The 120,314-nt window shown below is 45.1% G+C and overlaps 4 protein-coding genes across 6 annotated transcripts; 1 reads left to right on the top strand and 3 right to left on the bottom strand.

Annotated features, from left to right (window-relative positions):
• Nucleotides 1-2,862: 2,862 nt before the first annotated feature.
• Nucleotides 2,863-30,982, bottom strand: LOC149343105 (gamma-tubulin complex component 4-like). 2 transcript variants are annotated; one of them, XM_089545621.1, is made up of 14 exons: nucleotides 30,725-30,976; nucleotides 30,074-30,200; nucleotides 29,193-29,362; nucleotides 27,786-27,922; nucleotides 26,933-27,086; nucleotides 24,055-24,181; nucleotides 23,121-23,251; nucleotides 20,150-20,306; nucleotides 16,372-16,467; nucleotides 14,713-14,821; nucleotides 7,788-7,974; nucleotides 5,468-5,602; nucleotides 4,964-5,080; nucleotides 2,863-3,185 (listed from the first exon to the last, which is right to left on the bottom strand). In XM_089545621.1, the coding sequence occupies exons 1-14, from the start codon at nucleotides 30,797-30,799 to the stop codon at nucleotides 3,048-3,050; spliced, it is 1,860 nt and encodes a 619-aa protein (XP_089401747.1). In that variant the 5' UTR covers nucleotides 30,800-30,976; the 3' UTR covers nucleotides 2,863-3,047. The 2 variants fall into 2 exon arrangements, with proteins under 2 accessions (XP_089401747.1, XP_089401748.1); XM_089545622.1 differs by lacking the exon at nucleotides 16,372-16,467 and having other exon boundaries at nucleotides 30,725-30,982.
• Nucleotides 30,983-37,311: 6,329 nt separating this feature from the next.
• LOC149343104 (uncharacterized) lies at nucleotides 37,312-39,492 on the bottom strand. Its single transcript, XM_089545620.1, has one exon. The coding sequence runs from the start codon at nucleotides 39,338-39,340 to the stop codon at nucleotides 37,571-37,573; it is 1,770 nt and encodes a 589-aa protein (XP_089401746.1). The 5' UTR covers nucleotides 39,341-39,492; the 3' UTR covers nucleotides 37,312-37,570.
• Nucleotides 39,493-39,682: 190 nt separating this feature from the next.
• Nucleotides 39,683-95,268, top strand: LOC149343103 (tetratricopeptide repeat protein 37). The gene is made up of 40 exons (XM_089545619.1): nucleotides 39,683-40,112; nucleotides 40,297-40,388; nucleotides 41,343-41,486; nucleotides 43,203-43,297; nucleotides 43,374-43,446; nucleotides 43,564-43,692; nucleotides 46,349-46,444; nucleotides 48,745-48,859; nucleotides 50,251-50,400; nucleotides 52,213-52,314; nucleotides 53,807-53,925; nucleotides 55,259-55,348; nucleotides 55,419-55,522; nucleotides 56,229-56,331; nucleotides 57,156-57,235; nucleotides 57,788-57,887; nucleotides 60,831-60,883; nucleotides 61,251-61,358; nucleotides 62,230-62,346; nucleotides 63,971-64,071; nucleotides 67,201-67,303; nucleotides 68,988-69,158; nucleotides 69,974-70,170; nucleotides 71,026-71,087; nucleotides 71,940-71,996; nucleotides 72,139-72,282; nucleotides 81,975-82,089; nucleotides 82,338-82,434; nucleotides 83,015-83,086; nucleotides 83,294-83,418; nucleotides 83,644-83,764; nucleotides 85,249-85,426; nucleotides 86,403-86,661; nucleotides 87,766-87,956; nucleotides 88,204-88,362; nucleotides 88,956-89,035; nucleotides 92,475-92,538; nucleotides 93,665-93,798; nucleotides 94,027-94,153; nucleotides 95,107-95,268. The coding sequence occupies exons 1-40, from the start codon at nucleotides 40,088-40,090 to the stop codon at nucleotides 95,209-95,211; spliced, it is 4,557 nt and encodes a 1,518-aa protein (XP_089401745.1). The 5' UTR covers nucleotides 39,683-40,087; the 3' UTR covers nucleotides 95,212-95,268.
• Nucleotides 95,174-118,138, bottom strand: LOC149343102 (FERM domain-containing protein 5-like). 2 transcript variants are annotated; one of them, XM_089545617.1, is made up of 14 exons: nucleotides 117,600-118,138; nucleotides 116,655-116,759; nucleotides 116,509-116,551; nucleotides 114,349-114,427; nucleotides 112,467-112,564; nucleotides 110,418-110,541; nucleotides 108,736-108,823; nucleotides 108,006-108,094; nucleotides 103,744-103,807; nucleotides 103,658-103,672; nucleotides 101,317-101,405; nucleotides 99,677-99,754; nucleotides 98,768-98,949; nucleotides 95,174-96,903 (listed from the first exon to the last, which is right to left on the bottom strand). In XM_089545617.1, the coding sequence occupies exons 1-14, from the start codon at nucleotides 117,693-117,695 to the stop codon at nucleotides 96,359-96,361; spliced, it is 1,695 nt and encodes a 564-aa protein (XP_089401743.1). In that variant the 5' UTR covers nucleotides 117,696-118,138; the 3' UTR covers nucleotides 95,174-96,358. The 2 variants fall into 2 exon arrangements, with proteins under 2 accessions (XP_089401743.1, XP_089401744.1); XM_089545618.1 differs by lacking the exon at nucleotides 103,658-103,672 and having other exon boundaries at nucleotides 117,600-118,137.
• Between the last annotated feature and the right edge of the window lie 2,176 nt (nucleotides 118,139-120,314).

Below are 120,314 nucleotides of genomic sequence, written 5' to 3'. Positions count from 1 at the left end.
TGCTCTCGTCGGAGGGCACAACACAGCTATCATAATCGTAGTGACAGCTAGAGCTGTCACTTTTCCTTGGGCGAGAGAGAAATGTTCGCAGTTCTCCTCCTTTTTCTTTTCACATTTATTTTTTCTTGCAAATGAGGCATGTGCCATGCAAGACGACGTAAGTGGCGTTTCAGTGATCCTGAACTGCAGGTTCTACACCATAGGCAACATGCAACTTTAGTTGTGTCTCTTGTTGCATGCCATGTTTGAATTGCTTAGATCTCTTCCTAGTGAATCTTACTGGGCAGCCAGTTCTTTGCTCTGAGGATAGGAGTTGCAAGTTGAGAGATGGCGTTGTTTCCAGGAGAACCTTTTGCAGGGGTAAATGCTGTTGGAGATGTCTTACCACATACCTACGATGAACACATGGGGGCGAACAACAGGGCCTGTGTTATTATGCTAAGTTCCTTTGTGTGCACTCATCTTTAATTGCAGTTGTATATGTTGTTCAGTTGTTTCCATGTTTGTGTTTATGCTCTGTACTAAAATGTATTGGGTGCGCATTACTTGGTTGCTGTAAACATCACCCAGCTTGCACAATGTATGTTTTTTCCCATCTGCTAAACCAGGATTGCAAGCACAAATATGAGAATGTGTGTCTATATATTATCTGGTGGCTGAAATTCGGGAAGTACGATGCCTGAAATTAATTGCTGCATCCACTGAGTGCACTGAGGATGCGGCTACCCGAAAGCACCTTTTCCCTGGTGGCCATTCACCACAGCTCTTAGTTCATTGTCTGGCTTGTACATAATTACATTAATCATCTGACGGATGTGCGTAGAGATGACCGTAACTTTCGCCTGTGTAGGGTGTTAGGCAAGTCAGATTACAGAGCCTGGAGGCACCTGTCATAATTTATTCCCAGTTTTACCAGCTCGGTAGTGCTGCTGATTCCTTGAGCAGTGTCTACTACAACACAGGTGTCATCTTGTCCCTTTATTGTACCTGTTGCAAACTTGCATTTGCATGGTGGTGCAAGTTGCATGCACGAAGTGGCAAAGGCTCAAAACCTTATCATTCATCAAGTCCAAATGTGACTCTTGTCATGCTATCACGAGTCGTATTGATAACAAGGTAATGTTTTAAAAGTGCAATTATGTGTTTTGTGCTCGCACGTCTGTCCCGCCTGTTTCAGACAAGACTGCAAACCCACTTCTTAGCAGACAATTTACTTAGCACATTAGGGAAAAGTTTTCATTCCAGCCAATTTAAAACATTCATTTTTTTTTTTTAGCAAATAAACTCAAAAAGGAAAAAAAAATGGGCCGACACTAAGTGGTTGTTAGGTCTTGTTTCCATGTAAAATGCCAGAAAGACTTTCTTCCCTCTGGATATGCGAGTGTTGTGTTGGATTACTTTGGCAGCACGTTCAACCGCTTCTGCTGAGAGTCGCATCTGCATTTGTTTGCCTTGACAGCTGGATTGTACATAGTCTCTAGGAAGGTTCCAGACTTGCTCCTGCATGGCTGCAGTGATATTTTTTCTTCATCTGGTCTACAGAAAAATAAAGATTATAAATAATAAATGTTCCTTTTCTGTAATCAGCGAGCCACGTCATGCATTCTTGCTCACAAAATATCGCGTGTTGCGGAAATAGACGCGCCCCGTAAAATGCTTCTTTCAGCTAAACGGGCTCATTGTTCGAGCTCAAATTTCGCATAGAAATGGCATTTGGTCGGCAGAATTGTTTAACACCACGTTTGCTTGGGGTACTTACCTGATTCGAACAGAATAAGTCGGATATTCACATTGTCTGCGGCGACGACGAAGGAAATTAAGCTGCTCTGTCGGCTATTGCACCGGTGGCGCCATCTCGTTTGTTGGTCGTGAACAATCGGCAAAGGAGCGGGTTTCGGGGGGTTTGAAGACGCTCTTTCAACTGGTTTTTTAATGCTCACAGAAAACTTAGCTTGCTGAAAACTAAGTTTTGCCCTGCTACTCGGAACACATGAGCTGGTGCTACTGTGACCTTTGGCTCCCCACTTGGAGAAACTTGCATGCCTATGATTGTGGTATTTAAAGTCACCAGTGCTGTGTTCTGAGACATTGCTGCTCTCCTTCTTTAATACCAGTACTGTACCAGTGGATGTGCACTAACACCAAACGGCTAGCGCCAATCACCATCACACTGAAAATCCGTTTTGGGAGTTATCCAAGTGCTACTATTGATAGTGTGCCACAAATATCTTTGACCTTGGTGGCATGACAACCAGAGCTCGGACAGCACATCTTGTTTTGGTAGTGCAATTGTGTAGACTTCCTGCTCTACATAAACAGACAAAGCTACATACTGCCAAGCTCCTATATGGACCCTCCCCCCCTTTTTTTGGGCACTATGAATTGGGTGTATGGCCTTTTTTTTTTTTTTTTTCAAATCGAAAATGTTTTGAATGACCATGAGACAAAATGGATTAAAATAGCAACAGTGCGCTCCACCGTGAGGCAGCAGAAAGCTGGAACACATTTTCAAAGTGAAACCTTCCGATTTATGTCGTCTCCTTTCCCATCAGCTTTCCTATACAACAAGGTGTGCAGACTGAGCTATTCACAATGTGCCAGTCATCACAAGCATGCCCAAAGTAATACAATGCATAACGTAGAATTCTGCATTACCTGCTGGGAAAGGGGCAGGTCTGTAGTGTTAACATGCGTTGCTATTGTTGCTGATGAACACAACACCTAAATTTCTAAGAAATGCAAAAAAAGAAAAGAAAGAATGCCACAGTTCATTTACTACTTAAACAACACTTGCATGCATGGCTGTGGCAGCAAGGCAAGCAGTAGTAGCTGCACATTTACTCACACTCTCAGCAGTTGGCTTGGGATGTTTTTGTTTTCTAAGCAACGAAATGAAAGGTCTAAACAGCAACGCAGTGACACCATACTTGCAGAACACGTGGGAGTTGTCTTTATACAACAAACTTTTAAAAGGAAAACTAGTATTAAGCACGGGCCACCTCTGCACAGGGGGGGGTCTTGATTCCAACCCAGATCGGGTGCGGGAGTCAAACTGAGTCTGCTGCGCAGGCAGACCGGTAACCACTGTCGAGGCGCAGCAGCAGCTGCGAGGGCTGCGCTTCAGAGAGCTTGCTGTGCAGTGAAGACAGCACCTTGAGGAGCAGCTGCTTCTGGCACTGAAAGTCCTGGAAAAAGCAGAACACACCACACAGAGCATGATCCAAAATATGGGGGGCTCAAAGCTACAACCAACCAAGCAACACTTTAGCGGTACACGGTCTTGTAAGAAGGGATATTTCAGTCGAACGTCGGATCCCAGCCATGTTTTATTACACTATGTGCCACAGTATGCAGTCGCAATAAAAAACTGTCGCCTACATGGCACTATGCTCTCAAAATAGCACGAAGGGGGATCTATAGGTGAAAATAAATCATTTAGGGGAAGAACAGTATGAACATGTGTTACAAAAAAGTGCACCAAGAATAAAGCTGGCGACTTTTATGGTTTATGGGGTTTTAACGTCCCAAAGCGACTAAGGCTATGAGAGACACCGTAGTGAAGGGCTCCGGAAATTTCGACCACCTGGGGTTCTTTAACGTGCACTGACATCGCACAGTACACGGGTCTCTAGAATTTCTCCTCCAAAGAAATTCCAGCCGCCGCAGCCGGGATCGAACCTGCGTCTTTTGGGTCAGCAGCCGAGCACCTTAACCACTGAGCCACCGCGGTGGCTGAAAGAGTATACCGTATACCCCTGTCCAATGCATTTTTCAGCGTAGTTCATACAAAATCAAACTGATAGGTTTGTTTGTAACTTCCCCTCACAATGCAAGCTGATGTCACCACAATGCCTGTGCGCTGCTCTAGATGAAACACTAAAAGGAAGGACACGACAACCCGCCGTCGCCTTGAAATTACTGGCAGCATACCATAGCTAGTAGAATGCTCAACAAATTGTGTGCAGTAGTTTGCGCATTGCTGGCTACCACTTAGCGTCCGACTTTTCTGAAAATCACATTACTTTAAACTGCCATACAATGCTTAGTGCACATCAGCTCATCTCTCACAGAAGCTGCCACGACTTGCACATTAAGCAAATTATGCAGGAACTTGTGAAGAAACGAAATTCTGCATTAGACTGCCTCATTATATAATGTGTGCTAAACAGGACTTGGGAAAAATTTTCACTTTATGAACTGAAAGGCTCATCACAAGTATTGCTGTAGCCATGTCCCATGCATTCGTGTACCAGAGAGTCATGCTGCGCACACATTTGCGACCACATTCACAACTGACGGGAGCAAACGAAAAAGCTATGGCTGACAAAAACACATTTAATCCTTCAGAAGAGCGTGTACTTGCACAAACAGCAGCTGCGTGCACTGTCACCTGTGGCACCACAAGGTGCTCTGGTGCATCACTTCCTAAACCATATTAGCCAGCAGTTGCGATGCTGTCTTTCCATATTTTTTTTTTTTTGCAACAATGGAAAGCTTATCTCATCTGAGAGGAGTAGGCAACATATGCAAAATTTAAATATTACAAGAGCTTGAATATAATTAAACTGCAAGGACATGGGAACAACACAACGAGCAGGCTTTGTGAAACAGACTTTTGGCTTAAATTCAAAGTTATAACACAGCTCCATCCAGCATAGAGAGAGGAAAAATTATATTTACTGGCATACCAAAATTAATGCAGCTCTCGCAACTCGAGCAGCTTTCAAGAGCACAGAAAGGATGGCAGCACTGTGCTAACAGTTTATTCTGATTCTTTGCACAGACCTCAGCTTTGGAAGGTGTAACTGCAGCAGCACATTTCGAACCTTTTCCGTAAGTGAAAAGCAGACAAAAGAAGTGAGTTATGCCATTTATGTGTCAGTGCATGGAAGTAGACATTTAAAAATCTGTGTACGTGCAATGGTGATCATAAGCTATGCTACATGCAAAATCACTACTTTACCTTTTCAATGGTCTCAAATTGTGAGAACTGTCTCTGGGTGAGTGGTGCCTTGGAGGTAGGAAAGATGGCATGGAAAGACTGGCTCATTCCCAGAATGGCCCTGAAGCACTCATGCACCTGAAAGTAGCATGACAGATATTTGTTCAACACTTGATGCATAACACAAACTATAACAAATAGCATTAAGGTGTCATTGTGTATAGAAATATTCAATGCATTCCTACACAAAACATCCTGGCCATCCAGCCTTGGCAGGTGTGTCAAAAAGCACTTTTTTGTAAAACTGCGCTCATTTCAATGATACATTTTTATGGTTACTATACAAATCTACAAATTTTGTTTAAACAGCTAAGTGTGTCCAGATCTATCTTACTCTCAGCAAACAGCATTATATCTTGCCTTATACAGTTACATATATGTAGTGGTAGAGTACAAAGATGTGGGTTTAGCAATGTGAAGAAATGCTGCTGTGCTAGGATGGCCATATGCCAGTTTTCAACTTACAGGCTGTAGCATTAGCATGCTATCGGTGAGCAGGGAAGCAAGGTAGCTGTTGTGCACGTGCTGGATGGCTTCAAAATCTCGAGTTTCCTTCACTCGTGAGAGCAGGCGTCCCAACTGGCTTTCTATTACATCCACCTAGATGGGAGAAATGAGTGAGAGAGTACAGAAACAACTAGCTGCTCACATAATATTAACTTTGCACATGATACCACCAGCTTTGTTGATACAACCAGAAAAATGGTTTGAGCAAGAAGTATTACTTCACCATTTCATGATTTCATTCCTGAACAAAAGTTCATGAAATGATATAACAAGCATGGCTTATTCATGAGTTTTAGTTTTGACTGCCTGTACATAAAAAACAGGTTACACGCCAGGAGTGCTGTCTGTAGGGGCACCACTGAAATCCCTCTTGCAACCGATTCTGAAAACAGAGGCGAGTCCACTGGCCGCGCTCCCCGGCGTTGGCACTCGTTTGCTGGCCTTGTTGCCGGCTTTTCGCAGCCACAGTTGTTCAAGTCAATGGCTGAGATTTCATCTTCGTGTTTTCAAGTGAAGGCTATTTCTATAGCTGCAGAAATAGAGGTAGAGATGGATCGGTGTTCAACCAGAGTGGCCGTATCTTTGATGCCACTGCAGTATGGCGAGCCCAGTGCACATGTGCGCTAAGTACAACTGTGCACCACGGATGGAATGTTTTGCTTGTAAATTACCACACCAATGCAGAAACCTAACCTCTCGGTGCAGTGACTGAAGAGTTTTGACAAAACAGTGTGATGCTCGATGAAATTATATTTGATGGCACCACTGTAACCCGATCAGTTACTGACACCTGAGCAGACTAAAAAAAAAAAAAAACAGGGTGAGGGGAAAATGATTGCCTTCTATGCTGCACTTAGGGATCCACCACCGATGTGTAAGAGCGAAGCAGCTATAGCGTTTGTTTTCATTTGATTGCCACACTAGCAATAAGACATAATATATAAAGAAGCATGGTAATCAAACAAAACTTTTAAAATATCTGGTTTTCAATGGTAACTTTTCAAACTTCAAGCTACTGCACTACAGGTAATATTGTAATATTGTCGGTGCAATGTATTCTGTAGCCTTTGTCATTTTTTGACTACTACACTACAGTTAGGTGCCTTGATGCAACCAGAGATTGGTAGCTGACCATTAGTAATAGCCGTACCAGTTTTTAGAATTTTGAACACATGGTTACGTCCAGCATTGCAGTTCAATTTCTGGATATCACGCATGTCATTCAAAAGCCGTGCAGCTGTGGAGTGCACGAAATCACACCCACCAGCATAAGTCACTCAGTGGCACATGTTTCATGTGGCCTTCTCGGTCCTGTACAGGCAGGGAAGCTGAATCAGCAAGCCTATGTTTAAAAGCTGTTATACTTTGAACCTTAGGTTTATATTTAATATATGTGCCCAGTTTTTTTCCTCTGATGTGCTGCGTAGCCCTTTTTGGCAACACCTATGTTCAAAGCTTGTTGATAGTAAGGCTGCAGCATAAATAGGAAAGATGGGCAGCAGGTATAAGACATGTAGGATGAGTAGACAGACAAGAAACCACTGGGACAGGCTGAGCAAAAGGTGATTGCATCGATAGGCAGCCGGTGAAAGGAGAAGGGCATGAATGGCAGTCTAAACGCCTTCAAAGAAAGAAAGGAAAAAAAAAGACACAAAGGGTCCGAGTCTGCTCTCAAGTGACTCAATACAGCTGTGAGATCCTCGAAAATTCATTGTCCAAGAGATGCAAGAGTGCCCGCTGCCAATGCCACATAAAACAGAGCCTAAACTGCACAGCCAATCTGAGGCAGCTATGGCCGCAGTAAGTATTAGCATAAATTTTTTTTCCAGCTTAGTCTCAGAGACAGAAAACATAATGACAGGTGGCAAAACAAGGTATGTAAGCCTGCTCGGATTTCTTAAAGGTCAAAGACTTCCATGTCAGACAAAGGCTTTGTTTCGTTACCTATGACTGGACTGCACTAAGGAACTGTTAGCATAGAAATCTGCGAAACAGGGCTGCAGCATGTGCATGAAAGTTTGCACACGTGCATCCAAATAGTATAATGTTGAAAAAACTGCAAGCTTTTCAATTTCAAGCCATAGCACCAACAAAGCAGTTTTCCCAGCAAAAGCAAGTGTTGGACTCCTCCAAAGGTCACCGATTTTCTGAGCATTTCCTTTCCAGGCTACTGAACTAATTTGCCTGTTGGGACTTGAGGCAATTATAAATAAGTAAATTGCAGAAATTTCACACTGCTGTAGCCCGCCTGGAGCCAAGTGATGAAGGTCACTATCACCTGGAGGTAGTACTGAAGGCTGTCCAGCAAGTGTGCCATCTCTGAGCGCAGCTGCATCATGCGCCGCATCAGGGGGCAGTCCTGCAGGGGACCCGTGCGTGCCACCTTGCACTGAAGGAGCCAACACTCCTGGAGGAACGCCTGCGCCCGCTGCACTCCAAACAGAAGCCGGAACAGCCGAGAGTACCTGAAAGGTCACAGTGAAGCCGTTGAAATCATCAGTGCTGCGTGCAGCTGCAGAAGTTGTGCAATGGGACAGGAAAACAACGCACAACTTCACAGATACAGAGAGCTGGACAAGCTGGTATACGCTGACAAAAGAAGGAGAACAGACTTGAAAAAAATGGAACAGGCCAGGTTAATAGCGTTTGCGGTTATGTCACGAGAGGAGAGGTCAGCAGAGAAGGCACATGTATTCATGAAGAATGGGTAAAGATTGTGGAGGGCAGGAATGAGCCCTTTTGGGCTCGTTCACCCCGCAGAACTCTTTTGATTTTAGTCCTAAAATTTGTTACCTGTACCTTTGTGACTCTGTTCATGTTTGTTCGACAGCAAAATGAGCTTTCACTGCTAAGAAATTTGAAGTTAAGGGTAGAATATTTATTCCCTGACATTATGACTGAAACTCATGGTACTGATGATGATATCAGGTGTTGTGGATTTTCTTTTTTCTATGTTTAACTTTTCTTTCTGCTTTCCTTCCGTAAAGCAAGTGTCCCAGCACTTGCAAAACAAGTTACTTCAATATAAAGTTGCATAATCCTTCTTTGTTCATCCACACAACAAAAAAATTTGCCCTGACATCATTGGGAGACGTATGCATGCCCAAAATCGGAAAATTCACCTAGTACAAAAAATATATATACTGCTGCGGTGGCTCAGTGCTTAGGGTACAGTGTACTAGAAGGGGGCAGTGGGCTTACTCCCCCGCTCCTCTGACGCAGTCCGCGTCGCATCCGAGAGGTGGCGCCACAGGCAACTTCAATGTAAACTTTGCCTGGAGCTTTCATTGCCTGGCGGTTCATTTCATTTCGACGCCGTCGACAGACTTATTGGCTTTAATTTTAAAACAGTTGAGAGTCTTTACATTTCTTTAGCAATCGGCGTGTTTTTTTTTAGGCTACATGATATTTCCCACCATAGTACCTTGAGTAAAAGGCGAGGGCAACTCCAGCAACTTGCTACTTATCCTAACCGCGAGGCATTTTAACCAAATAAGTCATTGACAACGGATTTTGCCTATGCAGAAAGGGCTTAAAATGTTCCAAATTATCAAGCAACCGTTAAAAGATATATATAGTAAAATATCTTGAATTAGTGTCGGGGACCAAATATACCGTTTCATATGGTGTTGCACTAACCCAAAATGATATTTATGAAGACTGTCTGGTAGTCCCCGCGTGAATTAGAAAACAGTGCGCCCATACCTCCTAGCCAAGCTAAAAAAAAAAAAAAGCAGGCATGCTATGAGGTTTCTGCAATTGCTTTGCCAAAATGAAATTGCATATATGGCTTAAGTATTTTCTTTTTTCACCTAGGTTGGTTGTTTCATGTGTGACAGTAGAATGTTACCCACCATGCAGTAACAATCGTGCCATGCTTGTCTACAGCAATATAAGAGTAAATAAAATAAAGATAAGGCTGTTTGTTGCTTACACAAAGCTTTTATTTCAAATAAGTAAAGTTCAACACCCAACCAATGAGTCACGCAGCACCTTATGTGCAACGGCTCAACTTGAGCTGTTTGGCCCTCTGCCGCTTTCCTGCCTTGTCGCTGTTAATGCCTTTTACATAGAAATGCAGACGTGTGACAACATAAAAACTAATTATTTTTGCTGTGAGGGAAGGAGCATGTGCACTGCAACCGACTTCGAGCAAAAGTCTGTTCTGAACAACTGCCAGCATATCCATTATGCTATCAGAATGTAGCTCACTCTGACTGAAACATTCGGTGAAGAGATCCTCCAGCTTCTTCACAAACCCGTACAAATGACTGGAGGGATGGAGGAGACCTCCTCAGTCACAGTAGTTTGTCAGTCGGGCAAGTTGGAAACTTTCGCCTGGTGGAGTCATAGTGAGCAGCTTGATACATTCTTGGCATTTTGTACTTGCATTGACAGCACACTTCCGCGCAACATAGCCCGCAATGTGGTAAGTAAGCCTTGAGTCGCTTCTGGCCACGTGTTGGTTGTGGTCGTTTGAAAGCTGCAGGTCCGTGCCATGCTGCGGCACTGCGTTTGTGGCCTCTGTGGCTGTAGTGCTAGCTACACTTTGGCTGCACTCATTTCTGTCGCCTGATGCTTCAAGAGAATCAGCTTCCAGTAAGGAGGCCAGTGTACCTTCCTCGCAGTTTCCTTCACTGACTGACCTAACTAGACCGTAAAAAGAAAGGCAATTTACAGTGATCAGGAACTGTGTTGGAGTTGGGTGGTCATTGTTGCCCGAAGCCTGCCTCACAATTCCAAAGAAATTCTTGAGTGGGTCCTGGCTGGTCCTTGACGTCATCATAAACCTGTACCCAACTTTAGTTGTTAAATACGCAAGCAATTCAAGAGTACTTGAAATAGTGACACGCAGGCCAACTGCTGTGGAGTCACTTAAAAACCCTCCTGTTCCTTTGACGTGTTTTTCCCACTGGTCAAGGTAAGATAGGAATTCCTTGAGAGTTCTTGTCTTCAGGGAGTCTGGCCGAAGAGCTTCAGCAGCATACCGCGACGTCATGACTGATATCAGCTGGCTGATCTTGCTGAAAAAAAAAGAGCACAAGACAATATTGCTTTAAGTATTGTTGACATGGCCTTTCAAATTGCAGCCAAGGCTATGTAGCTAGGCAAAAACTTCAAAATGGTAAAATTAATAAATCCTCGCTTTAAGGAATGCCTACTGAAAAACATCATTTTTCATTATGTGGTAGTATGGTTACCTGAAGAATTCCCAAGTGGCGCTTATGGTTCCAAATATCTTGTCCAGCTCGTTCCTGTAGAGGTGGAAAGCTCGGAGGACTTTCGGGCCAAACAGTTGAAAAGCGTAGCTCACTCGCATTTTTTCAAAGCCATTTGGATTCAGATGACACTCTGTGATTCCAGGCATGGCTTTGAGTGTCACATTATTAGCATCAATTTTGTGGGCTTCCCTTACCGGCCGCATGGTGACCTGCAGAATAATTCCAAGACAAAACAGGTCATTTAGAGCAGTGCATGCTGGTTGTAGCAAGGATGGAAATCATTCAGCTAAGTCAGATGCCGTCCAGTTAAATGTTCTCCAACTAAATCAAGTCCTATGTTCCACGTAAACCCTAAGATGATAGACCAACAGCAGAAAAGCAGCTGCCCTTTAGACAAATTTAGTCCTATAGTCCCTCATGCATGACATATTCGAAAGAGTTGAATAAAACATACTGTGCTGCACAGTAAAATTAAGAGTTCAACACTAAGAAACTAGGTGTAATGTGCTGCAATTTGAGAATAGAAAGTACATAGTACACATAGGGGGCAACTTACACGGCCAGCTGGGGTGTTGAAACCATTCTTCAACAGGCAGTTTCGAAGGCATTTAATAAGATGCGGGAAATCTGATATGAAGAACAAATTTCGCGTTGGGTCAGAGGGGTGCTGGACCTTGCAGTTAACTGAAGTGGCCGTTGCACGTATTCCCATCATCCTCCACATTTTCCGGTTCCAGCTTGCACCGTCAGTTGTAATAAAATCGACAAAGAGTCCACTTTTTTCTGCCAGTATTGTGGCTTCTGTTATGACTTTGGCGAGGATGTCTGCTTTTATGTTGCCGTTCGTCGCGAAGCAGCCAATGACTTGACTCCATTTTCCTTGAAATGGTACAAAAAGGACCACCATGCCATGGTCAGATGGTGTGCTCTTGTCCTTTTGTGTGGTAAACGGCCCCAAGTCTATGAAGCCTTCAATTGCACCAGTGCTCCTCACGGACAAATTATCAGAAAGTTTGAGCTCATCAATGAGCAATCCTCCATGCCTCTTGCTGATGTCGAGCTCCGCTGTCTTAGATTTCAGTTTCTTCAGGATTTTCTCATTGAAGCCAAAAAGTGTACGGTAAATGGATACATAACGTTTCAGTGTTGATTTGCTTGGCAGGGCAAGGATTTTGTTTTTTCTCAAGTGCTCATATAAGCGGGGACTCTTCATCTTCATTATGATGCAGTCAAGTAGCCAGCTTTTGCTGTACCGAAGGCCATTTGGTTTGACTTTAGCTGCTGCAAAGCAGTGTTTAACAGCTTCTTGCTGCCGGGGTGTAAGGCTCTCAATTTGCTCCTGAAGAACATCTTCTTTTTTTGCTGCAACTTGCTCTTGTATTTTCACAAGGCTTTCTCTTGTATCAGCAAGACGAGTGGAAAGTCTCTTATTCTTTCTTACTACAGTTTTCAGTTTATGAGCAACGCTGTGGCGTGCCTTAGTGGTCTTACGCTGGACTCGGGATCGCCGTGTGAGCAAAGCTCACCTCAGGTACCGGCAGGAGACACACGAGATACCTGGAAAAGCATGAAAGCATGGTAAGGCACAAACACATCTATAATGGCTGCATTATGTGCTATTATTCATGAATAAAGAAATGATAAGTACCTTGTTTAGGCACCTGGCCTAAGCAATTGCTGCTGTAGTACAGTCCTTGGCGCGTCAGCACGTGGTCCTTTAGCTTGGTTGTGAAGAGAGCTTCATCATAGTCTTCATGTTTCATTGCGCCCACACACAGCTGCATCGAGTCAGCCTTTCTCAACACGTCCTCTGCCTCCGTTTCGCCCTGTACTGGGCCCTCCTTTATCAAAACGCCTCTAGCAAGCACTTTGGAGCATGTGGCAGACTGAGACTCAAAAAACATCACTACCTTCTCGGAGAGCACTTCAGCATTGGAGGTCAACACGGCCGTGCAGTATACGACACCGGCGTGGCCGGGAAAGCTGTGTTTGCTCCAGTATACTGATGGCACTTCCAAATTTAACCAGAACTGATCATCGCAAGCGGAAGATGTAGTACACGCTGATGGGCACTTTTGAGGGCTTGTTCGCGACAGGAATTGGTGCTCGATGCTGTTCTCCTGCGTATCAACTGCGTCCTCGGTAGGAGAAGACGGCACGGCCACAGCATTATCGAACGGGCAGAAAGCGGGCTTTGGTTGTCCGTCGGACGTTTCTGACCTTTTCCTCTTTCGAGCGGTCCTCTCTTGTGTCGGCTTCTTGGTTAGGCAGGCCGGCAAATTGGGTAGTATGGTTGGCACGGCATCGGCGCGGAGAATCGGCTTCCCACGAGCTATCCTCACCTCTTTGCCTTGGATTACGTGCACATAATCCCTGAGCACATAACGCGGCTCGAAATGGAGCTCGCATACTGCGCTCGTGTCGTCCAAGGGCTTGTCAGCTCTGTGGAGGTTCTTTTCCCATTCTTTCCGCCTGTTTTCGTCCTTCGGGACGCCAAACAGAGACAACTTCGGTCCACCCTTCACATACACGTAGCCCGTTTGGCACCCGGGCGCGTAACAGTGGTTTTGCCGATGTCGCGGCATATCTCAGTCCCAGCAAAAGCACACTTATGTCTTCATGCTGTGCGTGACAAAAACACCGCACGAAAAAACACACGCGACGACGTCCACAGCAAACAAACGCAGCTCCGCTGAGAGGCAAATGCGGGCGCGGGCCGCTGCTGCTACATTGAAGCCGACACTAGCGCCGCCGCTCGGCCTCTCGGAGAAGCACATATCGTCGACGTTCGCGGAGCCACCGCTTCGCATAGCACCTGCCGGCGAGTAAGCCCACTGCCCCCTTCTAGTACACTGTACTTAGGGCAATTGGCTACTGAGCCAGAGTTTCTCGGTTCGAACCCGGCTGTGGTGGCCGTGTTTCCATGGGGGCGAAACACAAAGGTGCCTGTGTGCTGTGCGATGTCAGTGCACATTAAAGATACCCAGCTGGTCAAAATTATTCCGGAGACCTCGCACTTTCTCTCTCTCTTCTTTCACACCCACCTTCCTCCCTTCCCTTATGGTACATCCAGATGTCCACAATTGCTGCGCCATTTCCTTTCCTCAAAAACCAATTTTATGTTTTAATACACAAGGGAGCCATTCTTCTTCGCAGTGCCTAAGGTGCAGCATCAAGAGGAAGAAATAGAAATCAACATTTTTATGAGGTGAAAGTGTCAGTTCACAAGTGTATTTCATTCAACAGTTACATGTTTCAAAATTAGGAGGTTTGGATCATATGTTTTCCCAGATAATACGTTATTTTTTTCCAGCATTTTTTTTACGTATGCAATTAGAATATTTTTACAGTCCCTTGAAGTGTGCATTAATGAGCTTTTACTGTGCGATGCTGTAATCCATCACCTCAGGCCAACTTCAGTTTGTCCCCACTGTCCTTTTAAAAAAGGGTGCTGATGGAGGAGTGTGTGTTACTAGCATTTTGTGGGCCAAAATACAAACATCCAACACTCTGTTTAGCAGCAGAAGCAACAGCAAAGCTGACCACAAGGAAGCATGCTTAAGGATATAAGTCGCACTAAAAATTAGCGCCATGGCAAGCAAATGGGAACTGTCACCCTTCCAGCACCACATACAACTAGCATGTGAATCTTGGAGCCACTAAAACACTAACACTAAAAATAAAACGCTAAAAGCCACTAAAACGCCACACAGTTGATTTCCCCACCTCCATATACTCTTGCATCATGACGTAAGGGCATTTGTAAAAGAGCTAAATACCATTAAACTGATTTAAGCTACGTCTTAAAACATGCCAAACAAGACAAGGTCACATGATCAGCCTCTTACAAATGAGATGAAAAAGCAAGTGTAACTTTACTTCCGTGCTGTTTGTGCGGGTGAACTTTGTTTTCTTGGGTGCTGTACACCATGACTAAGAAGAACGCAGCTGAAAAATGTGCAGTTTCTTTACTGTCCTTACTTTGACAAGGTTGCTGGGGTAAAGAACACGTGCAGTGGCCACGTGACCTTGTAGTTCAGGCCTATTGTTTCCCAGCCAGCCAAAGGTGGTTGAGTGCTGTCCTGTGTCACTGGGAAGGCAAACGCAATCCATTCTATCAATCGGCAGCAGATACAATACAGTAGCACTACAATGTCAGCCACGCCTCATCTCACTGAAATTCACGATATCGTTGAACTAAGGAACCGAAGCTAGCTGAACACAGGAGAAATCAAAGTGTTGTTTGCACGCAATGACCATGCATAACCTGAAGGCAAATGAGTGCTTGCCACTCACCAATAGCCAATGATAAGGCAGCTGAGAAGCCCAATACAGTCATATACAACTCAAGAACAAAGTGGCAAATGCCTCTCAAAGGAAACGCTTCAACCAATCACGTCGCCCGATTCTCATGAGGTCATGGATAATCCCTTTGTACCTGTTAGCGTGGCATCGCAGAGGGTAGCAGATAAAAGGGGAGCAACTACTGCTTTATCAGATCAACTGCAGTGTCATGAAAATTGGTTGATGCCATCGGCCTCCTTTGAGAGGCATCTGCCGCTTCATTCGAGTTGTATCCGAAAATAGCAATGACCAACCCTTTTGTACAGAACAGCCTTGCATAATCAGCTTTTCCTCAGCTAACAACACCAGCTTTTGCTTCATAACATGGCACACATTTGGTGCGACAGAACACAGTGGCTGAACTGAAGGTGAAGCTCACTTCCAGGTAGCTATGCAAGAGCTACAGCTGGGAGGCAAGAAGGGGTTGCAGGTAAACAAAAAATAAAACAAATCCCTTTCTTTGCTAGTCATCTAGTTGATCAACTTTTCATATTTTGCAAGCATAGTACATGAGGATATGCAACATATCCAGAACTCTGTGATCATTCCAGTAAATAAACTTCCCATAGGAACCACGCATCAAGATCCAGTGTAACAGATTGCCACACCATTTTCAGCACTCAGTAGGCTCAAAGGCAGCATCACAGTCTGCTATCCTGCAGAAATTAGCACCAGGCTGGCCAAGCTTTTATTCGGAGTTTCACTCTGGCAGGATTAAATGACTATGCATGTGTGACAGCTATAATCGTACAATAATTCAGCACGTGTTTAGCGGAAGGCTATGTGGAGGGGTTCGATTGGCCACTCTCGCTACTCATTCTCCCCCCGTAGATGACACCGTCATGGAGGTGTTCCCTCTTTCCGCTTTTCTTGGAGCTTGAAAGACTCTACAGGTGAGAAAGAGTGCATTTTTCGTGATGCTGCCCTGTGTTGTCAAAAGGAGAGCTGGACACCAAAATGTCTTGCTTCTGCCAAAGAGAGCTCAGCTGTCACCTGATTTTTTTGTGTGTGTTCATTTTCAGTGCACCACATCGTTTTAAGTAACACCTCTCGTTGAATCTATTATAGCAAATAAATAAACTGCCTAGTTACTTAGAGCGACTGACTGGCCCGGGCAGGAAGTGTGGACCTGATGCGAGGTGATCAGACCCTTCCTGTATAGGTAAGGTAAGCACCACCGCCATAATTTTCACTTTTTGAATCCATGGCTCACAGATAACGCAACAATTCAGATTGCTCATATGAAAGCCAAATAAGTGGGACTCTACTCTACTCATTTCATCACAGGCGACTCACAAAGTGGAGGTCCAACAGTAATACGGAACTGTTCGGCAAGGTTCTCGTCTTCCGACTGCAGTAGACTGCAGGCCTGCTGGAAGATTTCGTTGACCTCTGTGGAAAAGAAGAACCGTCACCACATCAGACTGCATTCTGAGAACTACAGGGATTTCAAACATTGCAATGAGAAACAATGCATCAAACGATTTCCCGATCATGCTTTTCAGCAAAGTCGCTAGGGCAAACTGTAACAAGTGCAGTCTCTTAGCTGCCATGCACCAAACTGACCGGTCTTGGTCAAGTGGCAACTTCCCTGCACAGATGGCATACGATGGCCGACACAGGGTGTGGTCTGTTCTGCCCGTGACTGACTTTCAACGTGTATCACTCTCTTTTCTCATTTCAACAATTTGTTGCGAGAGAGAGAGAGAGAGAAAAGGACGGAAAGGCAGGGAGGTTAACCAGGCGATGCCCAGTTGGCTACCCTACACTTGGGGAGGGGAACAAAGGGGAAAAAAGGAAAAAGAGCGGCAAGGAAATGAGTCTTCTAAGTGACCAGCGACCACTATGTCACAGGGACAGAGGGCGCGCACTGAAAACTTAAAGATTATAGGCGGGAATGCAACCCCGAGTCCCTTAGGAAATTCAGGAGCGCTTTCACCGCTTTCCGTTGTCTGGAAGGTTGTGTCCAAGGCCCCAGAACGTTAGACTCTGTTAAAGGACGCGAGTCCAAGCGGAGCAGAGAAGCAACTCCCATGGAGTTGTGCACCGGGATACAGATCAAAGCTGAAGATGGGAGCGTTTTTCTCTTGTGTGATAAATACGTTCCTACATGATACCTGGCTATGTGGGGTAGATATGCACAAGTCTCCTATGCCCATCCTATGCAGGCTGCACCTCTGTAGCCCATCAATACTGACCTTGTGTTGGCTTAATGGCGAGCAAATTTGGACAGCTTGCAAGTTCTGAGACAAGCTACTTAATGCAGGTTGTTTTTAAAAAATAATAGCATGTTTGTACCAATTAAAATAGCACAACTTTTCACGTTCAATGAAAACATAAAAGTAAGAAGGCAGCCATGTAACATTTTTTTGGGGTTGTTAACGATGCTGCAGAGCATTTCAGAAATGACAAGGTACAGCTGAAAAGTAGAGCAGTGATGAACAAGTTGCTTTAGCTAGACTTTTGAGAAGTATTAGCCCCCTAAATTGTTCAAGCTCGTGGTTGTCACAATGAAACGTTGTCCTGGTTTCTTTTCTTTTCTTGCTTTGCTGGCTACATTTTCAGAGCACAAAAAAGAGAATGCTCAAACTAATGGCCAAATAAGCCCTCAAACCTAAGGAATGGGGTTGGTAACACATATTAAAACAAGACGGAATAAATTGTCAACAGAGTATTAAAGAATTACTGGAAATGTGCTGTTATAATGCACCCAACAGCCTCCTTAATTTTCTTCTGTATTCAGAAGAAGCATAGTACTTGGCTCTGCTGTTTACACAACTGTGAGAAAAATCCAGTTATGCAAGACATATCATGCTGACTTGTCATCTTTGTAGTGAGAACAGGAAGAAAAACATGCTCATATGTATAAGACAGGGGCATCAAGTCCTGCTGAATCTTGTAAATGAGTAGGAGGCCATAAGGATTATTTTTCTACTCTAAATACATGTATTTGCATCGGGGTGGTGTACGAAATACCGCTGTCATGCGGGAAGGCCTATGTGGGCCAAACAGGGCGGTGCATTAATGAAAGGGCAGGTGAGCACGCCCGGTCAGTGAAAGACGTAAGTGGTGCACACCTTTCTCAGCACTGCGCTGAGTGTTATGAATGCCCTCGAGCGGCAGAACATTTGCCACAGGCAAGATGCAAGTACTGCAGAAAGTGCCAACCACGGTCTCATGAGATAAAGATTTTAGGTAAAAGCAAAGACACAAGGGCGAGGGAACTATTGGAAGCATATCATATAAGGAAGAGAGGTGTATCGTGTGTTAGCGATACGTCAGTGAACCTCTACAAATCGGAGATGGCGTATCTTGAACGGTTCAATAGATAGTGTGGTGTGGAAACTGGTATCTGTCGGCACGTATCCTGGTTTTTCCTCATATTTGCTGCGCTGTTAGTGAATAAAGTTAGATGAAGTTTAGCGCTAGTCCTGTGTGGTCCTCTCTTGTGTTCGTCTTGGTTGCGCTACTGTTCTTTTTCTTACAAATACATGTATATTTCCGACAGTCAAGATTTTCTATAAGAATCTTTTATTTGGAGTGGGCTGGGAATCTTTTTTTTTTTTAATCTGACAGATTGATACAAACACTGCTTTAGAAGCACTAGAATCCAGTGTTTGTCTTTAGTGTACAACAGAACACGCAAAAAGAATTATTTATTTCTTTGCTTTGTAATAATTCATCAGTGGTACACTTTGCTCCAGAAAAAAAAAAAATAACTTCAGCACTTCTGAAAACACTACTGTGCTCACCAGGTTGGCCCAAATCTGGCAAACAACAGCACAATAGTGCCCATGCAATGGCCGCTGATTACTGTCCTTTGTCGGTTCCAGTGACTCGTGCAGTCAATCGCACAAAGTGCCATCTGGCAGCGGAAAAACAACTGTGCCCCAATTAATAGTGACATTTTTAATAGTGCCAATACAGTAGAACCTGGTCAATACAATTTTAAGAAAAATGCGGAGCAAAACTCATTACTCAGGGAAATGTACAAACCAAACCGCTCAATTTTGTTAAAATATAACTGCTGAATGAGATACGAAGTCATTTGCTGACAATTTCACTTCATATCAATGTCAATTAGCATATCTTGGCACAAGGTCTGAACAACTCTTTTCCTAGTACTCATAGAATTCAGTCCTCATCTGCGTATTCAGTGCAGAAGAAACTTTGCAACACATCCTGTCCGTTGATGGCAATGGCATAAATAGCCAGAATCTCTTACTCTTTTTTTTTTTCTTCTCTGGTCGCTTCGCTCCTTTCCACCAATGGCCAGCAGGGAATCCACAGTGGCCGCTGAAGTACGCTGTAGCGTACTTGCTTTTCATGTTGCATTTGTATGTCAGCACATCGTTGTAGTTCTCAGATGCATCCCTCCCTTTCCCTTAGGCACTGCATTTCTCCTTTTCATGTCCCGTCCCTGTGGGAACGGCCTGCCCATATGCTGAAAGCACTGTTCATTTTTTTTTATATGCTTCGCCCCTTTGCACCCAGGTATTGCAGAGAAGCCACAATGGTGTGTGTGACTGCTGCTGGCATTCCAGCTCTTCATTATGAGTGTCCATGTGTAGTTGGTGGCTAAACATAATATATGATAAGAATTTGCAGAAATTTTGGTCGTAGTAACCAAATCGTGTCATCCGGGAACGCATTAAGAGGAAGAAAGCGTAACTCCTCCGAGAAATTTTTATTGCCTGCCATTTTGAACGTATAGATCAGGTGATCATTTGAACCAAGAATGTATCAATGAGGTTCTACTTTTAATTACCACAGGGAATTTACTGAAGCAGTTTTGCACACAGGCTAACACCTTTAAAAGTGCACTTAGTGCATTTATAACTACGTCTCCACTCGCGCACTCTCTTGTGCAACATCATCTGATATCAGCTTTTACTCTTATCGACTGAAAATTTCCTTTTATCTACAGTGCTGCTTCAAAGACCAAACTGAGGAAATCGCAGATTTGAAGCAAGAAGGTGTGCTTCAAACAAATTCCTATGTCCGTGTCATGTCTGAACACAGCAGAACTGCCAAATGTTAGTCTCGGGAATCAGAACAGAGCAGCAATGCTCACCGTGCTCAGTTGTAGCTACACGTGGACGACACAAAAGGTGTTCGGCCTTTTGGGAGAAGTGCAGAAAGAGTTCTCCTCGCCCCAACAGGTATGCGTCCCTGAGAAGCCGCAACTGGGACAGCAGGCAGCCTTCCTCCACAAAGAGCTGCCAAAGGTGCTGTTGAAAAGGACAAGAGACAACACTCCTCAACGGGCCGCAAATGCAATGGAAGGTATTTGTAGAGCCTTGCCAAGGTCGCGAGAACACTGATGGCTTTAAATGTACTCTATCCCCCATGTGAGTATATCTTGGTAAAATATGACCTTTAAGTAGTCAAGTGTACTGTTTTTTTCCTTAAAAATGTTTGTCATATTTTATTATGGTTTAAGTAATCTTTGATTTGTCTATCAATGAAAAGTGGCACTTCCTTCAAATCACTGATAAACTGCTTTGAGCTGTTGTTACCAGATGGCACCAAAGTGTTTTGCATCCCTCGGTTGAAGAGGGAGCCATCATCCACTAAAACTGCCATCAATCAGCCATATATCACTGTGCCGTAATGCCTTTGTGTGTGAAAATGTAAGTGTACGATACACCACACTACAACCGCCTAATTTCTTTACGGCAGCTGGAGTCATATTCATCATCAGCCTGACTACTCCCACTGCTGGGCAAAGGCCACTCTCATGTCTCTCCAATTAACCCTGTCCGTTGCCAGCTGCGGTCATCATATCCCTGCAAACTTCTTAATCTCATCCACCCATCTAACTTTCTGCCACCCCCTGGTATGCTTGCCTTGTCTTGGAATCCACTCCTTTACCCTTAAGAACCAGCGTTTATCTTGCCTTTGCATTATCTGCCGTGCCCAAGCCCACTTCTTCCTCTTGATTTCGACTAGGATGTCAATGACCTGCGTTTGTTCCCTCACCCACTCTGCCACCTTCTGATCTCTTAACGTTACATCTAACATTTTTCTTTCCATAGCTCGCTGCAGTGTCCTTAACTTAAGCTGAACCCTTTTCGTTAGCCTCCACATTTCTGCCCCATAGGTGGGTACCGGCAATATACAGTTGCTGTATGCTTTTCTCTTGAGAGATATTGGTAAACTGCCATTCATGCTATGAGAGAACCTGCCATATGCACTCCACCCCATTCTTATACTTCTAGTTATTTCCCTCTCATGATCTGGATCAGCGGTCACTACCTGGCGGATGTAGATGTATTCCCTTAGTACTTCCAGCGCCTCGCTAGCAATTGTAAACTGCTGTTACATTGCGAGACTGTTGAACATTACTTTTGTTTTCTGCATATTAATTTTTAGGTCCAGCGTTCTGCTCTGCCTGCTTAACTTCTTGATCATGCTTTGCAGTTCATGTCCTGAGTGACTTGCAACGCAGTGCCATCAGCGAATCGCAGATTATTTAGTTATTCTCCATTAACTCTTATCCCCAACTGCTCCTATTTCAGGCCCCGGAATACCTCCTGTAAACAGGCAGTGAATAGCATTGGCAAGATCATGTCTCCCAGCCTGAGACCTTCCCTTATTGGAATTTTATTGCTGATTTTATGGAGGACTATGGCAGCTGTGCAACCGTTACAGATATCTTTCAATATTTTCACATAACACTCTTCTACACCCTGATTCCGCAATGCCTGCATGACGGCTGAGGTTTCACTAAGTCAAATGCTTTCTCATAATCAGTGAAGGATATATATAGGGTTGGTTACATTCTGCGCATTTCTCTATCTCCTGATTGATAGCGTTTCTGGAAACATGGCTTTGATACAGTGGCATGCATTGCTCCCTGCCAAACTTGTCAAAGAGACTGCTGCTTCTGGTACGCTCAAGGTCATAAGGCATTGTGTATACAGGTTGGCTAGTTTTTCTAGCACAGTCTCCCCTCCGTCCTTGAACAGATCTGCTGTTACTTGATCCTCAACAGCTGATTTCCCCCTCTGGACTGCTCATAAGGCTGTCTTTACTTCCTCTTTCACTATCGGTGGGATGTTCAATTGCAGTGTGCTACTGCCTCTCTCGTTAACGTTCTGATTACATTGGCTACTGTACAGATTTGTGTGGCTCCGGCTACTTTAACGATCTCATCCATATTGCTAATGACATTGCCATCTTTGTCTCTTAATGCATACATCTGGTTTTTACCTATGCTTAGTTTTCTCTTCCCCACTTTTAGGCTACCTCCATTCTTTAGAGCATGCTGGATTCTTTCCAAGTTAAACTTCCTTATGTTGGCTACCTTGTGCTTATTTATTAACTCTGACAGCTCTGCCAGTTCTATTCTGCCTGTTGGGTTTTCATGCTTTGGCGTTTCTTAATCAGATCTGTTACCTCCCGAGATAGCTTGCCGGTATCCTGTCGAACCATCCTACCGCCTACTTTTACTGCGCACTCCGTTATGATCACTCTGGAGTCATATTAGTTTTCAGTTATTCATTTTTTCCAGCTTGCAGTCCCTATCCTACTTCCTGATCATGGTTTACAGCATCGATATGTATCAGCAGCGCGAACACAAAACAGGAAGAAGAAGAAGAAGATAGTACAGAGTGCTGACGTCTCCTTTCTCACGAATTAAGATAATGTTAGCGTTCTTCCAAGCTTCTGGTACGCTCAAGGCCATAAGGCATTGTGTATACAGGTTGGCCAGTCCTGTTTTGTGTTTTGTGTTTTTTTGTGTGTCCTGTTTTGTGTTCGCACTGCTGATACATATGGATCGCAACCAACTAGCCCGGCAGATGGTGTTAGAGCATCGGGATAGAAAAAACGGATGCACCAACTGATTGAAAAATTTTTGGCAGAATTTAAGCGTTTCTAATGAAACCACTGCAGGATTGTGCACCTAGGACGCTAAGTTTTCCATTGCGCCAAAAACATAATGGGTCTTTAAAATCCAGCTGCCCATCCCTTCAGGATCTTCCTCCACGTTTTGAGTGTGTTTCAAATGCAGAACATTACCAAACAGGCTGATAACATACCGCAGCTGCAGCTGAGCGGACGTCCTCCACAAATGCCTCGAGGTGAAGCAAGTCCAGCTCTGGGGACTCTTTGATTGTCTCCAAGCGATCCAGAAACTCTGTCTCTTGCTCTGCCTTGTAGACTGGTCGTCCTGTTCCGACCAAAGGTGACATGGCATAAGCCCATTGTCATTACATCACCTACACTCTATGCTGTCAGAAGAGTGAGGTGCATTCAAAGTGACCGGCTTTTTTATTCGAAAGTTAAAGTAGTAAATGGCTAGGAACAAAGGTTTACAAACCTTTGCAAACATGAGAAAAACTGAACAGTATGCAGCTTGGAATCAAGAGTTGCTATTTGCACTTGTGTAAGCAATTATTTCAGTTTGGTTCAAAAGGGTATGATGCTGGGGACAGGTTGGCTTTTTTTTAGCACATGCATAGTGAGCTCAATAAAAAAAAATACATTCACTGTGTTTGTTTGTGCCGCTCTTGTCGTACAGTAACAAGTGCTTCAATGAGGCTGCACATGCAGATCTGCACTGCATATGAGAAAGAACACATTTACTCCAATGTCAGGATGCTATCTAGGTAGAATATTTCAATTGCTGCATCTGTTTGCACAACAACATAAAGTAAGATGAATTTCGAAACAACCCCCACCACCTATTTCGGGACCGCCTGAATTACATAACCAGAGATGATGCATTCAAGATCACCACCTCCTCACCCCGTAAAACCCAGGCCAGGCCTGCTTAGATTACATTTTAGATCAACATGGGAGTTTTAGACCATGACATACTACAACATCAATGCCGTTTACAGCAAAGAGTCAATCACACAGCAATCCCTACAAAACTGCAGGGATAATTTGCACCATTATGACCCCCCCCACTGCCCCCCCCTGCCCCCCCCCCCCCCAGGACAACTGCAGATGGTGGCTAAGCATGCTCACCCATAGACTGCCCAAAGACTCGCACAGCTGTGCCAGCAAAAAGCACTTTTTTGGCAAAAGAAGCAGAAAGTTGCTCGGGAAGCAGGTGTGGATCCAAGCCAAAATCATCCATTGACTCCAGAGGGGTCTGCAATGGCAAAGAGACAACAGTTACATCACCATGCAATTTATTTATTTATTTATTTCAAAATACTGCAGGCCTATGTGGCCCAGGCAGGAGGGGCAAACAACCTAACAATACACAAAAGAAACGAAAAAAACAACACAGCATCATTCGGCGATAACAAAGGGAAGATAAAAACAACAGCATTAAAAAATACAAAATGAGACAACTTAACCAAGGAAATGTTCTTCCAATGCGTTGCTAAAATTGCTATTTTGAAAAAGGGATTCTGGGAGCATGTTCCAATCGGAGATGGTTCGGGGGAAGAAGCTATACTTAAATGAATTTGTTCGTGCGAAGATAGGCTGCAGTGTGTGTTCCTTAGTGTGTCGTGTACGTCTGGTGGTAGAAGGTTGAACATAGTTAGGTATTGGAATGTTTACCTCGCGTGAAAGAATCTTACGGAGGAACAAATTACTTATAATAGAGCTGGCACGCTAGCAGAATAATTGGAAAGCGAGTTTTTTATGATAGGTGTACCCCAAACAGACCACAATGCAAGTCCTTTCCTGTCATGTTAACAGAACTTGGAATCACTGCCACATTTTTAGAAAATTTGCCATTCTATTTTCCTTGCTTAAAAGAAGGCTCCAATGCTAACGTTACAGAGAAAGCACCGCTGGGTGGCAGCGAGTGATCTACTGTTCCTGAGGTTTAAGGTTTCACACCAAAATATTAATGCTGCCCATGTCTTGCCAGATGCCCGGGTGTGCTGGCTACGGCAGAACCAGTAAGTCTGAGGTCAGCAGCATAAGAGAACATCAAGGTTCCAACTTTCATCCTTGTTGTTAACAACGGCACAAATGTTAAAAAATTTCATTAGCAACTGTTCTCTACCATGCGGTTTCCCTTTGGACTACTGAAAGTCCGAACCTAGATTAGGTCAAAACAAACCAAAAACGAGGTGGCCACTATGGGTTGCCAAACATGCGGCTGCAAAAAAGACAGTGCTGCCTAAATTGCACTCAACTCTCAAACTCACGGTGCACACTTCGTTTTCAGCTGCTGCAAAACAGGCTGTATCAGGTTAATGTCAACAACCATTCACATTGAGTTGGAAGGCTTCAAGCATGCAGCAACTGTGGTCACATTCAGCGATGTAGGATGACAGTACAGATCTACATGGTCTGTTCTGAAAGTAGCAGGACTCATTTTTTTAAACAAAATTTATTCAAGAGAATAGTACAAACAATTACAATTTTTCAAGGTAGCACCCTTCCACACCTACTCACTGCTGCTAATGAGTTTTACAATTTTTGTACGCCTCCAGGAACGCCTGGACCAGAATGCTGTTTAGCTCCCTCGTCACGGCCTGTTGAACCACCTCTACCGATCCGTGATGTTTCCCCTCAAGCATCGATTTTATTCTCGGGAATAGAAAAAAGTCAGGCAGGGCCAAGTCGAGGCTGTAGGGGGGCTGAGACAGCATTGCCGCCTTGTGCGGGACAAAAAATCGGGGTCCTCATTCAGATGACGAAGAAGATCCTACCGGTTGGCCTTTTCCTCCTCTGACAACACTCCCGGCACCAACTTCGCACACGCTTTCCTCATGGGTAAGTTTTCTGTCACGATCCCAAAAACTTGGGTTTGAGGAATGCTCAAGTCATCAGCAATCATTCTGATAGATCACTGTTAAGTAAATGTTTCCCTCGCTACACGTTTTCGTTGATCTTGCTGGTCGAAGGGCGTCTGAAGCAGTCGTCTTCCTCCACTCTTTCCTTACCTTCTCGGAAAAGCTTGTGCCTATCAAAAACACCTGATCTACCCATGGAAGCGTCACCGTAGGCCTCCTTAATCATGTTGTGAGTCTCTTTGCCCGTTTTACCAAGATTTAATCAAAATTTGATCGCGTATCGCTGATGCAGTAAACGCTCGACGATTCTGCGTGACGAGACGTTTCGACAGGGGTTCACAGTACAAGCGACCTCCTCTTTTTAACGGCCGAGAGCCGACTGCCGATTTTCCACAACATTCCCAATATCCCCCTTCAACGATCCTGCACGCGCAGACCACCTCTCGTCCGCCCGTTCGCCCAGGAAAAAACCAGTCCTACTACTTTCAGGACAGACCATGTATGTCACAGCAACAGGCACCATAAACACGACCAAAAAGTTCACATGCCATTACACATGTTCGTGCATGTTTTGATGCCACATTGCAGTTGATTGCACTCTAAACGTCTTAGAGAGCACTTGCTCAAGCATCACTGACACTGGGAGCACTGTAGGTCTTTTGTCCAGCCCTTTTGGACATATAGAACCATCACTGTATTGAAACGTTACGGTCTGTTCTCTTCACCACTCCAAATCCCTTACCCATAAATTTTTCAACAACCATTAAATTGTTTTCGATTAATTTCATGATTCTTCCTTATTTTTTATTTCTTTTGCCATATCCCTGCTGCAGCCCTACCCTCCTGAAGCCCTTTACCAAACCAAAGGATCATCTACATGGCTATCTGTACATCATCAAAACTCCCTGATCTTCAATAAAGACCTTTTCCTCTGCCACAAAATCACACTGTAGAATACCACAGTTTCAATCAATCACACAGCTATTGTCACCCAACAAGAATTCTACCCAGTGGGAATTCATAATCAGCGAATGGGCATGCATGACCGTAATGAATAAAGTGATCCAAATATTGATGTCTCCATTTCAATGTCTCCTTTGTTGGGCAAAAATTTGCATGAAAGAGTGCAAATGAGTACGAACATCTAAAGTACTGTTGCTAGAGTTGTGTGGCGTCTGGGATGGGCTCGAGCTCAACTTCTTCACAAAGAACTCTTTGTGTGGGTCGCACAGGAGGCCGTGCAGCACCCAGGAGGAGATCTGCTGGCACAACACCCCATAACCTGCCTGCAAGAGCCTGTAACAACAACGTGCAAGTTAAAACATCATAATGCACTATAAACAGCAAACACTCCTACAGTGTTTTATACATTTATAGCAGCAAAAAACAGCTGTCGGCTACAGACAATGTGAAACTAGTCGGTGAGCATCACAGGACATGGTAAGAGTGAAAAGGACAACAAAAAGAATGACACCCAGGGTGGTAAAAACAAAAATAACACACAACTCCTGCTTGCTCTATGTGCTATTATTGCATTTACTACGTTTCATGCAATGGCACTCTACATTTTCTTGAGACACAATTAGTCTTTCTACAACATCAAAAGATGAAGAGACTCAAAGCGATGCTACAACCACATGTCATGACTTAGTCATAATGATGGGAGTAGCATTAATTGTGATATATGTATACTAAAAGAACACTGTGCCACAGCTTAGCTTAAATAACAAGAGAAGACATTAAAGATATTAAAATTCAGCAAAAAGGAAGCAGAGAACAACAACAACTTCAGTAACATTGTACTTTGGCTTACATGCAACATCGTGCTCTTGACAATGCAAGTGCAAGCTAGAAAAACATATTATTAATACTTGGTTCAAAATCCTGGTCTCACTTCAGCATCAATTCTGATATCATCAAGGAACATTGTTTTTTACAAGAGATACTCAGGAAAACACTGACAGATGTTCAGACACAACGAGAAGCTAGACTCACAGGGACATGCTCTTCTTGGCAAGAGGAAGGGCTGTAATAGAGCTCTTGTGCACACACTGGAGGATGCTGCAGCCATGCACTCGATTAGATTCAACCTCGGCAACCAGGTCACGCAGTTTCAGAAACAGCAGGTGGTACTGGGCACAGAACAGATCAAACAGCACTGAACTAAGCTCACCCCAGCACAGCCAAACATAGTCTGTTAACCCTTTAAAGCACACAACTGAGTACACTGCAAACTCGCAGACATTTCTCAGATTGTGCTCTACCTAGCATAGGTTTCTGCATTTTAATCTTGCAATAGGTTGGTTTTTCATGCCAACTAGCAAACAAGCAAATATTTCACAAAAAAGTGAGCTCGGTACTGGTCTTAAACCATTTCTTACTGACAGATTTTTGCCACCAGTAATGATGTAAATATACTGTTACGGGGAACATATATTGTTCCACTTCGTCGCAACAGTATATATATATTTTTATTTGCTTGCATCATGTGCATCTTGTAAACTCAAAATGATTTTATCATCCCCAGAGTGTTCATTTTTTAAACCCTGGTGTTCTGATGTTTTCCGATGGAAAACTAATGAATTGGCTTTCTTGAGGCCTGGATATATACTCTTTGGGCATAAAGATATTTGTTTTTAATCGAAGTGATAAACCACATCTAAAAGGGTTACATGTCTTACCCTATAGTGTCGCAATGAAACTAGAGTATGAAAGTGATTTTTAGACAGTCCATTGGTGTGTCCAGAAACCCCCCCCTACCAAGAACTCGTGATCATCGTTCAAGCAAAATGTCATCATCACATAGCAAGGTCACACGACCTCTTGTCACTGGTCCCAAAATCCACCAATCAAGCGAACGCTCAAACACATTCTTTTGTCACAGTCTTTCTTCCATATTCCCACTACACATGCAGCTGACACTAGCTCCTATCACATTACATAAACAACCTTTCACCATTCTTGGCTTCCGAACAATCAATCTAATGCAGCCAACTCACTCTGCACCAATCAGCCAGTGTCAGTTAGAAAAACAAATGAATAAAGAGCACTCTTTTAGCCAATATTGCACAAACGACCAAAACTTAAACGTTGGTTACATTTTATTCGAAAATTTCCGTCATCTTAAGCAATCACTCCTGTACCTTCAACAGGTCAAAAAGCTGTGAAACTCAACAAATTGCTTTGCAATAAAATGTTCTTCACAACTTTATGTCACAGTTTAACACATCCAAATCTACTATCCTCTGTATTTCATCCAGAGTGCAAAGCCATCGGCACTTCACAAGAAAAACATAAGAAAGCAGCAGTTGCCGACTAATCCAGTGTACAATGACAAATGCTCAGGAAACACAAGGCAATATCACATACACCACACCAATCAGGTTTGAGAAAAAAATTTACCTTATCAAGGACCTCCTGAAAGCGCATCAAGGAGACCTTATTTCCCTCTAGGACCTCTTTCTCGAGGTTAAGCAATTCCTCTGAGTATTGATGCAAGACCTTTTTCAATCCCGCACACAGAGCATGCAAGTAGAATCCAGTTTTAAGCGTCTTCTCGCCTTCCTGTGAACCTGGAATTCAGAAACACAACCCCGTGAAATACAAGCTACATTGTCCCCTACAAACAGTGGTTTTTGTTCCGCACCAATGAACACAAAGCAAGTGCTGGCGGCAATTATTATTGTTGGTTTCATTCGGGAAGACATGGGGACCAAGTACCAGCTGACTTAACTAGCTTTTAATGCCTATGGATGCTAATATATTACGAAAACTACACAACATGAGACACCTTAATGCTTTAGTAACAGGTTGCGTTTTATACCATCGCAGCACACAATTCTGTTTTCAAGCTAAAAGGACACAAAAGAGAAATTTGATTACAGCTACACGTTGCAGAATCAACTGTGAAAGGTACTACAGGAATGTCAGCCAGGCTCCAATGGTATCATTTGCTAAAAAAAAGCAGCAATAGAGAATGATCCTGTTAATGCTGCTGGTAATTATACGAACCACTCATTTGGCAGTAAAACAATATGCACAGCAAGCAATGCATATGATATTTCTCCCTGCTCTTATTTTGAGAAACATTACGGGGCATGCAGCTTAGCAGAGAATATGGATGTGCACAGAGAGTACCAAAACCCTGTATAACAAGGAATGCTTAGTAGCAGCACCACACCTTGTCATGTGCCACAAATCCTTCATAATCATCAGGTCCACCTACTATTTTTAGTATGAGTGGGTATGAACCAGTAAATGTAGTAAGCAAAAGACATTACAACCTCCTGTGCTAAGGCTGTGGTAGGCCGAAACGAAGCTCCGCAAGTACTTGACATGGTAACCCAAAGCACAAAGCTTGTCCAGAATCGTGGTTTCAGATGGATGCAGAAAAGGCAGCCCTTTGACAACCTGCAATCAAACGTGCATGAAAACTTTACTGTAATATGCAAAATCTTCAGCAAAATACTATTTTTTTTTCCATGCAGTTGTGTTGCTTAAATCATAGTAATGAACACCATGCGCGAGACACAGACGTTCGTAACTTTCGATTTAAAATACAAGTTTCGACATTTTGTGCGACTACCTTCGTTCGTCTACAGATGACACATTAGCTGGAAAAGTATGCACAAACAATGGAACAAACGACGCTAAAAACTGGAGATCAATGGCAAGTCCGACTCTTCGTAAAAGCGAAAGTCGCACTCAGAAGCAGTCAAGCGTCACCTCTGACAGCTCGTTTATAGCGCGAAATGATCTGCTTTCGAGCCGACGTAATATCAGATGTGTCGAGTCATGCACGTACAGATCTGTGCAGGTTCCGAGCATACAAAATCCATATCGAACACCGTTGAACAAACTCCAGAAGCCGCAATATCAATAAAATGCACCACAGACAACACGTTACCTGAGGAGTTGGCAGTGAAAGTGCTTACCGAAAAAGTGCCTTCTTTTTCAACGAAAATGGTTCCCGGGTACCCATTCAACGCGAAGAGCAATTCGTGAAGCATTCTGTTGCATTACGCAGGAAGATCTGGCGTAAAATTGGCACTGTCAACTGCGTCACCGCTTACTACATGCTCACTGCAATGAAATCGCACACATGATTGCCGCCATTTTCACCGAACAGCGTTACAGGTCGCCGGGCGTTGCTATGGGTACTGCTTCTTTTAAATATAAGCCAGAGTGTTAAATAATTTTTGAAAACCTAATTTAAGTTTTTAAATCTTATATCTGTGATGTATCTAATTTTTAATTGAACAACTAACTTATGAACATAATAGTAATAAATACTCTGCGACGGCGTGTGAGTAGAAAGGTGTAACCGTAGCGGAAAGAGCAGACGCCTACGCCCGAGTGCCCGAGTTGTGTGCGTTTAATACGTGTTAGAAAAACGCGTTTGTATTCGTGGTTGAATTAATGTCTTGTCGTTTGCATCGCTTTTTCAGTGCTTTAGAGCACGTCGCTTTTCTTCTTTTGCACACAATGACTCTGATAAAACACCAAAGACAAGGTCAATATGCTTCAAAATTAAGTTTCGCTTCGTCCATACTTTCGTGTGCAAACCGAAAAAAAAAAAAAAAAGGTTTGGGGGAAAGGGGGGGGGGGGGGGGGCTATGAAGCGCTTTCCTTCGATTCGTAGCTGGAGATTAGGTCGCTATTGATCGCGCACATTTAGCCACTCCGCCTTTTCTTGTCGCTGCAGTGCAGTGTACAACACAAATCCGCAGAGACGATGGCTGCCGAAATCGTTGCACAAACTCACTTGTGACCACACTGCATGCCACAGTCAGCTGCTTATAGGCCGTTTCTTTGCCGATACAGTCCTTCCAGTCAATCTCTCAGCACGACAAGGTTCTTTCCACGAGCACTGAAGCAGTCACTGTACTGAACGCACTTATTTTAGAAAAATGCAGCTATTTTAGTCGTTGCATTGGTGTAGTCAGCAAAAAAATACTCTTATTTATTTGGAGGCTCCTCTCTAGGCAGCTTAATTCTGCCCGATATACTGCTAAACAAAGCAATTCAACTGGGTGCGCTTACCTTCATACATTCCGATTCCATGCAACTGGTTTCAGCACGATGCCTTCGCATTATTCATGATTCATGCAGTTGCCTTAAGATATTGCTTGACACTGCTGCATTTAGGTCACACGAATAAATGGCATACCAAGCATATGCAACTACATCCAGATTCCATCCTACAGCAGACCAGAATGGCGCATGATGATTGGTATACTGCATTACAGGTGGATAATATATTATGGGAGGGAATAAGCAATGTGTTTCGTTCCACTTGCAATGACTATTCAGTGTTTCTGCTTATAATCCAGAACAGAAGCTTTCAGAGAATGCTTCCTACAACATAACTCTACACTTGCATCAGTAGAAACTGAAAAAGAAAAATTCATGCCAAGTTGTGTGTGCCATAACATAGGTCTTTGAGGCAGCTGCAGAGACTATGCACAAAAGCATGATCACAAACTGACAAAGTGTATCTCAAGAAAACAATACTTTTTCTTTAAACTAACCAAGTTCTTTACTAAACCTAATGGCCCTCTTTGCAGTGCACATAACAATAACAATTTACTGGTAATATTTGTGCAAAGCATACCAAAGGTCCCCATTTGCCATACTTTCGTGTATATTACGCTGTGCAGAAAAGTGCACAATTGCGGTCTATGCTTGCTTCTTTGATAAGGAGTTCTCAAATAAAGGTGTGCCATCATAGTGCAGATACTCTAATCAAAGAGCATAGCCACACCAGTAAAAACAAACTGGAATGTATCACGCTTAGACTCTGCAGGAAATAGATTGGTCTTATATGAGACAGCATTATGATAAAGAAATCATGTGTGTGGTTTACACAACTGAAGTAACTTTGTAATTCCTTGATGATGACTGGAAGCCTACTTGCTGGGAACTCAAGTACTGTTCATTGCACAGTGTTGCTTAAGCAATTGCAGGGTTTGTCCTCTCTATTTCTCACTCCACACTTAGGGTGTGCGGCAATTCAGCCATTTTCGTGGCTTTCATGTTTCAAAATATTCATTGACAGCTCTTCAGAGAGCATTGAGTAGCTTTTTGAATTAAGTTCAATGAATGTTTACAAGTATTGCAACAGCTGCGACTGATTTTTTCTCTGGCTGAATTCAATTAAGAAATATGATGCATGTCAAAATTAATGAACACCAAAGCATGCATCAAAGCATGGAACAGACTTAATAATATGAGAAACTATGACATTTACCTCATCTTTCTATGGAAAAATGAATGCATGAGAGCTGAAGTAAATGTGCTCATTAAGCAGTAAGGAAAGATCATGTATCATGAATTGCACAGACTATTGAAAAAGAAAGGCTGCCGAAACTACAAAAAAAAAATTTGGAAAGTTGTGTTACATGAATGTGCTCTCACGATGTCGCATACATTATGAAATCAGGTGAAGTAAAACAACTGCGATTTGCTGCACTTAGTACATACTATATCATTCACTTCGGCAGAACAAAAGCTGTTCAAACGCAGAGCAACACACCAGTACTTACAAGTGGCTATAACCACAACATCTTAACAGTGCACAAATGCTAGGGTCGTGAACTTTAATAGCTGAACTGCTGTTCAATGAATGTTTAGTAAAGCCTATTTATTATCACCTGTCGGGCATCTTCAGTGTAGAGCTTTTTATGAGGTTGTGTCCATCACTTTTGTGCTTGTCTGCATATGTTGCCCATGCAGATGAGAGCAGAGAAGACAGCGCTTCATGCTATAGCTGCTTTTGAATAGATGCGTAATGAAGTTGGTTATATACAGACATAAGGATCTTTGCAAACTCTGGGAATAAAATTTAGCAAATCTGCAGACTCTGTTCACTTAATTATCTCTATTGGTGAGGAGCACTTTTTGACAGGCTAACTGTTTTGCAGTTTCAAGATATTGTAACGACAACAGAGAACAGAAACACAACACCACCAATTTCCTGTTGTTTTTGTTCTCTCCTCTGTAATTGCCACTTAAGCAAAAATCTTTTTTAAATACCTGTGAGGATCATGCAATAAAACAGCTATGACAGCTAATTTTGATCTTCCATCATAGGCATCGTGATGACCTGTTTGCTGGTTAACATTATTCTACAAATTATATTATATTTGCACCCTGCCTGATTAGTTCATTCAAATTTCACATAACATATTCCAGCATGTCAATCGCTGCCACAACAGTTTGCATCCAATCATGCAAAGTGTTCGCTTTCTTCCAACTGTACACCCATACAATGGAATGACCTTCCCAGCAAAACTGCGTCCGTTTCCGACAGCAACATCTTTCTCAAAGTTTTAGCTACCATTGTATAAGCACAATCTAGTGGGTACCAATAACTTCTCTACAACCACACTTTGCTGAAGTTCATCTAACACTGGAGATGTGGGAACAATCTTGTATTTACCGGTAGCTTCTGCATTTGGTTTTTCTTGTACTTAATCCCCTCTGAAATGCCGGTATAATCATAAAGCAGATTAAGTGAAATCAAATAAACTTCTCCCTCAGGAGCCATGTTACTTGTTTGAAGCATGAAAAAATGCACATATCCTGGCTTCTAGGTCTCCTTCATTTCTGCTGCAAATGTCTGCCATATGAAATGTGCACACATACCAAATCCCCAAGCGATATATACTCATCACATAACACACACCTTTCCAGATAAAAACATGACAATATGCAAAGACAGTCCTTCAGGAAATGAACCGAAGAGAAGCCATCATCATCACTATTTCACTACAGTTAGATGTCTAGAAATTCATGGCTATTTCTTGGTTTGTTCTAAACCATTTCCTATAAATATGAATTCATCCTGGTTTACACAACTGTAATATTAAGCTTCTGTACTAAATCCATTTGCAAGGCAATTATATAAAGTAAACTTATAAACCAGAAAAAAAAAAGCTAAGAGGGGAAGAATGGATTTTAAGTTACCTGACCAAAAATAACTACAATTAATGAACAGCTCTAAAAAAGGTTTCGGTGTTACTGCAGGTCATGAAATCTAGGTATGTCAAGCATTGAGGATGTGGATGCAATTCCACACGAAGATTAATTAAAATGTATGCCACACTGACACAGCCCTTAAAGCTGTCAAGGGCATCATAAGATTTATGAGTGAAATTTCATGCATGACCGTCTAAAGCTGCCAAAGTGCTTTTGAAAAGTCAACTTGATATAAAAAGAAACCCTCCAAAATGGGAGAATAGAAATCAGACAAGCTGTAATTTAGCATAACACAGAAAACTTCATGGCATTTGAAGCATGGGCCAAATCTAACTTCCAACCTCTGTGCTTCCGCAATATGAGGGTAACTGCCTTATCAAAACTCCGCCAACTATGAAGTTAAGTACTGTCTACAAGAGGATCAGGTATGGCGAGACTGCCATCCCTCCCTGTTCATCTTACTTTTTCCTCCAACAATATCACAGTATGAAATGTTTGTGAATATGTACAAAGATAATTGATGAGGTCATGCGCTTGTGCAACCAGAGGGAGATTATTTAGACTGCCTGTAAAAAAGAAAGCATGTCACAAGGAAACAGCATGCTGTGATGAAGGAACCAAGCATGAATCAAAAGCTTCGAAAACGAATGCAGGCAGTGTGTCGGCAAGGGCTGCAAAGCAGGCATAACCCTCTGTAAACCGACGCCTACCAGACCACCATTACTTCCAGCAAAACTCACAGTAAAGACTTTGAAGACCATTACGCAATAAATGCATCAATATGGTTAAGACACAATGTGCTGCCTCCTTTTGGCTAGTGGACATCCTTGCCTTGGTCATAAATGTACCTATGAGTGTTCTGCAAACTGCACAGTGCTTAAAATCACGCGTTTAAATGAGCACATGGCAAGTACTTCTGTTGATATCTATCAGACATGGGAGGTCACAGACTAAGACCGCAAGAGGGCCTTGGAAGGCTTGTAGGCACGTGCTGCATGTCATAGTAATATTGACATTTTTGCTCCAAGGAAAATGCAATCCTTCCAGCAGTCACAAATGTAACGTTGCATTTCACTTGCATGAGATGTGCTGATATGTTATCCAGTGTCCTGCAGAGCTTTGCAAAAAATTTGAGAGATTCCTATGGCTTCAATCTCTGCTAATCTTATGCTTAACACACTGCAGATAGGCCACAAATGCACAACATATTTTTTTTTCTCTTCCCAACAAGCACACAAATGGACTGCTTTCTGACTGCTCTCTATACTTATGAAAGAACGTGGGGATGAGTGTCACTGGGTATCCGTTATTGGTAGAGAGAAAAAAAGACACTGACCTGCAATATGCAGAAAAAAAACGACTACAATATTAACAATGGCCCGAGAGCTCAACTTCAAATTTGGTAGTCTTGCATTTCGTCTTTAAAGGCACAGGTCACACAATGTAATGTAAGCCAATCATTTGTGTGTGTGCCTATTATTACAAATGGCATCAAAAACAAAATAGTGAAGCTTTCTTCACCAATACTTTCCAATTACTATTGCACAATCAAAAGTATGTAAAGGAGACCACCAAGTAAAACGAAAATCTCTCTTGCATAAACATTACTTTGGACGACTGTCCACAGGATGTTTTTTTTTTTGTAACTGAAGCTGTGAAAATGGGTAATGGCAAATAGAAAAGCTTGAGATTTGTTATGACAAAAAACTTCTTTTATGCATAAAACACCTCTTTGTCACAGCACTGAGACATCCATTCCATGAAGCTGAGTAACAAAAATGCCAGTGACTGCTGTCTTGCCTAGAGAGTAACAGTCATGGGCAGTAAAAAAGAAATGCTTTCATCGAAAAATATTTGCACCATAATAGATTTCAACCAAGATGCAACAAAGGTACACTTCTCTTATAAAAGCTCTGGGTCATCACAATCTGCAAGAGAAAACGATCAATCAAGAATGCATGCTTGAGGGCACCAACAAAGTGCATTTGTGGCTCTGCACACTAGTGTGTTAAAGCAGAAAAGTCATGGCAAGCATTCTCAGTAGCAGAATGCCGGGCAACAGGAAAACGCTGCATTTCCGCTAATTCCATCATGGTCTGAAGGTGCTGCTGCTGCAATTCAAAGCTTTGACAAAAACTTCCCAAAGCAATGTTCTAAATAGCAATCACGATAATGCAAGACCAAGCTTATGTCCACCATAGCTTCTGTTTTGGCAACTAACAGCTGTTCGTTCACATACTCTCCAAAGAGCCAAGTTGCGGTTTACTTTGTCCATGTTTTGATCAATCAGTGATGATACACACATTACTTCAATGCACCATTCGTCCCTTGCTCCAAAAAGCTTGGAAAATTTCTTACATGAATTTAATCTCGCCGTTTCCCAGCACAATGTCACACGACAAACAAATTTTGCATAATCTACAAGCCTTCTAACCAATTATAGTGAAGATTGCAGTGGATTTAGTGAAGACTGATGAGCGGATAATGTGACAAGTAGTCACCCGTGGGGGATGGCACTTGCAACATCGACAAACAAATCGCGTTTTGCTGTTTACTGTTTATTCCATCGCTTTGCGGGGATGACTTTTTTTTTCTTTTTGCGTAAATTTAGAAAGCAAAGACTGAATGAAGAAAAGGTAATTCCACAGTAGCGCCTCAAGGAGCTTCTTCACTGAAAGAAGTAACCGGGACAAATTTTGGGTCTGTGGAATTCTCTGCGATCCACATAGTGGCCGACACTTTGATAGAAATAATATTAACAAAAAAAAAATGCGAAGGGGGATCGAGGTGTAGAGAGAAGCCTAGAAGCGTGCGGCCATGTTAGTGGCATCTGTTAGGCTTCCCCCGGTCAGGATAGCAGGGTCCTGAGCGATCCAGGGCATGTCTGGGACAGAGCTGTTTCCCCACGGTGGGGGGCAGCTGTTTCCGAACTGTGACGAGGGAGGTCCCCTGAGGTGCGGGGGGGCGTGATGTGGGCCTGCACCCTGTGGGCTGCCCCCAAGGGGTGGCCCAAAGGTTATGTTCACTGTGGGCAAGAGCGAGCGCAGCGCTTCCTGAGACTCACGCAGCGCGCACAGTTCCGCCAGCCCATTTCCAGCACCGGCCATGGCCGGCCCCTGGTGCGGCGGCAGGGGCACCAGTTTCTGTGTCTGCTGTCCCACTAGGAATGGACTAAAACCTGGCGGCGGTGGTGGTGGAGGCCTACGTAGCAGCGGTTCGAAAGGCGGTGTCGGGCGAGACGGTTGCAGAAAAGGTGTCCGCTGATGGTGCAAGGACAACAGTGTTGGGGCCTGTAGTGGAGATGACAAGGTTGTGGCCAAGGGAGCTGCCAGTGGCGCCGACAACGGAGTTGTCAGGGCCGGCGGTGCAGCCCCGAGAGGATTGCTGCTCGTCATCGTCGACGTCGTCGCCGAGACCGCCTCCTTCTCAAGCAAGTCGGCCAGGCCCTTGGAGCACTCGTCCCACGGGTCGAAGCCCAGGTCGTCCTCGTGGGCAATCGCGTCGTCCCCGCCGGCCCTCGTCGGCTCGGGGGACGGGGGCGACAGGGACGCCGTGAACGTCGGTGACGGGTCGTCGGGTGGCGTGCTTCTGTTCTCTTTGGGCGCCGGCGGCGTGCCGCCGCTGCTGGTGGTGGAGGAATTGTTGGCTGCTGCGGCCGCTGCCGCCGCCGCAGCGGCGGCGGCAGCAGCCGCGGCGGCCGCCTTCTGTTCGCTCTGCCTGGCGTGCCGTGGCGCCAGCCCTGGCTTTCGCGGCTTGTTGGCCTTCTTGGGGGCAGTCGTCGCGGGCGCCGCCGCCGGAGCCACTGCGGGCGGCGGGGCACACGCGGCCACGTTATTGTTGGCTGCCAACATCTGTTCGTGTAGCTTACGCTCGTATTCCTGGTGTTTACCGTGCTGCATCTCCTCCTTGGTGAAACTGGCCGCCTGGTCACCCAACTCATGCAGATACATGCAGTCCGTCTTTGGACACTGCTGGCCCCGAAGAAAATAGTTGCAGTACTTGGTGGTGCCCAGAGAAGCCTTTAGAGTCCGCCCGTCCACTTTCACGTTGTTGACAGCCTGGATGGCTCGCAGCGCATCCTCCGCCTTATAGTAGGTGACGTAGGCGCTCGCCGAAGGGCCTTGCAGGCCCGCGTACGAGGTGCTCTGATTGACGACCACTTTGTGAGTTTTGCCATATTTACCGAAACAGTCCTGCTTCTTGAGCGTCTCTGCGTCCGCTAGTCGCGGTGGCAAGCCCACTACAAACACCAGGTTTTTCTGTACAACGCGAACGTTGGCCAAATGTTTACGATTTTCGGAGAGCTTCTGTTTCCTCTGCAGGTCCCTCTGCCGTTTCTCGTTCTTTATCCTGTGCAGCTCTTCCACTGAGAGAGGTTTAAAGTCGGCCGGGTCTTCGGGGTACTGTTTTCTGCAGGCGGGACAAAGCCCGTTTTCGTCAGTCCTGATTCGGTGCCAACAAAATCGACAAATCTGGTATAGACAAGTGCATGGGAAGAAGTTGATGTCGTCCATTTCTAGCGGTTCCATGCACAGCGGGCATTCCACATTCTGATCCTCTGCTGTAGACATCGCTGACTGGGACACAGACTCCAAGGGAACACGAACAGCACTCTGCCCAGATATGTGTAGGAAAATTGGCTTTTTTGTAAGCACCTGTCAAGCGAAGAACACACCTTAACTTCCGCTTGCGTCGCTTATGCCTCTCAAAAACTGAATAAAAAAAAAAATAGCGACCAGGTGGCAGCACAAATGCTGGTACGTTCGTTTGCTCGGTTGCATGGAGTCTCAGAAGGACTCGAGCTCTTCACGCGAAGCGTGACGCAACGTAAATGACGTCACTAATGCACTCTTGCCTGCGTGTGCTTTGTCTTGACGGAAATAAACCGAGCGCATCGTAGAGCCTCTTTTCGAATGCTGGCGGCGCTATCGTCGGAACCCGACTCTTCGGCGTCTTCGGCTAGGACGTGAACCGAATCCGACGGGAAATGTGAGGCGCGGTCGAGAGTTACAGTTCTTTCTGACTGTTGCTTGTTGCCACGGGGTAACAACATACAGGGCCTCGAGTAACGCCTGTTGCAGCTAGTGGGGCAGCAGCCCTTCAACAGTGGACGCGTTTTTATCGCAAGAGCCCGTCTGCTACGGGCACATGCGGTGCGTACTGGCACCTCTGACGTGGTGTGGTCACTTCATGTCACTGCACCTTCTCCTAAACGAAACCGACATGTATTGTGCCTGTGATCGTCGAAGTACGCCTAACCGGGGAAACCACGACTACACTGTCCAGGAGCAAAACACGTGCTCCTGTAACCTGATCGCATGCATGCTGCAGTAGTTACGCAAGGTGAAAGTATCGTTTACACAGCACCCGCAGGTCGGTGCAAAATGCCTCTCTTGTGCGGAATTCCTAGAGCAGTAGCGGTCTTTTACGCCGTTGCTGCTCGTTTTTCTCTTCACATATTAATAATAATAAAAAAAAAAACAGGAGCGAAAGACTGTAACATTACCTGTGGCTTTACTCTTTTTAGCAATGGATTCCAAAGAAGTGAAGCAAGCGCTCAAAGATGCAAGGGACGCAATCAAACAGAAGGAATTCAAAGCCGCCTTGAAGCACTGCAAGGTTGGACTGCTTCCACTTTAGTTTTTGACAGCAGAAACTTGTCTCCCTTTCTGTGTTGTTTCCTAGCTGTTGATACATTGTCATAGGTGTCATTAACAAAGAAGAACAACTGTTTCTGTTATTGTGCAGATTGCAGTGTACAGACTTGCATTAAAATGCTTTGCACTGTTTTCAGAATGAAGACCCTAATAATGCTATTCAGACACATTACAATGTCAATCGGGCATCGTTTGTCAAGTACATGCTATGTGACTTCTTGTTAAACGTGCGCACACACTAATCTACTGTTCAGAGGCACTGGTGTTGAATGTAGATCCTATTAGCCTAGTTAGTTGTCAGGTTGTGCACAATTAAGGCAGCACGAACATGCTCCATAGTTTGCACTTGCCGGACATGTTGCGCCGCAAATTCTTATTTATGCAGACACACTCACAATACTCAGTCTAGGCAGTGCCATGTATGTTGGCCAAAGCAGGAGTTGATACTTACAACATGACGGAATTGCTTCTAGCATTTGATAAATTTTCAGAAATCGCTGAAAGTATACAGTTGGCTAGAGTGCCAAGCTCAACCTTCTTGCCATTTTCAATATGAATGTCAGTGCCACCTTCCTCTGTAGAATAAGTGAGGCTGGTATGCAGGAGTCTTTATAAAGAAATGCCCTAGTGTTATCCCTGTTTGAATATGCCACTTGTAGAGTACCAGTGCCTAGCTTGAGTACCTGTTTGTAATGACTTGCACGGACCAGCAAGCTTAATTCCTTTTAGCAGTCATGGGCAGTATTGTTCCATTGTTATGGCAGACTTGCTGCTTGTGCCTCAGCTAGGCTGCGGATTAACGCAACGGGCGCTTAAAGCTCTTGGACATCCCGGGAATGTTTGGGACGTCGTGCAGACGTCCAGTGGAGTTTCAGTGCCATTGTGAAAGATAACTACTTGGGTGTGTTTCTTGCAGACTGCCCTGAAGTTGGACAAAGAATGCTACATGGCCTGGGTCTTTGTTGGAGCAGCAGCACAAGAAATTAATCAGCTGGACCAGGCTGTTGCAGCCTTCCAAAGGGCCTGTAGCATTTCTCCTGATCAAGTCCTGGCATGGCAGGTATGCATGTTCGTTACATGCAAGTCCAACTGACAAAGAGAGAGCTTTATTGGTTAAATTATTTGTGTGCAAGTTATTCAGCTTGCTCACTGAGTTGGTTGCCCAGACTCCGTTGGTTTAAACTCTGCCCCGTAGAAGCCACTCAAATAATCTTTTAGTGCTCAGAAGTGGACTGAAGTGCTCCTGCTAGTGTCATGCTTCTATTGTTTTCTTGTTTTCAGTGAAGTAAAAATTCATTTTCTTAACAGCATATTTTTTTACTTGTGAGCTGATTTTATTAACATTTTAACAACCTTGGAAACAGCAACCTTGGCCGCGCAAGCCCCACCAGTTGCAGCACCTGCCATTAGGGCAGTGGCGCATTGTTTAACCGCTGCACCACTGAGCCAGGAGCGGTATGAGGACTCCCAGCGGTCTATGATTGTAAAGTAGAGAATGACAAATTTCGCATATATGGGCATTAATGCTATTAATGCCCATATATGCGATATATACAACCAATTAATAACCTATTAATAACCTATTATTACATATATATATATTAATAACCTATTAATAACCTATTATTATATATATAACCTATTAATGCTACCGCATCATACCCTTAAGGCAGAGCTTAAGTGTCCCCTCCAATTTTTCTGCAAAGTCATGGACTTAGCTTATGCAATTTCTTGAAGGAGCAAACACATCAAGTTTATAAGATTTTTTCTTTTTTACTGTAAACATTGTGTATAGCATTACTAATACTGGAACACAGTACTTTATTTTCCATTACCCAGTGGATAATTTAATATCACATAAAGGGCTGGCTACCTAGAGAAGCAAGCATAGTAAGGGGCAGCAGAAAGTTAGATGGAGGGATGAGATGAAGAAGTTTATGAGGATAAAGTGGCTGCAGCTGGCACAGGACAGGGTTAATTGGAGAGATATGGGAGAGGTCTTTGTCCTGTAGTGGGCATAGTCAGGCTGCTGCTGCTACTGATGATGAGAGACTTGATAGCAGTTTGAGTTCACTTTCTCAAAAGTCAGGGCCTCAGTAACGTGTTACTACTGGGGGCAGACAAAAATGATCCCTGGCGAAAATCTTTCCCAGCCCAAATGGTTTATGGAACAATTTCCAGTTGGTTCCATTTGGAACCATTTGGAACCAACCGGGTTCCAGTTGGTTCCAACTGGAACCAACTGGAAATTGTTCTATAAATCAGTTGAGCTGGGAAAGATTTTCACCTGGGCGATGCCCTTCTACCATGTGTGCCTCCGCCTTATCTGTTGTGTAATGCTATGAGCAGCTGAAAGCATGCCGGTCTCATTTGTGGAGGCTGGGATTGGCACGTTTATGAAGCTCATTTCATGCATCATGCTGATGCTACTGTATGAGTTAGGTTTTTCTGAAAGTCAATCAAGCAGATTTCTGCGCTCCTAGAAAAATTGTTTCATGTACTGCTTGTCTTCGATAATTATTTGTATGCCTCTTTGTATATGCAGAAAGCCTTTGGAAAGCCTTTTGTACCCTTAAAATTTGCTGCCTATACTGCTTTAATATCCTGCCCTCATACTGTCCAATTCTGTACTTGGATATTAAAATGTTCACGCTGCTCAGATCCTTGTTAGAGAAGGTCTTTAGCTTTGTATTGATGACTACTTTACACTCTAAAAAGTTTTAATGCATCTGGATGAAATTACGACTTCGTAGCTGAATATTTTGATGTTTTCCAGGGCATCTGTGCACTATATGAGAAGAGCCAGGACATAGGAGACTTTGAAAATGACCGTCATTCTGTGTACATGAAGCTGATTGAGCTTAGCACAAAGTGAGTACAATCAAAGATGCAACGGTAAAATTTTTTTGTAAAAGTGATGTAATAATTGCTTCAAATTTTTCTGCAGTGACGTTGCGAAACAAATTGAAATAGCTGTGAAGCTCACGAGTCATTACAGAAGCAGTGGAGATGTGGCAAAGGTATGTACAGTTAAAATTTTAGTATTGCTGTCCCCGTGTACTTTTGGGGTTTACTTTAACTGTGCTGTTTGAACTTTCTCTCTGTACTTTTCTCTCATTGCGCGCTTCTCCTTTCAGTATGTGAATACTTTGGAGGAGTGTGCTAAAATAATAGGTGACAAACCGGAGATGACCAAGTTGTGGCGATCTCTTGTGGACTTCAGCACAAACAGACTGACCACTTATCCAAAGAACCACCAAGAATTGGTATGTCGGCTTCGTCTGGTTTTAGTTGGTTTGTCGATTATTGTAATGTGCATGCAGAATACAGCTGTGGGACATGACTTGCAAGAGCCTTTTATGAGTGCTTAAGCGTCATTAGTATCTTCAGTGTCAGCCTTGTAGATTTTCACATCTCTGACTGCTGGTTATGAGTGTCAGAAAAACAAAAACAAAAAAAGAGTGCCTTTTTATCTCTTTACCGAACACGGTGGCAGTTATAAAGCTAGGGATTCCTTTTCTTAAATGTATGAGGTTTCTTCTACCTAGTTCTTTTATTATGAGGAAATAAGGCTGCATAAATATATTTAACAAGCAAGATTGTGCAACAAAATTGCTGACATAAATGAATTCTGCATTTTGTCAGAAAGCGTGTAGTTTTAGGTACTGAACCTATATAATGTTTGTTTTGTAATTTTCATCAGCTCTTGTGGGCTTAGCATGTGCCAGGCAGAAGTGGTGTAGATTCTGGATTTTAAGGCGGAAGCCTTTAATGCCTCATCGTTGTAAGCAGAAGTTGTCGACAGAAATGTCACGCTTTTGAATTGGTCGAAACGGTCGTGACGTCACAGCGCGCGAATTTCAAACAGGGCCAATTGCACTTAGGCAACCAATTACAGGGATCGTATAGTGATGCTCCAAGTAAGTGGGAATGAGTTCTGTTAATTGCTTAATTACCTAATTAACCTAATCAACCTTCCTAGTCAGGTCAGATAAATAAATAAAACTGAGTAGGAAACTGGTCGAGCTCGGGAATCGAACCCCGGTCTCCGGAGTGCGAGACGAGCACGCTACCACTCGGCCATGCCAGCTCGATGGTTTTGAATGAACAAAGGCGCATCTGGTGAATACGGTGTCATCGTTCACTCCCATCTTCCTCCCTTCCCGGTACAGGGAGGTTCAGGTGTCCACCGATGTATGCTAGACAGATACATTCCCTTTCCTCAAAAACCAATTTACCGAACGGCGATGGCATTCTGTGGACTCCCTGTCAGCGTTGCAAGATGCTGTCGCGTTCCACTCTTAGAGGCGAAGATTAACATCTTAACCACACATCAGTGACACAAGGAGCAGCACTGTGCTTAAGACTTTCGCCTTACCGCACTTTAGGTCAACAAAGTGCCCCCTGAATTTTTCTGTTCATTGCCTACTGTTTGTTTTGTACCCACTGGCCTGATGTGTATTTGAGTGTAGTTGTAGTGAACGTGCTTGGTGCAACAAGTGTAATTGGCTGTGCGAGTGGTGTCCTTGCACACCATCGAGGAACAACCTAGTGCGACAGTTGCATAGGCATATTCAGAGAGGACTCGGGTTCTTGCAGCAGGAACACAGACAAATGCAGCTACTTATCGCATTTTCTTGCAAACAAACCTCTCATGCGTGCTGGACAAACGATCAGGAGCAGGCCACACTTTGAGTAGTCTTAGCTGATTGCAACAGAAGCTCACAGACATGAACAAACCTGTCATGTTGTGCAGATGCCTACGACCCAGGTTGCTGCACTTTTGAATTAGCTATCATCATGTTGAAATATGTTGTAACTTATGATTGATGTCAACAGTGCATAGAATTTCTTCGTGTTTGCTCATGAGAAGTACCCATTAAAGCTTGAGAAGCGGACACTTTTCTGTCCTAGAACAAAGCTGTTTCATGCTCTACATTCTTGTATGTAGGTTCTGGTGGTCATCAGATGATTTAGATGAGCTTAGAAATGCTGTATTCAGCAGCGAAAAATAAACAAGACTAAACTGACAATCATGACTGGTTAACATGGGTTGGACAGTTTCTGTCTGGGTGCGATTTATGTTTGTCATATATTCTAATACCCTTGCTGGCTATTGCAGGAGTTTGTGAACATTATATAAGTGACTCCATAGATGGGCAGTCAGGCATCAAAGGTGTTGTGCCCCGCCGTGGTGGCTCAGTGGTTACGGCGCTCGGCTGCTGACCCGAAAGACGCGGGTTTGATCCCGGCTGCGGTGGCTGAATTTCGATGAAGGTGAAATTCTAGAGGCCCGTGTACTGTGCGATGTCAGTGCGCGTTAGAGAACCCCAGGTGGTCAAAATTTCCGGAGTCCTTCACTACGGTGTCCCTCATAGCCTGAGTTGCTTTGGGACGTTAAGCCCCAATAAACCAAACCAGTAAATCAAACTAAAGGTGTTGTGTCACACTGGAATGGAGCACATTGAAAATGGATGCCGATATTGCAGTCAACAGAAGAAGGTAAGGCCCAAGGAAGTGGAACTATGGTGGTAAAAATAACAGCAATAATCATTACTCCCACCAGAGAGAAGACAAACTTAATTCTAGTCAGGGCAATATGTTAGGTCAGGTAGAAGGGCTGCAACTGGTATCCAGTGTGGCTGCCAGCTAGCCAATCTGAGCAAAAGAAAAAGGTGTATGGGAGTGAGAAGAGGGAATTTAAAAGATTTAGAAACATATGCAAGACTGGACACACTACAGTGGGAAAGGTGACAAATTGTAAAACTGAGCTTCTCTTAAATGAATTTATGCAGGACATTTGTTAAAATATGCAGTGCGTTAACTGTTCGTAGATTCAGGGAAGCATCATTTTGTCAAGTTTATCTGTTTTTTTCCAGATGCTGCGAAACTGTAAACACGTGCTCTTGTGTTCTATTGCAGCTCCTCAAGGCTTATGCACACTTGGCGTTTTCGAATGAAACAGACAAACGTCACAGGGATGTGTTATGCCGGTCTTACATCGACGCTTTGATGAAGGTAAGCATGGCAGCTTCAAATGATAGCAGTGTCCTCACTCTGAGGAACAAGTCGTTAAAAGTGTGTTTTATTCTTGGGACGCGAGTGAGACCAAAGAGGAGGTACCACCCAATTATATGGTATAAAAACTTGAGGCATTGATGGAGCAAACAAAAAATGCATATTTATTGCAATCTGTGTGATCATGACAAAATTTAAGGCTTCTTAACTCTAAATTTAAAGGTGCACTGAAGAGGATTCTAAACATGTCTTTTAGCCGCGGGAACTCAATCCACACGTTCCTAGCATTCTTAGAAACAGTGACTGTATGGCCCTGTATGGCCGATTTCCCCAATTAAAATGAATTTAACGTCCGGCTCCCGCTTTTTTTTTTTAATTCTGCCTCGTACGGTGGGCGGAGTCGACCAACGCATGGAGGGAGCGCCTTTCACCCAGTCCCGTAGAGGCTTTGCTTTCGCTTTATTTTGTTTTTTAGGTTTCCATGAATAAATAGTTTCATTTGCAGATAATATAGCCGCAAAATAAGCCCGAAGAAATAAAAATACGCACGGACGATTTACTACTACGGACTACTACGTATTACTCCGCCGATGGCAGAGCGGCAAGCCGCCACGGGACTGGGTGAAAGGCGCTCCACGCGTTGGTCGACTCCGCCCACCGTACGAGGCAGAATTTAAAAAAAAAGGCGGGAGCCGGACATTAATTCGATTTAATTGGGGAAATCGGCCACACAGGGCAGTAAATCGCAGTTTCTAAGAAAGCTCGAAACGTGTAGATCGAGTTCCCGCGGCAAAATGACAAGTTCAGATTCCTCTTCAGTGCACCTTTAAGGGGACCAGGTAAACGAGAAGTTTGTGACGGCTTGTTCAATATCCTCTGGTTTTCTGCTTTTTGTTTGCTGATTTTCTTTTTTCTGCATATTGTACACAGTTATTGTGTACAAGCTCTTCTCTAATGCAATCTATTCTTACATGAAAACAGCTGTGATGATGATGGTGAAAGCATCCAGCAACTGGGACAGACTATACAGCCAAAATGAAAGCTGCATTCTGATGCTCAGAATGGTTGTTCGTGCTCGAGGGATTTGCAGTGAATATGGCTTTGCATGATTGATTGTGTACAGGCAGAGGCAAACAGGGATTGCCATCACAAGATATTTAGAGCAAATAAATGTTAAATTTGCTGACATTTTTAATGCATATATGATTTTTTTAAGTTGGGCTGGTTTGAACTTAGTCTGTATATCCCACCTCAGGTGAACTAGTGGAAGTCAACTGTTCATACTCTTTTCTTCATGAGTGTAATTATATCAATGTGCAGGCATGGATCATGGGTTAATAGCTCATAATAAAAACTTATTCATTTAGTAGTGTGCAGCTGGTAGCATATTTAAAAAATTGATTTCAAGCATTTTCTGTTCATGGCTGCACTACCAAATTTTATTTATCCAACACTTTTGAAGTGAATGTGTGACTTTTAGCTGCCTTTGAGGCTTAGTTCCAGTGAGGAAGAAGTGAGCTAAATCAGTTAACTGGCAGCACATTCAAGACAGAATAGGTCAGAGGCTGAGAATTTGTCCTGATTTTAAAATTTTGACTGAAATTAGGCAAAGCTACATTAAAATTATGGTAAATTTGGATAATAAAAATTTGTGGAGTACTGGTGAACTTTCTTTGTAACTGCACCATTAGTTTCTTGTTATGCTTGAATGGCTGTAGCTGTGACAGTGGCTTTGGATGGAACACATCAATGACAAAGGGTATTTTACAGGGATTAGACTTCCAGACATTGCATCCAGGAAAATGCAATGGCTGGGAATGCAGTCATGGATTCTTTGGTGCAGTTAACTCTTTGTATATTTTATGTGCTAGTTGTATTCTGTACAGGTCACAAGTGCACTATTTGTCTAGAGAATAAGTAAAAGAATAAAATATTGTAAAATGCATGTGGTACCATCTTTGTGCAGTTTGTTAGTTTGTTAGTTGTGTTAGTTAGTTGTGTGTTAGTTAGGTTGTTAGTTTGTGGTAATTAGTTAGTTAGGAGTTACGCCTTCTTTACTAAAAAAGAAAGCTAGCACCCTTTAATGTATCCAAATGCTCATAGAAATAAAGAAGGTAAAATGTTGGAACAAATCAAAATCGAAGTATGTCTTAAAATGATAAGTATTGAACCCTTGCACATCAGTGTATGTCGTATATTGTGTGCCCTGTTTGCTTTGTTTTGGAAACTGTTGTTCGGTGAACAAGCACATTCCTGCTGTGAGTTGCAATGATGATGTATGAGTGTTTTGATTTTCCTAGACAGGTCGCAGGGATGACGTCATCAGTGAGGCCAAAAGGTTTGGTGAAAGCTTCCCCGAATCATCAGTCCCTCTAGAAATCATCAGTGGGATGTATGTAGACAGTGTTCTTTCTAGTAAGTGTATTTGGAAGTTTTTGCTGGGCGGGTAGTGTGTAAAAACTCCCTCTTTTATGTTTCAAAATGTTTTCCAGAAGTGAAAAAGAATAATTTCTGCATGAGTAGTTATGTGAAGAGGTGACAGAACTATGTTCAAAAGCCCAGAGTGCCAGTGAAAATCTGCGAGATGTGATGTTAGAAAAGTTAGTCGTTTGGTTGGCATTGCACAAGCTGTAAGAATTTTGAAAACTACTATCCTAGAGCAAATGCATTAAATGCTGTCTATTTGCTTGTAAATGCGATATAGTTTGTTATTTTATTCATTCCTGTCAACCCCACATTTTATTATGTTCTGCGCTCCCAGTGACTGTATGTGTATTAAAATCATTCTGCACAGCATTGTTCTTAGTGCGTTTCTTCTGTCAACATGGCCACAGTGGGAGCATACTTGTAGAGTTATCACTTTGGGCACTTGTCTGTCAGATATCTCCAACCTGAATGCAGCTATATGCCAAGAAATAAACAGTGTTAAAAAAAGTATGTGTACTTTTTAGTTATACGTTTATTAAACATTGAATAATTCTAGGTGCCTGAACTAGCATAGAGCCTCAGCCAAAAGAAGTCTGTAACCAGTCATCAAATGATAAAGCAAAGATGACCATGCTCCTTTGCTGAAGCTGGGAATTGCAAATTCTTTACAATGTAATTTTGCGGCGTTTTCTTTGCCAGTTGAGTTGCAATGATTGCCAGAATGCGCAAGCGGTACAAGCTAACTCTGATGGCGTTATGCACTGTGTGTGCTGACGACAAGGATTCTGTGTCCTTTGCAGCGAAGAGCCAGGATGGCCTGCACTGGGAGATCACAGTGAATGTGGATTCCCACTGCAGTTTCTTGCCATTCCTTTTTCAGATCCACTTCTGGCTATTTAATTGTGCGTAATACTTCTTTTTAGAAAGAGAAAGTTGCCGCAGTGGCTCAGTTTACGATACTTGGCTTCTGATCCGAAAAATGTGGGTTCGATCCTGACCATGGCAGTCTCATTTCAGTGGAGGCAAAATGCTAGAAGCCCATGGGCTGTGTGATGTCAGGACCCCAGGGGTCGAATTTATCTGGACCACTCCACTAAGGTGTTCTTTATAGTCTGAGTTGCTTTGGAGTGTTAAATCCCACAAACTAAACTAAACAGAGAAGTTTATATATTTAGAAAGGAAGGGAGATTGGACTGAGCAATGATTTGCCCATGTTTGTGTGAAGGTTACTGTGCACATGTTATAAGCTTGGCTGCCACTGTTACTGGCACTCTTTCACTGTCGCCATTCAAGTGTGATCGGATAAGTGTAATCGAATACATTTTCTGTGGAAGTGAAAATGCCATGAAGAGCTGCCTACATGCTACCTCTAATTGCAGGTTGGGAGGAACCAAGGCTTTCGACAGATTTTGACAAAATAAATGAGCTCATCGAAAAGCGCCCTGACCTCCTGGTTGGATGGCTAGCAAAGGCAACCCACCTGTATGCTTCTGGAAATGCAGAAGGCGCCCTTGAGGCACTGGCAAAAGGTAAGGCAATGACTGCTCCAACTTTGCTCACTTTACTATTAGAACTACCTTGAAATATGAATGCTATTTCTATTATTTGAAGCTTATTTATTTGCTTTTGAGTGAGGTGCTAAATGTACATTGATATGCAATGGTGCACTCTAACATGTGTATAATTCGGTTGGTGGAAATTAGTTTGCTGTACTCACTTCCTAAATGGCAGTTTACCAATATGTATATAAAAGCTGTATCTTACCGGTACTCACTCAACATTGAAAATAATTAAAATATGTTCCGCTCAAAGCCTGCCACTAAAACTTGCTAGAAGGCATCTCCTTGCATCCATGAAACAAATCACATCATGCATTTGTGCTGAAAATTTTGTGTCTGAACCTCTTTATGCCGTAATACTCGCCGTATAATCTCGTTTGAGGGCCGCACCTGTGTATGAGCCGCAACCCCTTTTTTTGTCTAGATAATCTAAAAAAAAAAATACGGTTATATATTGTTTTTTTAATTCGTGTATGGGCTACTTCTTCAACTTTCACTCCAGAATTAAATAAGAAAAGTACAGCCCTTACTAGGGGTGTGCGAATATCAAATTTTTTGAATACGAATTGAATACGAATACTTAGTTCCGAATATCGAATCGAATATCGAATAATCAAGGACAGACGCATTTAATCACTACAAAACATTTATTTGGGCACCCAAGAACATCACAGTTCAACTATCGATGATTAAATGAACAAAAAATGTGTGTGTGGCTGCACAAAAAGTATCAAAGTCTCGAACATTATTCATAGAAGAGTGGAAATATCAAAGAAGATGACTATAGTAGGATACAACTTAAAAAAACAGCAGTTGCTAACACTGGGCCGTGGTCCGCGGCGTCCTGTATTACTCCGCTAGCCAATTGCAACTGTAAACGAAATCAGCTTTTTAATGTTTGACTATATCAAACAATCCCCGTATCAAAATAATCAAAATAATAGTGCTCATAATTCTTTTTCTCGTGATAAGCTTCTTGTTTAGGCAATAAGAAACGTTTAAGCAGTGGACTACTTTTTTGTTGTGGAGGAATCCTGTGCGCAGAGGCTGAATGTGGGCGGAGCTTCACTGCAGACTTAAGTTGTATCCGACTATAGTACACAGCATTGATTAATTAAGGCTAGCTTGCCATCAGCACAAAAGCGCGTTGCTGGGATGACGTAAAAGGTTGTCGTGAAGGAAAACCAGCTGCACCACATGGTCAGGCAGAAGTAGTTCCCTTCTAGCTGAACCGACCGACTCCTCCAGCCACAGAAAATGCCCTCTCACTTGGCACTGACCTGGCACGTATTGCGAGGTACTTCGTGCACAGCTCTGACTATACCAGCTTCGCAGGTATAGCCACAAAAAAGCTCACCAGCGCAGTCAGCTACGGCATGGCCCTTGGAGGAAGAAAGGATTTTCCTTCCGTATAGGCGCCGCCATGTTGTTATGTATCTGTCGATAGGGCTTGCGGACCGAAATGAACGCCGGTGGTCACAATGAATATTCGGCTAGATACGAATATTCGCGTCGGGTCGAATATTCGAAACAACACGAGTACTTGGACTTCGAATCGAATTCGAATACTAAAAATATGATATTCGAAATATATTAGAAAATTTCGAATATTCGCACACCCCTAGCCCTTACACAAGGTCTGTTACTCAATCTGAGTAGAGTTGCTGGGATAAGGTGTGAACATGGGTTTTCTTTCCTTGTAAAATAATATCCCGGGTGAACATGGTTCGGTCGTTTAGGGTGCTGTGAACCACTTGTAAGCTGTGTGTTTTCGCATTGCAGCCGTGGAAATTGGGCGCAGCACGAGGGAGGCCTGTCTGTTGCTTTCCTTATGCAACCTGCAGACGCGTAACTTCCTCAAGGCCGAGGGGCATGCCCAGAGTGGTGAGTTAAAAATCACTAAATGGGAGGCCTTGCTGGGACGAGTTTGTCGGCAGCAATTATCAGCACTTTTATTTCTGTGGGATCATTATCTACCAGGTGCTTATTGGTACATTTGCAAGTTACAACCCGTGCGGGACCTCAGATTGCATGCTCTTGAATAATTTACGACAGCTTAACATTGAAACTCTTGCATCCCGTTACCGTATCTTGTCAGTTTCGTCTACAGAAATTCACTTTAAATATCTCCCCATCATCTACTCTGCTTGTTTCACTCTCATTCTGGTGGTAATCACTACTTAATCCACGTACGAGGTCTGTTCACAAAAAGTGTTTGACCTTTTCTTTGAATTTATTTTGCAAGAAGTTAGCAACATATGGCAGCGGTGCTCTAGTTCCCTTAAAAATACTGCCCTTGGGAGCTCACACACATTTAGCCACAAATTCTTCTGACTTGCTGGGAGCAGCAAGGTTACAAAATTCTTACCCATGCCTCATATGCAATATGCAATGAGCAGGCTGCTAAGTTCCCTTTTTTTTTTGTTAATATGGCCTATCAGGTGCTATGCTGCACGGTCTTTTTTCTCCTTGGTGGTCTCAAATCTCTTCCTTCAAGCTAGACTTCTGTGGGTAATGCATAGAAACACATCTTGGGCTTGGCTAGAGGCACTGGTGTACCAGGGGTCGGCACAAGACGTGACGACTGGGTAGTTGCATTGTTGTGGCGGGATTGAGGGACAGATATGGTTGCCGTGCATCTCATGTCCAAACTTTGGAACTGGTAATTTGTGGGTTGCCATTGTCAGCTGCCTTTCATTTGACTTTAATTTGGCCATTTGTTGATGGCAGCGCTCACTCAGTAACATTTTTGAGCATTGTTGATTTTGACGGCTTCCTACGACATGGTTTGCTTTGAACACAACTGCAGCGCTGTGTGTGTCAGTTGGGCTAAAATTTTACTTTGTCATGTGGAATTGCTCATGAAAGCTTTTCAGATCATTTGAACTGTTCCTGAAAGCTGAAAGTTGGGCTAAAAGCACAACTTGGTTTAGATGTGCTTGTGAAGTCACTCCGCTATTTTAGATGTCACATTAACGTGTCACAACTCTTTGTTTAAGGGTGTCTCACTATTGATTGAGGTGATTTTAATGAGGGTGATGCATATTTGACTGCTAGAAGGTACCCAGATACACATGTAGGCATAAGGTGAAAATAAATTTGAGTAAGATGTGAATAAACCAGAAATAGGTGCAAGTCAAGCTACGGGTATTAAATCTGGTCAGATACTTTCTAGTTAGGTGTTATCTAAAGCATGAGAATAGGGAACATAAATGTGCTGTGCAGCCTCAAGTGTTGCTATGCTGCTGCCTTTTGCAGTTTGCACTTGTTAAAATATATAGGTAGTTATCTTTGGTTACACAGACTCCTGCATTGCTAGGGCAATGGCAGCCCACAGAGTGTCTCCTCAAAGGATGGCATTGTTCTGTTGTTGCAGGTCTTTCTTCCTCAGTGGGAGCAAGTAATGACTGGCTGTCCCAAAAGCTTCTGCTGTGCTTGGCTGAATCCTTGTGCGCGCAGCGATGCCACAAGGAAGCCTTAGCAGCCTTGGAGAAGGTACTCCTCTTGAGGACTGTTCTGCCAAGAATGTTTGTCTTAGCTGCCATTTTAGGTAACACTTTTGAAGTTTTATAGGAGCAGACCGATGTGGAACATGATGCGGACTGATGTGGAACAAGTGGTCTGAAAAAGCTGACGGATAGCTGACAGATAGCTGACAGATAGTTTCGAACCTGATAGACAGTGCTTTGACTCAATTTTTTTGATAATGACTGAGAAGTTTTTCGATATCGGTGTCTTGGAGGTTTATTTCACTATTGTGTATAGAGTTGCCCATTGCAGTTGTATTACATTGTAACTGAAACTCCATAATGTCATCATTCTGTTGTTTTCAAGGTTACACAGGTGGTAGTCATACTACCATTTGCGTAACCACATCCCATGATAAAGGAAAGTCCCAAGCCTAGGTGGCTTTGGCTAGCCTGGATTGTATGGCTGAAATGGCATGTTCTTAGTTTCCAGCATATATACACAGCAGTGTTTTGTTCTCATTGGTCAAAATGAGACCACATAATCTTACAGTCATGACATCGTCGAGCTTTCTGTTATGACAGGCAGGCTACAACTCCTACTGTCGCTGCGAGATGGTTGGCGTAAAAGGGAAACTGGAACCACAGTGCATGGTCTACCTTCTGCCACCAGCCTTCCGCCCAGAGGATGACAATAACGTCGGAGGCATTTGTGGATGCGCAATAAAATGTAATAGTTTACTGAACATGAGAGCTGCAAGAATCTGATTTACCTTGAAGTCTAAAAAGTGCTGTATACAGTCATACGGGTGACAGTGCATTGCGCCTCTCATTTCTAGGCTGCATGACGAGCACCCGAGAAAATAAGCTTTTCAATGGTTCCCATGTTCTGCAAACTTTGATTAGCAACTGTGTGAGAGTTTGAAATGAAACCTGTCTTTTGGACCAGCTTTTTATCTTTTTTTTGCTTTTCAGATGCCACTATCTTGTGAGTATGATTCATGACAGGCTCACTGTGTACATTATGGCGCTACTTTGCTAAATCATGAAAGAAAAATAAAGTCCTCCGTAGAAGTAGAATAGAAGGATGAAAAATATCGCTGCCAATAATTATCGACAAACTGAGGTGCAAAATGCATCCACAGACACATTTATTCAACATTTAGTATGTCATTGATATGCTAGTGGTTTTCTGGTGAAAAGGTTCACTTGTGGAAATCATGCTAGTTGCCCTGCATTTGAATTTACTCACTGTACTGCTTATCGATCATAGTATCGTAATTGTTGATTCTGTAAACTTTCCAGATGCTCGTTAGGATGCAAAAAGAACAGTAGTAGCACTTAACCATCCTTTTTCCCAGATGGAAGAAGAGCATGCAAGGAAAGCAGCAGTTCTGTGGTGCTTCTTCGAGACCGCTTTACTGTCTCGGAACTTTGATAGAGCTGAAGAGGTAAGGCCAGTCTGTCTTCCACCTTATCTGATCTATGCTTTGCTTTGACTTAATCTCGCTCTCTTCTTAGGTCCTCGGTAGCTTGCAGAGCATTGTTGGCGAAAGCTCAAAGCTGACGGAAGCACGAGCCAGGCTGCTTGTTGAGCATGGAAAACTAGCAGAGGCACAAGAAATGTAAGTGGTATTTTTTTTCTCTTGTGGATTGACTGACCCTCAGGTTGGATGTCTGTACTGCTGTGGATAGATTGTAGATTGCCATGGTGTGCTTGCCTCATCACTAAAAACTGTGCCGTTTTGTCTTTTTGCAGCATTTGGAAGGCTAAAAAAGCTAGCAGGTTAAGCACTGCTCATGTGCAACTGCTCAATGAATTCAAACAATAGTTAAATAATTGCACTGTAGATTGAGGACGCATAAATTAATGCTTTCATTTGGCTGCCTTGGAAGGTGTACATAGCTTGAAATGCAGCAGTCCAGATAATAGCATGAACTGTATGAATATTGCCAGCAGGCATGCTTCCTAATCTGTAGCAGACGTATCCTGTTGCTTGCAGATCCACAGCTAAGCGGTTGATGTGACTGATTCAGTGAAATGAACAGAAACAGTCGTATAAGTTGGGGCATCCACAGTAGAGCTCATGCTATTTTGTATGTTGTCAGGTGCCATTAACTGACAACGGTGTGCTGCATGTACAATGCTTAAAGCTTGTATTCTTAGCTACAGGTTTGGCATGTCTGCAATTGGGGAACAACTCTTTAACATTAGTCCCTCAATTTACTGGAGTATAATGCCTATGTAAATGTGGCTATGAAGAAGTTGGGCTCTAATCTGGCTCTGTGGTGTATGCTGATGTAGTGCTGACATTCTATTTATGGTTGCAGCTTGGCCAGCTTGGAAAAAAAGTCACCAGAGGTTGTCCACTTGCTTGCTAGGATCCACTGGGAGCTTGGTCAGTACGATGAAGCTGTGCCCATGTTTATGGAGGTAAGGCTGCCAGGGAATGACTTTTACAAGGCCTACTATTCATGGACACCAATGGGCACCCAAATGAATGGACAATTTGACCACAATAAAATTGTGGCCAACACTCAGATGTTCGGTGTATAATTTGCATTCTACTTGGCAATCCATTGCCCATGCGCATCATTAAAACGGACAGGCACTGTGTATCTGTTACCTGAAAAAGTTAACTGCTTGTCATTGTTATCTAGTAGCCAGTGTAGCTAACAGAATAAAGGTAATGTGGACTCTATGTGGACTCTATAATGTGGACTCTATGTCGAATGATGCCTCCCACCATCATTGCTCAGAGAGAGGAAAGTAAACATGATGTCCCTCATGACTTTTTTTTTCTCCTTGCTTGTTGAAAGATGGATGCCATAAAAAAAGCAGTATATCACTTACAGTGTACCCATGTCATATCACTGTGTTCTCCTAATGCAAATGCATTACCATTTTTTATCTGTGATTCAAAGGTGAACTTTCATTCAGGCTAAGAGTTTGCCTCCTTTGGTTTTGTTTTTCACCTTACATTTGTAGCATTATGTTTATTAAGCACTTTCAAACTGCAGTACAGTATTGTGTAAGAATGAAGTATAGCACATTTATATGGTCTTAGTCTTGGTTTGCAAGTGAATAGTCCAAGTGATAAAACTGTGGACAAACTAAACATGATTGCAATAGAAACTGTGGTCTAGGTTTGAATTAAGATGCAAGAAAAAAAAAATTGCCATAGATTAGTGTGAGATTATGAAGTGTGCCTTGGGTTCGGGACAAAAACACTCATGCACACTGCTCTGCTTGCTCAGGCTGCTCGTCTGGACTCCGAGGACTACCGAAACTTCATTTATCTCGGAAGGCACTACTTTTACCACGTGAAAGATTCTCAGTGAGTTCTCTTTCTCATTCTTAACACTGGGGCTGCTGTATTGCTGACAGAAAAATTTTGGCAGCTTGTGGCCATACATATTGCAAACCAACACGGCAGCATTGTTTGACCAGACATGCTGTGAATGCGCCTCTTTTTACATTGAGATTTTATTTAGTGATGATTTATTCGTTGCATACAGTGAGCCATTATTTTCTTTGTGACACTGCATTGTTTTAGCCACTTTTTGATTACTGTTGATGGCAATTTATTTCTGTGTTGTTCAATAACTTGATTGCTCATTTCATTTCTATGTTTTAAACTTATTTTTTTTAGCCCTTTGTTATATTAGTAGCCTGGCATAAACAACTACATTTGTCATGCTGTATTTGCAGCGTTATTGCCTTAGCTACTGCTGCCCCATTAAAACTTTACTACTACTACCACTACTACCACTACTACCACTACTACTACTAGTACTACTACCACTACTACTACTACTACTACTACTACTAACACTACTACTACTACTACTACTACTACTACCATAGATAATCATGGTTTGTTTTGCAGGAAAGCAGTAAGGTGCTTCCAGAAAGCCTTTCAACTGAATCGAGCCAGCGAAGAAGCGGGATCGTTGCTGAGTGATGCTCTGTGTGACCTAGGCCAGCATGTGAGTGTCTCTATGGGCCTGCCTTGTTGCTTGATCATGCAACTGGCATTACCATTCCAGCAACTCATTATGATGTGTACTACATATACATATACTAGTACTGCTTTTTGTTTTTCCTACTTCTTGGTGAAATTTCATGACGAATGCAGTTCTGTTGTCATCAGTTGTATCAGAGAACAAATTTAACGTTTTAAATTTCAGTTTAGTATGTTGAGTACTATCACAAGGCTATAGATTCAGGCTGTGAGGCACAGTGGTGGAGGGTTCTGGACTACTTTCAACCACCAGTGGTTTATCAACCATCTGTGGTTTTTCACCCTTCATTGACATTGCAAAGCAGACTGGCGGGTTTGTGTGTCATCGCCATTGAAATGCTGCCACCGCTGTTAAAGGGATACTGAGGCGGTTTTCGAATCAGCTAATTTTTTAGGATTTTGAAGTAGTCTCATTGCTGATCACGTCTGTGAAATTATTTTTTCGATTTTGCCTAAAACAGTGGCGCAATCACCAATTAAATATGCGATGTTCAAATCTCCCGCGCCCCGCGCGAGCGCAGGAGAGGAGAACAGCGGAGAGGGAAACCTCGTCCATGTCGGCCAACGTGACGTCACGTTGAGGAGCCGGGGATACTTCGGCGCACCCGAGCGAGCTTTCAGCGCGCTTTGTTTCTCGTGCTGCGTGCGTTGTGACGTACAAAGCGTGTCAGCCGACCTTGAGAATCAGATTCAACACGAGGTGCTACTCTGCGTTCGTGTCCATGAACAAATACGGCCGAGGCTGTGTCGTCTTCCACTGTTTTTAGCAAGATCAAAAGCTCGCAGCGCAAGCGCTCACTGCTGTGACGAAGAATTCAAGCTGACCAAAGCAAACCTACTCCGCTCGAAGCACTTTCGTAAGAGCGGCTACATGCAGAGCTTGTCCCTAATGTGACCTCTGGTGATTTCTGAAGAAAAGGCGCGGCTGAACCATGACACAGTTCCTTCGATTTTCTCGCGCATGAGAGGCGTGTCACCATTCCGAAGAAGCGCCTCTTTTAAAAGTAGAAACATGCTCACTTAGCCCCTGAAGAAACCTTATAGAGGCTCAAGCATGTGTCGCTCTCCTCAGCTTAGGTGCGGCCAGACCACCTGAGACGTGCTCAGCAAGGCTCGGTTAGTGATTTTATACTCGGTTCGACGTGTCCAAGCAAGCAAGCAAGCAAGCAGAGCAAAGCACAATAAAGCAAAGCAATCAAGCATTGAAGCTCTTCATATGCGGCATCTCGTTTAATCGTAGCTAAGCAATTAAAATGAAAGCGTTCGACGTTGATTTCGGATGCAAATTTATGAGAGAAATGAATGCCAACCGAGTTTTTGCAAAAAAACACCGCAACCTTACTCGGTTTCTTCATCAAGTTGTGGCAGCGGGCGAGTTGCAGCTAGCTTGGCTTTTAGACACAAACTACTTCACTGAACCTGAACTGCAAATCTAGGAAGGGTGAACGTTACCGAGGCAGCGATTAATATTTTCTGGCATCTGCTGAACGCGAGTGAAGCAGCAGCCTTGTGCGCGTATTTGGCTTGGTTTCCAGCGCACAATGATTGCGTCACTATCTTGTGGTCACATGCCTCGCAGTGCTTGGCCATTGCGCTTCGCTAATTTTGACACCAACTTTGTGCTCCTTCATCGTTTCCTTGAAATACTTTCTTGCCCCAACCAGCAACGCCGGGTACTGAGAACAGGATTTTTTGTACACAGTGCGTTGGGCTAGGATGACGCTCTTCTGGGCGAGCCAGGAGGCGTCCGGTGGTGGTAATTGACTTGAGTATTGTTCGCACCCCTTACTTTCCGAGAATACGAGCCGACGTTGTGCTGGCACCTTTTATGCATGGTCTGCATCGCGTCTTTGACGCTGGCGTATGCTTGTGCTAGGCGTAGAATTTTTTGCTTGTGTCTTTTTTGGTTTCAGGCGATACGTGGAATGAGCAAACTGTAGTATCCTTTTCTTCGGAGGTCAGTAAAAAAAAATAATCGCCGTATTCGCTTTTAAAACGACACGGAAAGCTGCGATCTGCACTCAACGCAGCGCCGGATCCGCATTGGCAGCTTCTCCAGTCCTCAAAGTGACGTCACGATCTCTCTTGACCAATCACGGGCGGCGGCGCGCCGCGCGGCGTGCCCCGCGGCACAGACCGCATATTTCGGCTAAAAAAGGCAATTCGCGCTTGTTTTTGCCTTATTTGGATGCGATATTCCAGTATACAGCATGAAAAACTATAGGATGCCGCTGCCAGCCCGATTTTCAAGAAAAGTGCTTCAGTCTCCCTTTAAGTTTGATCCTGCTACCTTCTACCACACATTATAGTCACTGAGGAACTATTGTGGGTTTACTTCAAAGCTGTGTAAAAACGAATGCCTAATGTTAATGTTAGGAAAGTCTGATGATAACTGAGTGACCTGATGTAGGAGTTGTAGTGAAATTTGGACCTTCTAGGATGCATGCAGTATCACAGGTGTTTTTTCATAAAGACTCTTGGTTGTGCATTTCATGCAACGCTACTTTTGCTGTTGCCACTATGTCTGTCTATGTTTTCTTCACAATTTTTGACTCTTGCACTTCAAGACATAGAGCAGAACAGTGTAGCTAAAAGCCTAGTTGTGGACTATGTTTTGCAAAAATCTGCTTGCATGCCGCTAGTAAAACTGCTTCTGAAGATCTGAGGTTTAAGATACAAGAGCAGCAGGGTATGCTTGGCTTACGCCTTCTTAATTTGCTCTTATTTTAATTAATCGAAATTCTGCAAACATTTGTTTAGAGTACCTTAGTTTACGTTTACAGCATAGGTAAAAATTTTAGATGCAACCATTGCACGCATTGTTTATGTCTGTTCGTAAAGAAATATGCTTTTTTCTTTGTATGTATATGAGTTTGGTTAAGTACACACAATGCAATTTCTTCAACAGGAACAAAATGTTAAATTTTTAGAAGCAATGACAAACCAGATTCCAGTAAAAAGGTAAGAGCTATTTTTTTTAACCTCTTTTGGTAAGCTGTGTAGAGGTTTTTATGGTTTTACTCTTTGCATACGCTTCTTTTATTGTCATCCTAATGTAGGAAGGATAAATAAAATAATTTGTGAAGTATTGAGGCCCTTATACATGCCTGGGTAGGCTAGATTAAAACGTGCTCTTCGAAGTGTGCAGTTACCTGTTACTTTTTGATTCCAAGTGCTTGAGTCATATCCAGGTTATTGTACATTGCTTTTCTAGAATTCTCACAAACACCTTGAGTAATGACATTCCAGAGTCATCCTTTTACAAGAAAGGGTGAATTGCTTTACGTATATCCTTGACTTGACTCTGCCGGTTTTTTCTTATTGGCAGAGCCAAATGGGCCTGGATGCGGCTTGGTCTTCAGCAAATGAGACTCGGCAATGCTGGAGACGCTGTGCGGTCTCTGCAAAATTCACTGCGAGCTGACCCTGATGACCGGTGAATAGTGCATGCTGAATCATCATAGTGCTTGCGGGGGAGTGTTACCAAGAGGTACGATTGTGGAACAGACTCAGTGCTGCTTATGAAACATGACTTTGTGCACACTTTTTAGTATCACAAATGCACGGGGCCTTTTGTAAACATTAGTAGTGGTCTTACACTTTCATGCGTGAAAGCCACATATCTGTGCATGTGTAATACTAAGGCATTGCATGTGTGCAATGCTTTGCACAAAGCCACGTTGTGGTGCTTGTTCATATGTGACTTTTGAGGTTTGCTTCCAGCTTTGGTAATTCTGCATGGTGATTCGCCGTGTGTCAGTAGCATCAAATGAGACACGAACAGGACAGGTTAAACTCACACAGTAAAACACGAATATGTAGTTAAAGGAGCTATACCAGTCGATTTTCGTTTCTATGGATCACGCTTTGGAAGTGTTAATGGAATCCACCTTAATTTCCTCTCCAGTATCCGATATTTTCTCTTGCTGTTCACTTGCCATGTTCGCATTCATCTGCTGCTTATAGCATGTACACATCTGGGCTGCTTTCTCACATATGCGGGGTTTGTTTTGCAAGCAGCATAGTTGTGCATGTGAAGCACACATTGCATGGTTCAGCTACAACTGTAATAGCCTTATGGTTAAAAGTTCTTATGATTCTGAACCTCTTGCTAAGACTACATGGCCTTATGTTCTCAGCAGCTTGGCTCCTCACGGAATATTTTGCAGTTACCACTAGTAGTGCTGACTGGGTCATTTGCAGGACCAAAATATATGGTGCTACATGGCCACTACTTTGCGTAAAGGGGCATCATTCTGGTCTGTAAGCTTGCTTTTGGCAGCTTCTCATGCGGCACACATCTGCAGGGCATGCTGGGAATGCTTGGGACAAGCGTACCTCATGCGGGAAAGCCTTGGATCTGCACTCCTGTGTTTCAAGAAGTGTCTGGAAGTAAATCCACGAGACCTTTTCTCATTATATCAGTAAGTATATACAACCCACTGCAAATCGCAGATAATTGCAAGCTGGAGGTCTTTGTGCCGTATAATGGAAGCTACAAAAAAAAAGATGTCTGTCATGAGGATGAGACTGTAGTGCCTGCCAATGTGTTAGAAGTTAAATTTTTAGTGTAGGTTTACTGTGCTGTGAGGCAGGAACAGGGGAGTTACCTATGCTCTTCCTTTGAACAGAGGTAGAGGCTAGACTTTGTGGCAAACTGTCTGCCAGCATTTCAACACATACAATTCATTAGACTGAGGTGGCTACTTTTTTTTTCAGTTTTGCCTTGTGCTTCTAAAAAATCTTTCTATATTCCACATCATCTCACTTATGCCTCTGCTTGCTCCTTGTAGTCAGGCTGAAGAAATTTTTTTTTATGGGAAGGGTATCAGAACTTCATATTCAATATAAGCTGCATGCAATTTTTCTTTGCACTGTCTCCTTTGGCTGGGAGATCATACTGTGATTGATTGTCTTGGAATATATACTTTGTTTGTTAAAAAGTAAGGAGTTGGCAGTCGGTGCCCATTGTTTCTTCTGTGTGCTTTATTGTTTCTATTTAATTACGCCGTTTTTCTTTTTTGTGTAGTATTTTAACATGCATCGGCTGTATGCTGCATTTTGAGTGTTTTCACGAGGTTGTTGGCAAATAGGTGTTGGCCAGAAAACAGCAGGGTATTAGGAGTTGACTCTTAGCGGAGGTGAGGTGAGCTTCAGAGGCTGGGCCGCTGTTAATTGTTGTACCCCTTTGATCAGTACCCATGTTAGAAAAATCAAAGAAACTAAGGTTCTGCCTATTATAGTATATAGATGTGGCCATCATCCAGGCACAAGATTAAGAAAAGCCAGGTCTTTTGGTGCTGTAGTCAGCTTTTCAATGCCATATGGCCTTAAAGGTGCACTGAAGAGGAATCTGAACTTGTCTTTGTGCCGCGGGAACTCGATCTACACGTTCCGAGCTTTCTTAGAAACTTCGATTTATTGCCCTGTGTGGCCGATTTCCCTAATTAAATCGAATTAACGTCCGGCTCCCGCCTTTTTTTTTTTAATTCTCCCTCGTACGGTGGGCGGAGTCGACGAACGCGTGGAGCGCCTTTCACCCAGTCCCGTGGCGGCTTGCCGCTCTGCCATCGGCGGAGTAATACGTAGTAGTCCGTAGTAGCAAATAGTCCGCGCCTATTTTTATTTCTTCAGGCTTATTTTGCGGCTATATTATCTGCGAATGAAACTATTTATTCATGGAAACCTAAAAAACAAAATACAGTGAAAGCAAAGCCTCCACGGGACTGGGTGAAAGGCGCTCCACGCGTTGGTCGACTCTGCCCACCGTACGAGGGAGAATTAAAAAAGAAAGGCGGGAGCCGGACGTTAATTCGATTTAATTGGGGAAATCGGTCACACAGGGCAATAAGTCACTGTTTCTAAGAATGCTAGGAACGTGTAGATCGAGTTCCTGCGGCAAAAAGACAAGTTCACAATCCTCTTCAGTGCACCTTTAAAATAAGATTGGCTCAGTGTGTAACATGTCTTTGGGATTGAATACAATGTGCCACTATAGCTGCTAAGAAAGAGCAGGGAACTTCAATGCATTTTTTTTTCTTTACACAGAGTGGCCTCCATCAAAGCACGACAAGGCGTGTTTAAAGAGGCCGCAGAGAGTTTCGAGGCTGTCCTCGATGTGGACCCAGAGTATGTTCCCGCTCTGAAAGGTGAGCAGTTTCATTTCTAGGTGCTGTCAGGCATATGAGGAGTCATAATTATAAGCAGTAATGGCATGAGCTGTGAAAAATTCATGCAGAGATTGTGTTGACTGAGCATAGTTACAGTGGGTGCACAGACCAAGTTTTGCTTCATGACGAGTACAGGAGTGCAAAAAGAACAAGGCGCATAAGGAAGGTCTTCATCAATCACAATTAGAACCCCCATGTTGGAAAAATCTCTCCGTCCATACGTCTGAAACCTCAGTTGGCAGATGTCGAAGTGGAGACAGGGTAATCCCCCCCTCTCCATCTTGAGAAAACAGAGGGAGAGAGAAGATGAAAAGAGGGTAGTGGAGAGGGGAGGAATACGGGGGCATGTCCCACTGTGATTGCTGGATTGAATCGTGAGGGTGGAGCAGGGATGCGGCATGTCACATGGTGATTAACGGATGGGATCACACCACCTGCTTGCACAGTCTGAATCATTCGATGGCAGCTACTGCACCGGAAGTAATGTTCAACAGTCTATACAGGGAACAGCAATTTGCAATTGGTACCGAGATGCTGGAAGTAGTAAGAGAATATGTCTACTTAGGGCAAGTAGTGACCGCTGATACAGATCATGAGAGGGAAATAACTAGAAGAATAAGAAGGGGGTGGAGCGCATATGGCAGGTTCTCTCAGGTCATGAATGGCAGTTTGCCAATATCCCTCAACAGAAAAGTGTACAACAGTTGTATCTTACCGGTACTCACCTATGGGGCAGAAGCATGGAGTATAATGAAAAGGGTTCAACTTAAGTTGAGGACAACACAGCGAGCTATGGAAAGAAAAATGATAGGTGTAACGTTAAGAGATCGGAAGCAGGCGGTGTGGGTGAGGGAAGAAACGCGGGTTAATGACATCCTAGTCGAAATCAAGAGGAAGAAGTGGGCTTGGGCAGGGCATGTAATGCGAAGGCAAGATAACCGCTGGTCCTTAAGGGTAACGGAGTGGATTCCAAGAGAAGGCAAGCATAGCAGGGGACAGCAGGAAGTTAGGTGAGCAGATGAGATTAAGTAGTTTGCGGGGATACGGTGGCCGCAACTGGCAAAGGACAGGGTTAATTGGAGAGACACGGGAGAAGCCTTTGCCCTGCAGTGGGCGTAGTCAGGCTGCTGATGATGATGACTGCACCGGCTGGGGGAAACAGTAATGCTGATGCATACTCTGCTGCATCAATCGCATTGATCGTCTATAATTTTCTTTTTTGCACTACTGCACCTGTCAGGAACTGTTAACAACGTGCCCAACTTTTCGCCTTTCTTGGCTTCTTGTCTGTTTATTGCTAATGTGGCCAGCTAGGAGGACAAAGCTGATGGTGGCATATCTGTACATTGGTTTATTGTGACATTTGTGTTCTTGTGAGCTTATGCATACTTTCGTCCATGGAGGAAAAAAAACTAGGAGGGAGCGTGACGTCAGAATCTTGAAGCATAAATCTTGAAGAATCTTGAAGCATGAAAAATATAATGGAAAGCATCATGGGAAATAGGGGGACACAGCGCTATTGTGTCCCCCTCTTGTTTTGTGCCGTCGTTGCACTGTAATAATGAATGTAGGAAATAGGCCTTCACGTTGCAAGGCAGCAGTAGTTCTTAGCCGGATTTCGGTTTCGGTTTCGCTCTCTCGCTTTGTTGTGTCAGACGACCAACACGGCTGCGCTCGAAATTTGAGAAGCGCACTCAGGCCATCGAGCTTGGTGATCTGTATGTGCCGAGAGGCCAGTGCCTCAGTGCACCCGTGTGTTTTGCGAAGTGCGGCTGGGTCGTCTGAGCTGCGCAGTGAAATGCTGCGTGCCGGGATGCAGGATCCGTACGAAAGAACGCTGTCCTGGGGGCCTCATCACAATCACAAACAGAAAGCTCTTGCTACTGTCACTAATGGCAGTGCCTGTCGGGTCACAGTAACGAAAGCTGCATTATTCTATAGGACGGTATCGGCCGTCGTCTTCCGACAAGGGCAGCCACTTCTCGAGCAACGGCGTGAGCCCACAGCACCGCGTCAACTCCGAGCATCTGCTCCGAAACGGACAAACAAGCTAACGCCGAGGGCCTGGAGAGGCCACATAGGGGCAGACGTAAAGCAGCCAGCACTCTCTCTCGACAGGGAGAGAGAGAAATACTTTACTGCTGCATTTCACGTCGGAACCGCGTATGTGCATGAGCGTATTCGGTGCGATTTGTGCCTCGAGAATAGCGGAGATGGCGGGCTCATGGGTGGGCCGAAGTCTGCCTGTCCGAGAAATGGAATCTTGTGCAGCGCGCTGGAGTGCTTGTTAAACACATCCGTCCGCGTATAGCGTACAGCGACGTTAGTTCAAATGCGCAGTGCCCACCGACAAACCTTTTGATGAAAAGTTTACCTGAAGTTTTCTACAGTGCACCCAAAAACTCAAGTGTGTAATCAACAGAAGTGTTGAGATGCGGAGCCTTCAGACAACCTCGAGCTCGGTACACATTCCGCCAAAGCTTCAAGACAGGCGCTGCACTTCTGCGCTACATCGGAGCACGGACGTTCACTAAAAAGCACCGCGATCCAAGCTGGTTGGCAGTCTGGTAACTTTGGAGGGCCTATTTCCCAAGAGTCAGTGCGCTAAAGGGCCCTCGGCAGCGGCGTCAGAGGAGGATGGCTTGCAGAGGCTGAGTGCGTGACGTCATGCTCCCTCCTAGTTTTTTTGCTCCATGCTGTCAACAGTGCAAAATTTCCCTAAAACAGCAAAAATTCAACAGCTGTCACTCACTACATCAGCTTGGAAAGTACTGAGAGTATTTGTTATGGTTTAGAGTGATGGAAGCTGCAAGTCTCTAAAAAAAATAAATACAGAGATGTACATATTCAGAGCAGGTGCACTGTGTTGACTGCTGCTCTTTGTTGTTGACTGTATTATTAGAAGTACCAACTTTATTTTTTGCCGTGAGAACTGTGAAGGAGCCAAAACGAGGCTGAAGCTTTCTGTAAGGAGAGAGGATCTGTCAAACATTGGTTGCGTCAGGACCCTATAGTATCATAGTATGCCTTTTAAATTACTGTGCTCACCACTGTGCCCCCCCCCCCCCCCCCCCCCCCGCCTTTTTTTCCTCAACAAACTTTTCTCAGGTCTAGCAGAAGCTAGGCTGGCTTTGGCACGAGAGTATTGGGAGCAAGGGCTTTGTGGACTTGGTGTGGAGAACTGTCAGCTGGCGATGGACAGTACTGCCAGGTAACACACCTTCAGCACACCTCTGTGCCGCAGTACTTTCAATTCAATTCTTTTGTTTGTTTTTTTTAGAGGAGGAGGTCAAGTATACTGCTGAAAGTAACCTTGTCTTGAGGTTAAACATTTAGCTGCACTGAGCTTAATGGCATTTGTATAGTTCTGGAGAATATGAACAATAACTGAGGCCATAATGGGCTGAAGACATTTTGGGAGAGGGTAAATTCAAGATGCATTTGCTTGTTAGGAACACTAGCTAAAGTAAGCTCTTGTTCTAGGCCTTATCAAGTTACAATGTTGTGAAAACAGTTCTTTTTTTTGGTTAAACATCTAGGTAGCATCAGTACTTGTCTCGAAGGCTTACTGAAAATTCCAGTATGCTTCCAAAAGAAAAGGCAGAAAGCATCTTTGTCATGCTGTGCATTGTTAGTGGCTTTTATTGCGAAAGCAGTACTACGTACGCTCATGAATGGCCTTTCGCGTAGCGGTGGCCGGTAGCCACGTTTGACCTTTAGAATGACCTCTGACGTCATACCAGAGTGAGAGATGGGCTACCAAGTCGAGTCGTCGTGCAGCGGTGGCCGGTAGCCACGCGTGACATTTAGAATGACCTCTGACGTCATGCCACGCCTAGTGACGTCATAGCGTGACATCATACCAGGGTGAGAGGTGGGCTACCAAGTCGAGTCGTCGCGCAGCGGCGGCCGGTAGCCACACGTGACGTGTAGACGCTGCACACTGCGTTCCTTCTGTTGGAGGCGCTGCGCTTTTGCTTTCGCAACCTACTAGGCTTAACCAAAGCTAAGCCCCCGCCAATTTTTTTAACGGCTGCACAAGAAAATCATACTGTCTGTGCTTTCTCAGCGGCTTCTGCCATAACGCTGTCAATATTCTTAAATTGCAATGCATGTTGTATTTCTTGTACTGCAGTCCTTGCATGCAGCTTGAGTGGTTATAAACAATGCCAGTGAATTTTTTAAGAAAACCTGACTTTCTTTTTCATATTTTTTTCTTAGTCAACTCACCACTAACCTTAAAGCCTATTCTCAAGCATTGAAACAAAGTGTCTGAGAAAGTCTGAGTCTGTTCTTTGATCTAAATGGTGTAGAGAACTTGCTGGTTTAGAGAGCTAAGTGCTGTGACCCACATTGCTACACCTGGAATAAATTCTGAAGTGGTGTTATGTGTTACGCTGTGATGCGACATCTGCTGTAAATCGCCTCTTCAGCCTCATGCTTGACATAATTTTGAAAAGAGTTAAGTGGGTGCGAGGTCATTGCTTTCTGCATTGGCATCAATACGTACACCAGCAGTGCTTAGAATTCTCACGTGTATAATTGTTGGATAGATGCCATATATTACAATATAACATGATATCTTATCTTATCTCCCTTCCAGAGAACATGTCATGACTCAAAAGCACAATTTGATGTGATCTATATTGCTACAGCAACATTGCTTCATGCAGTCTTGTGCTTAACTTGTTTGTAGCATTTTAGCTCATTAAATTGGGTGCTGCACAACACCATCAATGCTAGCTAGCATATTTAGAACATCTAGCCTGCATCCACATTTGAATGTGGACACAAGCAATAGGAACACAAAGGGGGGGGGGGGGGGGGGTGGAGGGGAGGTAGACTTGAGAGTACGTAGCTGCTCTTGTGTCTAAATGTTTCTGTTTTGCATGCAGGGCTCTGACACTACAGGGCAAGCTCTTGTGCTTGTGGAAGCTCATGGGTGACATCTGCCTTGTTCCGGCTCTTTATGGAACGGAGTGGGCTTCTCTGAAGCTTCCCTCTGACATGCAGCTAGGCGATCCATGTGACAACAGCCAGGGGCAGCTTTTAAGGGCATCGCAGAAGTGAGTCTGCCAACCATACTGTGTTAAAGCGGAGCAATATTTTTTTTTTTTGCAAATAATGCCTCTGTTCGTTTCACAAAATTTTTTTTTGCTCTTGGGGGGCGGTTTCCGAGCGTAACATTGTGTTCAGCTTTAGCATTTCTGTGTCAATTTCATTGCACTCTACTCTCTAGCATTTTGTTCCATGCAGCATATGCCTTTAGGCTGTTCCTTGCTGACTACAGTGAGAGGCAACATAAGCCATGACACATCCAAAAAACAGCTTATAACAGGAGCAGTGCAGTTTTAACAGGCTATCCGTTTACCGAGTCAGAAGTGAGGTCAATGCAAAAATGTTTTCTACATGCAGCTAATTAAAAAGAAGTGCATGATCTGCATTAGGCTGCACTCTTTTTGGTGAGGAATTTTGTCCACGCAAAGCTCCACATTTCGGTGTGATAACTGCTTAGCGTGAATGCTTAAAGACAGAGGTGCATTGGTTCCAAAGAACAAATTGAGTGAAATTGGAGAGAAGCTATAGATTTAAACAAGTGGCCTTGCAGAGTAGAGGCACTTCATTAGGTGGTTGAGCCATAGAGGCATGCATTTTAGTTTTAAGAGCTGCAATAGAGGTCCCCCTATGGCACTAGAGGCAACAAGCTCATATCTCACACAGTTTCAAACTGTACATTGCCATGGTTCCTTTTCGTACTAAGCTGCTAGATCTCGAGGCATTTATGCTCACAGCTGCCCTCAGTGAGGAAACTGACGACCATTTCTTTGCTGTCGTTGTTTTCATTGTCCATGTTTACACGCTCTGTTACTGTGTCATGTAGGTGCTACATGACAGCCCTGGGGATGAAGCCTCGAATGGCATCCCTGTGGCATGACTTGGGCCTGGCTTTCTGGCTGGAGGCACGTCTCCTCAAGGGCAGCTACAGCAAAGCCCTGGCCAGTGTTCGCAATGCAGTCACCTTGGAACCAGGGCAGTTTTCATACTGGAACAGCCTTGGAGTGCTGGCCCTCTCTTCAGGTGAAGCGGGTTTCTCTCCTCAGAGCACTACTGCTTTCCATTTGTAAATTTTGAACATTCCGGTTGTAATGATGTAGAAATTTGGCAGATGTGTGAATACATCTGTGTGTGCATGCTAATTGAAAGGTCATGACATATTTATAATGTCATGTTACGTAACGAAATTGCTTGAAAAAGATTTGTTATTAGCATAGTGCCTTAGAGTAATGCTTTTTTCATGCAGTTGAAGCCTTGCAAGTAAAATTCAATCTGTATTATTTCTGCAGCACGCCAAGTATGCCAAATTTTATACACTTTTCTTTTCTTGTGACACTTGTCTCTTCCCCCCTTTTTTTTTACTGCTGATGCTTTATCTGTTTGTACTTGCGACGCTTATATTCTTGGCCGCAAATGAAATTTTGAAACCATGTAAATTAACACTTCTGTTGATTACAGTGGTTATGCTGGATTTTTTAGAAAAATGTTAGGCAGCTTTCTACCGGAACATTGGCATATTGCAGCGCGTTCTCTTACTGCCTCTGTTTTTATGCTGATCTAGCACTCGTGATGTTTTGAGGAGTATATGTAAAAAAAATCGTGTAAGTAGCACATTTTGTGTGCACTTTGTTGAAGTTAAAGTACACTGCTGTATTGGTGCAGTGATCTCAAAATATATACTCACTGACACACACCAATATAACCAAATCATTGAGCTTCTCCACTCCCTCATTATGGCTTGTTGATTGTTGAGAACACTTGGGAGTTTTAGCATTGCAAAATGTCTGCAAAGCATTTTGTTTCTATGACTGTATGCATTATGTGCTGTGAATTTGTCACTATTGTACAATTTTGTCCAATCCTTTTGTTTCTTTCCAGGCACAGAAAATTATGCATTGGCTCAGCACTGCTTTATAAAGTCACTTGAGTTAGAAAGCAACGTGAGTGTATACATGACATTTGTATCTGCGGCATTTTCATTTTTATTTCACTGTTTCATTAAGATATTATGAAATGTACTTCATATAATTTGACATTTTGCCCCTGTCATTTGCATGCAGCCTTTATGGCTAAGAGCGATATGTTGACATTCTCACTTTCAGTACAATTTATAGACTGTCAGAGCATGTTTATTGATTCTGTGGAATGCATCTGCAGAATGAATCTGATCAAATTTTAATTTTTAAACAGAATTAATGTTCCAGTCAAAGCCCCAGTAAAGCATCTCTTTCTTCATTTCTTACTTGCAATTTTCTGTCAGCTGTGGTGTTCTGAAAAGGAGGGGAAATTACTGACGTTCAGAACAGTGCATGTTGCTCTTTGGGCAGTTATTGTGCAGCTAAGGAGTGGTCGAAATTTCCGGAGCCCTTCACTACAGCGTCCCTCATAGCCTGAGTTGCTTCGGGACGTTAAACCCCAATAAACCAAACCAAACCGAAAGGAAATGCGTAGTGTAGGGTTTATAAAACTGGGTTTTGGGAACTTTTTGGTTCCTTGAAGTACTAAATGGGGGTTCCCCAAGTGCCTAATTCCATGCATGCCTCAGGTCTCCCCCCAGCCCTTCTTTACTCATTACACTTAGTGCGTCTACACGCTCATTTCTGCGTGGCTGTCGGACAAGAGGGGATGGAACCAAGATGTCCCTAAACCCTTTTGAAATCCTTTGGGGTTCTGCATGGGGCTAAACGGTTTGAGAACCTCTGGCCTAGTGTTTTAAAACCAGATTGATTTCAATCTTTTTCATTTGATGTGGACAGCTAAACTCAGTCATTCACAGCTGCTGCATTTTCCAGAACCTGAATGCATGGACAAACCTTGGTGCCTTGTATCTGCTTGCTGACAACGTGCAGGTAGGTTGAACAGAGAGATAGAAAAAGAAATTGGGTGTAGAAACCATTGTAAGGTTTGCCATTATTTTATTAATTGTTGCTGCTAAAACGCACTCAGTCTGGTTTCACCTTTTCCCCCCTTGCTTTAACGCTCACCCTGTAGCTGGCACACCAAGCCTTTGCGAAAGCCCAGGCTCTGGAGCCAACAGTTCTGCGACCCTGGGTGGGGCAGGCATTGATTGCTGAGAAGGTGCAGCACCACGACACTGTCGACCTGTTTAGGCACTGCACGGGACTTGGAAACCATGTGAGTGATATTGCGTTTTCAGTCTTATGGCATGTGTTTTGAAGGCCTAGAGAGAGAGAGAGAGAAATGGACGGAAAGGCAGGGATGTTAACCAGGCGACGCCCAGTTGGCTACCCTACACTTGGGAAGGGGAACAAAGGGGAAAAAAAGGAAAAAGAGCGGCAATGAAATGAGTTTTTCATGTGTCTAGCGCCCACAGTGTCACGGGGACAGAGGGCGCACACTGAAAACTTAAAGATTAGAGACAGGAATACAACCCCGAGTCCCTGAAGAATCTCGGGAGCGCTTTCACAGCTTTCCTTTGTGAGGAACGTTGTGTCCAAGGCCCCAGAATGTTGGACTCTGTTAGAGGACGCGAGTCCAAGCGGTACAGAGTAGCAATCAGGAAACCGCGCTCTCGCTCAAAACGAGGGCAGTCACAGAGGAGGTGTCCGATCGTTTCATCACAACCGCACTGCTCACACGCCGGAGAGTCTGCCATTGCGATGAGATTGGAATAGGCGTTTGTGAACGCCACTCCCAGCCACAGGCGGCACAACAGCGTAGTATCACCGCGGGGGAGGCCGAATGGCATACGAAGTTGAAGCAAGAGGTCGAAGTGATGCGAGCGGGGTGTTGTGGGAATCTGGCTTTCCGCCGTCGCCTTTGCGCGGCTGTGCCGGCCGCCCGCGTTGTTTCTCCTCTTTCCCTTGCTCCCGCCTCAGGCGGTGGAGAGGCGGCTGGGTGACTAATCACTGTCATTTAGCCACAGCTCCGCCCCGGCTCCCCAAGGGCCTTTGCCATTGGCGCCTTTTGGCGGGAAGTCGGGATCCGCTGGGCGGCCGCGCACCCCGCGACCGTCCGAGCGGGCCCAGAGAGAGAGATCCCTCCGAGACAGCGTAAGGTGCGTACGTTACTGTTTGTCCGTGCCGGCTTTGCCGCTCGGACCAGTGCATACTCGAGCTCGCCCGCACGTGTCCTCTGACCTGCAGCGGCTCGAGCCTGTCCAGCGGGGTCCAGCGACCTCAGACAGGCGTACCTTGCGTTGATTGCCCACTCTCTCTCGCAACCGGCCCAACGGTCGACACGAGAGAGAGATCACAGCACTGCCGCGGGGACATTCTCCTGCAGCGGCGTGCTAGCGGCGCATATTGCTCGAGTCGCTTCGTGCGCGCAGCGGAGCCTTGCTCCTCGCGCGCCCCCGGGACGGGGTGACGGTTGAGTGTGTGTGTACTGCTGAAGGACGACGTGAATAAACGTCTCCTTTGTGAACTTGGAGGCCTATTTCTTTGCGGCGAATCGCTCTCCTCCCAGCGGAGGTTGAGTGCACCGCATCGGTGTCCCAGTGTGTGTGTGGTGACGGCTGATCGGGGCCCTTGGCTCGCGCGAAGCTCGAACCCGCGGTGGGTGGTGGCCTGTGTCCACTTAGAAACCCACAACTGGCGCCCAACGTGATAAGTCATTGGCGCTTACGCCTTTGATGACACATTAGCGAGCAGGTCGCCTTGCCGATCACGCTTGCGCACCATGTCTACCCCCAGCGGGGCACTCGGTAGCTACATGTCGGCTCCCTACGGAGTTGTAGCGTCGTTTGATCCGCTGGCTGCTGTTCCTTCGAATAGCCAGACACCGTGGTTGGCCGCGGCCCCCGTTGGGGTTTACGGCGCCACAACCCAAAATGTCGACCACGCGGCTCCCATTGGAGCTGTATCGGAAGCACCCTGCGGTGCATCCGCTGGTCACATGCCTCAGCTGTGCACGCTTTCCGCCCAGTGCGAAAGCAGTTCGTGTCACGCTGCCGCAACCGGCAGTTTCGAACAGCAGCAGCCGTGCCCCGCGAGCAGTCAATTCTGCTCTGGGAACGGCGAGGCGCTGGCCCGGTTCCCTGCGGAAACCGCGCCGCTCATCGAACTAGGAGCCTTGCCTCCCTCGTTCGTGCAGCCCGCCCAAGCCTCCACTGAGGCCGGGGCGCAGGCGCTGCTAGCCAGTGCTGCCCAGATGATCCAGTCGCTGTCAGGGGCTGTTGGGACACTTTTGGCCACGCCGAAGTTGTCTCACCCCGCGGTCAAGTTGCCCATGCCAACATACCGCGGATATGATGACCTACTCAGTGCCCGGGATTTCCTTGAGTCCCTCACCCATTATCAGAGAACTATGGGTCTCACTGAGCAGGTGGTGCTTGCACACATCATCCCCGCAGCGCTGACTGACACGGCAGCTCGGTGGCATCGGCTTTCCGGCCACCGGGCAGCGACTCTCGAGGAGTTCCGTGCAGCATTCCTGCGCGAATTCCTGCCCGCTGACTACGAGCTTAGGATGCGGCGAGAGCTGGAGCTCCGTACTCAGGCTCCGGATGAGTCGCTGCAAGAGTATGTTCGTGCGATGGAAGACCTTTTCTCAATCGCCGAGCCCAGAGCCTCGAACGAGGAGCGTGTCGAAAGGACGATCAGGCAGGCACATCCGACCTTTTCGGCTTACCTGCGCGGCGGCCGATTCCGAGATTTGGAGGAGCTGGCCGCCGAGGCAAAGCGCATTCAAGGCGACATTCTCGCCGCGCGCGCCTATCGTCCGCCACCGCCGGCAAGCGAGGCCCTTGAGCCACGCTGTGCATGGAGAGGGGCCTTGCCCTTACCCAACCGGCGACCACCCGCACAACCTGCCTTTGCAGCTGTTAGCGGGCAAAACGAGGCATGGGAGTTGAGCGAAAGAGCTCTCGATCCCTACTCGTACGGGAGACGGGCAGCCTGCGCTGCACCGTTTTCTGAAGCGCGTGCTGAGGGGCGCCAAGCGCTCCAACGCACAGCGGAGGGGGAAACCCGACTCGGCCGACCCTTCGGTCGTGCAGCGGGCGGACCCAGGCAGGGAGAGGCGCCATTGTCCCGCGACCAAGCTCGCGGCGGTGTGCGTTGTTTCCGCTGCCAAGAGAGGGGCCACTTAGCAAGAGAATGCACCGTAGCCAGGCCTCCTGCGAGGCAGGGAAACGGCGGCGGGGGTCGGTCGTAAAGGGACCACCGGCCCAATCTCTGCTAATTCCCTCTGCGTACAGGGCAAGCTGCCTTGCTAATGCGCACGCGCCGTTTATTCCGGTCACCATTGCTGGCCGCGAATTTTCGGCGTTACTGGATACGGGAGCCAGCGCTTCCTTGTTCGGTGAAGAGGTTTTGTCCCACTTGCAAAAGCACTCTGTGCGCTTGCGGGACTGCCGTACGGCATTCAACCTTGCGAAAGGCGTAGCCCATTCGGCTGGCGCCGCGAGGCTGTCTGTCAGGTGGGGAGAGCGGACGAGACGCACGCGTTTCATCCATCTCCCAGGGCTCAGTGTGCCCATGATTCTCGGACGGGACTTTCTCCTGAAAACCGGGATCGTGGTGGACATTGCGAATGGCGGCTATCGCGACGGACCATTTTCCCAGCTTAAGCCGTTCATTAGCCCACCGGCGTCAGTATCTGCCTGCGCAGTGAAGGCGTTCGGAGAGTGCCACGCTCAGCGGACAGGGCCACGCCCTTGTGTCGAGCGTTCCGTCGTTCAGCCTCCCCTTTGGGACCGAGCGGCGCGGCACGACCAGGCACCACATCCGCTGGCCGCCTGTGCGGTAACATTGGATGACACACAGAAGGCTCGTTTGACAGCGCTATTGCGTCAGTACGATGAGCTCTTCACGGATCAACCTGGCTGTACCACTTTAGTGAGCCACAAGATCCACACTGGAGACGCGCTTCCTTTGAAGTGCAACCCTAGACCCGTCAGCCTTGCGAAAAGGCAGGTGATTGATGGGTTGCTGGATGAGATGCTGTCGGCGGACATTATCCGCCGCTCGTCCAGCGCCTGGGCGTCTCCGGTGGTGTTGGTGCCTAAGAAAGATGGCAGCCACCGTTTGTGTGTGGATTATCGCCGTCTAAATGCGCTGACTCGCAAGGATGCCTATCCGCTCCCGACGATCAGCTCAATCGTAGGAAACCTGGGCAGCGCGCGGTACTTTTCCACGCTAGATGCCTCCAAAGGTTACCTACAGGTCCAGATGGCTGACACTGACCGGTCCAAGACCGCGTTCACGTGCCACAGAGGGCTGTTTGAGTTCACTCGTATGCCCTTTGGTCTCTGCAATGGTCCTGCGACTTTTCAGAGGCTCATGGACCGCGTCCTGGGGGAAGCGAAATGGTCCCACGCCATGTGCTACCTGGACGATATCGTGATTTATTCACGAACCTTCGATGAGCACTTAGGCCACATTGCCGACGTGCTCGAGAGGGTACGGGCTGCTGGGATGACTTTGAATCCTGCGAAAGCCCAAATAGCGCGGACCCGGGTTCAGTTACTAGGGTTCACGCTGGGCGAGGGCTCCATTGAGCCTGATGCGGAAAAACTTCGAGCCATACTCGAATTTCCCGCGCCCAAGGACGTACGCGGCCTCCGCCGCTTTCTGGGAATGGCCAATTTTTATCGGTCGTTCATCCCGTCCTGTGCCCGCGTGCAGGCACCCTTGACCAAGCTCTTGGGAAAGACTGCAGCGTGGCGATGGGGGCCCGAGCAAGAGCGATCCTTTCGCCTCCTGTCTAGTGCCATTGCCGAGACAGCGCAGCTCAGGCTACCCGACCTGACCAGACAGTTCGTAGTCCAGACTGACGCGAGCGATCTGGGTTTAGGAGCAGTTCTCCTACAGGAATTCGATGGCGTGCTGCAACCGCTGGCCTTTGCCAGCCGCTCCTTGCTGCCCTCGGAGAGGAATTATTCCGTGACCGAGAAGGAGTGCCTCGCCATCGTGTTTGCACTGCGCAAATTTGACGTCTACCTTGATGGAACGCAATTCGTGGTGCAGACAGACCACAGTGCGCTCAGTTGGCTGATGCGGCTCCGCGAGCCTGCGGGTCGGCTGGCGCGCTGGGCTCTCCTGATACAGCATTACGACTTTTCTGTGCAGTATCGAAAGGGGAGCACAAACGTGGTAGCTGACGCGCTATCCCGTGCCCCACTCGCCAGCGGCGCCTTGACGCCTGTAGGCGGAGGGGGCGAAACAGCGGACGAGCCGCCGGGCGGCAAGGAGGGAGAGCCCGCGAACGGGTTAACCCATTCCGCTAACCAGGCAAGCAGCGCTTCGCAAAGAGGACGAGAGGCGAAGCTCTTCGTGAGCGCCTCGGAGTTGCCGACGCGAACGGAAATTTTGGCTGCAAACCTGAGTGGGGACGAGACCACGCTCCCCTCTGGGATGACTGGAATCGTTTTCAGCCGTAAAGAGCTACTGAAAGCCCAGCAAAATGACCCCTTTTGTCGCGTAATGAGCGACGGTCTCAGGGAGACGGAGCGCCGTGACGCTACTGGTATTGTAGCGGGCGCAGGGGGGCAGAAGCCAGCGTGTGTCGCGGCGAACCCCGGGGATTCATATTTGCTGGACCATGACGGGCTCGTGCTGAAGTACATAGCCACCGATGACGAGTCCATCGACCCGTTTAAGGTGGTTATCCCCAAAAGTCTAAGAGGCGCACTTTTGCGATTCTCGCATGACGAACCACTGGCCGGTCATCTGAGTGGCTCCAAAGTTTTTGCAAAACTGAGTCAATCGGTGACGTGGCCCGGCATGAAGCGTGACATTTTCCGCTATTGCCGTTCCTGCCATGTCTGTCAAGCGGTGAAGTCACGGGGCGGCAAGCCGCCTGGAATGATGAAACCAATTGACAGTGTGCGTCCGTGGCAGATGGCCACCTGCGATTTGATGGGGCCTTTCCCCAGGAGCAAGCAGGGGTTCATTTACCTGATGGTAGTCGCTGACCACTTTTCCAAATGGGTTGAGTTGTACCCCCTTCGAAAAGTGTCAGCACGAGCGGTGCTGGATAAACTCCAGGAAGTGTTCTGTCGGTTCGGCTTTCCGGAAAGACTGATCACGGACAATGCGTCCTATTTCACCGCTCGGGTGTTCGGTAACACGTGCCGTTCCCTCGGAATCGAGCACTACACCACTTCACCCTACCACCCCCAGTCCAATTTGACCGAGCGAATCAACCGAACGCTCAAGCCAATGCTTGCGGCCTTTGCCGAGTGTCAAAAGGATTGGGCAGACCATTTGAGCGAGTTTGCGTTCGCCATCCGAACAGCTGAGAATCGCTCAACTGGTTTCTCTCCCGCCTTCCTCAATTTCGGGAGGGAGCTGGCGAATCCGATGTCAAACGTCGTGCAGGGCCAGCTCGGGGATGAACAGACGCGGGCAGACTGCTCTGCTTATGCGTCGACGCTTCGGGACCGGCTTGGTCGGGCTCTCAACAGAGCAAGGCAGAGTTTGGCGGCAGCCAGAGCCCAACAGAAGGCTCAGTATGACCGCAAGCACCGCCGCCTGACTTTTCAGGTGGGTGGTCTTGTCCTGAAGCGCAACCACGTTCTTAGCGATGCGAGCAAGGGGTTCTCAGCCTCGCTCGCTCCTAAGTGGCTTGGTCCGTACCGAGTGGCCAGAGTCTGGTCGCCACTCGCGTACCTGCTGGAGGATCCCCTTACGGGGAAAACCAGCCGTGCCCACATCGCAGACCTGAAGGCCTACGCGTCACGGTCTGACGAGCTTGCGCCGGTACCCATTGGTATCAAAGGCAAGCGCAAAGGCACAACTGGTGCTGCGGAACGCAAGCGTACGGAGCACCGGTACAATCTGAGGCGACGGTCACGGGTGTGATTGATGCCGAACGGCGGACTTTTCCGCAACCGAAGGCACGCAGCCTCAGCTAGCTGGCGAGCTTTCTCGTCAGGCCCTACCTAGGCGAAGCACGGTGTGTTATTTTTTTTTTTTTTTTTTGCAGCATGGTCAGTTCCAGCCTTGCGTGTTTATCTATTTATTTATTTGTTTTGTTTGAGTCAGTTTCTAGCCACTTTCGTTTCCCCGCTTGCTCGTCTGTTTTTGTTCGAACGTACCCAGATGTACATAGGCAAACTTCAGCCCGCTCGTGCTTGCTCTTATCTTCTAGAAGGAATAGATTGGATTAGGTGTCGTTTGTACAGCGAGCCTTTTCTCATTTCCGGCCCGACTGTGGGTGGTGGGCTCGTTAAGGAGCCGTGTGTCGCGGTGCGAGTTTTGTGCGGCCCGTATGGAGGGGAAGTTGGCGGGGCGTTTGGGGCGATGGGGGGGCGGAAAGTGCACCCTTTGACCCTCGCCGCGGCGCCTCTGGACGCTTCTGATGGGGGGGGTCGTTGTCGCCGACCAGCGTCCGCGCACGTGCCGGTGTATGCGTGTTTGTGGCTGTGGCTGTGTGCGCGCGTAACCATGAGCCAAGGCGACGCCTGTGAGTTGTGCCGTTGTGTCCTTCTGCGTGAGCGCGAGGATGAGAAGGACCCCTCGCTGTGGACAAGGTTACACATCTGGACGCCGCCGAACGTCCTCGCCCGTTTCAGCCGGCGTGAGGGGGGTGCACTAACTGTCTTGTGCCGAACGTGATGTCGTGTCCAAGGGCGCGAGGTCAGTGCTCTGCCGCGGCCCCGTCGTCATCAACGCACCCTACATCAACGGAAAGAAGACCGCCATCAGTCGTCGGCCCTCCAAACCCGTTCAACTTGAAGTCTGCGAGCGGTGAGTCGCCGACCGGCCTACTGGGCCGCGCCATCGAACTTTGAGGCTGACATCCACCTGTCACATAGTTGTACAGTTGTATTCACATCTTCTTGTGTACCGTGTATATAATCTGCAAGCTGTTTTGATTTACTGAAGCGTATGGCAGTGTTTGTTTGTTTGCCTTGTTTTTCCTTTGTTTTCTTACGTTGTTCTGGCTGGACCTGAAGTGTAGCTTATTTTTTTGTGTATTGATTTCTTTATTTTTGGCCGCGTGCTTTGCCGATGGGTAGGAGGGCATTTAAGGAGAGGGGGATGTGGGAATCTGGCTTTCCGCCGTCGCCTTTGCGCGGCTGTGCCGGCCGCCCGCGTTGTTTCTCCTCTTTCCCTTGCTCCCGCCTCAGGCGGTGGAGAGGCGGCTGGGTGACTAATCACTGTCATTTAGCCACAGCTCCGCCCCGGCTCCCCAAGGGCCTTTGCCATTGGCGCCTTTTGGCGGGAAGTCGGGATCCGCTGGGCGGCCGCGCACCCCGCGACCGTCCGAGCGGGCCCAGAGAGAGAGATCCCTCCGAGACAGCGTAAGGTGCGTACGTTACTGTTTGTCCGTGCCGGCTTTGCCGCTCGGACCAGTGCATACTCGAGCTCGCCCGCACGTGTCCTCTGACCTGCAGCGGCTCGAGCCTGTCCAGCGGGGTCCAGCGACCTCAGACAGGCGTACCTTGCGTTGATTGCCCACTCTCTCTCGCAACCGGCCCAACGGTCGACACGAGAGAGAGATCACAGCACTGCCGCGGGGACATTCTCCTGCAGCGGCGTGCTAGCGGCGCATATTGCTCGAGTCGCTTCGTGCGCGCAGCGGAGCCTTGCTCCTCGCGCGCCCCCGGGACGGGGTGACGATTGAGTGTGTGTGTACTGCTGAAGGACGACGTGAATAAACGTCTCCTTTGTGAACTTGGAGGCCTATTTCTTTGCGGCGAATCGCTCTCCTCCCAGCGGAGGTTGAGTGCACCGCATCGGTGTCCCAGTGTGTGTGTGGTGACGGCTGATCGGGGCCCTTGGCTCGCGCGAAGCTCGAACCCGCGGTGGGTGGTGGCCTGTGTCCACTTAGAAACCCACAGTGTCCAACCTCCAGGGGCAGACCACGACGTTACAGTCGGGTTTCGGGCGAGCAGTTGAAGGTGCCTTGCTGCGTCAGCTCTTGTTAGTGGTATGTGGACAGTGTTGGTTGTATTAAAGGCCTATTGAGGCATTATTGTTCTGAGGTGGTGTTGTGCAGGCTTCCAGGTGGAAACTAAACGAAACTGAAGCATTGCAATTAAACCAGGAATGCTTTCTGTCCCTTTAGGCTTGAAAGATGCTGTAAAACAGGTTCTGGGCAGAGGTGTCAATATATTGTCACGCAGCGCAAAAATATTAATGTTTTAAGTCATTGGGCAGTAGAGGGATGCAGCTCCACAACTTGAACTGAAGTATACATTGCGATGACATACTATTTTGTTTCCGCTAAGAAGGGATGTGCTGGGTACCCACTGCAAACATTTCATGCTACACCTGTGCTTGGCAAAAAAGACTGGTGTTTACTGCATTTCATGGCCATTTCAGGTTTATGAAAGCTAATCAGACAACATTTAATAGCTCTGATTGTATTAATGGGGCATTAATTTTGGCTTTGTAGGAGCGCCGAGATTGAAAGTATGTTTCAGAAATAATTTTTGTTGTGGTGCTTTGATGTTGCGACAAGCATTGTGAGCGCTCTTGTGTACTCTGGCATAACAGTCGATGGGTTGCAGCTGAAGTTTCTTTGCTGACTGTTGGTATAGCTCTGAGCTGTGTTGCAGGGGTCCACAATAGATGTGAGACTAAATGTGTGAAACATTAATGTTCACATGCAAAGTGTCCTCTGGAATTGGAATTAGCTGGCAGTAGAAAGGATAGAGAAGCTCTTTTGGATTTGCACTTGTTTGGAGGAAAGCTGAGATGCCAAACTGGAGTGTTACGTGCCCTGATGTACAAGGTATAAAAATTGAAAAATTTATTGTGAGGAAGTAATATTCTGCTACTGTTTTCTTAGCAAGACCATATAAAGAATTTAGTTTGGTGAAGTTTAACTGCTGAATTTAAGTAGTGCAATCCAAAAACCCAGTGAACGGAATCGCCTGATGAACCAAAACTGTGACTACCATTTTGATACAGGGGGATGTTGCCCGGGCCTATGCCTACTGGCTATGCAAACAGTCTGGCCCACCGGATATTAACCCTGGCAGGGACAAGCTTGTTATTGCCTCTGATGCACTTTATCGCATTGTTGGTGAGTGTTTTTATTTTTTTATTTTTCTTGCAAGTTCTCGTGAACACCTCTCTGAAAAATGAAAGAGTTACTTACTGCTGTCTAAAAGAGCACTGTTGCAAAGCCAGTGCGTTGCTTGCCCTGTAGACACTACGCAGAAGCTGTGCCGGGTGCGTTGAATTTGAATGTAATTTATATAAATTTGTGCATTATTTTGCTGCCTGGTGGCAACAAACGTTGATGTATGTGTGTACATTAATGTGTTGTAGACTTGGAAGGTGGCCTGGAACCTGCAACACTCAACATGTTCGGGTTACTGCTTGAACGTCAAGGATTGCTGAGGAGCGCCAGGGATGCCTTTAGAAAGTATGCCGCAACTCCTTGAACTGTTATAAAAGTGGCTTATTTCTGCTCTTCTTTACTTCCTCTATAAAAAGAATATTCAGTGATCTCTGTCAGTGATAACTGAATATTTTTTTTCTCCTTCGATTCCCCCCCCCCCCCCTCCCCCCGTTGGCTCAGTGGTTATGGCACTCGGCTGCTGACCCGGCCTGACCTGGCTGATTCGGCTGCTGACCGAATTTCAATGGAGGCACAATTCTAGAGGCCCGTGTACTGTGCGATGTCAGTGCACGTTAAAGAACCCCAGTTGGTCAAAATTTCCAGAGCCCTTCACTACGGCGTCCCTCATAGCCCGAGTTGCTTTGGGATGTTAAACCCCCATAAACCATAAACCAAATTTTGTAAATTAGTTCTGAAGTATTGTTTTCTGTGTGCTCTGTGGCAAAACAGTTATGAAATGAACCTACGCAGTGCATTTATTTTTGAAGGAAACAGCTGGTATGTGGCAATTGTGTGGTTGAGGCATGAGTGTCAGTGCGTTATATTAAAAAAGAGCTTTCTCTGTAAGATGTTTCCTCGTTATGTCCTGCCTGGATCTTTTCAGGGCGCTGGCGCTGCCCGACCAAGCAAATGATAACATCAACAGCATACGTGTGAATCTGGCCCGGGTGTTGTGGTAAGCAGTATTTCTTTGCTTTGCTGTTGTTGCTTAACAACATGATGCATGCATGACACTGAAGGAAGGTTTTGGCTCTGAAGTCTTAATTTATCTTCCTGCCTATTAAGGTTTGAAAATCAGTGTTTATTAGTGAGCAGTTTGATACCACACCAGCAGTCATTATACCTGCATTAGAATAATACTTTTTTTAATGTTTCTTCTCAGCCGTCTAGGTTGTTACGAGGAAGCTATTCAGCTGTGCCTGCAAGCGGAGTCTCGTTCACCGGATGTACTTCGCCTCCTTGGTTTTTGCTACGGAAAACTGGGTGAATTCGCGGAGGCCTTGAAAGGTACGAGGGATCAAAGGCATCCATTTTCACTTTTTTCCTATTATACATGATTTTCTGCATTATATATAGCTTTAAAAGTGCAGAATTTCCTAAAACCTTGCTGTCCCATCTGGCTTTTTCTTAAGTTACTGTACCTTCGTTCATGGACCATAGAACTGTCCACGCTGTTTTGATTCCAATGAAGAGCATTATTCCATGCTTTTGCGCTCCTTGCCCCATGTGCAGTTTATGAGGAAGCTGTGTCAAAAAGCCAGCCGGAGGAGAAGGGAGAAGTGGATTTGGCCATGGCTATGGTGACTCTAAAAGCTTCTGGGGCATCTGCTGCCAAAGATTTTCTCCAAGACAGGTACCAAATCATTCTAGTCTTGTTTTTTCAGTGTTTTGCTTGTTTCTTTTTTTTTTGCTTTTCTTCTCTGGACTAACCAAGCTCCTTGGTTGATTGTGATGTCTGAGCATTGCATTATCTTGATTCAACGACATCAGATGGGCATCAATGAGGAAAAAGAAAGGGCTAATTTTTATTGTCATCTCTTTATCATTTTTGTTGTTTCTTCCTGCTCACGAGTGTGGGACTTCAAGCATGCAGAGCTCGTGTGCAGGGCTCTAGTATACAATGTAAATGCATCATCATCATCATCATCAGCCTGACTACTCCCACTACAGGGCAAAGGCCTCTCATGCCTCTCCAGTTAACCCTGTCCTTTGCCAGTTGCGGCCACCATATCCCCGCAAACTTCTTAAATCCGCCCACCTAACTTTCTGCCGTCCCCTGCTACGCTTGCCTTCTCTTGGAATCCACTCTGTCCGGTTATCTTGCCTTCGCATTGCATGCCCTGCCCAAGCCAATTTCTTCCTCTTGATTTCGACTATGATGTATTAACCCGCATTTGTTCCCTCACCCACTCCTCCCGCTTCCCTCTAACGTTACACCTATCACTTTTCTTTCCATAGCTCGCTGCGTTGTTCTTAACTTAAGCTGAACCCTCTTTGTTAGCCTGCACGTTTCTGCCCCATAAGTGAGTACCGGTAAGATACACCTGTTGTATACTTTTCTTTTGAGGGATATTGGCAAACTGCCATTCATGATCTGAGAGAACCTGCCATATGCACTCCACCCCACTATTATTCTTCTAGTTATTTCCCTCTCATGATCCGGATCAGCGGTCACTACCTGCTCTAAGCAGACGTATTCTCTCACTACTTCGAGCACCTCGCTACCAATTGCGAACTGCTGTTCCCTTGCTAGACTTGAACATTAAATTGGTTTTCTGCATGTTAATTTTTAACCCCACTCTTCTGCTCTGCCTGCCTAACTCATTGATCATGCTTTGCAGTTCATGTCCTGAGTGACATAGCAAGGCAATGTCATCAGCGAATCGCAAATTACTTAGGTATTCTCCATTAACTCTTATCCCCAACTGCTCCCAATTCAGGCCCCACAATACCTCCTGTAAGCAGGCGGTGAATAGCAATGGAGAGATCGTATCTCCCTGCCTGACACCTTTCCTTATTGGAATTTCATTGCTTACTTTATGGCGGACTATGGTAGCTGTGCAATCGTTATAAATATCTTCCAATATTTTCACATAACACTCTCCTACACACTGATTCCACAATGCCTTGTGACAGCTGAGGTTTCCACTGAATCAAATGCTTTCTCGTAATCAATGAAGGCTATATATAGGGGTTGGTTATATTCTGCGCATTTCTCTATAACCTGATTAATAGCGTTTCTGGAAACGGCTTTGATACAGTGGCATGCATTGCTCACTGCCAAACTTGTCAAAGAGACTGCTGTGCCTCTTTTTTTTTTTTCTTTGCCACCTGTAGGTCGGGTGGCCCCACACAGTCCCGTGAGTCCCTGGAGGCCCTGTGCTGCCTCTCCATGCTTGCTGCAGACAGTAGTGCCAGCCACGGTTATATGCAGAGGCTAATGAAGTTGGCTAGAAGTGGCACGTTGCTTTACGAAAGGACAGCGTTTTTGCTCTGTTGCCAGAACCTTACAAAGGCAAGTATTTACCAATGGCATCTGTGTAAAGCTATGGTTTCGTAGAAATGGTGTGTTTGTTATTAACCCCCCCCTTATATTTTTGTAAAAAGGAAAAAGGGACATTCTATGGGAATCACTTCTAGCACACTGGACTCGCAATTGTGCATCCTTGAGCTGTCAGCCTTGTATTCAATCCCTGAGAGAAGCAATACATTATGAAGATAGCGTTACCATTTGATTCTTTAGGGTCGCACCAATAATGCAGATATTTGGAATAACTGCACATACATGCATTACGAATGAATTATAAGTAATTGAGTATGGGTATGCTTATTCCGCGTACAACCTTTGTTTTCAGTTTCTACTTCCTCAGTAAGTATAACTTAAAAAAAAATGGTGTTCAGTGAGGGCTGGTGGATGAGCAGCCGTAATGAATTCCAAGGAGCAAAATGAGGAATGCATTACTTTGACCTAAGGCCTACCTGCTTAGTGTTACAAATTTGTTGTACTGAGCAATAATTGGGCTGCTAACTGCGTATGCCTGAATCAGCAGGTTATGTACTCACTCATTGTCATCAACAATGGCACCTCTGCTAGCTGGTTCTTTATTGTATTAAAACGCTAGTATTTGATAAAAGGCCAGGTGAATGAAGTAAATGCACTAGATATACACTAAGAGAAAAAATAAATAACTGAAATTTGTGATTACATTTTGTCAAAGCATGGCTTGACAGTAGTCTGACATCGTTGCTTGTTTTGGTAGCTTGCATCGAACATTCCCTCTGACTAAACTCATTTTTTATTGTTTCGAAGCTGTTTTGCCGCATGCTGCGCAACATCCTCTTGATATATACAGTTGCCTGAACAAACACCACTCAGTGTTCAAGGGAAGCACCCATGGTTCATCTCGCAGTGGTAGAATAGCGAAATAAAGAAAAAAAAGTGATCACTTTGATTTTTTCTCTCATTTCCTGCTTGCTCCTTGTCACTGCAGGGGGATGATCCCCGTCAGGCCTCCCGTGCTGTCAGCTGTGCTGTACACCTGCACCCGGACAGGGGCACCCTGTGGTCGACACTGGCCCAGGCCCTGGTGACAGCCCGGAAGCCCAGTGCCCTCTGCTGTGCCCTGGTTGCCCTCGCAATGGGAGAGTGGTCTTCGCACCACCTGGCCATGCTTGTGCTGGCTAGGCTGATGCAGGGAAAGGCCAAAGAGGCCCTCAGTGTTGCTCAGAAGATGGTGTTCCTCTACCCCGGTGAGAGGCCGGTTGGCTACTTTGCTCGAGCGTCTCTCATAGGCTGCGTCTACGATCTCTCGATCGCAACAGAGTCAGAATATTCAAGACGTCCCACGCATAGCAAATCCTCTTTAATAAACTGAACTTGTAAAAAAAACGAAGAACAACTTCGAGATAAGCAAAGCACTGAAGTTTTCTGCATGCTGGCTGCACAGTAAAATATTTTCTGCCTTTTATTTATATTTAATTGGTTTACGCACTGCACTGCACAGAATGAGAGGAGTCCCATGTAGCAGCATGGCCAATCTGGAAACTCAGCTGCAAGAGACTAGTGTGAGTGCTCTGAAAACGCAATGGTGACAGTGGGCATCGTCATGTCTGCTGTGGTGCAAATGATGCCGCTACTTGCTGCCTGTGAGGTTGGCTTGGGTTGGGAAAGGGGGGGGGGGGGGGAAGGAAGGAAGGTTGAAGAGGGGAGATTTCACTTATTCCTGCATTTACACCCCCCTTCCTCCCCCCTCTTTTGCTTTGTCCGGTCGACTTGCTTTGGGAAATAGACTGTGCTCTTGCAGTGCATTTTACATACTGGCTTGTTGCTTCGTGATATGACCCACGGGTCGTTGAGATCACTGGTTGAAAGCCCATTGTTTTTTTTTGGGGGGGGTTTCGCAGACAAAATTTCAAGATTAGCAGTGCCTACTACTCATCTCCTGAGAGTTTACTGTACCACAGATCTCTCTATGTACTGGGCTTGTTGGAAGGCAGAATATTTGCAGTGTCAACGGTGATCCCTTATTGAGTAACTGAGGCGGTAATAAAATTTTTGACTTTCAAATGACTGTCTTTATGTGTTGAAATGAATGGTTGGTAGCGTTGTGAAGGCAGATCGATTTAATTTACTTTCATTTGAAAAGTCACGTTTGGCACCGTTACGTCTATTTCGCATCAGAACAGTTGAAGTCACAGTTGAAGTTGTTGCTAACTCATATTTTCTTTTTTTCTTATCTGCTGTGGGTTCGAATTTTACAGCGTCTAAAATTTTTGGCAATGGCCACAGGCCCTCAAGATGCTGCGCTGGCCAGATCCCAAGTTGGTGATGAAACTTTTTCTACTGTTCTTCAGACTCTCATCCAGCATGGGTACTCCTTGGTGTGGCCATGAGCGAGTGCCGAGTTGTTGCTGACAAGGCACTGCAACATGACCGGTTCTTGCTGGGAGCAGACAGCTCATGGAAACTCTGGTCCAACCTGGTTCAAGTGCAGTATGCCTGCAGCCACCAGCGGTGGCAGAGAGTTTCTGAACTGGTGCCCGTGGTGAGTGATGCGAGTTCAGTGCACTGGATTCTGCCGTTCCTGTACTCCGACCCACCTTTCGTTCCATGCTTTGTGTTCTCGTCTTTGTTTCCTTTAGAATGTCATTATAATGCAAGTAGTTTTTTTTTTATTCACACTGCCCTCTTCCTGTCTCTTGATGTTAGCCCTATCATTTTCAATTCCGCAGCTTGCAACGCAGTTCTCAGTTTAACTGTGAGCCTTCTGAAATGCCTTTTCTTTCTTTTAGGTCCTCTGGGGATTTACTGGCAGCCCTCTTGTGTCCAAATCCCTCACTGTGCTGCAAGCATTTTCAGACTTTCTGGGGAAATCTGCCTCTCTGGAGCGTGTGTCGCTCAGTCCCCTTCAAAGTGTGGTTGATTCGGAGAACACAGCCACTGGCTGGCAGGTGAGTGGCTCCTGCTTTGAACAGTGTCCTCTTATTAGTGAGGCCGTCATCATCATCAGCTTAATTACATCCATTGCCGGCTAAAGGCCTCCCTTACTTGCCTCCAATTAACCCTTTCCAGTGCCAGCTATGGCCACCTAGTCCCCACAAACTTCCTAATCTCACCTGCCCACCAAACTCTTTCACCCTCTGCTATGTTTGCCTTCTCTCAAAATGCACTCTGTTACCTTAATTAAGCGACCGTCAATTACTTTCTTTCCGTATTAGTCTAAAATCAGTGACTCTGCATGTGTCCGTGTGCTTGGGAGTTTGGCTTAAAACTGTGGTGTGACCCTTTCTGCGTATTTTCAGCTTGTTCTTTTTACGCTTTGTTACACTGAGGCTCCATGTGAAATGCTTGCATTTTGTTCCAGTGCCTGCAGTGGTGTTCTGCCTGCATGCAAGTTCTGTTGTATGTCTCACTGAAAACTTTTCTTTTCTGTGGTCTTAAATGAAATGGGCAGACAACTCCCGGCCATGTCGATACAGGGTTTTTCATGCTTATGCCTTGCAAGGTCGCTCGACAGATCTCAGAAGAAGCGCGTGTCTTGCAGATTCTGTCGAAGCTGCAGCAGAAGACCAGGAACTACAGTGAAGCTATTGAGTCACTCGAAAAGGCAAAGAAGTTTGATGGGTAAGAAAGTGCATTTTATACCTTTTCATTCTTTCTTTAGAACTGTAATGTTTAGTTGCCCATTAAATGTGAGCAGTACTGCGTAGTGCCTGTTCAGCCTTGCATTCCCACATGAGCGCTCACCCTCTTGTGGAATTAAAGGTGCACTGAAGAGGAATCTCAACTTGTCTTTTCGCCGCGGGAACTCAATCTACGTGTTCCGAGCATGCTTAGAAACTTCGATTTATTGCCCTGTGTGGCCGATTTCCCTAATTAAATCGAATTAACGTCCGGCTCCCACCTTTTTTTAAAAAAAATCTCCCTCGTACGGTGGGCGGAGTCGACCAACGCGGGGAGTGCCTTTTACCCAGTCCCGTGGCGGCTTGCCCCTCTGCCATCGGCGGAGTAATACGTAGTAGTCCGTAGAAGCAAATAGTCCGCACATTTTTATTTCTGTGGGCTTATTTTGCGGTTATATTATCTGCAAATGAGACCACTGAAGCTCCACATCTATCTATCCCCGACCCCCTACTCCCTAACTCTTCCTTTTGTGACAATAAATGTTTTTACTACTACTACTACTATTCATGGAAACCTAAAAAACAAAATGAAGCGAAAGCAAAACCTTCACGGAGCTGGCTGAAGGGCACTCCACGCGTTGGTCGACTCCGCCCACCGTACGCGGGAGAATTAAAAAAAAAAAAGGCGGGAGCCGGACGTTAATTCGATTTAATTAGGGAAATCGGCCACACAGGGCAATAAGTCGCAGTTTCTAAGGATTCTAGGAGCGTGTAGATCGAGTTCCCGCGGCAAAAAGACGAGTTCAGATTCCTCTTCAGTGCACCTTTAACAAACACGGTTTTGCAAGTGGAGTCAACAAGCACCAGACACAGTTTGGTGCTGCTTCGCAGCTGCACATCAGCACAGCATTTTGTCAATTTGTACTGCAGCTCATGTCTGTCAGTGGTGCCGTTCATGGGTGAAGCGTCCGAGCAAGTGTATTGGTTAGAGTAAAAGTGATCACACCCGCCAGCATGAAAGGAGATGATGGTAATGTATCACTTCTCACGGCTTTGGCATCTTTTCTTTGTGACCGCCTGGTGCCTGCTTCTTCATGGCTATACCAGCCGCCACTTGGGAGCAGTTATGCTGCCATTAAAGGTGCACAGAAGAGGAATCTGAACTCGTCTTTTATGCGAAGCATACTAAAATAGCCCAACCCAGCTCCTCGAGCGCGGCGGTGTCGTTACCATTGACCTTTCGTGACCTCCATGTCATACCACGTGATGCGTGACGTCACAGCAGATGAAAAACGGGGGCCCAACTCGCGCCGTCGCGCGAGGCGTCGTGACCAAGGATGACCACGTGGTGCGTGACGTCACAGCAGATGAGAAACGGGGGCCCAGCTCGCACCGTCGTGCGAGGCGTCGCGACCAAGGAGGACCATGTGATGCGTGACGTAACGACATAGGAGAAACGGGGCCCCAGCTCGCGCTGTCGCGCGAGGCGTCACGACCAATGTGTTTCCTGCTTCTGCCGCTAGGTGCGCTGTAGTGAACACGTGATGCTGGAGCGGCGCTTATACAAGTTGGTGCGCCTGCCTCTGCTAGGCGTACACGGGATAGAGATGCCTCCTGGAGACAGGGCTGCTCGTTGGAATGAGAAGCAATAGTTGCGGCGTGCTACAGAGACTGATGAAGAGCGTGAAGAACGTCTAGCCAAGCGGCGTGCTCGATATGCAACTCGGCGACAATATGCTTCGCATATGACTAGGCTTAACCTAAGCTAAGCCTCAGCCATTTTTTTGCCACGCAAACTCGATCTACATGTCCCGAGCATTTTTAGAAACTTCGAATTATTGCCCTGTGCTTCCTATTTTCCCAATTTAAATCAGATTAACATCTGGCTCCTGCCTTTCTTTTTTTTAATTCCCAGTGGATGGTGAGAGGAGTCGACCAACGCATGCCTTTCAGGCAGTCGCGTGGCGACTTTGCTTTCGCTTTTATTTTGTTTCTTTTAGGTTTCCATGAACAAATAGATCTAGTCAGAGACTACATAGCTGCAAATTAGGCCCACAAAAATAAAAATACGCGTGGACTCCTTGCTTTCGCCGATAACTAAGTATCACTCCGCTGATGGCAGAGCGGCAAGCCGCCACGGGACTGGTTGAAAGGTTGGTCGACTCCTCCCACTGTCTGCGGGGAATTAAAAAGAAAGGCGGGAGCCGGGACGTTTCATCGGATTTAAATTAGGGAAATCGGCCGCACAGGGCAATAATTCGAGTTTCTATGAACGCTCGGAACGTGTAGATCGCATTCTCGCGGCAAAAATACGAGTTCAGATTCCCCTTCAGTGCACCTTTAATGCTGTTTATGTGGTCTTCACTTTCCCATTTCTATACCTGAACGGAGACGTGGTGGGCGACTAAGCTGTGCTGTACTGTAAATATTTGGACTACAGGAAGGATGTGCTCATTGGTGTTTTTTCTGTTACAATCTCACAGGGTCGTGCAAAAAATCGTGTCATCCAAAATTTCATATAATCCACAGTGAACAAAAACCTTGTGCACGTGCATAGGAAATGCATTCGTGCAGATCTGCATTCGCTCACTGCTGCCCATTGATCCCTGTTCATACAACGCAAATATTGACGGCGAAGTTGGCCATGTTAGTGCTTGAGGTTGCGGTTGCAGCCACGGGCCACGCATTCTATCATCCGTAGTGGCATGGGAGGGTGTTCGAGGAATCTGAAATTCTGCATATAGTGCACAATGCACTCCGGCAAGAGATTTTTATCGAGTTCGTATCCATAAATTTGCATCAATGAGATTCTATTGTATATCATTGAAATGTAGCATATTTGTGCTAAGGTCAGAGTTTTAGTGTTACTTTTCCAAAGAACTGAGATTTGTTCAGTTTTATGTAATTGTTGTGGTATATGCTTTATACTTTTTTGCCTTTCAAGCTTGTCAGTTAGTGTTTCTATCAGAACTTTGCCTGGTAAAGCAACTTTAAAAGATTTCGTTTTTGTTGTGAAAGCAACACTGCACGAGTCGCCGAGCTGGAGAAAGGCCATACTGCGCATGCGCGAGGAGCAACATGGCGCACAGCTGGCATGCCACCGTCGTCGCTGCGCGGGCGACTCAGGGGTGCCGCCACCACTGCTGTGCGCTCTCCATCGCCTCTCCCTCTCTCTCCTCATTACTTTCGCAGTCCTCCAGGTTTAACCAGAGCTAAACCACTGCCAATTTTCATGGTGGCCTTGCGTAGTCGTATCCTTCACTTGGTTGTAGTGTCACAGCAGCACTATAGTGCTACGGCTGCTTACTTGATGTGCTTCTGCAAAAGCCTCCTAGCTTATCATTTTTAGGGCCACTTTAGCAGCTTGGTGACAGGAGCATTAGCAGCTTCTAGTAATAATAGTGGGTGCATTACAGCAAGCGTCTGCGTTTTCTTTCCAGAATGGAGGACAAGGCTTTGCAGTTGGAACTTTGCCAGGCGTGGCTAGCCTTGTGTTCTGCAAAGGTTGGTTTTACTCCACATCCCTCATTTGGGACTCTTGTAGCAAGCAACTAGGAGAGGGAATGCCTCGAGGCTAGCTACCTCCATGAGAGTGCCATAATATGTGTGTGTCAAGCAGAAAGATGGTGTTGCTGAAAATTTATTATAATGCTCATATGTGATGGTGAGAGTGATGTCCCATGCGCATTGCACAACTGCAAAGTTTGTTGTGTTTATTTATTTCTTGCATCTCAGGGGCCATCTCGTGGGGTATATTACATGAAGGGTTGGGTATTTTATGCACAAAGAAAAATATTTCTATTAATTATTATTAGCCTTGCTCATGAGATGTGCTACTTGAGCAGGCGTGGCTGCAACTGTATGCAAAAGTGGCAATAAAAGGGTTATTATTATTATAAATATACAATTATAAAATATGCTTATGCATTTCAGTCACTGTTAAAATATCCAGGGAGCTTTGCATGTTTTATCGAACATGTTGAATATGAAAAATAAAATTGCAAAAATCAGTGCAGGTAGCCTCCATCTAGACGCATACAGTAAAAGCTCAGTAATTAGAACTTCAGAACATCGGCAAAAATGTTCAAATTATCCGAAAGTTTGAATTATCGAATGATTCCGAAAAAACAAACAAACTAAACAACGATGTGCATGACAGTAAATTTATTCGGTGAAAGGCTGTGCAACGGATGCCCGATTTTGAAGTGAGAACAGTACGGCAGTGACCATTTTACACATTTCACGCCAGCCGCCACCACATGCGGGCTGGCACTAGGCTCAGAGATGCGAAATCAAAACTAAGCGGTCAGACTGTTCTCGGAGGCTGGGCTGACTGTTCGCAGTCATGCCTACTGTCGCATGCATGTCAGAGGTGCACGAGCGACTCTGCAACATGGAACTCATGTTTTGAGCATGGCTATTTCGACGATCCCTTGCCACGCCGGTTTACTCGGGCACAGTCCCCCTAACGGGTGCAAAACCCGTAGTGTTCGAATTGGCGATCATCCGATGCGCTGCACTTACATGAGCATTGGCTGGGACCGAACCAGCACTTTGAATTTTCCGGATTAACGAGCTCTCTGCCCAGTTGGCAATAGAAATGTGTTTATTATGTACCGTCTTCTTGCAGGCTAACTCATCCCAGCGTGGAGAGCTGCTGAAATCTGCCTTAGGATACCTCAACAAAGCACTGAGAACTAATCCCAGGTGCAAAGTAGGCCACTTGATCCTTGGCGTTTGGGCACTAGAGAACGACAACAGCAGGCAAGTGCTTGTCTAATGGCATGCTTGCCACTGGAAGTGCTGTGGTTTCCCCTCCTGGCTTGCAATGAAGTGAAGTAGCAGTCACTGACCATAGTCCTGGCTTATGTGATGTCCAATGGATGGATGCTTTTTCTTTTCCTTGCCTTGACAGTGCCCTCACAGGGCTTTCCCTTTGTTTTGTGCTTTAAAGCACTTCTTTTCCAGTGAATCATGAATTATTGCCTGCAGGTTGGCAAAGAAGAGTCTCGAGCGCGTGATCAGATTTCATGAAGGCGGGAGCTCCTGGATTCGGTCTATCGCAGTTCGTCTGCTGCTTCTACACTATGTGGAGAGCAAAGACCCCGATGCGCTGAAGGTGGGCATTATACTTAAATCTTTCTCAGTGGAACTGCATAGGGCTGCTAAATAACTGTTTGACCATCGCTGAACTGTTAAGCACGACAGAGATCGCAATTTCGCGACTTACCCGGAATCCACTTGTGATGCAGGTACTTGCTTATAATATGCAAGGAAGCCTGTTGTGTTAACCTATAGAAATAAAACTCAACTTTATATTCAGCCATCAATGAAGAAATGCTTTTGTTGAAAGGTGGCAGCTACAGTATATTTTTTAAGGTGGTGTCAGTGTACTCTGCAAAGATGAAATTAGCATGTTGTTATTGGTGTTGAGCCCTCTGGCCGGGTGGCGTGTTCGCCAAATGCAGCTGGTACAGCCAGCGATGACAGCGCCGCCCACCGGCAGGTAGCAGCCACCATTAAGGCTGGTTATAAATATTCATTCACAACGACGGCTTGACATCGCCGCTATGGCGCAGTGGATTAGAGGCACGTGTTGCGTATGGAAGGTCGGCCGTTCGACTCCGCTCTCTTTACTGTAATTTTATTGTTTTTTACTTCATTTCTTAATTTTCTTCCCTTTTAGGTCGCAAATCGTGATGCTTAGTGGCACATAACGCCGTTTAAGATTTTCAAAACATTTTCTGCATATTTTTACACAGATTATTCACAGCGCTGGAATATCAGTTTTGAATTTAAACTAAACATTACATGGTTAGTAACAATAGGTTGGTATAGACTTTTAAGCATTATTTAGGGAATAATTATCCCTTTTAGGTAAGCCGTTGTGACAATCTTCAGTCACCGTGATCAATTCACCGTGGTTTCAAGCCTTGTGGCTGTACAGACTGCAGTTGGCAAATACGCGGCCGGGTCGGTGAGATTTGCTCTTATGCGTGATTTTCCTAATAAGTACTTGAAGTAAAGGAGAATGAGGAACCAGTTCACATACCATGCCTCTTTTTCTTTCAGAAACTCGTTGAAATGGAGCAGTTGGACCTGCAGTCGTTAAACTTGAGTGAAGAAAGCAAGGCACAGATGATCTCAATGGGCGTTTTATTAATGCCTCACGATTAAAAAAGCATCAATATACAGTCTCTGGCAATAATTTTTTTTTTTTTGCTTCAGCTCACAGCAATGCGTCCCTGCTCATTATTTGCTTGCAGTACATCATCCTGGACACAAACGTGAGTGCACCAGGATCTAATATGTTACAATATTGGTAACAGCCTGCAAGTCACTCTGCGGAAAGAGAAAGGGCAGATAAAGAAGACAATGTCCACCTCCAGCATGCAGTGCAAGGTGCAGGAGTCCTGCGGAGCCTAGCCACCGGTGTTGTCCCATGCCTAGGTTCGTGAGGACGTCGGTGGAGCGCAGTGCTTGCATTGCATAGAGTTTACAAAACTGCGTCGCCAATCGTGCGCTATTTCCTTTGCGAGCATACCTTATTGCGCGGAGGTGCAGTTTCTGCAACAGCTGCGTCGCACAATTCTTGTGAACTACGGCAGAAGGAAGAGGCAAAAAATGAAAAGCTCGGATGTGTGATGTCACACACAGCTATATGCAAGAAATGTCTGAGCAACGACCAGCGGTATGGACACAAAACTTTCTCGTGAAAGAATTGAACACGGCCAAGAACACACGGTACTTTCTTAGCATGGATCACACTCGTTTCCTCTGGAATGTCTACACGAGGGTAATGCGAGCTGCCCACCACAACCTTAGAATCAAAAGTGGCTATCGCCGATAGAAAAATGCAGATGCTGATAAAAAATCTTGTAAAGAGTAAAACTAAGGTGCCTTCTCAGCCTTTTGCTCCACAAATCCTACAACACAACAGATTCAAGCAGGGGAAAAAAAAAAATTTCTGAACACATCTAAAGAAGAAGCAAGATTTTGCGTGTGCAACATACTTTGGTGAACAAAGGAAACTAAATGCTACGAGGCTTTACCACCCTCGACGAACCTTCCCCATAACCGAAACCACAAATTTTTTTTTTTTTTTCCTTTCACTCTTTGCAACAAGCACGCCTGTCTGCACCAAGAAAGCACAAACATAAAATAGTCTTGGAGGAATGTCCATGTATATGTGTGGTGCGAGCACGGCCAGATTTTGCTGCGAGGCTTTCTCCATTACTGGGCAGTCGCAAAACTTCTGCCAATCCGCTTTTCACATGGGGGTTCTTTTTGTGATATATCACCATTCACCGGGTCACCAGGAGTCTCAGTGCGGGCCGAAGAGGGCACTGATCCAAGTGCCTATTGCATCCCTGGTGGGTTCGTAGTACTGCTTTCGAAGCAAGACCAGCTCGGGCAGCCTCTGCATGTCGGCAAGGGGGGCCCAGTCCCACTCCATCAGAATTATCAGCAGAAAGAGAAGCAGCAGCAGCGGCAAAACAAGCCACGCCACGAGCACAACTCGTGGCGACGGCTGCGGTGTCACAAAGGCTGGTTCCTGGCTTTCACGTTCGGGCTCGTAGTCCGGTGTTGGCTGTGGGTCGAATGCCATGTCTGAAGTGGGTGTGTCGGGTGTGTTGCCATCTTCGTCATCCACTACAGGTGTGTTTCGTGTTGGTGTCAGGTCAACGTGGAGGTCGTGATTTGGAGGTCGCAGCACAGTGGTACCGTTCTCTTCGCCCGACTCGCCAGAGTCGAGGAGCTCAAGTGGTGTACCCAACCGCTTTGGCTGTTCGTCGATGGGAAAGCCATCACCGGACTCCATAGCTGCGGGAGGCTGCTGTGTTTGCTGTTGGTTTGTCACCGGCCCAACTGAAATAAAGCGATCACAGTGCATGCAGAGAAAATGAGCATGAAATAATAGACCATGTAATTTTCAGGTGTTAACTCAGTGGGTGACCTTGGAATGCTTCTTTAGCTTTGTGCCCTTCTGGGTTCCAATGTTCCTCTTGATATCAGCTATAACCGGATACAACCCAGAATCAAAGTGGCAAAGTTCCCCTAAAACGAGGCACTTCAGCCAATGGCGTTGGCCTGTTGTCATGATGCTGCAGTCAATAGCCTCGCAGCTGCTAGCGTGCACCTGCTAGTGGCTGCGACAGGTGCAAGGCGGGTTGATCATGACACCATAACTTAAGGGTGATGCCCTAAACTGTTTGGAGGGCTTCCTTCCACAGAAATATGCCATTTCATTCTCGAGTTGTAGCTGACAACAGTGCAAGCAGAACAGTAACAATGCACATGGGTGAAAGAATAGATCTCTCCCAGCCTACAACACTGGCGCATGTGGGGCTGGTCTGGATGGCATAACATGTAGCTTCCGACAGTGTGATGCAACAGGTGCCATGCATACCAAGGCTGCTCTAATCGGAGAAAATTAGCAGCGGGGGAATGAAAGTACAAAACCAGTTAAGAGGCAAAAGTGGCCGATTTTGTCCTTTGGAGCATGTCCCTTTGATGTCGTGTTGTTTATAAGAGCGAGAGGTCTACTGTAAAGAATATTCACAACTACCTTTTCCAATTCTTCAGCTGCTGTTGTTGCACTGTGTCCATTTTAAGCGAAATGGCAATAAAGCAACAGCTAATGGTTAATGCATTACAGACGTGAAATTAGCAAAAAAAATTAGCGACAATTACGCTTATGGGTAATGTGACTTTTGAGCGCACCTGCCGCGGTACTTTAACCGTAGACGACCACGTACGGAACACGAGTGCCGAATGCAGGCGGCTCTGGGTTTCGACTTGGGCAGCGCACATAGCGTTTCAACATCGATGAGTGTCGCCTTGGTTGAAAGACCAGTGCACTTTTCTCTATACGCTTCAAGCTGCTGCCATTCCCTCCTTCTCCGCTTTCCTCCATGCGCTCTCTTTGCTATCACCACAGTCAGAGAGAGACAGTGGCACTCGGCGCAAGCCCTACAGTTGCCAACCGTCTGATAGTGGCACCATCTCTGGCGAGCGATGCATTACTTATCGGTGACATCATGGCTAGCAAACGACTGCACGTGCCTTTTCTCAAGATTAGGAACCCTTAATGAAAGAGAGGATGTCTAGAAATGGCTGTGGTCCGACTGATTACTGCCCTTTATTTTTCTGAAATAAGGCTTACGGATGACTAACTCAGAATAATTTAGAATTCTTAAGCAGCTGAGGTCCGCGAAATGCTAAATTGCAGTTAGCAGTGCATTGCACTGCACATGAGCGCAATGGAACAGGTGCAAGTAAATGCCACATTTTATTATGCTCCCGAAAGAATGAATGAAATGCTTTTTCCAAGTGCGCAACTCTCAATCGAAATATGGCAAATAAGTAATTCAATGCAAGAAAGTGCTTAAATTTTGTCCTAGAGTTCCCATGAAGTAGACTTCTAAGCAGCTGCCGGTGAGAACAGGTGAAACGTGAACAGTCAAGGGAACATGCCACGGCAAATTCCCATTTTCTGTGTATTTTGCACAAGTGAAAGTAAGGCTGCGCGTACCTTGGAAGATCACCCAGAACGGCCCGGCCTGTCGTCAAGTTTTGGCTTACCCACTATTTAGCAACATGCATAAAAAAAAAAAAACGTGCGCGACAATAGGATGAAATTCCAAAGTAAACCCAGCTGCTGTGCACTTCCACAATAATTTCTATAATAGCAATGAAATACGAACCGTGCTTACTGGAAGGCACGACCTACCAGAGTCTCGCAACGGTGAATCCTCATTGAGCAGCCTGGATGGTGAGAGTGGAGGTGCCATTGTAGTTGATGCAGCAGTTTTCTGCCGAAATGACGGTGGCCGCGTTAATGTCCTTTGGAACTGGGGCGGGTCTCTTCGGATGTTCTTCATGTCATCCATAACTTCTCGCTCCACTCGGCCGCTGCAGCAACAAAAGAGTTTCAAAATGTTGGTGGCACTTGGGGCTATCCAGTAGGCAAGTCACTAATTTGGAATCATTGTGATTTTTGGTGTTCACGATGCCTAGCTTATCTGGCACGAAATACGCGAAAACATTCAAGTGAGTCGGCGCTTTTCTGCTGTTTTGTTTTGAAATCTGCTGAGAGGTGGCAGCATTCGCATGAATGGAGCTTGGAAGGCTGGGCCTCGCACGCATCATCGCACAGGGATTTTGACATCAGATCAAGGCACAGCCATAGCATAGGTGCCTTGCACGCGTCTACTCTCTTTACATTGGATTACCTCAGTCGTTAACGCAAGGGTCCAGGAAGGTAAAGCTAGTCTGCACTGCTCGAACATTAGTGACCCTTTGTTTTTGCAGACTGCTTCAGCTGCCAACAAACATTGTGTCTGAAATTCACAATACTCAAGGTCTGAGTCCATTAGAGAGGGCAAAAAATAATTCTTAGCAGTGCAGCCTGACAACAGCCAGCTCACTGGATGATAACAAAGGTGACAGTGGCTTAGGCAGTCCTATTTTTGAAGCTTGTTGGCAGTCCCACACAAAACAGAAAATACAGCAGCAGGGACAACAGTGAAACACCATAAAGGGAGCTAGCCTTATAAATGATAACAGGCACAATGAAATACTAAAGAAAATAACAACAAAAATAACAAAAAAAAGAGACTAATGTTGAGTTTAAGCTCACCTGTACCGCAGCCGAGAACCTCGCGAGAAGAATCCGCCCCCAGTGGTCACAGATGGTACCTCGCTTGATGAAGGCATACTAGAAGGAGGGAGTAAGAGGTGTTGTTAGCAGACAGCACCCTGGTGCTAGTTCGTCCCATTCTTCTACTCTTCCCTTCAATTTAATTTACTAACTAACAATGCTGTTAACCCTTTGAGGGTCGAATTATTTTGAAGAAAACTTTCCCAGGTGGTCAAATTACTTTATTGCGGATCTTGAATCTACAAAATGTATATAATCGAGAATAAATAGTAAAAAAAATTAGGAACAGTACTTTGGTGACAGCATCACTCACAACTGGAAAATGTTCAATAGAATAGAATAGCAACGGTGATAAGCAAGCTAAGAGCAGCACCAATAAAGATAGAAATCAACTTTCGCCGCCTCTGCAAAACAGTGCCCACAAAGAGAAAACACGTTTCGCACGACTCCGTTGCGATCCCGCGGCGGAATCGAAACAGCGTAGGCGCGTTGCCACAGAGGGCGAGAATACCTCACGAGCAACGGTGATAAGCAAGCTAAGAGCAGCGCCAATAAATATAGAAATCAACTTCGGCAGCCCCTGCAAGATAGTGCTGACAAAAAGAAAACTCAAATTTCGCGCGACTCCGTTGCGATCACGCGGCGAAACCAAAACTACAAAAGGGGTGTTGCCGCAGTCTGTGCCGCCGCACTAAAGCTAGACATAAGTTCTGCTTATCTCCGTAAGAAGGCAGCACAAAATTCAAACACTTCTTGTAAGTCCTAAGAGGTGGCAGCACCCCCCAGTGAGCACGCATTGTTCTTTTGGTGCAAAATTTCAAACGGAAGATCGAAACCGTACCCGTACGGCAAAGACCTTGCGGGACAGAAAACCGCCGCCGTACATATACGGCAAAAACCTTCAAAGGGTTAATGTTCTGTCGTTTATGTTGCGACCCACTGACTAACAGCTGCATTGCCGGTTCATGTGTAAACGCATTTCAAGACAGAACAAGGCATCCAACTAAGGTGAGCAATTGCCACTCCGATCAGGAGCCCTCAGAGAATATGATATGAGACATCATCCCGGGGAATGCTCAATTCCCTCATATTTTCCAGGAGTGTCTCACGCTCAGCACATAAACACAGGAATGCTAAAACAGAATGGTTCCCATCACACATAACACATCACAGTGTATGCACGTAGGCAAGGTGGCGCAGTGGACCTTGAGCATCCATACTGGCATATAGGCAGAGTTCATGTCCAGCTGATACAAGAGAGCAGCTCTCATGGCAGAGAATGTAAAGGTCATGCAAATACAGTCAAACACTACCTGAAACATGGGAAGAAGGAACTGCAGCACCTGTGGAGTCTCCTATGTTACCTCCTAGTATTGTTTGTCCGTATCTGCATTGTTTTTTACATTGTTTGAAAATACGAAGGTCAATGCTCAACAAGTTGGTGATAGCTAAAATGCAGGTTTAGAAAAAGTAATGGGTTTGGATTTGGGATTAGAGAATGTATCATCTGGTTTTGCACACGCTGAAAGATGAGAGATGAAAACACTATGTAATTCTACCCCAAGCAAAGTACATGCACGTCAATAAATGCAGTGTACATTTTTTGCCCAGCAACTTACGTGAAAAAATAGCACTGTTCAACAGCACACTTCCACAAGTGGTGACAGGCAGACTGAGTAGGACACTTGAAGCCCATCAGATGCTTCTTCTACATGCAAAGAAAACCATGCAAAGCATAGCTATATTAGTATTGCCCACATTCTGAGAAAAAAAAAAACTCTACTCCCAGACCGCTACATAAATCAAGCATCAAGTCAGAAATCTTCATTTGATATTTCACACTTCTGTGATTATTTCTGCCTGTGGCTAGTCTAAAAAAGGAAGAAGAAGAACCTAAATGGTAGTTCCTAGTGAAGGTAAATTTTTTCTTCACACAACAGCAGGTTTTGATCTAAGCAATAAACACACACTTGAACAAATTGCACAAATATGTTTCCAAGGCAACGGTGCAGCTCAGTTCGTATTTTATGCCAATGATTTCCAAAAGTACACTGGCCACTGTCTGTACTCAAGGCAGGAGCCAGGACCTCTGTCCCATGTCAATACAACGCAGCCCTTCCCATTGATTGCCTTTGCAGAGCTTTGCGATTCCATGGAAATCCACCGGAAAGCATCCTGCATGGCTTGCCGGCTTATACACCTGCCTTCTGGGCTCTAAGCAGCCAGTGTATGCAAAAGATTGGAAGGGGGACAGAACTGCAAGCATGATGAGGAGAAAAATGACCGCAACCCCCTTCATGCCACCTGAACTTGCTTAAGGGGACCACAAACTCAACTTCTGAGACTCGTGCACCTTGCAATCACTTCCCTGCTTGATCATCAGGGACAGCTTTTTTTTTTAATATAGCTGCAAACTTCGCGAGTGAATGAGTTTGCATGCTAAGCCAGGCAGTCAAACTTGCAATGTCAAGTGCAACACCAAAAAACCAGCCACATTTTATGACACCACTGCAGCCTTTTTTGCCAATTTGGAACTTTTCTCATGTCATGTAAAAAAAAAACTAACAGAGAACACAAAGTGCCTCATTTAATTATGCTCCAAGTCCTATTTCTTAAAAAAATTCACACAGTGCAGCTAATGAACTCGCTACCACCATCATCACTTGTAGTGTGGAAAAGCAAACCATGAGCCACCTCTGGTACTTGACGTCAATGCTGTTTTTTATTTTAGACAAGCAATTATTGGCAAAATCTACAGATTTAACATCCCTGAAAGGTAATCAGTTCACCTAAACTCACTATATATTCCATCTCCAATTTCATACCCTTATTCCGTTATCCAATACACCTACCCCACTTCCCCGAGCAATGGCTTCAGACCTCCATTCTCTTAAAATGAACAATTCATATTAGCGTTTATAGTCTCTCAATAAAGGTGCAGATTTGGGAAGGGCGTTGCCAGGACATTTGACCAGCACTAATAAAGTACTAAAGTTGCACGTGTGTCTCTGCTCAGGTACCAATCTGCAGTGACACGAAGCAAGCATGGCGGTGCTAGAAAGTGATGGTTGGTTGGTTTATGGGGTTTAACGTCCCAAAGCGACTAAGGCTATGAGAGACGCCGTAGTGGAGGGCTCCGGAAATTTCGACCACCTGGGGCTCTTTAACGTGCACTGACATCGCACAGTACACGGGCCTCTAGAATTTCTCCTCCAAAGAAATTCAGCCACCGCGACCGGGATCGAACCCGCGTCTTTCGGGCCAGCAGCCGAGCACCATAGCCACTGAGCCACCCGCATCCATAAACAATCTGCTGAAACCATGCACCTAGGTTGAACAAAGGTGCAACAATCACTCTTAGTCTTGGTAGTTGCTCTGTGCAATTTAACTCAATCTCTGTGCTGCAGTTCGCTGAGCTCTACTCGATTAATGCCCGAAGTCAAGCCTCTCTTACTCAGCGGCTATGTCAGCATGATGCATGCGAAAAGTTCCACAGGGAAGCCATTTTTGCATGCAATGTGTTTGGTTTGCAGTGAAATCACCAAGCCAATAATACAGGGTACTGCAACCAACCTGGATCTGCCAAGCTGGGGCGACAATATAAAGCAGGTTAGAATAAATTGCAGGCACAGCATCCAACATGCAAGCAGCTTGAAGGTGAGGGAACTTGCCATTTGTAAAGCGAGCACTTTCTCTTTGAACTGTTTCCCCTATTTTGTCACAGTAACTGAATAACACCAGAAAGTGACCTAATGCATACCACAGCACAAACATGTCACAAGAAAAGGCTAGCAAACACAGCCAGCAGAGAAGACAAGCGAAGCACACTTGCTTTTTACACCCTAAGCTGCACTGCCTACTCGTGAGTTGTCACAAGTCAGCAAAACATGCAACAGCGATTGGGTAGTAACAAGCCAGTGCCAACATGCCGCAGTGCCCATTGTGTACGGATGAACTCACCTTTGCTTTGACGTCCTAGAAGCACAACGAAAACACACGGACAGACATTAGGCAGGACAAGACAGCACAACCCGGGACAAATTTACCTCGGGAAACATCAGGTGAATGATGAACATCTTCCCTTCATAGTTGATTTTCTGGATGTCAGGCCTAGAAAAACAGATGAGACAAATGAGTGAGACTGCTGCCCAAGAGACTCTGGTCCCACAGCCGCACACAAGGAGTATGTCCTGAGCAGGACCACACCATAAGAAGCTATGCATTGTGCCAAGATGAGTATCAATTGACTGTTGCTGGAGGTCACCATGCCTACGTAGGAGTATCATTATCTAGGCATTAACCCTGTCTACATAATTAGCCTGAAGTGACTATTAACAATAAAGAGTTAAATGTTAAGGTTGCAATCAAAAATGAAATATCTGACCATGCAATTCTGCATTTAACCCTTATTATTCACAAAGTTCCTCTGTCTTTCCTTTCTGTTCTCTGAAAGAAATATGTGAAAGGCTAGTGGACTAGGGACGCTGTAGTCACTAGAGATTGATAGCAGCTACACACACTAGGGCACGCCAAAGCAATGGCCAATAGAAGGTGCTGCAAGCTTGAGAGTTAAAAAAAAAAAATGGGAAAAGGGGGGGAGGGGTTGTACAGCAACATATTAAAAGAAAAGATGAAGGAAAGAAAAACAGATGACACATTGGGAATAAAAATCCTGCATTAAACTACCTCTATCGGGACATATTGTGCTGAACAAACACAATTGGGAAGCAGCCTGCATGATAGGATCGAGTACAAAATGAAAACCAGCTAAGAACCAATCTTTTCCATCACAGGAGCAATGTGAAGTGCCTTAGGACAGGGTAAATGCAGTTTGCAACTTGTTCTCACCAAGTGGGTTTCAACTGTGGGCACACCATTGTCATAACATGTAACTTCTGCCCTCTGACTAGCACTGATTTTATTGCCCTTACTACTGTAGTCAACATACACGAGTCAGGCAACCTGCCTTTAGTGATTGCAGAGTCTATGAACACAAACAGCAGGAGCTGTAATGTGAAAAAGTCTACACACTTAATTTCTACCTTCAATCCTGCATATTTCCTCGCCTCATGTGGAAAAGCGTACGCCGAACAGATCGCCAGTTCTTGTATTGCCCATATTTGCTAAATGCTATCTACAGTTCAATAAGATGTTTCTGTGAAATATACAATATATACAATAAGAAATTTCATGTTAATAAGCTTAAGTTGATGCAACACTGTTCTATCTAGAAACCATAAATACACAATGTTTTTTAAAAGAATAGTCTACTAAGCAATATTCATTGATGTCTGCACATCTTAGGCTACACTAAGGATTATAAAGAGCAAAAATGCAAATAGTTTCCAAGAAAGCTGATGTCATAAAAAATCAACAAGGGTTGCAAAAGTAGTTTAGAAAGCTGCTGAACTGGAATGACCACGTAAATGCCATAATATCCAATCCTTCTAGAATAACAGCCATAAAAGGCTTACATCGCCATTTTCTCCTTTGAAAGCACAGAAGGGTGCTCACTGATTGGTGGTTTTTATTGTGCTTTTTGATCTCATTCCTTGACACATCATGACCTTGACAAGATAACCGTCGTTAATCATCTATGCCTGTACCATACGTGATCTTTATAAGGTTGTCAGCGCCAAATAAAGATCGTTTAGTGGAAGTTTAGAGCATGTGTTGTGCCCCTTGAATATTGTGCGCTATGGATCCTCACTTTGAAAACAAATGTCTTGCAAAACAGATCTGCATTCATACTGCCCTATGATTATCGCCAGCTCGTCACATTCAGAATGACAGAACTACCTAATCAGCATACTTTCATCAACGTTGCTACAGCAGCCTCAACTTGAAGAACCAGAATTCTACCCGTGCTTCATACCTGGAACTGACCGACATAACGTTTACAAATCACTTCAGCAGTTTCAAAAATCAAATGCAACACAGATGTCAAATAATAAATGCGGCAATTAAATCCCTCTGCCATACTGAATTTAACTCAGTGTACCAAGGCATCCCACTGTCATGAGTGACCTCCAATATCTAGTAATAAATAGAGTGACTAATCAACAAAATAAAAAAACTCCTACTTACACGAAATGATCTGCAACAACAATGCATTGATATCATGCTTGCACAATGCATGAAATTTTTGCAAGCTTCATTCCTATTTTGGTGATTAACTCAGCATGTGCTTAGCTAGCTGATTAGACGGATGAAAGAAAACTACATGCAAACAGAAATCGGCACCACAAAATACTTTGCAACACAGGCAGGAAAAACTGCAACACAAATGCAATGATTTGTGGCATGTGATGTGAATATTGTTTCTGAGTTGTGACTTCTATTATTAAGTCACAGCTCAGAGAGAGTGATGATACCTTACAATATGCATAGCCAGCGCTCAGCGAACTGTATTTAAAGAGATTAAGAATCCAACTAGGGGCATGTGAACAGTGATAGTAGTTTCCAAACTGAATTGAGTGTGACCAGTATAGCTTTGGTACTGTATCTAATATGAATACCTAGTCTAGCTAACAACTGAATTGACAAATAGAATAGCAAACGAACCAAAACAAATATGAATCGAATATTCGATACGACTGGCATCATGCGAGTAAAAGCAGCGAAGCGCTAGCGGTATGGCTGGGGTCGTCATCATCATCATCAGCCCGACTACTCCCACTGCAGGGCAAAGGCCTCTCCCATGCCTCTCCAATTAACCCTGTCCTTTGCCAGCTATGGCCACTGTATCCCCGCAAACTTCTTAATCTCATCCGCTCACCTAACTTTTTACCACTCTCTGCCACTGTGCGAGCTATTACTCATGCAGTTATTGCTATAGATGTCGAAAGATGCAACAATGATCCCTACTAGGGGGACACAACACAGAAGCAGCATATAAGAAATTTAACTTTTGCGACTGCTGATTAGCAAATGAACTATCCCATCTCTGTAGATAAGATGGGCACGAGCCATGACCTCACATTACAGGCAATGCGGCAGGCGGCAGGATTAGCTAAAACTTGCTGCACCCTGCTACGCCGTCCTATTTTGACACACATTCATAAGAATCATGAATGCTGCCACACAACAGGACTGCATTGCAGTGGTGAACTTTTCCGCCCACGAACAGTGATTGCGGCAGTGTGCCATCCGGTGGCAAGGTTGGGGCTGTTTTTGGAACTGCCACCGAAGAAAACCATCGCGTTACATCATACTGATCATTCAAAAATTATTTGAATACTTGAAAGCATATGCGAACAGTTTAAAATAATTTAAAACATGCACAAGTAAATCGAATAGGAGGATATCTGATTTGCTTTTAGAATATTTTTAATATTCGCACACCCCTAAACCAAACCGTGACCTACAAGCCTTTTGTGGAAAAATTGAAACATCCCTTTCAGAAATGATAAAACCCAAAGATTTATCTTATTAAATATATGTAGCAAGCATGTCAGATAATAATTCTGGCATTGATTATCAACAAGTAGGTAGATAAATATACGAGTACGAAATGACGGTCAAAGTAAGCAAAAAGTGCTTAAAAGTAAGCCACCAATACTGCAAACTAATACCCCTGTCAAGCGGGCAAGTTAAGTGCACTTACGGAGAGTGTACTTCGCTGTAAGTACACTTTTCCGCATTTAAACGACGCAAGTGGAGTGTCACTCGCGGGAAAGTGCACTCCGCTAGGAGTGCGTTCACGGACCACACTTTGCTGGCCGAGTGCGTAGCCTTGACGCCAGCGGTTCCAATGGTACAACATTTATAATGCATAAAAATACCTACAACTTTATTTTACGTGTTATAACACTGTTTTCAGAAAAAAATTCGTTGGTTATAGCTACAAGCGAAGCAACAAAGCAAGTAAACGTGATCAGATGCAACATCGCTGCCCGCCGCCATCTTGTTTGTTGTCGAAATTCTGGATAGTCTTGGGTGGTCTTGGCTTTTCTGCTATTTTCATTTTTTTTTTCATCGTTAAAAACTGTTGAGCCTCGTTTTATTTGCGCTATCACGTTAAGCAATCAAATATTACGAGTCTTTTTTCTTTTCCATCGGCCTGTTCAGAAATTCCGCTCATTTTCTGTCGCAATTATTTTTTTACTGAGTGCACTTTGCTTTCCCGTTTAGCACCGCGTAGCCCAAAGTGCACTCCCCGTAAGCGCACTCCCCGTAAGTGCACTTAACTTGCCCGCTTGACAGGGGTATAAGAAGTAGGGGGCAACCCTTAGTGTGGTGTTTCCCTTATTCAGGAAAAGCAATTCATACTTGAAATTGTCTTAGCTTTTTTTTCTTGCTCGCTTACCACTTGAAGTGATGGGTCTTGCGACTGCCTTGGAAAGTAAGGATGCCTGCATAATTGATGCCCAGGTAGAGCTGATTTCCTTTGTGGTCCTGTAGACAAGACATTCCAGTCTATAGCAACTGCCTTAAAATCCGCAGGAAATCCGCAGCACAGGTATCGTGAATAATGCCAGTAATTCAGCACATCTAGTACAATCAAAATGAAAACTGATAACAGTTCACATAATACAGCTAAAAATTTATGACCTATCTCATCTTGTTGAGCAAACACATATACACGCATTAAATAAATATGCCTCATATCGAAAATCAACACCACACTCAACAATCATGCAAATTTATCATAATATTATCTAAATACCTTTGTCAATACCAAATTTAATGGTAAGGATGGTGAAGGCCTATTGATCTGCCATTAGTAACGGAAATGACAGAGTAAGAAAAAGAATCCTCACTACCTTTAGCAACACAAGGCCATAATGCAAGCAGAAATTTCAAAGCCTTCATTGGCCGGAGGAACCTCATCCCAAATCCACACTGCAGGCTTACATCCTATCCATGGCGGCCTAGTTTTGATGGCAGACAAATGCAGATATACCTGTGCACCGAGATTCCAGCACATGCCAACAAACCCCAAGCGGCCAAATTTGATCCTGAGCCCTCTACTATAGCAGCATGCCTACCCATCAACTAACACCCTTTCACCACAGAAGTGCACAAGACATGAATACCTTGACAGGATGTGGGTCGACACCGTATGTGTCGAGGAGGCAAGCCTTGCGCAGAAAGTTGGCCTCTGCCATGGCTGGCACTTGGCCCCTGAAAGCAAACACGACCAACTGCATCACTTCTTGGAAATGACACGAGTATGAGATGCCCTGAACTGCAGTTTGCTGCATGGTGTCACTGGGCAGTGTCTGGTGAGGAACAGCAGGCAATCACAGTGTAGTGCACTGCATGGTGTGCTGAATAGACACCATGATCTGTAGAGCAGCTCATGGTGTCTATGTAGCACAAAGCAAGGAGGACAGATTAAATCTAATTTACACTTCCCATGAATAGATCCACCCTAAATTTAATCAATGCACATGAAGTTTTTCAGCAATGCTGTACCTGACTGCAGTCCACTGGAGAATATCCTAACATGAAGCGCAGGTACAGTACAGTCTCTTACGTTACATGGCTGTTTCTTCAAACAAATAAGCCTGCATACATCAGTGTAAACTAGGCTGCTCAAGAATACAGAGCACAAAATAGGAAAAAAAAAAAAGAGAATGATGGCATTATTGTGACCCTCGCAGGGGATTGACATCCTATGAGGTTACCTATCTGTGCATCGTTCATGGCATACATAATTGCTAAATCATCTTTTAGCTGATGCTCATGAATGCTTCAGAAGGGTGGAAATACCAAATTTTTCATTGCACACTTTTCCCCTGGAATTATGCAAGTTACCATGGATCACCAAGTTTACACCAAGTAAACATGGATCACCAGAAATCTGCTTGCAGCCAGTAATAATTTATAACTGAACTTCTTTCTCCCATTTAGCTTCAGTTTGAGCAGGTGAATGATGGTAGAGACGTCGCAAGCAGACAAGAGATCATGTAAGGCATACAAAAGCTGCAATATAACTGCTGCCTTATCGTTTTAATTCACTAAAACTCTTACTCAACCATGCTCCAGAAGCCGGAATGACAGCAAGAGAACAAATAGTTACTACACTAGTTTTCTTATGCCTCACAATACCTTGTAGTACCTATTTGTGAGGCCACTACTCCCCATGCTCAACCACTGAAACTGAAATTACATGGAAGGAGAAATTAACATATAAATTATTTACTTGGTGCAGGTGAACTTCACATAGTGACCTATGTTTAGCGATGCCTTGCCCATTATTCCAAAGCAAAAATACTACATAAAAATTGACGTCTCTACCCCTTCAAAACACAAACTCACCACCCCAGTGTGCTGCAGGGAACCGATGTCATTACATTTTAATCTTGCATGGTTTCAAGCGGTGGATATACATTCTCCGGTAATACTGTAAACTGGGCAAGTTAGTAAACAGACATAATGACAACATGGTGCCAACAAACAAGGGCCGAGCCACGACATCTATTTCCACCGATGCACAGTATTTGTCAGAGATGTACAGGCCAAGCAGTTTGCTTCTAAGCCATATGACAGGGTTCTCTAGCACAGTTGGCAGTCCTAAGCTTGGAAAGTTTGAGGACGAGAGCTCCTGCCATCTTCGAGAGATTAGGGACACCGAGAATGCAAAACCAGCCACGCTTCAGAAGCCAAGCAAGCCCCTCGGGCTGTGCATTTTTGACAAGAGGCTGTAGGTGCAACGCAGCGTTTCTTTGCACCGTGCATAAGTGAAGGAGAGGCAAATGCAAACTAAGCCAACCTGAGTTGCTGCTGGTGAATCTCGGCGATCTTTTCCTCAAGACGAGGGGTCTGCTTCAGAAGGAGCTTGAACTCCGAGACGTAGTTGTCCCCATGTTCCTCACTGTCATAGTCTCCAAGTTCAGCTGTGCGCGATAACAAAATAGCATATAGAACAATATATTACAAACATATTATATATTAATATGTTAATTATGACCTATTAAGTGTTACTAACATACTGGACCTTTGTTTAACCTAATTTGCAAGTGTTGCCTGGGACCTGTGCCAAGCTAATCACATTTACTTATTAGAACCAGTTAAAAACTGTGCTGTGTGTTTCATTTTTTTAGATTACCAGTATACATCTATTACTGTTCAAAGTACACACTAACCTCCCCAGCCTTCTATACTGACACAAAGTTGCCTGCCCCTCCCTCGTCCACAGTTTTATCAACAATCCCCTCACAGCCGCTCTTTCACTTTCCCACTGCCACTCCTGCTGCCTTAACCATGACAAGATCTTATATCCACATTCAGCTCATTTGTCGGCCCATCTTTCTTCATTTTTAGTAGAAACATCCAAGGACTGGAACGACCTTCCTGTTGCTGGTGTTATCCATCGTAACTATGACCCCTTCATGTGCTTCATGGAACAACTTATCTATAATTAGAAATGCCCACCTTATAGGCGGATTTATAGGCCACTTCAGGGGGGAAGTCCCATCTGAGCCATGTATTTCTTAGACTATTTTGCCCGAAAAATGGGGTTTGGCATGCTTTTCTTATGTGAAATTTTTCCTTCCCAGGAAGGGGGGGGGGGGGGGGGGGGGGGCTTCGACCCCTCATGTAAAACCCTTCACATGGGCATTCAAGGTAGTGAAAATAAATACATAATACCAGTGACTGCAATACCATTTACTTAAAGAACAATTCAGCCAGAGCAGGGAAAGAAAGCCCCACAAGCCATGACAGTTCCCATGTGAAAATTATTCTGTTGCATGGTTATCCATATGGCACAAAATCAGTTAATACTACACCAGTGAACACAATTTGGAGCCCAGAATACTTTACAAACTTTATCCTGTGAATAAAGATTCAAATCAGGATTGTGATTTTATTCATAGGCAATCCATACAGCTAGCATGCACTGCAGCCCTTTAAGCTATATTCATTCATTAGCATACCTGAGGAGAACAGTAATGTGCACGCGAGTGGTGACTCCCAGTAACAGCTCATCATAACAAATTGGCATGAGGACGACAAGCAATAAATGCTTTCACGAAAACAAATTCGGCAGAGACACTTAAGACTGCTTATGTGTAAGAACGCAGAAGCACTAATGGCTCACTGTTGATTGCACGAGCACACATGCAAAAAAAATCCAGGGACGAAATGGGGTGCCATAGGCAGTCCGCTCCACTGTCTGCACTGTTTCCGGTGGTGCGATGTATGACACCACCCACCCACACATACACAGAGGAGCGTACGACACCTCCAGGAACGCTGTATGACGAATGGTTGTATATCATAATTTTGATGTGAAAGTCAGGGAAGGCATTAAATTTAAGGTGCATATGTCATCGGTTTGAATCCCTGTCGCAAGCTAGCCTCCAACTTTACTAGCACACGCAAGCTATATGCAACAGGAAATCATATGACACCACCTGGAACACTATATGACAAATTCTTGTGTCACAATTCTAATATGAATGTTGTCGGGAAAACTGGCGCCACATGGAGGTTGGCCAGTGGTAAGTATATATAGATGACTGACATGTATATGGATTGTATCAAGTGGTAGTGCTCGGCTTGCTGTGCGCGTCATACGGCCGCTTGATGACGTCACCCTTGCCATCGCTGGGCTTTTTTTGTACTATCTGCGAGTACATACACACACACCACCAGCTTTTCTCGTAATGAGACTAGCAAAGCTTTCACATTAAAAATTTCCTGGTCTTGCAAGATCTTAAATGGACCCAAAATCTATGTGTCAGAAACACAACAAAATCCACGTGCACGATAAGGCTACACATCTTGGTTGAAGCTGAATAGGACATTAGGTACATACACTGAATCACCAAAGCGGCAAGCAAAGCAGAGTCATTTGGAGGGCAATAGAGGCGTCCATGAAGCAGATCTCTTCTCAACTGAAGAAAAATCTGGTACCTGAAAACGAAAGTAAGAAATTATCACAATGTGAGACTGCGGTATGAGAAAATAAAGTATGCGAGATCACTTACAGCCCTTATTTCGCATCACGAAATCTGCACTGTTACTGCTTACATACTGTATTATCTGGTGCATAAGCCGCACCCTCTTGCAAATGGCAGTTTTTCCGAAAAAATTTGCCTGTATGACGCACCAAAGTATAAGACGTATCTATTAATTCGCTAAGTGCTATAAAAGTGTGCATAGTATCCCTTTATTACAAAGTGCGAAAGAATTACATGCTTTCGGTAGCAGCCGTGCGCAGATTATCCTTGCACTCCAACCAACGTGCCTTGTTTTGTTTGCTTCATCGACTGGAGCCCTCTTACGGCTTTGGACCGGTCCTAGCTCATGTTTTTGCTAATGTTGAACTGCCAACCTCCTGTCCGGTTCCCTTTCTTTAGCGCATATTTAATGGTAAGCAACTTCAAATTTGCATCGTATCTCCATCAACTCACAGCCAGTGTCATGCTGAACAAGAACAATGCATGACTTGCATGATGCCAAATCGAAGTGACCATATTAACGCTGAAATCGAAACTTTCAAGAACATAGTTGAGCTGGACACGGCGGCAGCCATGGCAAGATTGTGAGATTCTTTGCATGAGATAATCATTTCAAAAAATAACCATATTTTTTCCTGTTTTACATATCAATTTTATTTTCAAATTTAATTATTGGGTGTGGCAAGAGATGGCGCGCCAGTATATATAGTATTTTTGCCAGTACATAAGTCGAAGCGTTGTATAAAACACAAAAACGAATGACTCGGAAAAAAAAGAAGTCAAATACTACAAAATATGGTACTATGCAGTCAGTTCCACAACTAAGAGCATAGATAGAACACAGATGGAAGGATTTGCAAACAAGAACTGGCGTTAAATTAAACTATTTTGCAAGCAGCTATTACTGCAATAAATGAGAATGGCAAAATACACCACATCGATTATAGGAACATTAATTCTGACATGACCCGCTACGGTGGCTCAGTGGTTACGGCGTTCGGCTGCTGACCCGAAAGACGCGGGTTCGATTCAGGCTGCAGCGACTGAATCTCGATGGAGGCGAAATTCTAGAGGCCTGTGTATTGTGCGATGTGAGCGCACGTTAAGGAACCCCAGGTTGTCGAAATTTCCGGAGCCCTTCACTACGACGATCCCGGCCGCAGCAGCCGAATTTCGATGGAGGCGAAATTCTAGAGGCCTGTGTATTGTGCGATGTCAGCGCACGTTAAGGAACCCCAGGTTGTCGAAATTTCCGGAGCCCTTCACTACGACGATCCCGGCCGCAGCAGCCGAATTTTGATGGAGGCGAAATTCTAGAGGCCTGTGTATTGTGCGATGTCAGCGCACGTTAAGGAACCCCAGGTTGTCGAAATTTCCGGAGCCCTTCACTACGACGATCCCGGCCGCAGCAGCCGAATTTCGATGGAGGCGAAATTCTAGAGGCCTGTGTATTGTGCGATGTCAGCGCACGTTAAGGAACCCCAGGTTGTCGAAATTTCCGGAGCCCTTCACTACGACGATCCCGGCCGCAGCAGCCGAATTTCGATGGAGGCGAAATTCTAGAGGCCTGTGTATTGTGCGATGTCAGCGCACGTTAAGGAACCACAGGTTGTCGAAATTTCCGGAGCCCTTCACTACAGCGTTCCTCATAGCCTGAGTAGCTTCGGGACGTTAAACCCTAATAAACTAAACTAATTCTGACATGAAATTTCAAGCTGCAATTGGTACGACACTCACCTCGTTATTTCTTCCTTGAGCCGGAAGGGGTCTTGAGGATAGAACTTGACACGGAAGCAGAAAACGATGGGATTCATACCTAGCATGCATAAAAATGGACATTAGTTCGTACTCCTTGCAAATATCTCTTTCAGGCACAGCGACCATATTTGTGTAAGCACTTATCACATCTCGCCTGTACAGGGCACAATTTCCACAAATGTGGATGCAAAAAATGAACTAACGCCTGAACAACCTTGTGAAGGAATGATATCGAATCAGGCATGCGATATGAACACAGGAATCTGTTTCAATGATCTACATTTTATAAAAGTTGTTGCACGGCTCAAGTGAGTGTCAATTTTCGCATGCTTTTTTTTGCAAGCATAGACGCTTTAATGTGCCTAAAATGTGTTTATTTTTTTTTTAGATGATAACTTATTGTACCAGGAATAAGTCACAGGGAGTTTGATTGAGACCTTGAAAAGTGTGCGGAGTCATGACATGGACATACGAGGACAAGACAGAATTAGGGAAATTAACTGCCAGAGGAGAATGGATTTTTTTGCGCGCAATCCTGGCATACTCCTTACAAAAATCTGTGTATTTGAATCTTTTCCCTTAACTGGATCCTAGTTCGCACGTGAAGGGGATATGCACGGGTAGCAAGACAAAGCATCCTGACCTTTTTGTACGCAATTTTCCCAACAACACAAGAACTGTGAAGGCACTGTGACTCTAGACCTTTTTCTTTAGGCACATGAACAGTGGCTACCATGCCAATACAACAGTCTTAGGTTACATTATGTGCGAGCTTTTAAAAGACACTAATAATGAAATCATTCAAGGCCACTCAGCATTCCTTTGATTTAAAGCTTAAAATGAAAGAAAATGGAATCTTAAATTTCACTTGAACCATAACTCACAAGATGCAGACCTCAAAAAAACTGCCATGCCTTGTCTATAACCTGAAATCACTAATAAAGCGCCATGCCCCTATTAAAAGCCAGTCTAGAAATCTAGCCCAAACAAATACTACAGTGTTGACAAGTTTTTCAGGTTGTGGTAAATGTTCCTTGTATGTAGCATTTCACTGCTCCCTACTGTATCACATCGTCCACACCAAATATTGCAAAATTGCGGTGTTGTTTCCTGCGTTCCTTTTCACCCCCTGTTCACATCTGCAGAACCCTTTGCTTTTGGATAAAATCCCATTTTTTTCCTGATTTCTTCACTTAGAGGGTTTTGGGAAAGTTGGGTTAGACCAGATTTCCACCAAAAACCGTCCTTCCGAAATGCTCTCTGCAATTAAAGAAAAACCGAGGTATCCCACAGAACTTGAAAGTACGCTCAAGACACTTCATAAAGGTCTCCACAGCTAATTTTTGGCAACATAATTCATGTCAACCTCTTTTGACTCATATTTGATCCTGGTGATTCAAAGCATAGCTTCACTTCAGGATGGGGTTGAACGAAGCCCTCAAAACCCAGAACAGAGATTAGCATCAATGTGTAAAATGTTCCTTATCACTAGGATACTCCACTCTAAAGGCTAGTGCATGTCAAATAGCAGCTGTGACATTGAGTGGTTGTACCTGCAGTCAGAGTCTGAGTGCAACAAACTGACAGATCTAGAATGGGTACGGAAACGCTTTCAAGTGTAGATGGTTAGGAAATAAAAGACACATCACTGGGAAAAAGAAATATATGTGGCTTTTACGGCTTACTCATGAAGTTATGCTATTTCTACCCAATTTCGGGTTCCGCACATAGTGTCTAATTTTACCCCCTCCTCCCTTCCCCCCCTAAAAACCACTCCCTTAATTCTGATATATACCAAGCCAAAAACAATGGGCCTTATATAAGGGTAACATGGTTCCACGACATGGAATTAAATTGCTAGCATGTGTGAACAATGTCGCAAAACAACATGAAGGTGCTAATCTACAACATGTAATCACTATGACTTAAACCCACTCTGAATTACATCAAAAATGTCTCAATCTCCGCTTGTCATAAGTGCACCCAGGAGTGCGTCCTGTGGAAATAACTGTAAATAAATTTTGGCTTTAGCCATAAGTTCTTCAGTCCTGAATAAAAATAACTCCCTGACAATTCATAATGGATGGCATTTAAAAGAAACCTAGTACAGTAACATGACACGAAGACGTGAAAGCTCACCTTTCACCTGCTTTATCACCGGTTTTGTGAGATCCAGCCAGTGCTGTGAATGAATAGTGAAGTAAAATGGACTTAAGATATGAACTCATGTTTAGCTTAAATATGAGATATTAACTCATGCGAAGACAGCTTTATGATATACACACCCGCTGCTTGTGACTATCGACATATCTGAGGCCAAAGTAGTCCTTCTCCAAAAGGTTCAGGGCATTGCACACATAGTCAAGTATGTATTGGCCTTTGCAGAGATGCTGCAAAATAATAAACGAAATTTCAATTCCAAATGCCAAGGTTTATTCACTGCGCATTCGAAAAGGAAAAAAAAATATGTATATCTTGTAACGCATTGCTCCGACAGCGGCAAGAAAAATGTATTCGATTGTATGTGCACGAAAAAAAGAAAAAGAAAAAAGTTAGTCGCATTCCGTAACAACAGCAGTGCAAGAAGCCGCGCTCGGCGACCGTGGGAATCTAATTGGCGTTATGACGCTGTTACGTAACAGCGGGAAGCAATGTGCGGTAAGTATGAGCAGGAAACAAGTTTCGGAGCCTTCACGGCCACGCATAAGGATTTGTTCACGGTCAAGAGTTTTAAAACGGTTCTGAACGCCAGAGAGGACGTGTTGGCGGCGTTTCTAATGCAGCCTCAAACGACTCCAGACGTTCGCTATCTTATCCTCAGCAGAGCGCAAACAGATGATAGCACCCAAACATTCATCGATCAAAACAACCGCACAGGACCGGAGTATCCCTGCAGAAAAATAAAGCACAGAAAAACGTTCTTAGACTCAGGTTTTTCAAGTCCAGACTGTGAGGAGTTGGCCCGAGTAGGGAAAACTCGATGACGAAGAAAATCGTTATTCCGAAACATCTGAGGAGGCTACGAAAGGAAAACATGAAACTAAAGTGCAAACACCTGCCACACACGCTATACCACAGAAATTTACACGGGGCCTTTCAAGCAATCAGCGTTTCGGAGAAATGCCTACTCGTGAACCGCTTTCTACGCGCTCAGCCCACGCGGACGTGGTGGGCTGGGTCGTAGTCGTAAAACTTGGCTCAGAAACCGCGAGGTTCTCTCCGACTCTCACCTGAAAATCACACTGCAACACTTCGCTGTCGTCCAGCAGGCGTATGGTGCACTTGTACTCGGTATTGACGTCCTTCTTGCTCCCCAGTTTGAACATTGTGGCTCGCGGGGGTTGGCTCTGGGAGCCGAGGTTCCGACACAGGTGCTAGTCCCACAGTCGACGGCACTTGACGCTGTCTCCAGGAGCCAAACAACCTGCCATCAACATTTCTATCCTCGCACCAGACGCCAACAGCAGCAGCCGAGCAGCGGGGAAAGAGCGTAGCATGATGCAAACCTCCTCGCCACGCGAACGGCGAGCGTGCTGCTGTAAACCGCGGTCACCGCCGCAGCAAGCATCACGACGCCGGGCCCCCTAACCTCGGCGGACAGGCCCTGGCAATGGTCAGCGCCACGCACTGCTGAACACTGGACGGCGGCTACGCAGTCAAACAATGCCGGGGTCAAGGAACTGCATCGACAGGCTAGAAACAGCCCATCGTCGCGATCGCTCCCGATGCTCGCGAACTCGGTACCAACGCACACCCGCAGCAACGCTGTTAGAAGGTTATTCGTTTTTCGCTCAAAAATGCGTTTTCACATCAGAGCACTGGTGGCGCTGTTTACCTACTCATAAAAGGACACCATGAAGGACACGAATTTGTTATTAGCAAAAAAACACCTTGTTTTTCTTAATAAGTGACATGTTTATATGCAGTAAAATATAATATAGCTTACATATAAGAAAGTAAGAGAGCGAACTACTTTTTGTAGTTTTATAGTCAATTAAAGTATTCTAGCATTACGTTAGTAAACCTGGCGGAGAATTGCTGAACTAAAACGTGGTGACGCGAGCTGCCCTTTATGGCGAACTGCCTTCAAATAAGGTTGGTCTGATCCGTGCTCTTGTAGTTCTCGTTTCCGACGTCGCGACGCGTAGTGACGCGCTATTCCGCGCGTGGTCGCTTGTCTCTGGTTGGTCGCCGTCGTGCCAGCGACGATATTCCGACAGCCATCGATTCGTCTGCGTTATTAATTTGTCTTGATTGCACCCTCATCCTTGGCTTCCCGATCACGTGCGGAACGAGAGGCGGAAGTGAGAGCGTTGTTGCTGCAGCAGCAGCGTGGGACACTGCTCGTACGCAACAGAGTACGTTGCCTAATTGCAAGCTCGACCCGCTCTGTGTGGTCCATCGATTTTTTTTCGCCCAGTGTCAGCTGGCGCCCGCGAGCAGGCGCGGGATTCGTCGGCGACCATGAAAACATAATGGGAGCGTAAAACTCGACGCGCTGCTAGGTTCCGCTGGCAGCGTTGCAGCACGTTGCGCTGCTGTGAATTTTCTGAAACATTTGATTTTTTTTTTGTCAAGATGCGACCGCTTTTAATGATTAATGGCGACGCTAATTACGCGTAATTGCGGCGGCATTCATCCGTAGTGAGCTATGCGATCGTGCTCTCCGGAATTTATAGCGAAATAACTTTTGCTTTGTGTTTAATCCTTTGCATGCATTTTTATACTACTCTTTTTGTACACCATGTGTCCGTCTTGCAATAGACTCCCGCAATATTGACAGTATTGTTAAATAAAGATTTAAGAAGATTGTCGTGAAATGAGGTTGTGAAATGAGGGTTCCTCATGCATGCTATATATCGTCGTTTTGGCAGCCTATAATTAGCGTAATTAAATCAGTAATCCAGGTAATTAGCCAGGTAGAGAAAACGGCGCTTGCATCGAGAGCATGGTATTTTATACAGGAATTTAAATAAGTAGAGACTTTCATTTAACGAATCTTTAATCTATTTTACTAGCAAACGCATCCAGCTGTTGTCGAAGTCAACTTCGCCAACTCATGGACGTGATCACGTCACTAATAAGCGCAATTTCGCATGCATAGAGCGCTACCAAAGCAGCCTTGATTTATTTCCTAAACACTTAATTTCCGTCATTCACCCACAATATAAGCAAAAACACATCGTCGGGGGTGTTAATTACATCTTTTCCACAACAAACATCCCTGAAGTATTAAAAGAGGAGTATCGTGCACACAGGAACATTTTATTTTATTTATTTATTTATTTAAATACCCTAAGGGCCCGGATGGGCATTATATAGGGGGGGGGGACACACAACTACTCAAGCTTCACTTCATGCATAATACAGATAGAGAACAAAAGAACTAGGTGTTAATTATCAAATTCGTTTTTTTTTTTATACATTGTGGGCATGGTGCACTGGGCAACAAACAAAAATAATATGTACACGCATACGGCAAAGCAGGGGTACAAGGCGACAAGTTCAAACAGACGACAATGCTGCGCCTGATTCAAGAAATGTTATACCTGTGCTACACGGGTACTTTCGAATGACATCTGAGTCGAATGGCATTCGAGACTTGGAATGGCATTCGAACTCGACGGACTCCCGCGGTGCTACACGGCACTTTCCAAACGCATTCGAAATTCTCGGCTCGTTTTCAGTGTACAACGACGACGACGGTCACACTAGTCCGACAACGGCACTATCACGGTGAACAGCATCATGTGATTATAGTGAACTATCCAGTTCACTTTAATATTGTAGTGGGACAAGTTTTTTGGCTAAACGACACCGACGAATCCGATCGGCGGACGGTCAGCCTTCATATGCCCTCGGGAGTTCGGCGGCTGAGCGAAAACACGCTGATGAGTTGACAGTGCGAATACATGCGCGCTTATACATTATCCGTATTGGAAATA

This window comes from Amblyomma mixtum, chromosome 5 (genome assembly GCF_055824585.1).
Source record: "Amblyomma mixtum isolate Tamu chromosome 5, ASM5582458v1, whole genome shotgun sequence".
NCBI lineage: Eukaryota > Metazoa > Arthropoda > Arachnida > Ixodida > Ixodidae > Amblyomma > Amblyomma mixtum.
The sequence above is the reverse complement of the archived record's forward strand: the minus strand, read 5'-3'. Positions and strand labels throughout refer to the sequence as shown.

Excerpts from the sequence above, each read along its gene's own strand:
- LOC149343105 (XM_089545621.1), bottom strand. The coding sequence starts at position 30,799 with ATGCTTCACGAATTGCTCTTCGCGTTGAATGGGTACCCGGGAACCATT. Across the intron at positions 29,363-30,073 it reads CCACAGCCTTAGCACAGGAG|GTTCACAGGAAGGCGAGAAG; the intron begins GTTGTAATGTCT and ends TCTGAATTCCAG. Across the intron at positions 20,307-23,120 it reads TCCGCTCAGCTGCAGCTGCG|CACCTTTGGCAGCTCTTTGT; the intron begins GTATGTTATCAG and ends CCTTTTCAACAG.
- LOC149343104 (XM_089545620.1), bottom strand. The coding sequence starts at position 39,340 with ATGTCTACAGCAGAGGATCAGAATGTGGAATGCCCGCTGTGCATGGAA.
- LOC149343103 (XM_089545619.1), top strand. The coding sequence starts at position 40,088 with ATGCATGCTGCAGTAGTTACGCAAG. Across the intron at positions 82,090-82,337 it reads TGCACTTTATCGCATTGTTG|ACTTGGAAGGTGGCCTGGAA; the intron begins GTGAGTGTTTTT and ends AATGTGTTGTAG. Across the intron at positions 88,363-88,955 it reads ACACAGCCACTGGCTGGCAG|ATTCTGTCGAAGCTGCAGCA; the intron begins GTGAGTGGCTCC and ends CGTGTCTTGCAG.
- LOC149343102 (XM_089545617.1), bottom strand. The coding sequence starts at position 117,695 with ATGTTCAAACTGGGGAGCAAGAAGGACGTCAATACCGAGTACAAGTGC. Across the intron at positions 110,542-112,466 it reads TGCCGCTTTGGTGATTCAGT|CTGAACTTGGAGACTATGAC; the intron begins GTATGTACCTAA and ends TATCGCGCACAG. Across the intron at positions 108,824-110,417 it reads ATTCACCAGCAGCAACTCAG|GGGCCAAGTGCCAGCCATGG; the intron begins GTTGGCTTAGTT and ends GTTTGCTTTCAG.